Raw genomic sequence first — 112052 nt, forward strand, 5'->3', positions numbered from 1 at the left:
TCTGTGCCAGCCTTCGTAAGGCTTCCCCCCATCGCGCGCCCCTCTCGTTTTTCCCTGCGGGTGTATACCTGCTCACCGCCTTGCTCCGCTTACTGCGGTTTCAGCCGGTTGTTCGCGGTGTCGTTTGTATTCCCTTGGGCGCTGAGAAAGTACCGCGCTATTCGTCTGCCCTGCTTAAACGTCTCCGCGCAGATCGCCCTTCCCACGGGCAATACAGAGAGCTCGTGCTCTTTTTCTCTGTTACATCTTGCAAGCGGTGCCTCTCTCAAGCTTTTAGGAGGCAGTTTGAGATCTTATCTTCAGCCAAAATAACAGCCCAGACTATGCCTAAATACAGCATGTTACCAATAAAATACGATAAAACCCTAATGATTCTATTTTTTTTTAATGAATATTTTTAAATTACCCGTACTATTCCCACAAGCACCTGGACCTGCCATCACATTCCAAGATCTTCATATGTAGGCAGCACTGGAAACTCAAGAAGTTCCTCTATCATAAAGGAGTTTTATTCAGTCAGCCTAAGAAACATGAACAACAGAATCACGGAATCATAAGGGTTGGAAGGGACCTCTATAGAAGATCATGGAGTCCAACCCCCTGCTAAAGAAGGTTTCCTACAGAAAGGTGTTCACACAGGTCTTGAATATCTCCAGAGGACACACCACAACCTCTACGGGCACGTGTTCCTGTGCTCCGTCACCCTCACAGTAAAGAATTTCTTCCTTGTGTTTGTATGGAACTTCCCCTGTTGCAGTTTGTGCCCATTGCCCCCTGTCCTGTCACTGCACCCCACCAAAAAGAGCCTGGCCCCCTCCATTTAACTCCCACAATTTAGATATTTATAAGCAATGATGAGATCCCCTCTCAGCCTTCTGTTCTCCAGGCTGAACACCCTCAGGTCTCCCAGCCTTTTCTCAGAAAGGAGATGCTCCAAGCCCTTACTCATCTCTGTGGCCCTCCTGTGGACCTAGAAGATCTCTGTCCTCTTTGAACAGAGGAGCCCAGACCTGGACACAGTACACCAGATGTGGCCACTACAGGGCAGAGGAGGAGAGGGGGAGCATCACCTCCCTTGACCTGCTGGTCACATTTGTTTGAATGCACCTCAGTATACCATTGGCCTTCCTGGCCACAGGGGCATGCCACTGACTCATGGCTAACCTGTTGTCCACCAGGACACTCAGGTTCTCCTCTGCAGAGCTCCTTTCCAGCAGGTCAGCCTCTAACCTGTACTGATGCACGCAGTGAATAATGGCCAGTCTGTGAGAGAAATAGCTAGTTCTACAGTTTCAGTTCTCATTAATGTAATCCACATTCCTCTCCAGAACTGTAGTGCATCAGTAACCTTGCCACCATGTTGTCCACTGCCATCTACTTGGGAATATCCTGTCTTTTACCAAGAACTACTGTCTTGTCACTGAAGGGTTTTGCATAACCTAAGTAGGGAGGTTACCATCACTTCTATTCCCATTATTGCTGTTGAACACCTCACTTTATCCTATGGTTCTTCTTCATTTACTCACATGTTTGATGCTCCACTCAAACTGAATTCAACATTTGGAATAGTCTATAAACTAAAAAGAATTCTTTTCTTCCTTAATTTTTCTCTCACCCGTTGTTATCATTAATCTTAGTATTCTCTTCTACTTGGACTTTGGTTCAGATCTTCCCGTAATGTTTAAAACCTCTAGAGCCAGGAATCTGTCTTTGTGGGAGTTCAGGAAACAAAATTTCCTTCTGTTTGATTTCAGATGAAAATATGTTTATGGATCGGTGTTATTAGTATAAATGTTATTCTGTATTAATAGCCTGTTTTTTCTATCAAGATTTAAGAGGGTGAGATATGGGGGTCTATATTGAATGTCTAGAGTCACTAATGTCATAAAATTTCCAGATCTAAATGTTACAGCTTCAGTATATTTCTAGTGATAATATGCTTCTGGCTTGCCTTTATTTAAATCTGTTCCCTATAAGAAGCTATTCCAAGTTCTGTAATACTCTTTCCTATGATTTTGCATGTTTTTTTATATACACTGCCTTACCCATTGTTTCCATTAGTTCATGACACTTTTCTTCTTCGAACACTGAAAGTTTAAACCCTTTTTATTATTATAAAAAAAATTCCTTTAAACGCACTTACAGATTTCATCACTTATACATTATTCAGTCATATAAATTAGCACTAGTACCAGTACTAGCATAGTAGCACTATATCACTCTATCTAATCAGATGTGATATAGTTTCCTCTGCTTCTGCTCAGGCAGTTTGGTAGATGATAAACTAATACTTGCTTACAGAGTAAGGGCAAAGTGACATTTTTGTAAAAATAAAATGTCGAAAGTTGAATGCTCCATCTTCCGCATGACCTGGTCTAAACAGAGATTCAATCATGCTAATGCAGAACGTAGTACTTACTCCTGCCAGAAGCCATATTACTTTCAGTTGTTGACTCCAAGAAGCTTTGCTAATTTGCCAAAATCTGACTAAATCTCCAGAAACTGGCTCTAAATGTATTTTAAACATAAGGGGAGAAACTGGAGCTGTCACGGTGTTTAGATTGTTTGGGAATTAAGGAAGCAGAACCTGAAGTTCATGGTATAAAGCTACATCCTTTTTGCTTGTCCTCAAAGTGCGTGGGGTTATTTTTCATTCCTATTTTAAAGCAGTTCAGGATAAGCTAGATCCAGGTAGACAGGAAACAGGTAGAGCCCTGTTTCCTTTCCTCCTCTTCATCTTTTTATTTTTTTTCCTGCAAATATTTTCTATGTCCGAATCAAACGTCAGAAAACATTTTCTGAAGACTGGGTGTCTTACTAAGTTTTCACTGATACTATTTTTTTTCTTTTAGAAAACATGTTTTTACTTTTCTTTATTCCTCCTGATACCTATACCCTGCAAACTGAAGTTCATTATTAAGGACTCCATTGGGATCCTCAGTCTACAAAGCTTTCAGGTCAACTGCAGGCTTGTTCTTAGAAAGACCCGATATTACATGAAGTAAAAACTTGGAAGTTAATTGAATAATGTGTTTTCCCTTAATATCTGCATTTTTTTAGACACATCATATTAAATTAAAGCCATCCTAAGGCTGACCTCATACGTATACGCAACATGGAATTGAAAAACCAGGGTGCATTAATTCTCTCCCAAGCTGCTCTCCACCAGTCAGCCACTGGCTACCTACAGCCTGTTTAAGCTGCTTATCCTCGTTGTTCTTCTGCCATTCTCTTTTTCCGTCTTCTACTAATCAGAAACCAGGTTGTGCCATTTCATTTATTTCTACATTTTTCACCTTGCATTTAGGTCAGCACTGCATATGTTATGAGCTCTTTAGGAGTTTTTAAGAGAAACAACAGGCTTGGAACCAGTTTTAACTTCCCAGATGTGGTTCTCCTGGCTGTTTTTCAAACCCAGTAATTCAATAATTGCTTCAGGAGAACTCAGTGCATAAACATGACTATCATTCAAAAATGTACCATTTCTAGCCATAATTAATTTTAGTTTGCATATGGAAGAGTCTCAAAATACTGTTCTTATACAGTCCTTCTCTTGAAGATGGAAAAATTGAGTCATAAGAAGGTTAAACTTTCCATTAGATCAGTCACTCAGTGGGCCTGGAAATAATTTCTGAGTTCCAGTCCAGTTCTTTGATCATATCATTTCTTCAGTGCTTTAAAGAACGTCATCTCTGGTGGATATCCAGCATGTACTATTTGTGTCAAGATGAAGTGCATCTCTGTATGCACAGTGTTAAAGTGTAATTCAACTCATATTTATTTATTTATTATATTGATTTTTAAAGTGCCTGCTGCCCTAGCATCTGTATTGATTTACCAGCATCAACTCTCAACACACAAAGTTGATAGTTCTATCATATGTTTATTGTATTCTGTAAACAGATTTCATTTTAATCATGGTGAATACTAGCTTGAAATATATCATTTTATAAAAATCTTGACAGCTTATAAATTTCTCTAAGATAGTTACAGCTCAATATGTTATTTATATGGTAAAAACTCTTCTCTTGGGCAAGTTGCTTGGCAGAGTAATGAATTATAGCTTTTTCAAGCCTATTTTGAAAGAGTATTTTGACAGAGTAAAACTTCAGTGCTTGTTGCAGTTTTATGACTTAATTTTCTAGTAGCCTGCCAGTTAGTGACACACACTACCACATTCCACATGATAACCCAGGTCCTGGCTATCTTAACCTTTTTTTTTTTTCCATTATGGGAGTTATGCTGGGCACAATCTAATCTCTATAACAGATGTGAGTACTTGTGAAATTGCTTAGTGAGTTCCACCTCTTTCAGTTTTTCAGGTTTTCACCTGGAAACTTTAGCAGTTCCTAGTGGAAGTCTGGACATCCGTGTCAATAGGCTTTGTTACTTCCAAGGCTGCTTCAGATGAATGCACAGACGTCTTCCTTCCATTCTTCCCTGGCTCTGAGCCTGTGACCTGCAGGCTGAATCGCTGTGGATAGTTACCAGTCACATATCCTGCAGGAAACCTGGCCTCAACTAATCAAAACACTGAAATGCATTTAAGTTGCTCCCAGTTATTTGAAGAGACAAAGCCTGCTTAAATCAGTAGGGCCAAATACATGCTTAAGTTAAATCACAATGAGCAGCTCAGCAAGAGGTTCTGTCATTTCTCAATGCCTGTGGGCATTGAGAAATCACAGAACAAACATTAAATTCACAGGATATAAAGAGAGAAAACCTTCATACTGTACTTAAAAGTATTGGTATAAATGTATAGGTGAGATAAACCAGCACAAAATCATAATTAAGGCCAGACTGTGTGTTTATTTTTATTAGAAAATCTGTATTTTAAAATAGGAAGAGTAATTAAAAGTTGACTGATCTAAACCTGAGCTGTACACATGCCCAGTGGTTTACCATATTGTGATGCTTTTCTCAAGGGCAACAAATAAAGATATTGTATAAGTATCCAAACTGAGTCTATTTGGGCATATTTATGATACTTCACATGCAAGAGTAAACTCATGTGAAGCAATATAAAAGGAGGAGTTTAATGGCTTTTATATCTTTTAGGAATGTAAGCTTTTCTAACTTTTTATTGCCGAACCAAACATCTTCCTCAAAGAAAAAGTTAGAAAGTTTGGTAGTTTGAAACTTTGCACAAAGGAATTTTCTGTGAACAAAGACAATATCAAATGTGCATTTAAATATCATGTTAGCTTACAAAAGAAGCATGGAATACCTTTTTCTTATTTTTCAGGTACTATAAAAATGCCATTGTTTTCTCTCATCTCAAATCAATATAATAGCAAGAAGAAGATGTGTGGGAGTCAGGTGAAGTAAATTAAAACAATTTCAAAAATGTCTACAAATTTGTCTTGAGAGACCAAGAGTGCAGTTATCAAATATAAATGACTGCCAATTCATATACCATCAATAATAAAGAAAGACACGCATACAATTAAAAAAAAAAAAAAGAATGCAGAGAGAGAAAGAAAAGGAAAGAAAAGGAAAGAACAGGAAGTTTTTGTCATTTTTTTGTCATTCTGTGTCAATGAGAGCAGAATTTAATAAACTGGCATTGTTCTGTGTGACCTTCTTGTTGGTAGTTTCAAGAAGTCAAGGACAGAAGAATCATAGAAATTAAGCAGAAATAGTGCTGCATTGTCACTCTTGTCTAGCGCCTTTGCATCAATTTGGAGGACAAACAGGACTCTGGGGCAACACCATTATATCCTTTCTATAAGATTTCTAATGGCTGGCACATCTAGGCACCTCTCTACTACATTAGATTCCAAGATGAATATATATTTTGTTTTCATTTTATTTTGTGTGTGTGTCTCCTTTTGTGTCATTTCTCTTAAGCCTTACTTCCATCCTAGTTTATGGGGTATTTCCTACAGGATTAAGTTTTAAGTGATCAGACTTTGTGTCTGTCCTCTCTGCATGAATTTAGGAGGAGCTTTAGAATTTCACTAGGATTTTAAATCCCAAACATAGTTTTAAATCCTATAACTTTGGGGTTTACTGAACAGATTATATAAAAAAATAATTTATTTCTCTCTGAAAGAGAGATAACCTTTTATCTAATTTCTTTCTGTCTGTTGAGTGCCTTTTTTTTTCTCTCTTTACTTACATCTTCTTATTTTTGCCACTTGTCAAGAGGGTAGAAGGGAGAGTTCTCTTCATTTTTGAATGGGGCATTATCCTCATTTCTCTGGAGTAAAATCAGATAGTGTAATCTAGTGTAGTATCCCCTCTTCAGACTTTGCTTCTTTTGCCTTTATGTTGATCCCCCCATCAAGTTTCTCTAGTAGATTGGAAGCATATGATGTATGTTTGAATAGATTATTAATGGACTTGGAAACACTGCATCCAGGGAACAAGTGTCAGCACCCAAGATTAGTCTGTGGTGCTAAAGTAATTTTCCTTCTCTGGAACTCCTCTTTTTTTCTGTAATCTCTGTATATATTTCTTCATGTTTGTTTTTCACTGTCTCAGCTTTTTTCCCAGATTCCACTCTCCTTTTGGTCTTCTTCTTTGTAGTGGTTTTCATTTGTTGCACTCCAACATGTTAGGCACTAGCACAGTCTGGTTAAAATCAGTTACGCGCAAGGAGCAGAACTTTGCACGGCCGATGTCAGTGCCCATTGCAGCCACCAGGAAAACTGCCATTTACCTCACTGGGAGCCAAATGAAGCAGAACAGGTACTGGTACATCTGTACAGTCACATGTGCTTTGATTAAAGTTCACAGCTCTGCTCTCTCACTGCCCTCACCCCAGCAGTGAGGGTGCAAATTCCACCTCTGTGGTCTGGTGGGGGGCAGCAGGGGCTGGCAGCTGCCTGGGGGCGATGGGGGCACCCAGGGCCTGCACAGAGGCTGATGGAGGTGAGGCCCTGGCCAAAGGGACCGCAAGGGGCCATACATGCACCAAGGAAGGAAAACATGACTTTCACAGAGGCAGACTCAAATTTCTATTCTGAAACTACAGGCTGTAGGCCACCATCTTAGCATGCTTTTGGAAGTCCTGCAGATTTCTTGGTTTTATTATCATCTATTACATTTACAGATTGCTTTTACTCCTTAGAGGCCTTGCCAAAGAAGTACTGTAGACGTAAGAGCACCTCAGAATGGGCTGATATTTAATCACAGGTTGTAAATACCTTTTACAAACTTCCCTATCTGCATCTGCTGCTATTCATGACACATCACCGAGTTAGTCAGCTTTGTTTCTTTGTTAAGGAAGAGCTTGGAACATAAAGTTTCAACTTTAGAGACAATAAAGCTACATATTTGCACTGGGAAAAGTAAAGAATAAAGCTACAAAAGATACACCAAGTGTATACATCCAACTTCTGAGGAAGACTGTGCTCTGCTCTGTAGGGCTGCAGAGCTCAACCGCAGCAGCAGAGAGGGCTGCAGAGGAGGATGGCTCGTCCGGTTCCTGCCAGATCAGACAACCAGCAGCAGGCAGGAGGGTCAGCAGAAAGGAGAAGTGTAACAGAAGTTGCTACTGGGAGAACATCGCGTCTCACAAGCAGCATTCTGACTTTTATCAAGTCACCTTGAAAGAGAACCGGAAACCTCACTGCCGGATAAACAAACACATTCCTAATGATCACCAGCTTTCCTGAATTGTTTCTTTCACGACTTGCCTCAAAGTATTTTAGCTGGCACAAGGGGTTTCTTTACTCTTGAAAATGTGACAAATTTTCTGGTTCGTTCCAATCAGCAGAACTTTTAACATGTGAAAAGGAACGAATATTCATTCCGGCCTCACCCCCATCTCTCCAAAGCACCGCTGGAGAGGAGCAATGCCTCTGGTTCCTCCCCACACGCTGGAATTTTGCATTTCTATGTCAACCGGGCCTCCCAGCCCCAAGCCGCACGGGCTGCGGTTAGCCCGGAGCACCGCAGATCATCTTTCACAGGCTGGTTGCAACTGCAACCTTCTGCTCCCATTCTGTGATCCACCTATCTTCTGCATCAATGATACTTGAGATTTACGCTTTTACTTTGACTTTAAGCTTCTACCTTAGTTGCGTTTTTCTGTTGAGATGATACCATTTTCCCTGGTATTCATTACAATTGGCTTTGGGTATGTCGGGAGCTTAGTCAGCAGTTAGAGCAGCGAGAGGCCAAGACTTGTTTTTCTTCTTTTTATCCCTTTCATCCAGTGGAAAAAGTTTCCCGCTGCTCTGCCTACTGATATTCGATATCCTGTCTCCGACTGCTGTACATCTTTAAGTTTTAAAGAACAGCACGTCAGAGAGCTCTGTTAATTATCACTCATTTTGAGTTGGTTTGTTTTCTTCCCCCCTGCATTTTGGAGGTGATATTTCTCAGGGAAATAATATTTCTTCATCCAACTCACATTTCTATAATAATAATAAAAACCATTTTTTATGCTTTGTAAGTGTTTGTTTAATCTGTAGAATTAAAAGAATGCTTGCAATAAGCAAAGCAGCAGTTCAGCAGCTTTTTCAGAATGTGTTTTTCAGAATGTGTTTCAGAATGTGTAATGCAAAAAGGTAGGGAACTTGAGAGATCTGAGGAGTTTCTCTTGAAGTAGTTTACATTCTAATAGATTTTCCTTGTAGGTATCTTCCTGCCTATGCTTTATGAGAATCTCTCTGGCAAAAACATCAAATACCTACATTGGAAAGGAAACAGTGGGAAGCCATTACTGTGCAGTTATTGATCATTTAATCAAATGCACCACTTTCAGCAATTTTATGATGAGTAAATTGCAAAAGCATTTCTAAAATCTTATTCTACCATGAATGTTAAAGTTCCTGGTTATCTTTACAACTGTTTCCCACTGTCTTTTGGAACAAGAAGCTTTAATCTGTAGAAAAACACAAGTATACACAAGCAGAAATACTGAAGGAGTGATTGCAAGGTAGGTTGGCCAATCCTGCAATTGCATGGATTAACTGCCCAGAATTTAGATACGTATAAAAAAGCCTGCAACGTCATTCATAGATCCTTAGCAGTGGAAAAGCAGAACTCATGAGACAGCTGTTCTGTGGTCATCAGTTACAGTTCAGTAAATCATTGTCTTGCTTTACTTCGCTCAATTTAATTGCACAAAATCATTGACTCGAGGTCAACCTCTATGTGATCCCTAAGTGTTCCCAGAACAGCTCTGCCACAGCCACAGCCTATCTTAAAGCCAGAACAACACATGGACCTGTGAGGAGGAAAGTAGAATAAACCCAAAGGTCTGAACCTTCAGAACCCTTATAGGCAATCGACTTTAAAACACTTTGATGAATTTGAGGTCACAACTTATTTGTATTTCTGGTTGTTTTGTTTGTTTGTTTGTTTTTTGGTCTTCTTTTCATGTACAAAAACTGTCATGGTATTTAAGGAAATGTTCTTCTAAATCTTGTGTGTACACAAAAGTTGGTGCCAGAAACCAAACATCTGGCAGAAAATATTTTCTCGTACAATAACATTTCCTTTGCTTACTTTTTTATAAAACAAACCTTAATTGTTTCCAGAAATATTATGTGTTTCTGCTCTTCTCTGATGTATTTTAAATTTTCTTTCTTTGAAAAAAAAAAAAAACAAAAACAGAAAGAAAATCTTTGTGGTGTTTTTCAGCATTCCTTCCTCAGCCTGTTCAAATCTGATTGTAATAATTCACTAGATGTTTTCATAAAAAGAGTGAGGCTTCTTTTACAAAGAAAAGCTCATAAATAAGAGGTTGTACCTTGCAAAGAAGTTTGGCAAAATCTGAAATTCATAGCAGAAGGATCACACAGCAGAACACAAGAAGAACTAAGCACATTTTTGATGTATTCACTGAAAGTTGCAGAAAAAGGTTAGAAAATGAAGTGTAGTAAGCTGTGGTGTGGTTTGATGGTTTTGGTTTTTTTTTTTTGGAGGTGGGGGTGTTGAATACTGTATCAGGAAACAACCTTAATTTTAAGAAGAAAAACAAAGAAGTATAAGAAAGCTGCATAGTGGAGAGGCTTAGACTCAAAGTTCTAGAAGCAGCTGAGACAGCCATGGTAGCAGCTGTGGAGAAGCACTTCTTATGACTTTGACCCAATCTGACAAAACCCTGAAGTTAATTGCAGTTTTACGTGAGCAAAAGACGTTTCTGTGTAGACACAAAGTGAATAAAATCAGTACAAACAGTTCAAAAACAAGATAAAATGTTTCCGTAGGCTATGTCTGAAAAACTAATCACAACTTTTATGTCCCTTATCGGGAAAGCATGGAATTCACTCCAGTAAAACTTAGGCCCAAAGAATTTAGAATAAATAAAATAAAAGCATTCTTAACTGTCATAGGAGTATGAAAAACAGTGCTTTGGGCACTTTACCTAAAGGTTGTGGCTGAATAATTTTATGACTGATAATAATATCTGCAGTTACTGCACATGCTAATTTAAGGATAATAAAGATAAGAGTAATTAAATCTTATTCTTGCTGGGTATAAACTAAATTGTCAGAAGTCAGGAAGGAATTTTTCTCTTTCAAATCCTAGTATGTAGAGCACTGTGTATTTTTTAATGGATTATTAGGAATATGTTCACCTTTTTTTTGAAAGTCTCTGGTTCTTGCATAGCATTGGTTGTAGGAGAGTGGATAGCCCATATCGTGTGGCATCAGATCAATTTTGGTGTTCTACATACACACAAGCAGACACTCATACTGAGAGAAATGTGTTTATATTAAAAGGTATGTAGAAATATGTAATGATTATATTAAAGCATTCACGTAGTCCTATATATATAAATGTTTTAGTATGCTTTGATTTTTTTAGCCTGGTGCATTGTAAGAATTATACACTATTTCTACACTGAGCATTCAGGACACATCCTCCTGCACGTCAGCACAGAGATCTGACAGAAAGAGGGAGTGCTGCCATGGAGCCTTTCTTCTCCCCTAATGAGCCTTCACGGGCTGCTGAGGAAATCTAGGTCCTTAGAGAGTTCTGCGTATTTTCAGAGATTTTTTTTTTTTCATAGACAAGCACAGCTGTGTATCAACTGATGCTGCATGTGTAGAGTGCACACACATAAGCTTTTAGTTCCTCTTGAGCCCTCATCAGAAATACCATGTACAATGCTGATTCCTTAAGTTAAAATCCAAAACAAGTATGGATAAGGAATAAAAACATGACAAGGTAAATGGAGACCCCTACCCCCTTGTAAGAGGAGTCTGGAACTCATCTAGTTCCATCCAATACTAGAATGTCTGGGTGTGAGTAGAGTCATGGTCTACAAAAGTATTGGGGCAGAAGTCTTTTCCCTTTAGGATACCTATTTAGGCTTAAAGACAATGTTAGTGTGCACAAAATAGGTATAAGCTGCTACTGGGGTTCTAGGTAGAAATTTCTGATTATGTACTGATGCTCTGAAACAGCCTTCAAATATGAGTAATGGGGACAAGAAATGTCTTGAAGTTAAGGCTAAGCTTGACTTTTTATTATTAAGACAAAGTATCTGATCTATTTTTCCTCTCCTGAATCAAAGCAAGAAGAATGTTTCATAGCGGTTGCTTTTTAAAGCTTCACCACATTCTATACATGTACTTAACTGGAACTTCTTCAACCAGAAGGAAAAAAAAACCAACAAAATAAAGAATTATCCTACAAGTTAACTAGCTACATATCATCTTCTGAAAATAACCAAAGAAATCCTCATACCCAGACACAGTTGAATCACAAGAAGCTTGATACCTGTTGTCCTAGATACTTAGATCACAAACAATGGTGATCTTTTTTGTGTGTGTGTGTGTTTGATTTTTTGTTTCTTTGTTTGCTCTTTGTTTTAAATATAGGTTAGCATATTATTTCTAAGAAATTCCAGGCATTTGCCTGTTGGTTTATTCTGATCAGAGGGGGAATTGGAGAACAACAGCTTGTTAGATGTACTTAGAGTTCTGTGTCGTACTGTTTGGAGTCATGGCAGTTTGGAGTGAGAAAAGATGTACAGAAGCATAACTCATTCTAGATCCAGTTATTAGTTATGCGTTTCAGTACTTCCACACATTTGAGCATATGGTTATCTGAGATGGCTAAAATAGAATTATTCTTTTTCCAGCTTACTTTTCAACTGCACAAAGTTCAACTACATAATTTGATTCATCACAATGTATCTATCTCCAGTTAACAAAGCTGGGAGGGAGGACTGCATTTTATCACATACCAAAGTTCTTTCATATGACTCCTTGGAAAAAAATGCATATAGCTACCAAGAATAGAAAACGAAACTGTGAGGCTTATCTGGTTTATGAGTTGAAGGCTCCTTTTCCTCTAGTAGCCATTCAACATCACAGATAGATTTAAAACAAAACTTCTGTAACAGCAAGCTCTGACAATAAAGCCTCATTCCGGTGCTGGAAGAGCTGATAGCTGCAAAGGGTGCACCTGAGAGAGAGAGCTGGTAGTCCTTTGCTGCATGTAGATGACAAAAGAGGTCTATAAGCATGGTTTGTTTGTTTATCTAACAGTCACCAATTATTCAAAAATCTCATACCAAGTGAATTACAGAGCATGGGCAAGTATCTAAAATCTCACATGGAGTCGAGATACTTTGCACACATTTCTAGTAGTTTCCCTAGCTTAACAGCATCACTTTTCACTCAGTTTGGTCCCAGCATTTCAGTTCTCATCCACAATTTCAAGACACCAAGCTAAGAACTCATGAGCAGTATGTGGCTCGGGTGAATATTGGAGTACATCACACAGCACGTGTGCATCTCAAACACTTAATGATGTATGCATCAGGATTACCACCTGTGGAGAACAAGCAGCATACTTCCAACAGCTTCACCCCAGGCCACTGTCTGTGCTTTCAGACTACAAGTATTCTAACCACATTGACTTCAAACACCATATCAGGCCCGTAATATGTGATCTGTGGTGTAACTAATCTACTGTGATAGTTTCTGCATTGCCTTATCTCAGCAATGCCTAAAAACAAAACAAAAAACCAAGCACTACCTGAGCAAGGAAAACGTTTCAAACATTATCCAAGACAGTTTGTGCTTTTTTAAACCTGAAAATTAATGCTATCATGCTCCTTCCTCACACATCCGAACAATAACAAGGTTAAAACAACATTAGTTATGTCTTAATTTCAAAACCATCTTCCAACATGAAGTGAAGGCTGAAACGATTTATCTGTTGACTTAAAGCACTGAAACTTACATAGTATATTGAGATAATCTCAGACATAAGCGGAAAATCACTGAGAAGGAAGGCCACAGATAAAATATGATGCAAAGGTGATAGCAGTTAACTCTTTGCCTTCAAAAACTGTGCTAGAATTAGGCCTTCAAAAATTCAAGGCCTCATTTTTGTATAGATCACAGCTACATTTTGCAAGAAACTCTTGAAGTCATTGACCTGGCTTTCTGCAAGGCTAATGCAATGGTCCCACAACACATCTTTATCTCTAAATTGGAGAGATGGATTTGAAGCACGGACTTTTCAGTGGATAAAGAATTGGTTGGATGGTTGCATCCAGAGGGTTGTGGTCATTGGTTCTATCTCCAGGCGGATGCCAGCCATGAGTGTTAGGACTGCTGCTCCTTAACATCTTTATCAGTGCCAGCAGGATCGAGTGGACTCTCAGCAAGATTGAGGACAACATCAAGCTGAGTGGTGCAGTTGATATACTAGAAGGGATGCCATTCAGAAGGACCTGGACAAGCTTGAGAAATAGGCCCATGTGAAACTAATGAAGTTCAACAAGGCCAAGTGCAAGTTGCACTTCGATCATGGCAATCCCAGGTATGTGTGCAGACTGGGAGAACACTTTGAGAGCAGTCCTGCAAAGAAGGACTTTGGGGTTCTTGTGAATGAAAAGCTCTATTATGAGCCAGCACTGTGTGCTTGCAGCCTGAAGGTCCAACTGCATCCTGGGCTGCATCAAAACAGGGGTGGCCAGGATGGTGAGGGAGGCGATTGTCCCCCTCTACTCTGCCCTCATGAGGCCCCATCTGGAGTACTGCATCCAGGCCTGTGGTCCCCAGCATAAGAAAACCTAGAGCTGCAGGTTCAGAGGAGACCACAAAAACGATCAGAGGGCTGGAGCACCTCTTCTATGAGGAAAGGCTGTGGGAGCTGGCCTTGTTCATCTTGGAGAAGAGAAAGCTCCAGGGAGACCTCATTGTGGCCTTCCACTACTTAGGAGGAGCTTATAAACAGGAAGGAGACAGATTTTTTATATGGTCTAATAGTGATAGGACAAGGTGAAACAGTTTTAAACTAAAACAAGGGAGATTTAGATTAGATGTCAGAGGGACATTTTTTTATGCAGATAGTGGTGAGGCACTAGAACAGGTTGCCCAGAGAGGTTGTGGATGCCCCAAATCTGGAGACATTGAAGGCCTGGTTGGATAGGACCCCGGACAGCCTGATCTGGTGGTTGGCAACCCTGCCCACAGCAGGGGCGTTGGAACCAGATGATCTTTCAGTTCCGTTCCAACCCAAGCCATTCTATGATTCTGTTGTATGATTCTATGGAACTGCACTCACCAGCCTGTAGCCTTACTCCCCAGGACAGTTATGAAGTTTCCTCCACAGGGTGGTCACTCCCAGTGCAGGCCTTTCCACCTCCCTCTCCAAGCTTTAGCTGCTAGTCTTCAAGACCAGCATCAATACAGTGGGGCTTTTTCAAAAATAACTCCTGGGATCTCTGCAGCTTCTGCCCATGGTCTGGGAGCTGGTCTAGGCTTGGGCCCAGGCACTTAGCTCTCAGCTGAGAGCAGTGGTAAACTGGCTGCCTCCAGCTTTTCAGTGCACACATCATGACCTTGCCCTCCAGGCTAGTCTTGACTTTTGACCTGCCTAGTTAGTGTAGACCAGCACCAGATGGAGTCAGCAATTCTTGGTTGGGTGCTGTGGGACTTCATCCTGGTGGGTGGTGCCATTGTCCCCGTCTGCCTTGTTGTTACCCTTAGCTCCTGGCTTGCCTAAGTAAGGTTTGTATTCAACTTGCACGCACTGGAAGACGCTCAGTTGTTTTACAGCGATGTTATGTTCGTTTCCTTTTGTGTCCTTTGGGCTGAGTTGCTTTGTAGAATTGAATAGACAACTGCCAAATGGCACGTAGCTGTATCAGGCTGCATGTTAGGAAAAGGTTCTTTACCAGAGGGTGGTCAGGCTTGGGTCCCCAGGGTCCCAAGCTGTCAGAACTAAGGAGAGTTTGGACAACACACTCAGACACAGCGCTTGGATTTTGGGTACTCCTGTGCAGAGCCAGGAGCCAGACTTTATAACCCCTATGTGTTCCTTCCAACTCAGGATGTTCTAATTCTATGAAAATCATTACATATAATTATTATTAATACTTCTCAGGTTGTGTTGTTCATAATCATCTTTGTTAATGAAATCAAAGCAGTACCTTCCTCAGCTAAAACACAGTCCAATGTGATGATCATAATTCTTCTGTACATAAAAGCAGAGAAAGTACAGAATGAGGTTGACAAATGTGAATTTTTGTACTTCGAAAGGAGTTTCAAGACTCTGTCTTCATATATCAAAAGCTCCATAAATTGCTTTTAACAGGGTCAAATGCTGCACTGGCCACAACCTTGTCAGGAATGAATTAAGATGGCACTCAGAACAAGCACAGATGACAGAGATCTTACTTTTATTTAGCCAGGTTTTCCTCCACACGAGTTTTTACTTAAGAAGCCAGGTGCTAAGTAACAAATATGAAGAGTTAGCTTCAGTGGCTAGTAATCAAGAGAATGAGTTGGATCAATTCACAGTAACACAATAAGCCTGTACTGAGACCACTGATATTCCCTCTTTTCTGCACCACATAATACAGTTACATGCACCAGGATCGTGTGTCAATTTTTTTTTTTTTTAAAGTGTGCTTTGTGGGGTTTCAGTTATCCTGCAACTCTTGAACTTCGATGCTTTTTCTATGAAGGGAGACTCCCACCTCATCCCAAGGGGATGCAGGAATGTAGATAGGAATCAAGAATCTGATAAATAAATCAGAAAATTGCTTTGTTAGAAGCATTCACCTTGGCCGCTCCAATAACCCATCAGCAACAGATAACAATCTTTTCTGCTCTGGACTTCTCTGTAACTTCATATACAGCATAAGATTTTATAGTTAAGCCCACCCAAGCTCTGCTTCCTGAACTAGCAGCACCATTCTCTTGCCATATCACAAAAGATACAATGTTCATTCTCAGTAGAAAACACAAAATGAACTTGGAACTTCTAGCTGAGACTGTCTGCCAGCTCCTGCTCTCTGAGAAATCTGAATAAAGAGGAGATGGTTTCTTCTATTTGTTCATCCTTTTCCCTTATCACAGTGAGACTGAAGAGAGGTTTTCTGTCTAGCTTGTGAAGCGCCGCATCTCTTAGCAGTCACAGTTCCCTCTTCCTCATTCACATGATGCGTCACGAGCACTTTGTGAAGCTGAGCTTGAATGACATTTTCTACAGCAGCAGAACATACTTTTCACAACAAATTGGATGGTGGTAGAAAGTGAATTATAAGGATGTTACAGTTTAAGCTTCTAATTCCACCAGCCTGAGTTGGGAGCCTTGTTTTTATACTTTCTATGCATTAATGGGGGAGAGAGAATTCAGATCAAGAGCCTCTCTGTCTCCTTTGGTTTGGCATGAAAATTAAACTCTTAAAATAAACAAGGTGAAAGGCGCTGTCAGTTGTTTTGACAGTAAATTATCATCACCGCGGTGCAGACACAGGGCTGCATTCTTCACTTTTGTAGGAAGCTGAATGTTGCATGCTGCTGAAAGCAAAACTCATTAAGTTCGTTCCACGAATTTGCGTTTTCAATTGTTTATATGTTAGAAACTTTAATGTTTAATAGCTCACAACATCACGTCAATTCCAAACGGAACACAAGAAGCAAAAGCATCACATGGTTATTAAGAACTGCACGCACTCCAAGTTTTAGAATACAAAGAATTATTGTTTTACTCGTAATCCAATTTAATCTCTTTAATGCACCAGGAAATAGCTTGCATATCTTGTGAAGGATCTTGAAGACTACTCTACAGATAGTTTATGTGGTTACTGTCCTTAAAATATCCTCCAAGACAGGAGGATTTGATGAGGATGTGTGGACTCTTTCTTGCTGTCCACCTGTTGGCAAGACAAATGGCAAGGACCATAGCTTTAATAAGCATTAATGAACCCTTCAGGACCATCATCTTTGATCGTTACAGCAACTTCAATATATAAATATGCCTGTCCATTAGTATTTCATTCTATCTGTTCAGGTCCCTTCAAAAAAAAAAAAAAAATTCTGTTTACTGTATCTGTACAGGAAGAAGGAAGACAAAATACCAACAACGGTAAAGACAAGAAAAATCAGCAAATACAGCAATTCTAATAACTGTGAAAGTCCAATACAAATTACAAGCAGTTAAACACTTCATTTGACTCAACCTTTAGGAGGAGAAGTCACTGAAGGACTAATTATCTTCTAGCGATATAAATGCTACTGCTAACAATTACATTTAATTAAATTATTAACTAGGTGTTGACTAATTAACTAGGGCTTTGTAAGTTTGAAGTACTTCGAATAGCTGTTATTATTGTACTGCTTGAAACTAAATATCTTTCCTAGAGCATGTGTACACAGGGTTCTGCTGCAATCTCTGTGAACTGATATCCCAGTTATGCCATTGCCACTCATTGCTCATAAAACGCACAAAGCTTCGTGTAATGTTATTTCTCTTACAGAAGTTTAAGAAAGATAAATGATATCCAATTACTAGCTGAGAACATGACATCAGCTCCAGTTGTTTGATTCTCCCGGTAGGTAATTGCATACATTCTCATGTTAGTGAATATTTATTTTATCCAATTTCTTTCAAGTCTATCTGGAAATTGAAAGCTTCATGCAGCAATAATAGCATGAAATGGAGAATTTTAACATTGTTAAATTATTTTAATGTTGTTACGAACTGCTTGATATGGACCAAATCCCAAACTGCTAAATTCAACAGGAAATGGTTACTGATTTGACTGGAGTGTTGAAAAGATGTCATGCTCAAAAAAATAAAATGTTGAGATTTTTCTTCCAAAGGAAATTCTTTCATTTAATATCCAGGAAACAAATGAACATAAACAACTCAGAAATACAATTTTTGGTCCGAGACATAATTGAGCTTTTGTTTACCCTCTTAAAGTAAGTCTTGAGGATAATTCCTGGCACACAGGTTTTATTCAATTCACTAGATCTATGAATAATATTTTAGAATATCACAGGAATTAGAGAAAAGAGTTCTCATTGCGTAAGCTTTTTCTCATACATAATATTAGCACATCGGTCCGGATCCAACTATCTGTTCTGTCAGTAGTACAGTATTTTTATTTCTTGACAATCTTTAACTTTAAAAATTAATTCCAACATACTGTCACCTTTTAAAGACCGAATGAGTTCTGCATTTGGTTCCTGTGTAATACAAAGGAATAGACTATATTATCATATATCACCAGTGTCAGCTCAAATTAATTCCCTTAGCTTGAGAACAATTTTGAATAGACTCAGGACAAAAGTAAGGTATGTGATACAATTAATAGTATACATTGGCAGTTTAATTCCATCAGGGAAATAACTCATTATGATAATCTCATTTTTACCTACCATAGTATCAAGATTAAAAAGTATTATTGAGAGAAATAGCTTTAGGCAAAGCAGGATGAAGCCAGCAAAACTGAGCTCATTACATCCTCCCGAAATGTATGAGTGTGTGTGGGTGTGCTCGTCTATCTACATACCTATTATCTACATAACACTGGATACAAGACACTCTGGGCATCATAAAAAGCTATTTTTGGACTGCTGTCCTGCAGATTTCAGCCAGATAGCTTGGGAACATGCAGTTTTACAGAGAAATACTGGCATTTTTCCAGCAAACAAAAACTGGCACTGCTAAGTTTTCTCTGTTGATAGTAGTTGACAACTATTATGGTAGTGTCCTATTACAGACACCATTCAGCACAGCAACTGCAAGGAGAAACAGAGCCAGGATCTTCTGTGAACGCTTCCATGCGAAAGTAGACGTACCTTTAAGAAGATTCCTGATGAAGTCACTGTGGTTTCAATAAAGAAGAAGCAAATAAACAAAACTTCACTTGTTTTTCCTCAAAATCAGCTTAATGCAGTATAAACAAAAAGCACTCCTTCCAATGGTGAACACACCTCTGTAACATCTCAAATCATGTTGCAAATTGAGGGAAGTTTAGGATAACACCTCCTAATCTGTATGCAAAGAAGGTCAATAAGCCAGCATCGTTGAAGTCAAACCTGAAGGGGTAGGCTTCGTTAGCAGACTAAAGGTATGGGGAAAATTGTTCTTTGGAGTATCAGTTTCAAAACTAAGGGTTAAAAGTGTATGCCTATCACAAGAAAAATCTCTTTGTTGGAAATCAAAGCATATACTGAGCTAACAGTTATGCAGAAAGCAAATCAAAATCCTATCATTCTTAAACACGTGGGGAGGCAAAAAAAAAAGAAAAATTTAGGTTATAAAATCACCCAGCTTCCCCCACACAAAACTCTTACTTTTATGGCACTCACTGTTCTGTACACGATGTCTTTACAATCACAATTTGCAACTCTCTTGGTTTGTAGAAGTTGGGTTATGATGCCACTGAATATATGACAATACATGCTCATATGAGATAACTGTTCTTTAAGCATATCACACTTGTTATCTAGCTGAAGCAGGACTTCTCATGACTCATCAGGACCTGCTAAAAGACTGCTTTTATGTAGAAAGGAAAGAGACTTAGCAGGAGACAAAGTGGATGTTAAAACGCAGTCAGTTCCTCACAACATTATTGCCCTTATGACAAAAATAGATCTCCATGCTTTCTATGGATGTCTATGCATGCATTTTATTGAGAAAGTACATACTGTAGGTTTAAAGTATATTCATTTCATTGAACATTTGCCTGAACAGCAGGAAATCTAATACTTTTTTGGATGCCTCAAATAGTTTATACATTCTAGGGCTCTGGCCAAACTTTTCCCAGAGTCTCTTCTACCTTTCCCTTTCCATAAACTCCTGCTGGCCCTAGGGAACTGGAATGCTATTGGCATGAGATGCTTTAAGTGACAGGTTAATTTACAGGAAAACAGGTCTCCAGTACATGCCGGCATAGAAAGCCATCAACCTTATAACAGGCATAACACACCAAACAGGTTTGTTAATGCATTAAATTCTATCTATCTGATCCTTTCAAATAGATAAGAAACAGATTTGAACTGGTTCTCCAAAATAGTTGTGCGTTTTTTACTTCATTTCTAGCTTTTTTTTTTTAATCACTAAAATCTTCATTTGTAAAGATAGGTCCTTAGACAAATTTTAGGTAAGTATGTACCATATCAATCCTTACATTTCATTATCCCACAGAGGGGGAGAGGCATGTTCACCAGGAAACACTAGTAAAGCTTCCCTGGAACATTGCCTCCTGTCTCAGATAATACAATTAAAGAAAACATGGCATGTTTGGAAAGTCTTCAGGGGAAATTAAGAAATGTTCAGAAACACAAAAAAAAGACCTGTGAAGACTGGAATTTTTTTTTTTTTTTAAATTTGTTCAAAATAAGTTACAGAATCACAGAATCATGGGGTCATCGAGTCCAACCCCACCGCTAAAGCAGGCTCCCCACAGTAGGTTGCACAGGTAGGCATCAAATCAATAACATATCCTTTAAAAAACACTGCCCGAGTAAAAGAAACAATTATTCATTCTCTCTGATAATCTAAGAGATGGGAATCCACATATGAACCAAAAGTTCAAAATAAAACTTAGAACTCTTTTCCGCATAGTAGTTAATCTGTGGATCCTATTGGCACCAGTTAAATAGCATGACAGCTTACCTAGAAGTATGTGTATCAGTTACAACCAATCTAAAGGTCTTCTAATATTTCTGAAGGGATAATCTGTTATCTAGGTTTAGTGGATGAGACAAGAACAGATTTGTATTTTATCTTGAAACACTCAGTTTGAACTCTAGACTTTTTTATACTGGAAAACAATTTGATGAATTGTCTGGGAAGATATGAAAAGCCTTTAAGAGCCAGGAGTGCTGCAGTTTACCTGGAACCTGCCTGGTTGAGCTTCTCTCTTTAAGATGTTCCCTTGAATGCTCCCTTACAACAAGCACCAGATACAATAACGCATGAATCATCTAAGGATTTTCCCAAACCACAGTATTTCATTTACCAAGGGAGTATACTTAGCCAGGTACTCACTGCATTAACTGTCTATTAGTCAGGCAAACAGCCCAATCTCTGGTGAGCAATAAAGAATTCCAAAGGTTTTGTTCACTGTTCAGTGACTAAAGACAGATTTAGGAAGAACCTGGCTTCACATAAATGTTTTGTAGCGTCACCTACCTATCTCTGAAGAGATACAACTAAACTAGTGTTCTTTTCCTTACAATGTACTAGACACTTTCAATCTTTATCTTCTCCATGGGCTAAAAATTTATTCTTCCAAATGAAAGCAAAAATTGTCAAGCTTACCCAAATATAAAGCTGCAAAATTCACTCTGCATATCACAAGATATAGTAAAAACATAGTAACCAACACAATGTTCCCTAAAAATTGCTGCATTTTAATTTATCTAGCAAGTGAAGCAAAAAAAAAAAAAAGTGTTTTTGCCAGAAAAAGAAGAGAACATATGACAAATTTTGTTTTTACTTTGTCCCTACTTATTTATAGTCAAGAACTTACTTTACACTCCCCAAATCTTGAGCTACAGAGCAGGGTACATCACAAATCAATGAAGGCCAAGGAATCCTTTATCTACCAAGGGCTACAGAGAACTGCTTTTATTTTTCGTCATCACACCCTCTGCTGGTGATTTTCTGCTCCAGTAGGAAAGTTAAAATACAGGAATGTTTCTCGTTTACAAGCAATGCACAGAATTAATTGCCTCACTTCAGGGTTCTGCTGATAAGGACCCAGCATCCACATCCTACACCATTCAGGAGATTTTTACACTTCATTCAATTTGCCATAATGGCCTGAACACCTTTAAACACCTGGAATATATTTGGTGCACTGCTATTGCATGCTTTCCACTTCAATCTAATCCAAAAGAAATATCCGGTCCATGTGCTGTGCGGTTGCTCCATTTTATGAGTGAGAACAACACTTAAATAGGTGATATCCAGAGATTCCATTAAAAATAGCAGACTTCTGGTCTAAGCCACACCCACACCATCAGCAGCATATTTTCTGGCTTTGATTCCCTCCCAGGATCTTTGCTCTTTATTGCTGTTCTGCCCTAGAAGTAATTCCACTCAAACAAGGATGCATAAACAAGAAACACGCATCTAGCTTGCTCATCATTTCCTCAGGTTTGCTGAATTCCAGCAGCAGTGCGAACGGATCCTGAGATACCTTCACAATAAGCTGACAAAGGGAAGTGACATCTATGCTAACGAGGCAAAAAAGCGTAGCTTGAGGGCAGATAGCCTAACAAGCTCCACGCCTTAATTTGCTCTGCCACACACTGCTGTACTTTGTTCATATGGTTTCTGCTTTTAGTATCACAGCCTAAACCATAACATTATTTAGTCTTTTGTAAGATTAGAAAGAGAGGGGAATAATCCAACCAGATCTTGCACTTGGCTCCACGTCTGGGGACTGCTCAGCCCAAGCACAAAGGCTCTTTATATCCCTGCCCATCATGCAATACCCTGAGCTGGAGGGGATCCACGAGGACCAGTGCAACCCAGGCCCCCACCGACAGACACACCTGCGGCTTTCTTTCCCCAAGCTTCCCTTGAGCTGTTTCCTAAACAAAGAGCTTTTCAGGCATCAAGAAGTCAAAACCCGGCCACATGAACCATATCAAATCCTATTTCTGATAACTAAATTCCATTTAATCTATTCATGATCCCTCAATTCCTGTAAATATTTTTCTTCTGATTAAGACAGCACAGCCACACGCTCCACTCCCCCCGCTTCTCCTCTCTAGGGAAGGCCGGGCGCACCCCGGGCCCGGGCCGCTCGCCCTCCAGCTTGGCTAGACAGAGGTCCCAATCAAGCCACAGCGGGGCCATCCATAATCCCGGGCATCGATGACTTGGCGCTCACGCACCCCGCCTTCCGTCGCCAGCGCGGAACCCATCGAGGAGTCAGCGCTGCGGTTGCGGCGGAGCCTCCACGCCGGCAGCGCCATCTTGGCGACGAAGAGCTCCAAGCGGGGGCAGCCGCGCGCCACTTTCCTCCCGCGCGCCGCGGTGAGTACGCATGCGCGCAGCGGCCGTCCCCTCCCCGCTGGGCGCGTCACCGCGCGCGTGCCCGCGGCCGTTGCGGCGCCGGGTACGGGCGTCGGCGCCGGGCATGGGCGGGCGGCGAGAGACCGTTGCTCGGTGTGACGCATGCGCGGCCGCTCCGCCCGCCCCCACCGCTCGGCCGTGCCGTTCCATGGGACGCGTGCGGTTGTTTTCTCCCTGCGGCCGGCGGGAGGCAGAGGAGGAAGATGCCGGGGAAGCTGAAGGTCAAAATCGTGGCGGGGCGCCATTTGCCGGTGATGGATCGCGCCAGCGACTTGACCGACGCCTTTGTGGAGGTTTGCGGGAGAGGAGGAACCCCCGGGACCCGGGGCGGGTGGGCGGCCCCCGCCTTAGGCCCGCACCTGCCGCCGGCCCCGCGCTGCCGAGGCACCTGCGGTACCGCTGTGCTGCCCCGGGCCTCCGCCCCGCGGGGCGCCCCCTGCTGGCCCGGCGGTGCTGCCCCGCGGCGTGCGGCGGAGCGCTGTCCTCAACTGGGCGGGCGGGCGAGCGTGGAGCGCGGCCCCCACGCAGCGGCAGTGGGCCGCGTTCCACTGCGTCGGCGGGAACGGCGCGGACACCCGCGCCTACGACGGCTGTGCTGTCTGTAAAGCGGTTTCTGGGGTACGCTCGGGCGTGATTGTTAGTTGACAGCCCTGGGCAGCCTGAGTGTCATCTTAGAAACCCACTCGTTTCAGCCTCTGGCTGAGGCTTGTTAATGAGTGGCTCTTGCTAATATGCCAGCCCAATGGAATCCGTTTCGGGATTCAGTAGATGCGGTGTAACAGAACGTTAAAAAGAAACAGAAGGTGTCTTTGGAAGTGTTTTCGGGTCACTTATATCTCTGAACATAGGAAGTGCAGAGTGACTGTACCGGTCCTCTTTCAAGGCTCTTATTTATATTTTCAATTTGAAGTATGTGAAAAGCTATTATTTTCAAACAGAATTTTAACAGAACTTTATATACCTGGACTTACCTGGTATAATTTATATGTTTGAATTACACCAAAAGTATCAAATGCAAACCTTTTTTGTAGTTGTGGCTAACCATACTGGCTGTTCATGGAATCATGGAATGGTTTGGGTGGAAGGGGCCTTAAAGCCCCCCCAGTTCCAACCCCATGCTGTGAGCAGGACTGCCGCCCGCCAGCTCAGGCTGCGCTGGGCCTCATCCAACCTGGCTTTGAGCACCTCCAGGGATGGGGCACCCACAGCTTCTCTGGGCAGCTTTTGCGAGTGCCTCACTGCCCTCTGGGTAAAGAATTTCTTCCTAACATCCAACCTAAATCTCCCCTCTTTTAGTTTAAGGAGTTCTTAGGAAGGGATTGAAAAATGAGCTGATGAGGGCCTTTTGCTCAATGGCTCTGTATTTCCATCACAAATTGCTCCAGAACAATTTCAGTAGCATTCCACAGATTCAAAAGTCATACTTTCAGGAAAAGAATTGTTCAGAAATGGAATCCTGCACACGTGTGTGCCTGTACTATAAATAGTCATTGAAGGTTAACGCAATACTGGGATTGCGATAAGAAAACTGAATGTCTTTCAGGAACTGTACACATTGAAAAACTGTTAATATTCATCTCAAAACAGATTTGACTTGGTGCATATAAACTTGGTTGATGTGAGGCAGTAAGTGCATTGCTTAGTGAGACATGACGCTGGTAATAAAGTGAAAATCTGTTTCTGACAGCTTTTAGTGGAGCTGAAATTGTACATAGTTCTACTATACTCAGTAAGTTAAACAATAGTATTTCAGTATTTAATTTCAGAAATCTCATCAGTAAGTTCAACTTACAGGGAGATTCTCTTGTGGATTTAAATTTGATTAATAGGCAGACTACAACACTTCTTGTGTAGGAAGATGGGAAACTGAGTAGGAAGTACAGCCCTGCTGTCAATTGGCCGCCTTTATTCTGCCTTGGGGAAAAGCAGCCCTCTCCTCTCCTGTTGGTCACTTGTTCCCAATGCTTCACCTTCCTTCTCTACCACCCCTACCTACAGTGTGAGTAGCTTTGTAGCACAGCATATATAGAAACGCATCTGGCTAAACGCTAGCTCAACAAAAGAAAAAAGGACAGTATTTTCAGCATTATCAGATTGCTTAGCTGGGTTAATTAACACTCAGCTTTGAGTGTGTCTTGGCACAAATAAGGCTGAGGAAATTTGTAGATGAGGCCTTGCTTTTAGGGCCAATACTTGGAAAAAAAGATCAGTGTGGGAAATGCCCTTTTCATATGTGGAGCAGGCATGGCTGCGGGCAGAACATACGAAGGTGAGCTTAGAACTGTCATTTTGTTTTTCAGTGTAAGGTTGCTGAAAGCCTTTACAAAACTTTTTCGTTGAAATGAAAATGACAAGTGGAAAACGTATTAAAGTGCTAATTGATTGCTAGCATTTTATTTCTTTTTTTATATATTGTAATGTAAATCTAGAATTAGAGAAGAAAATGGTGAAAGATTTTGAAGTAGTCACTTGTTTCAGGTTATGTATAATTTGGATTTAGCCAGCACGTGTGGGCTGGAACAAATTAGCACAGCTTCTTCTGCAGCTGTGCTGCTAAATTTGTACAATGGACAGCAGTTCAGGAGATTACCTCTCCTAGCTTTAATGATCTGGCTGGAATACTGGCAAAGTTTCCTTAGAGCTGCCTGAGGCTCCCAGGGAGCTCATTTACTCCCAAGATAACGTGTAAAATTAGGCTGGGTGGAGCTCTGTGCTGTTGCGTGTTGGCAGCTTCTGCATAGAGTAGCTCTGCTAAACCAGTGTCATTATCACTATTGTACTGCTTTATGTGGTGAATACGCTGTCCAGATGGGTGTGCTGTTTTCTATATGCATTTAGTCTGAACCCTCCTTTTGATAGCTAGATGGTTTTTTTTTTGTATGCTAACAGTGCTTTGCTTTGTGCTTTCATACCACTTTTAATTTCAAAGCTTACTTTGAAAATATTTTCCAAAAGCATTACCGTTGCTTGAGTCAGGTCCATGTCCTCAGAGTTGTACGGAGTTCTGTTGTTTGAGGTGTGGTGATGTATGTAGAGATCAGTGGGAGCTTGTAGGTCAGTTTTGCTGTCCCTTAAGTTTTTTAAATTAACTGACTGTACGTAAGCAAGTACAGGATCTCTTCAGAATTGGATTGTGCTCCTGTGTAAAATAATAACAGTGTTACTGACGCATCTGAAAAATTAAGACCTCCTTAAAAAGTATTGAAAGAAAGAGTTTAAAATGCAGGATAGTGTTCAAAATCAAAGCCTAAGTTTGATTCCCAAGATCTACTTAGACTTTTAAAAAGAAAATAATATTCAAAATCCGTAGCTGCCTTTAATTGCAGTATGTTTTTTAAATTAGCATGCATTACTTTCTTAAGAATGATTTCAAAACCTTAACTTTCCGTGCTTGTAAGTACCATCAGATATGTGGTATGAGTTGCAGTACTAATTATTTTGAGAGGTAGCATTCACAGAACTCCAGGGGTGCGCAGTGATTTGGAATGAAAGCTAGAGTGAAATAAAGCCCCTTGGATTACACAGCATGGCTTCTTGGTGCTTAGACCATCACAGAAATTCTGTTTGTATCGTGGTCCTGAAATAGATTCCTGTGGAGGCCAAGTAGAGATTGCTGAAATATGCACCTTTAACTGCTTATTAGCCTTAATAGAAGTATGTAGAATATTTGATGTTTGTTAACAGAAGATTAGAGGGGATATGTAGATATATAGTTCCCTCTGTCCTTGTTGCTGATATGCTTTCTGGAATTTTCTGTAACAAGGGAGGACTAGGAACTGTGAAGGTGCTTGTCCTTGCTGCTGTGGATTCAGTGATACGTGTCTGGCGCAGGAAGATTGCAGGTCAGGGTGGTGGCTTTGGTTCAGGGAGGTGGTATGCGTTTGTCAAGGCAGTGTGTTTTAAGAAATAAGTTCACTAATGCTACCATTTCAGTTCTATGTTTCATTTATAAATTGTTAATAAAGCTGATAAATGAATTCTAGAGAGAGCAGTAAAGAAACATAATCTGTGTTTATATAGAATAGTTTTGCTTAAAATATTTCTAAACAAAAGGCAACAAATTGCTGAGACAGTATAGCGAATGACCACAAGTAGGTAATACAAAGTGATATTTTAACTCTAAAGTGATTGAGGAGACAAAGAAATGGTAGGAGAGTTTCATTGCTTGTGTTGGTGATATGTGTAAGATTACTTACTGATGAATGTACATTGGTTCAAAAAGTAATTCTCCCTGAAAAGGGTGTGTTGATATTATTAAAATACATATTTGAAATTATTTGCATGTATAGATTTGATGAGTAACTCACTTTCTAAGTTTATTCATTAATGTTTATTTTTAATAATTTTAATAATTGCTTGTATTTTTAGGTAAAATTTGGAAATACAACATTTAAGACAGATGTCTATCCAAAATCACTTAATCCTCAGTGGAATTCTGAATGGTTTAAATTTGAAGTAAGTATTTTCTAAGAGTTTACCTGTGTCTACATGGATACCTTTGATGAAATAATATCACTTTAGACAGAAAAATGTTTTGGGCAGCGAGGGTAATTCTGTTTAAATACATACGAAACCATTCAGTAAATCTATTCATGGTCAGACCGTGTTTGCCAATGGCATCTCATTGGCTTTTTTTTTTAGGTTGTTTGCAAAGGTAAAAACTTACCAGATAGGATCCAACTCAAATGTTACGGCAGAGGTAAAAGCTTTATCCACTAGACTTTCAGATAGCAGTATGGGTTTACTCCTTTTTTTTTTAGGAGTAGTTTTGAGTAAGGAAAGTTAACTGGTATTTGGACTGTTAATTTGGCTGGAAAAAGTAATGCACTTGAAAATGAAAATACAGAATTTATATAAGAAAATTAAAAAATAAGACGTTTGCACAACAGTTGCCTGACGCTTTCTTTCTCATTTCCTTATGTAATAATGAGGACACTTGGTGTTTTCCCATAATTGCTTGTTCCTTTCAAGGATCTGATTAGTTCATTTTAATGAACTGAATACAGTAGTACCATAGGTGTCCTTTGGCATTCTGCCCTGAACTACTGTTTACCTATTTATTTTTTGTTACTGCTTTTTTGTTACCCTTAAAGAAAATAAATTGTGTAATGCTGTATAGAATTAATTATTGTTAAAATATTTGAATGTATAGTACTGGTTTGTTTATAGCGGTCTAAGATAATATCCCAATATAAATATGTTTGTAAATATATGTACATGTAGTGAGTGACAGTAGAGTGATGTTAGAGCAAATAGAAATCAGTAAGTAAATTTAGACAACTTAATTGATGTGAAATCTTTGTTGAAATACATCTCATAATTTCAGTCCACGTTTATTAAGAAAGCAGTACTATGATGTTGAAATTCACTCAGTTCTCTTAGTTCTCTTTTTAATTATTCATTTCCTTGGGTCTTTTTTTCCTTTTGGGAGGGGGAAAAGATAGCTGAACGGTATGGAGGGTTAACTCTCTTGGTACAGAAAGAGCTTTTCTGACAATAACAGAAGTCTTAGAATTCTATCTTTTTGAATGGAAAAATGGATTTGGGAAAGAGCCAAACAGCAACAATGGAAAAAAAAAAATCAGAATTCCACATTTCCAAGGGTGGAAGAACACTAACAGCTTAAGAGATCGTGAGTGTGTGTGCGTGTGTGTGTAGTTTGATCTTTTAGCAACACTGTGTTGTAATTCTGCAAAAACACACTTACATGAATCTTCCCACTACACTTAGCAAACCGGGTCTTTTACGGTGTTCAGCACAAAAAGTAGTAGAATCTTGCGTCTCCTAAAAAATAGCCAATGTGTCTGAAGATGGATTCATTTAGGAAAGTGCATGTCTGAAATTACTTAATTTTTGCTATGAGTTGTATAAAGTATCTTGTCTTCTTCTAAGCCACCGGTCAGTGTTGAAGTGTGAGAGCATAACTTCAGAGCGTCATAGACTCTGTGACTCTTTCTGTTAAATTTTCATGTTTTTTTATCATGAAAAGTATATATCGTGGGGATGGGTAGATACTGTGACTTAAAATAATGTGGAATTTTAAAATATGCAATCAGTGTAATCTGTTTCTATGTACTTCTCCCAGGGATAACTCTCGTTTCAGATTTTCAGCACTTTATGGAGGGCAAAGTAAAAATTAAGCATTGTTACGATCCAGGAAATAGAAATTAGATTTTTCTGTGTCATGTCTCTGTACATAACTGACTCACCTCTTACTGCGCTTGTTTTTCCAGGAGTGTTCCCCTGCTTTTTTTTTCTTTTAAGTATTCAAATTCCATGTCAATATTTGTTTCTAGGTAGATGATGAAGAGCTACAAGATGAGCCTCTCCAGATCACAGTTCTTGATCATGATACCTACAGCGCTAATGATGCTATTGGCAAAGTATACATTGATATCGATCCTTTGCTCTATAGTGAAGCAGCTACAGTTATTTCAGGATGGTTTCCAATTTATGATACTATCCACGGTAAGATTTGCCAATTTAAAACAATGTTGTTCTGCAGTGTTCCTTTCTGTAAGCGGTCCTCAGAAGTGTGTAATAATTTTAGCCTCAGGAGCTGGAAAGCTCCAATTTTGGTACTTTTATTAGGTCTTCAGTAAGTTAAGAATGCCATCTAAAATCAGTGACAAAGTACTTCCAGAACTTTTCATATTTAATAGCAATAATGGTCATATATGAAAGATGTCTAATATTTCTGGCATAAGAAAGTCTAAACTACTGTACCAGAATCTAAGGCTTGGCAGAATGCCTTTCATAAAATTTGTGACAAGTGGAAAACATCTTCTCATATTTAAAATAGTTACTGGAAATAGTTACTGGAGAAGTCAGTTAAAAAAAACCCAAAGCATACTTATTCAATTAGTTTGTGTTTACTAAAAGAATATATTTCCGCTGCAGTTACTTAGGGTGTGCCTTCCTGGGGTGTTGGATATGCTTCACTTGAGATGGAGGGGCAGGATACGACAAACATAAAATGCGGACTGAAAATCTGTTTACCTGCCAGCAGTCCTAGGTAGAGTTCTTCAGAATATCGTGCGAGTATGAGAAAATGAAGATAATGATACTTCTGCCTTAGATTTTAAGGAAGCAGAGCATCGATCCCAGAAAGTTAAGATCCATTTACAGCAAGTTATTACCTTGAATACCTTCCTACGGAACGTCTGTGTGGTTATTATTACTCCTGTAGTTTATTCTACAGTGGGAATTAAATGACTTAACTATTTTAAAAGCTAATTATATCTAATTGGTGGAAAAGCATTAGTAGTATTTATTGGATGATCATCATAACCAATGATAATTTTTTTTCTTTTTGCATTTCTAACAGTTACAGCGAAGAAGGATCTTAAGAAATATCGCATGTTTCGCTTTTTAAAAATTCTACTCACATTTTCTTATTGGACGCTTCCTTTTGAATGTTTGTCTCAAGATGTGTGTAACTTGTACGTCAGAGAGAACTAGACTTCCCTGTATTTTCTAGTTCTGTTGGTTTTTCATGGCTCTTTTTTCTATTTAGATAAAGTAAAAATTATCTTATTTTCATGCTTGTAGCAGTAGATTTGGGCCCCTCACTGCAAGAAAGGCATGGAGAGGGCCCTGGAGCATGTTCAGAGGAGGGCGACAAAGCTGGTGAGGGGTCTGAAGCACAGGCCTTATGAGGAGCGGCTGAGGGAGCTGGGATTGTTCAGTCTGGAGAAGAGGAGGCTCAGGGGAGACCTCATCGCTCTCTATAACAACCTGAAGGGAGGTTGTAGTGAGCTGGGGGTCAGCCTCTTCTCTCTTGTAACTAGTGACAGGACGAGGGGGAATGGCCTCAAGTTGTGCCAAGGGAGATTTAGGCTGGACATTAGGAAATACTGCTTTTCTGAAAGAGTGGTCAGGTGCTGGATTGGGCTGCCCAGGGAGGTGGTTGAGTCACCGTCCCTGGAGGTGTTCAAGAAACATTTAGATATAGTGTTGAGAGGCATTGTTTAGTGGGGTTATTGGTGGTAGGTGGGTGGTTCGACTGGATGATCTTGTACGTCTTTTCTAACCTAGCTAATTCTATGATTCTAATCATCTCAGTGCTTGGCAAACAAATTAATGCTTTCTTAAAAGAAAATAGACATTTATATATATTTATTTAAATATTTTTTTCTTGCTCCCTAACGTGATTATTTGTGAAAATATGTGATCTTGATGTACTTCCTGTTACAGTAGATGGAGACTTCTTTCTATCCGCATTTGAGAAGATAATTCTAGGTGACTTCACTGCAATAATGTCAGTCAGTTTGTGAATCCAGTACTTTTGTCTGAGTTGGATATTTCTGTGACAAAGGCTTCTGAAGTCCCTAGAGATCAGATTCTTCAAGAAGTTTAGTCCTCAATATGTCAGAATCCGTAATGATGTGATGTGGAGGGATTTAGTTAGTCGATGCAGGAAAAGGAGTAAGCTCAAAATAGAAGCAGAAAAATCCAAAAAGGAATGGCTATGTTCTAAAGAAATTCAGCCCTATTAATAAGATTTAGTTGTAGCCAAAAGATTAAGCTTTACCTAGAAAATCTGTAATACCTTATTTTATATATTTATTCTCAAAATATTTTACATTGCCTGCTTTCTGATTCTCAGAAGAACTGTAACTTTTCTCATTGTATTGACTTCAGCTTTACTGTGATTTTGCTACTGTTTGTGGGAGAAAAATTCTGTAAACAACACAAAAAAACTTTTGATGTGGGCAGGACTGTAGTTTCCAGGTATCTGTACTCCAAAGTAGTCTTGCCTTTTTGTGCTGAGCATGTCCTAGGATAGTATCACAGAACTTAACTACTGATTTCATGCCCTTCTGGCACTGATGATAGTAGCCCAAGGGAGCAGAGGGAGCACTTGCTCCCTGCAGCTGGGAACGCTGCAATAGCAGGAGGCTGATGGCTTCTCTTTTCCCAGTCTCAGCCTTCTAAAACCCTGTTTGATGCAGCAGGTATTTGATGATTGTTGCTTGCATGGCTTCAGCCTCAAAGGCTGGGCAGAACTAGCAGCTTCCTCTGAGAGGGCATCTCTATGGCAGACCTGAGAGGTAAGGAGATGTCATTCTGCTCCTCTGGCCCAGGCTAGAACTGACACGTTAGCAGTCAGTTGAACCAGGCAGTTTTATGAAGATTGTATTATGCTCTTTGCAGGAAAACTAACTCAATGGTAATAGAGAGCATCAATTACTAATTAGAAAGATTACAGAATGGCTAGTTCCGTATTGTTTTTTGATACCATTTCACATTTTATTTTTTCTTTTGATAGGTATACGTGGGGAGATTAATGTCGTGGTGAAAGTAGATCTCTTCAATGACTTAAACAGATTCAGGCAGTCATCGTGTGGAGTAAAGTTTTTTTGCAGTAAGTAGAGGAACAAAAGGAAAATCAAGGGTTTTTTTTTTTTTCTTCTTTCTTTACTGACTTTTTTCCCTTTTTGGATGAGTATTCTGTTAAAGAGGCACAAACTCAAAAAAGTTTCAGAATGGTACATGTTGTAGCAGGGTTGTAACTGGTACACTGGACAGTTACTGGTCTTCCAGCATCTCTCTGAACAAAATTGCTTTGGTATGTCCACATTTTAACAGATGAACCTATCTGATGTAGGAAATTGAGCTTAACAGAAAGGAAATTGTGTAGATTACATTCTGGAATAGCCCCATTCTGGTGGTAGGTGGATGGTTGGACTGGATGATCTTGTAGGTCTTTTCCAACCTAGCTAATTCTGTGATTCTATGATTCTGGAATCATTTACATCAGTATCTGGATGTAGTTTTCTATTTTTCTTTGAATTCCTTTCTCTTAGACTCATACCTTCCATCGTTTTATATTTCTTTAACAGCTACGTCTATTCCAAAGTGTTACAGAGCAGTAATAATTCATGGATTTGTGGAAGAACTGGTAGTTAATGAAGACCCAGAATACCAGTGGATAGATCGAATACGTACACCAAGAGCATCAAATGAGGCTAGACAAAGACTCATTTCTCTAATGTCAGGTATGAAACATGCAGGCTGTAATGATTATTGCTGCTTTGAAAAGAAGTCACCATTCAAATTAGTGACTGAATTTTGAATTCTTGTATTATAATTTTTGGTATTAACTGTTCATTTTTTTGGTTCACATTAGCTTGTGTTTCAGAAGGTTCTGTTGCTCTAACTGATGACTAGTGTGACAGAAAGTCCACCCCACCCCTCTTGGTGATGCCATACTGCTGTGTGATTTGTTGGTTGTTTTTAGCAAGGCTAAAAAAATGGAACTCCCTTGAAGATGTTCTTCACCCATATGAAGAGTATTAATAAAACCTCTTTGCACTACATTTAAGTATGTGAATGAGTATCTGTAAGCACAATCTCAGGCATAGTATACTAATGCATATCTTACTTATCATCTTTCCTAAGTCAATATTGTTTCATTGTTTCGGAGTTCTTCAGGATATGCTTAAAATTTCTGGAGAGACTAGTCATTAGAGTTCCAGTTTATGTCTCCACAGTATCAATTACCTTCATAGATTTTCTTTCTTTCTTTCTTTTTCTTATATTACTAATGTTTATGAATACCAGCTGTGAACCAAAGATCCCCATCTCTGTCTCAGTGGAGCAGAACAAGAGTCCAGCACTAGAGACTAGAGGACTTACCCAGTAAGACAAGACAACCAGCTTGAGGTGTACAATACTGAAGGTGTAAGGGATACAGTGAGTTGATGAAAAAATAGTCATTAGAACAGTAGACAGTGGCTTCAGTTCTCTAATAGGCACTTATGTTATCAGGTTTCTTGTAGATAAAGCCATGTTTCAGGGCAGATACTAAAAGATAAAGTAAATTTTGTTTTGCAGATGTATGGAGATTTTTAGTAAAAGGGGCAACCTAAACAGAATATGGAGTTGATACTTAGTATCTTCACTAAGAGAACCAGTAGATGTTTTGGGAGTACGTGGAAAAAACAGTATAGCCTTAACTCGTGAATTATTAAAAAATTCATTAAAAAAGCCTATATGGTATGCCATTTTACACAATTAACATTTGTATATGCCATGTCTTTCATAAATGATGAAAGTAAATAAAACGCAGCAGAACACGTCCAAATGCGCTCTTTTGTTAGTATTTTTATTCATGGCAGTGACTAAGGGAAAAAATACCAAAGAGGCCTCATAGTAACACTGGTTTATGCCATGTAACACAGTGCTTCATATTGCAGTCATTGGTGACCGTATCTGAAGAATCCTTAGGAATTCTGTAACTCTTCTGAGCATGGCTCCTTACTTCTGCAGTCAGAATTGACATCATTCTGTGATGTGTGATAAGTCTTACTTACAGTCACAGGGGTTTTCAGTCTTTATGTACAGTTCTTTGTTTGCAGTAGTAGTGTATTTGGTACTATCTTTGCTTATTTTGTGTCATACTTTGTTTTTTAGATGAGGTTACCAAGTTAAGTAATGTAAAGTAGAAAAGAACTAGAAGTGTGAGTAAGGTTAAGTTAAATTTGAATAGGTTTTGAGTGTTTGTGAATACAAAAATAATTGATTTTCCAATGGGTTTCAGAGATATTGCATTAGTCTGAACTGTATGAAGGAGTATCTATAAACTTCTGTGTGTTCCAGCATGCATCTTGGCCATCCCTTTCTCTGTCTCTAAATAAACAAAAAAGGGAATAGCTAATGAGAATTTAAAATAAATAAATATGTTATGAGATAACAAACTGTAGTTGCAATCAGAATAGATTTAGGGGAAAAGAGCGAAAATGAATGAAACATCACACTATGTTATAGGAAGCGGAGGTTGTGCTTAACATAGATAATCGGTCTGATTTTATATAACTGTTTTATTGATGTGCATTTCCAAAAACAGAGAAGACAAAGCCTACAAAAGAAAATTGGAAAAATTCACTACAATTACGTATGAGCTCTTCACCTTTTGTTTTGTAGGTGAACTGCAAAGGAAGATTGGCTTGAAAGTCCTTGAAATGAGAGGAAATGCTGTTGTTGGTTATTTGCAGTGTTTTGATTTGGAAGGAGAATCTGGACTGGTAGTACGAGCCATAGGAACAGCCTGCACGTTGGATAAATTAAGTAGCACATCAGCATTTTTACCTGCATGTAACTCTCCATCCAAAGAAATGAAGGAGTAAGTATGAATTACTAGCTTTTAGAGGAACAAACTTCATTTCTTTTCATAGTCATTCAGTTATGCATAACAGGTGTGATTTTTTTTTAATTTTTTTTCCTCTCAGAATCTGTTTTCTTTTGCAGTTTTTTTTTTTTTTTTTTGTCTGGAACTCAGTTTTATATTCTACAGTTTTGAAATGAAGTGGATCACTTATGTTATTTCTTTAGAGGCTGGGATTGTATTATGGCTTTTTTTGTATTTCTGTTGCTAGCAAAAGTATTATCCTTGGCCTGGGATTCACCAGTTTCCCAATGAATAATTAGTTTTGCAGTGACTTTGTGTTTGTACAACAAATGTTTCTGTGAGGACTTAATGATATGCCTTGTATCTAAGATTTTCCAGTGGGAGTACAGTCAAGTTCGAGTGGCTATGCTGTGCGTACAAGGGTTTGCACTTAGAGAATGACCCTGAAGTAGGCTCATCTTTTCTTGTGTCCTTTGCTTTTTACTGTTGTAGAACAGGTAGGGCTTGCAGAGGATACTATTTATGATGGGGAAAATGTAGCAGAAATCAAGAAACGGCAGCATTAAAGACAGTGTGCACACAAATTTTTGATGTGCAAAGAAGTTAGTAGGTAAATACTTGCAGTCTCTAAATTGTTGCTTGGATAAATTAGTTACTTTCTGTTTGATAGAGTCATTCAATTTGTAGGAGAAAAAATTAGCACTAGAAAGTATACTACTTCCATAACGTTCCCAGACATCTTTATTAACTTACTGTTGTGTTATTGCACTAAAAATCTGACATTTTTTAGGAAGCAATGTACTCTGGCTTCTCAAAAGTAGTTTTCTGTTTCAGATCATAGCTTGTTTAACTTGTCTTTGTTTTAAAACTTTGCCATCAAAAGAGCTTCTGGATACACTGCAGCATGAAATAACAGTGATGATTTAAAAACAAACAAAAAAACCTGGACCTGGCAACTACCAACTTAAAAGGCTTTCGTAGATTACTCCGGAGTGAAAGGTGGAAATTTCATCCCCCAAGTAATCCATGTTTAGCAGCTTGGTAGTGGATATTGACAGAATCATTGTCCCTCAGTCCAAAAAGTGAGAATGTTTCTCAAAGCCAGCAAAGTCAACTAATGCTTCTTATTATTGGCTTTACTAACTTGATGCACTGTTGCCAAAAAATCAATTTATGATCATAAGCTAGTACTTAAGCTGTTCCTTTCTCTCTTTATTTCATCTGGCCTCTTGCATGCTAGGAATTAAAATTCTTAGTCTGCTTAAAATAAGAGATCTCCTCTAGCTAAACTTCCCTGAAATCATTTATAACATAACTTTGCAACCTGTTTGTATGTATTGTTTTCTTTTCTTCCACCTTGGCTGCAAATTCTCTCAGGTCTCCGCTGGTTCATCCGCCAAGCCATGGATGCCGCTCGACTCACAACAGCCCAATTCACACTGCTACTGGCTCACGACTTACTCAGAACTTCTCTGTGTCTGTTCCCACTCTCATCTACACTGGTACGAGACTGCTCAGACTCAAGAGCTGGGGAGAGGCAGGCCACAAGGCACAGTGGTCGCAAAGTGCAGGCAGGCAGGCAGTGTAGGCAGGTACCACCCATCTTTTCTCCCTCATTTTCTCATGGAGAAACCTTCTGTTGTCAGTGAAGAGCTCTCTGTGCAGCTGCTGAAACAAAGGCAGTAGTTTCTTGAAAGTGCATCAGTCTCTTCCACAAAGCCACACTCTTTGTTTCTCTTTAATAAACTTATTTTCTGAGAAATTAAGTAAAAATGAGTTGGTACATGTGAGTGACATTCACCGTGTTACAGTCCTTGGGGAAACCATGTTTTGATTGGAGTTCATAATTGCTTTCGGGCGTAATTCAGATACAATACTTTGGCTTTAAAATTGTTATACAAAGGGTATGTGCCATTTGTGGAAGAGACAACTTTGGAGAGCAGGTAAGTCAATCTGTGCATAAGTGAACTGTTTGTCATTATAGCTGTTCCCATAAAAATTCTCCTCTTTGCTCTGTTTTTAGCTGTGGCATGCTGTTGATGCTATAGGATAAGGAAACATTATTATTTTTTTTCTTTAAATGTATATGTGTGTATATACATAAATGTATGGATATGTATAAACACAAATATAACTTGAAATCATTTTTTCTTTATTAAACTAACTCAAACGTTGTGTATATGACTAGATTTTTAAGCCATGAACTGTTTTCAGTTTTTTCTTTTGCATATATATATATTTTTGGTCCCATCTCATGCCTTTCATTTGGCTTAATTGTTTCATTGTAGATTATCAGCATCTATCTGTAGAGTGCTGAGTGGTTAAACAGCATTTGCCTTTGGCCTCATCCCCAGTCTCGCACCTAAGGAATAGCTGCTGGCCCTGCCCCAACCCCATCCTGGTGTTTGGATCATGCTGCTGTCAGCCAGGTCCTTTGGCACAGGATTACTGAATGTGTTTCCACCTTCTTCTGGCAGGATTCCCTTCAATGAAGATCCCAATCCCAATACTCATTCATCAGGACCCTCCACCCCTCTGAAAAACCAAACCTATTCCTTTTCACCTTCCAAGTCCTACAGTCGACAGTCCTCTTCTTCTGACACAGATTTGAGTTTGACACCCAAAACTGGTAAGGCGCTTCCACCCACTTTTTGTTTAATTTGTGTTTCTCTTTTTATATTTTCATTCAACCTCTTTTTGCTTCTTGGCATTTAAGTTATCAAAATTATGTTGAAATTGGAGACTTCAGATGGCACTTCTGTGCTCAAAAGGATTTCTGTAGGATGAAAATTTAAATCCTGCCTTATGATTCCACTAATATGGATAACGTTAAAATTATTTTTTCAACACAACTGTGTTCAATCCTAAATAAAATATCGCAGAGCATTAAGGGTGTCTGAAGTAATCGCCTTCTTCTTATCTCCTCCATTTCATACTACATACAGATCATGGGAGTATGTTTCTCACCATAATATGTTAAGAGGCAGTGTTCTTATTAAAGCTGTAATTTTCTAGCATAATGCATTGTGCTGTAGGTGTACTGTTGTATACACATCTCTGTGACTATTTAACTCCCTCTTGCAAATGCCATACTAGAAATCGTGCAGCTGCTGCCTATTAAATTTTCTTGGTGTAGGGAAATTACATACAGTCTAGTTTTTGAAAGTAACCTAAATAATACTCCAGTCATCATCTAAGAACATTTTTCTTTCTTTGTTGTTCTATCAAAAATTCTTCAGCTTGTTTCTTTCTTCCCTTCTTTTTCTCTTTAGTCTGTGGTTGCAATCATGGCAGTAACAATGTCAGCACAGCTCAAAGAATTGTACTGTTTATTACTATGTGGCCAGTGCCCCGAGTTTTACCAGTGTAGTGCTAAATATGTTGCAGGATTGTTTATAAAAGCTTGATTGTTTTTAAAATGTTCTATTAAATTGTGGTATTTGGAGCTCAGAACATTCTTGTTTCCATCTAATCATGACAATTTTTTAAGTATATTAGAATAGTTGATTCAGCTTTACCTGATAGCATCCCTTCCAAGAACCTTTCAAGAATTTTCCTGAGCAGGTAAATTTAATATGGCATTCACACGTGCTTATATTAAATGTTTTACCTAGTTTATTCTCCAAATTTCTGTTGAAAAATGTTCCAGATAAGGAAGCTGTCTTTCTTAGTCCTGTCATCTCCATCTTGTTTAAAAAACAAACAAACAAAACCAACCAAACAAAACAAAGAAAGAAAAAAAAAAACAACTAAGAAATAACAACAAAGACAAACAAAGCCAAAAAACCCACATTGCCACTTTCTTTTTTGGTCCTTTTATGTAAATGATGACTATTGTGTTTGTTTTACGGAGTATTTGAAAATGTGTTTGTTTTTGATCTGGTTTTCATGGTTTAATCCGGTTTTCATGGTAAGGACCATGTTGTGTAAAGGATTAGAATGTAATGGTGGTGGTTGTATCTGTAGGTGTAAATATTCTGAATTTATGAAGGTGGCAACTTACTGTGAATTTGTCAAGTTTTTGAAGCAGCAACCTTAAAGTTGTTAGTGGCAATGTTACGTAGGTGGATGGGACCTCTCTTTTGGTTCGTTCATTCACAATTAAACCAGATTGTATAACTGCCACCTTTTAGGAATTCTGAAGTATGTAGAGAAAGCAGACCTGTGTTCTACCTGTCTTTTTAATATCAAATCTAACAGTGGGTGTACTTTTGCTTGCTAGCACTTGTTATCAGCTTTTACCTCTGCTACTGAGACTTGTCTTAAGATTTGCCAAATGCATTCAGAAATTCTCTGAGTGTTACTTACTAAATTTTGAATCTCAGTAGCTTAAAGAACAACATCGCTCGGTAATATGTTCTACCTAAAATACAGTAATGTGCAAGAGATGTTTCCATAATGTGCTGAATTCAGTGTGTTGCTTCTAACAATTCACCGTACATGTTCGGATCTCTATTTTCCTTTCCAAGGACTGTAATGTTATTGGAATATTTATGTGTGAAAGTTAGTGAGGTTAGTACTAAAACAAATATCCGTTGTTGTATTGACATGACGTATTAAACATAAAATTTGAGATAGCGGATTGACTGATGTGAAAAATGAAGTATTCCTCATTTTTCTGCCGTACATGGTAGTCTTTTATTTCTCTGTCAGGTAGCTGGTATGTTCACATGCTTGAGATGGAGACTGACCTGGAAAAAGAGTGCAGATACCACAATTTCACAGTGTGAATAATTAAACAGGGGAGATGGAAACTTGGATCTGCTTAAGCGTCCAGTTTTCAGTAGCTCCAAATTGGGAGACTACTATGCTAATACCTTACAGAAATTACGGCTGTGGTTGCATTATCTATTCTGGTCTGTATATGCCTTAAATAGAAGGGGAACTTCTTCAGTTCTGAGAAGGCTTGTTTTGGTTTGAAGTTGGATTTCTTCTGTGCATAGTGATCTACTTTATGCCGCTGCAAACTAATAGAAATATTAGGCTGATGAAAAAGCACTGCATATTTTAACAAGATAATATTGTTTGATGTGATATTTGGAGGAAATTGAAAAGGTGGGAACTCCTTTTCTTGGTGGGACCTTCGAATTCAACAGGATTTAAGATTCAAAAAAACTTTTTACACCTAAGTGATGAAAGTAATCTGATATTTAGCCTTTATTCCATAACACCTATCAAATTTTGTATATAATTTAAAAGAAACGCTAGATTACCAAGGCTTCTTAATAAAACAAGATAATTTAATCAGATTTTTGATAACATGCTTCTCATTCATATCGTGTAGCTGTACTGTCATTCCATTTCTTTGTATGTTGAGGAATGGTTTAGCTGTGAGTGTGGGTTCATTCAGAGGGAAAAAAAATGCTTCATTTTGTTTTCTTCTTTCTGTTTCTTTAGTCATCTTCTGAATCTACATCTTTTTGTCTCTATTACTTTCCTCCACAGCACCTTCCCCACAGGGACCTAGGATTTTCCTGTTTCCCAGCTCCCCTACACTCTCATGTGATTCCCCACATCTTAAAAAGTCCTGTCTCCTCCTCTCGGGGTCTAGCCTTTACCCTCTACACTCTAGCCATGTCAGCCCAGTTGTTCTGAGGAAAAGTGTTTCTTTCACTGAAGAGCTGCTTCTGGCTGCTTCTGGTAGGATCAATCTATTATGGCCTTTTAAACATTTTAAGAAAATGTTGTTGCTATTTGATACAGGGACATTTAACGCACAGCCTTCTATAACCCGATGTTTTTGTTAGCCTCTGAAAACTGCTGGCTACATGACTATCCATACCATCTCTCACCTGTGCCCTAGAAGCTTGTAACAGCTTCAGAATTTCACGCCGTAGAGGATTTGAAGCATGTCATTCACACTAAAGAACTTCCTCGTTTCCCCTCTCAATCTCCTTTGGTAATTGGACTAAATTAATTGCCTTTTTTTTTTCCTTCTCATTCCCTTCAGCTTGTTGTTCCTCTGTTTTGCATGGAACAAGCATTTGCTCATTAATTCATTCATAATTTTTTGAATTATGGCTATCAGATGGCTAGCAACTCTGCTCTTTAATGTGTATCAAGCAAAGTCTGTACGGACTTTTTATTTGTACTGCACTTTTCTGTTCCATTGGCATGCATTTAAATTACACAGTTGATATTAGTGCCTTTTTTTTTCCTGTAGAATCCGTTTTAATTAGTTTGTATTTTTTTTTGTCCAGTGTTGATGCTATGTTTGTCTGTATTTAATATTGTATAGTCCCTGACAATGATATTTAGATCAATGCCAAATAGATAAAAGCAATTAAAACTTGTTTAATGGGACTATACAGATACTAATCTTATTGTTTCCTTATCCAAGAACAGCTAAAAATATTTGTTAGCAGTTATAGTCTATGTAGTGTACGTCATATATAGCATATACTTACAGTATATATAATTAAATGGCAATGAGAGCCTGGTAATTTTTTGAAAATGTTAGAAATGAAGTTAACATATATTAAGATCAGTATTTCTAGATCTCCCTGTATTTTCTTAGAGGTAACTACACTTTGACGTATATGTACAATCTCATTCATGTTTATTTGATGCTTAACAACAAGAGAAGGGTACCTACCAAGGAATTGTGTTTTGATTCGTTAGAATTACTGTAAAAGAAAATCTTGCCTTCACTCATAACCGTTTGCACTGTAGTGTGTTTGTATTTCATTTTGCTCCTGACATGTCTTTTTGTTCTTTATCCTTTTTCTTAGTGCTTTCCTAAATTTAGGTGCATATTATTGCAGTGTCCAGTTAGCACTGATGGTTTTAGAGACGATAAGTACCAGTGATAGCGTATTTTTAGGCATGAACTATTACCAAGAAAATCTGATTCACCAGTATTGTGTTTATTGTAGGAAAAACACAGTCTTGGTACGTGCTTATTTTTTACTTTTTTGATTTCTAACCGTAGAGCAAATGCTGTAGTCATACATATAACCTGCATCTTGCAGTGCTCAGTTAAGTATAATGTTCCTTGATAACAGATCCTTGTTGGCAAAGATGTTTATGTATCTGATACATTTTGCAGCTCTTCAGAGAAGTTCCCAAATTAGGGGCAGAACGTGCAAGTGAAATATGCAAAACAAGGAACCGGACAATTGCCCGTCATATGCAAAACTATAATTTATGTGTTATTTTTATTTACAGATGATCTGCAGGTTATGTGTATGAAAATGTAGTAATCAGATAAGGTGTGGCAGTTTGAAATGCTGAGCAGTATTGCTAAATTTATCTGATTGAATCAAATGAGTGAATATCTCATGGCATTTATGTTAAATAAATATAACTACAGTATATTTCAATTCAAAAGATTTGTGTTATCTTTGCAATTTTTGTTTTAGTTTCACTCATGCAATATACAGCTACTGCTGAAATTGTGTGCAGGCACCTCCCAGTGGTTAGGAAAGGTGATTTGGTTACTCCAAAACTCTGGAAGGCAGGGTTGTTTTTTTTTTTCATTCTTTTTTTCTTTTAAACCAATAATGCAAATAGAGAAGTGTAGCTTACCATAGAAGAATGTAGGAGAATTGTTCAGCAGTGTGGTGTTAATGGTATCTTTGCAGCCCTTTTTAGGTAAGGACTCTGAAACTCGAATGATGGTGAAGCTTTCCATGGAAAGCACAGGAGGCAGATCTATACTGAAATTAAAGCTTTACGTAGTACAAAAGAATTGCAAGCCCAGATCTTCAAAGGCATTGTATTTTGAAGCCTTTTTAGTTCAGGCTGACATCAGGAAAAGGTCTTAGATCAGGAAATTTTTATCCAAATCTATAGTGGTTAAAAACACTGCTAGTCATTTTAAAAAATAAACAGAAAAGCCCATCGCCCTCCTACACTGCCCCACTTGCAAAACCCGAACGCTTAAACTGGGATGCTCAGCATTTTTTTCCTGAAAATTTAAGGGAATAGTTTTGTATGTTTTCAATCATAGCTTTATATATTTTTAAATTGAAGTCTGATAACAAATGATAATATGTTTTTATTTATTTTTTAAATGTCATTTGTACTGGTACTCTTTAGGAATGGGCAGTGGGAGTGCTGGAAAAGAAGGGGGGCCATTTAAAACTCTTTTAAGACAGCAGACTCAGTCAGCTCTGGAACAAAGGGTAAGGCATTTTATACTTACATTTCTGATATACTAAAGAGAAAATTAAGCTTGTAGTAGGTTTCCTGTTACTGTCTATTTTAAAAGATGCACTTTTTTTTTTGTCTGAAAACTTACTATAGATGTTGAATATTTAATAGACTTTAAATAATTAAAAAAACTCGCCTGAATTCTTATATATTATTAAAGACGTAAGAGTAGAGGAAGTAAGTGTAACGTGTGAATGCTAGTGGTTATGCTCAGGTGATTACAGTGGGTGTTACAAAAAAGTTATAGCATAACTTACTGCTATTCAGTGTCTAAGTTATAGATGCATGTGGCTGTTTAATATTTATTATCATGTATTTAGTTGAATTTTTATAGAAGTCAAAGTCCGAAACGTTGAAATAACTTCAAACAAGGTGAAAGCCCCGTAATTAATTGAGAAAACTGGCATTTGCAAGAAAATAGAGTTCTTGCATAGTTCAGCCTTGTTTGTGCTACATGAAATGGTGTGCATGTTGCCTCTGTAAGACGATAACTTAAACGATTCAGTTCCCAAACAATAAAAGAGGTTTTCAAGTTTTGGAAGAACCTCTGTAAGACGAAAAATTCAATTTGTTTATATGGTGTCAGTCTATACTGAATAGAGAGCAAAATAAAAACAGTGTTTTTAATTCCTTTCAATTGTTTAGAAAATATCACGAGGTCTTTGCAACTTTTTTACAGTATATGCTGCTATGGTTAAAATGCTGTGTTATTAACAAGGTGTCTTGAAGGAAGAAACATGGAATATTCTGCTATCTGGGAAAAAAAATTATTATAATTACAAATTCTGAATACCTGAGCTACTTATGTAGAACTTGTGTAAGTTGTTGAAAACAAAATCAGCTACATCTGTGAAATAGAGATGAATAGCTGCTATTTTGAATCAAGTGGATGATTCTCTTCTCGTTTCTTGTGTTGTCCATTGCTAAGAGAGGATCGCCTCATAGGTTCTGTAGAAGGCGGGTATGTTCTACAACATTGTGTGACTCTGTAGCTTTTTTTTGGTATTGACAATTTCTAAGCAATAATTTCTAATCTTTTGGTTTTCTTTGTGAGATTTCTTCAGATTTCTTTGGAATCTTGCTTATGCAGGAGTTTTGTATATTGTTTTTTCTCTTTTGTTTTAAAGCATTTATCAGATACACTTTGGCTTAATTTCTATTTTGCATGTTCATACATTTGAGTTACAATTTCTCTTTTAAATACAAATCCATAGCTTTGCTTTTAATGTCCTAGTTTGGAGGGAAAAAAAAGACATTTAAAGATCATTTTCTCTCTCTTACCTTTCTTCTCCTAACATTTTAGATGTTTCCTGGCTTATCTGTTATTTCTTTAGGAAGCCTCTTAAAAACAATTACAAATGTAAAATCAGTACAGTTAACATATATCTGGAATTTGTATTATTTGCAAATTATTTTGATAAGACCCGTATACTGCCAAGTTGAAGAAATATCATAAAATGAGGTGGAAACACGTTCAATCTGTTATTAATTCGAAGATGATCAATATGTAGCAAAGCATGCAGACTGTTAATTGACACAAAAAAAATGCTCCTGTTGTCTTTTTGATAATGTCATGTTGGATTTGATTTTTGTTGCACTTGCCCTCTTTCAGATACTTAGAATGAATGGGAAGGACGGGGAGAGATATTTAGCTCAAAATGTCTTTGGCACTCGCAAGAATTTTTTCTGTTTCACTATTCCACACGTACACAGTGCGTTGTAGTTACCTGTGTGGTTTATATTTAGAGTAGCACTTATGCAAAGAGTAAAACTTATATGTGTATTATGTTGCCGCATGTGTGAATGTATAGTAAGCTCTTTCCAATCTTAGCTGAGATTATTTGAACATATGGCAGCGCTAAGGCACATTATAAGCAATTCATTTAACTGGGTGTCTCGTCAGCTTTTTTAATTAAATATGTATTAGTTTGTTACTTAAATAAACTGAATTGGAAATTGAAGAGATTTTGTTAGAAGAATTATCCTAAGTGTTACTTTTTTTCCTGGGAAAGTACACCAGCTGTGGAAATGCGTACATATGTTATTTAACATTAATATATTTTTAGCAGTTCACAGGATCCCTGTTGATTGCAGGTGTTAACTGGATGACACCACTATCTTTCTGCGTACTTCTGCCTAGAAATATATATTGCCTCTGTCAGTAGGCAAAAATTAGCCTGTGTTTTCACAGAAGCAGTCAAGCACTGCTCTTGATTGTAATTTATATCTATTTCAAACTTAACTTGGACAAATGCTGTTACTCCTCCGCGTTTGCATTCTGCAAGAGCTTGAGAGATCTTCACTGCTGCCTTTGCAAAACAGAGATCCACTGATAATCGTCTCTGAAGAGCATTGCTGGATCACTGTTGTGTTACAGTGCAGTTCTCTCTCTGATTCTTTTGGCTGCACTGCTGACTTAGCAACTTTTCTTTCCAGTGGCTTCTTACTCCTATCCAGGTCACCCCTCAGTTCATTTGAAATAAAGATTATAAGATTATTTGGCCACCTGGTGAGAAGGTGCAGCAAACGTGTCTAGAATAAGATAATTCAAACAGGAAATAAACAGTAATTTGGTATGGATGAGGTCTCTGCTCTGGCTCAGTGCCAAAAGAGCCATGGATGTGTCAGCATTGCTACCAATACCTGAGGGAGTGGTATCATGGTAGGAATAAGGGAATGCTGGATGGAAAGCTGAGAACTTCTTCCCTGGCGCTAGCACCACAGTATGTATGTGTGTATGTAGCCTTGTTCCTTGTGCTTTTTCATTATTTTGTGTGTAATATATGTAAAATGCAGTTTGAATACTAGCAATACATGTACGTATATGCACAAGCGTTTTAAAGCACTGTATTAAACACTGCAATGACTTTATTGTAGCTTCATCAAACTGCATCCAAATGCTGACTATAAAATCTCAGTGTAGTTGCAAGGATTAAATCAGTGACATGCTTTTTTCAGAGTCCATGCAGTCACTAACTGAGAAATGATGTAGTGAATTTGAATCATAGAATATGCTGAGTTGGAAGAGACCCACAAGGATCATTGAGTCCAGCACCTAATTTACCATTTAGTATCGATAAAAATAATTGGCTGTCTTCAATTGTAGCTTGGAAAATTAAGGTCATCATGTCTTCGCACCCACGGGAAGATTCTGTGTTCGTGCCACATGATTTTAAAGGTCCATTGCAAAGTGCAGTGGAAATTTATGCAAAGTTGTGGAAATTTATAATACACAGATATGGCATCTGGTTCATAGGGAATCTGTTTTCCATGCACCAAGAATAGCTTTAAAATTTTTGAAGTATTACAGATCACTCGTGTAGTTGCGGCTGGGTCTTGTTTTATATTGAGTAATAGGATAATAAAGAAACTCTTTTTGAGAGAGCTTGGGAAAAAATAGAAATAAAAGGCTGTTGTAGTAAGTGACAGCATTCTATGTGCATCAAAAGGAATGAGGCACATGGTTAATGGAGTATGAGCATGTTTGAGTGCTTCAGTGAGTTTTTTAGAGTTGTTTGTGGGTGAAATTAATTGAGAGGAGGTAGGCCTAATTTTAGTGTATTAAACTTGCAATTATGAATGCAACTGAGTGTACTGACTGAGACAAAATGATGCTGTTATTTATTCGTAGTTTGTAAACTAAGCAGGCTGCGCATCTGAACATGTTAAAATTACTTGCAGTATAAAGCCTTCTGAAAATGTGTGAAGTAACTTCTGAATCTCCATATAGATTAGAAAGCATTTAATTCCCTTGTACTTTAGAGCCCAGAATGAAAACATTTACTTTGTTTACTATGTGCACTAAGCATAGTGTGTGAATTTATATATATTTCATATAGATAGCATGCACTGAACTTTCTATAATCAATTTCTACAGTTCTGAGAAAGCTGGTTACTAATTTTGAACATTAGTAATGCAGGATAACTATTCAGGGGACGCAGCAAATGCGTATTTGCTGTATATATTTTTTTGGTATGTTTTTAAGTTGTACATAATGGATGTCGTGGAATTACACAGGAGAAAAAATATTGTCACTGTATTGCGAATCACTAAACAGTTGATGAAGCTGCACTGGGATCTGTCCTTTCTTGGCATAAAACAGTATAGGAACAAAGTTGATTGTGTTGTAGTCAGAGTCTTTGGCTGCTCTGATAACCTGCAGAGCACTTCAAGATCTGGTGAAACCTTCTGGCCGAATCTGTTCTCTAGCCCACTGCAGAGATCCGTTGGTGCTCCTGAAGACAAATTAGCCAAACAGGCTCGCAGACCCCTGTTGTGAAATCTTCCTACTTCTTAATCGCTTCGTGAAACGCGACTGTAGTAGTTCTCTTTTTTTCCACTTGTGGTTGTCGATGCTATTATTACTGATGACGAAGTTTGCCTCAGTTTTGGAATTCTGTAAAAGAAGTGAAAATGCAGAAAAAAATGTAGTTTGTAGCACCTTTTAAGAATTGTAAGAGCTCTAATAAATTTCACATGGGTGGTAATAATCCTGAAGTGGTCATTATAAAAGTTGCCTTGGGCTTTTGCTCACCAGGGCTTTTCATGCCATGTATTGCTGGAACAACCACGATTCTCATTTTATTTGCAGCACGTACACTGTTTAGGTGGAAGCTCAGTTGCACTGTACTGTTGCAAGTGCTTCAAGTATGTGAGAAAGGAATCAGTACTGTACTTTCTCTCATATACAGTTACGCTGTTTATTTTATCCATTTAACTAATCATCACTACACAAGCCATGGTTGCATGATTTTTCTTTGTATTTTTGCCTCTCTGCTGAGAATTGCTGAACACTAACCTGTCACCTTTCCCCCCATAAATATGCTATAGTATGTATAATACTGTAGAAAATCAAATCTTCCCATTTTTGGGTTCACATTTGAACATGAAGGATTTTGTCATGTACATAATGAAAAATTGCTATTATCCTTTAATGGCCTCTTGTATTAACATTTTCAAACTGTTGCTAAAACTTATTAATTGCTGATTTCAGTTATGAATTGGTAAAACTCATTTATGCGAATGAAATTGGAAGTGAATTTCCTTGGTTTAAGAACTTAGTTATATTTCATACAAGACCTACGCTTTATTCCAGAGGATTAACGTTTCCTTCTTATCTTTAGAGCTTATGACACTCGCAGTGTCATTAGCAATCTGCTAATACATTTGTAGGTGTGTCCTCCTGTACTAAGGCATTCACTATTCTTATAAAACTGAAGTTAGCTTTACCCAGTGCTTCAGGATCAAACTGCATTCAGTTATAACAGTAAGCCCTAGAAAATTGAGAAAAATAATCCTTTATTTTTTATCAGCTAATGAAATTATGTTGTTTCGCTGCCTTGTTAAAGGCAGACCAATAAAAGCTTTGTTAACTCAAACATGTAAAGCTTTGATTACTTATTAATGCTACGTTAGGGTGCAGCTCTATGGGGGAAAAGTATTTTTACATTATTAGAATATCTCTGCTTTTCTTACACTGTTGTTATGTGAAGATGTATGGCTACATAGCGCCTAGTAAGCCTGAAGGATACGTTTGGCCCTCTGTAACTGCTTTATTTGTATTTCAGGGCAACGATCAGTTCACTGCATGTATAGTGGCAATTACAGTGGCAGTAGTTGATGAACAGTCATTTGATGTTTGTTTTTAATCATGACAGGAATTCCCATTCTTTACCTTGACGGCTTTTCCACCAGGCTTCCTTGTCCACGTTGGTGGTGTTGTGAGTGCCCGTTCCGTGAAGCTCTTGGATCGCATTCACAATCCTGGTACGTTGACACAATAAATCTTGCCTAAGTTCTATTGTGATGACCATGTACTTCTAATCTTTAAAACTTTAAAGGTAGTAGTATTTTTATTAATACAAATATATTCTAACAGTGTATATTAAGTGCGATAATTAAAGCTTGGAAAATAATAGGTGTTCAGAGGGTTTGTCTTCGGTGAGAAATCTCTCATCAACTTAGTGAAATTCTAAAGTATGTGGGATCCAGTAACTTTGCAGCAAGAACTGTCTTTGAATTGTCAGTTGTTTCTTTTTTGGCTACTTCCAAATATTAAAGCATGATGCAAGTTTTCCTTTCAAACAAAAATTAGTTGAAATACTTATATATACCTCTGTATGTTTTCTGATTTTTAGCTCCTCAAAATCCTTAAGGACTAATCTATGCATTCTATCTCAGTGTGTGTTTTTAACCTCAGTTGGTAAAACCTTTAGAGTGTTATCTTTTTACTTTAAAAAAAAAACACATCAGTTTTTTAATAATTTTGTTCAATATTTACCTGGGAACTCCAGTAATGGAACTTGTATTTTGCATGTCCTAATTCTGAAATCAACATTAAGTGACTCTGAATATTTTTGATGTTATGTTAACTGAGATAAGCAGAGATGCTCTGTAAAAAGTTTGAGTTAAGCAGTGCACTTAAAATGCAGACAGATGAGGGAATACCATAGCACCTGTAGTAGTCTTGCATGCACTGGCCAGGAGTAATAGAGCATGAGGTTTGTGCAAATGCATCTTTTTCAAAAAAATTAAAAAAAAACAACCAGAAATCTCTCTCCTTCCCTTCAAGGCAGGTAATTCTTGAAGCAGGGAGATTGTTGCTGGCATAAACTGATAATATGAAATAAAATCCCAGACTTGATTTGAATTCAAGTAAACTACTTCAAGAAATTTTTAAAGCATCAGTGCGCAGAATATTGTTCTTTTTTTCCAATTTTTAAACTTTTATTTATGAAGTAGAGAGAAAATAAAGAGTAATGTCAATGTATAATTTGTTTGTTCTTTTTTGATACAAATTTGTCTCAAGCTTCTGTATTTTGACATATATGGTACAGATATGACATCTATATCATATACAGACAAATATATGATACACATCACTTACATATGAAATTTACTATACGATAATCTTAAGACAAAATGAGAAAAAAAAACCTGCAAGCAGGATAAGAATGTGAAATAGAGACGCGTATTTGCACAGTTAAGTGACTTTTTGCGACATAAAGGGTTTTTTTTGTGATTTTTGGATTGCTCCTGACAAGTGTATGTAATGTACACGATACCTCAAACTCCGTATATTGCAAAAAAAAGAAAACTGAAAAGGGGAAGTGAAGGGATGTGTCAGTGAGAGGGAAAGTGAAAAAGTAGAACAAAATCTGATGCGCTGATGATGGTCATACAAAGCACTTGAGTCAAGTTTATAAATTACTCAATTAAATTACATAAACTGACAAGTAAATGTGCAGGAAATTGTAGAAGAGGAAAGAAGATTAAAAGAGGTTGCTTGAGAACTTATCAGTTACTCAGTAATTGCTATTTATTGTACACTTTGGTCACGCCTAGTGCTAGATTGCTATAGCATGCTCCTTTTTTCCCTTTCTATTTCAGCCTCTTATTAACTCTGCTGTCTGTGTCTTTCCAGTTCCTGTGGAGTGATGTTGTCAATTGTGTTCTTGTTGGTAGTTTTTTTTCACTATTCTGCTCCTATAACTGATCTACTAATTTGCTGTTTTGAACTCAGCCTTTGTCGGAATTATGGGTAACACAAGATCATACAAACTGCTAGACTGGAATAGTTTCAATTCAGGTATTTTACTAGTCATTCAGTACTACATACGCTGACAGAAATTATGGCAGCTCAGTGAAGTTCTTAGAAATGCTGTAGGTTATTAATTAGGTTAATGCCTCAAATTTAAATCTGTTTAACGGTGACATGCTTCAATGTCTTGTTTTAATGTTGTTAAAGGCTTTCTTTAAAATTGCAAAACATCGTTTTAGTATAAAATAGTATTCCTAAGATGAAAATAATACTAATCTGGAAAGCCTTGTGTCTAGAAGACAAGTAAGCTAGGTAAAGAGAATGGATTCTGGTTTACATAGATGGGATCATGTCAAATGTGATTTTTTTTTGTTGTTGTTTCGTTTTATTTTGCATGATCTTGCACTTTCTTCAACAATGGCCGTACTTCTGTTAATTTTAGGAAATCAATGACTATGTTTGTTCTAAATATTAGACATAAGGTAGGCTGAAAGCAAGAAAAATAGACTAAGAAGACAGTCTCTTCAGAGAGGATAGTTTGTAGTCCAGAATGTGCTGGCTTATAAATCTTGTATTGTAAGACACAGTTATCTTGCAAGTTTTACAGCAGAATTATTTAAACTGTTAAATCTCTTCTAAACTCAATATGAAAAAGCCCCAGTGTTCTACTTGTTACGCTGTTTTAGGGATCAAAGTGTGTAACGTCTTTATACAGCTCCAGAGAAAATGGAAGAGTTAAGGCACAATCTACATAAAAACTATGTAAAGTACTGGCCTCTTACTTGGGAGAAATAAAAACAATCTCCTTTCTTTAAAGATCCCCTTCCTTCCCTCTGGAAATATAAAATACTACGGAAGAAGCAGAGGTGTAACTTCTGTGCTTGTAATACCCGAGTCAGTGAAGCTTGCCAAACATTGGTGTTTTTAAAACTGTCACAGTAAAAAGGCAGAAAGGTGACTTTGGGGGATTTGTTTACCCCCAGAGTCAAACTTACCTTCCTGTTACTGAACTGTTGCCTTGCACATCTGTATTGTGTCTTTGGAAACTGCACTCAGTCATGCTCTACACTTTAGTTTAATTATCTATATGCGTTTTTCATTTTACAAATAGTTCAATTACAGGTAGTATGTGAAACTGTTGGCTAATTTTTGTGTCCTTGTTTATCCTCACATTGAGTGTCCTGGAACATCAGATATAGGAGATTTTATGGCTTTTTTGTCTGTTTTATTTTTGTTTATTTTCTTGTTATAAAATGGAATCTTTTAAATTTAATTTCCATGTGAAAATAATGTTATGAAATTTCCAGATTTATTAGTGGTGTAGCATAGCCTTGTTCAAGGTGTTTCATGTTATCATGGAAATTTTATTAGGATAATGGAGTAAATTAATTGTGTACTGACACTAAGCTGCATTAAACTAGGCTGGAAAGTGATCCAGTAATGCAAGCCTGCAAAACTAAGGGCGAGCTAGTCATAGATTTATTTCAAAACAGTGGCCTAAACTGTTTAGAGGTGACAGAAAAAGGAAGACAAATACCTGTTATATGCATTTATACCCAGAGGTGATGCTTATGCAGAAATTCTGGAGTAGAGAAACCTAAATCAAGCACTAACTTTAGAGTTAATACTGCCCTGAGAAGCAGAACTGTCTGTGTTTCTGTTGCCTTGATATGTGTCAGCAGCTCTCTACTAAACAGGCTTGATTTATCTTACTGGTCAGGGACTGAGTGAGTCATGTTTATATTCACATTTGTTGGTTTTTCATTGCCAGGGATGTTGCTGAACAAGAAAAGTGAAGGAATACATTAGATCAAGTATTACATGTGATGTGCAATGGGCAGTAGATTTTGTAGTAGAGTTCAGATTACATACTTTAACCCTGTCTTAGACTGAAATAACGAATGTGTTGTGTAAATCTGCTACTGTTGAGAAATCAAAGATTTCTGTTCATCTCCCTCTTCCAGACATTTCTTTCCAAGTCTCCTGTTGCTTGCCCTGAAGGAGATAAGAGACTTTTAAAGGTTAAGGAAAACAGTACTGTGCATTTACATTGTATTCCTGTTAGCAAGGATGTAACCACAGCCATAAGTAGGCTGAAGTTATTTTCCTTTTAGTAAGGGTTCAGGCTTCATTTAAGCTTATCAATGAACTTGTGTACAGACGCTAAAGGATATGGAAGGATATTCCTTTTCTTTCTTTGCTAGTGTTCAGGAAATTATTTGTTTAATTGTGTAAGATACGACAACATTTGATGAAAAGATGCAGAGATTTGAGCGTGCTTGAAAAAAAATGTGGAAGTAAGGACTGACCTGAATTTGATGAGGGGAATATAAACTTCTTAAAATAACCTACAAATTGTGTATAGTTAAATGACATAATTGTTAATGGTTTGTGAAGTTAGGAAAAGGTGATGGTCAAGATGAACCTGCAATAGAAATGTAGAGATGCAAGAGCACAAATTTATAGAAATGAGGGCACTACTAGGTTACATTTCTGTGGTATCCAGGAAAAGGATGTTAAAGATGTAAATATAAAAGTGTGAAAGGAGTCCTAGGTCCAGAAGGCTGGATCTTTGTTAGTTTTTTCCTTGAGGTTAAATACAGAGAAGAAAGGTTCCTTAGCAAGTAAAAAAAATTGTTCAATAGACAGCACTTTCACATGCAGTCGTTTCATAGACTAACGTATCCCCTCTACTGAATTACATTTTTAGCCTCCTGCTTCAGGGAGTTGCTCTAGTAGTGCTGCTTCAGCTCCAGTAGTCAGAAACATGAAAGGAAAAAAGATTGTTAATAAAATTCCCAAGGATCTTTCAAGCTCCGTGTGTGATATTCCTGACTTGTTATTGGAGTGTGAAATTCTCCAGAATGCTAGTTTCTTACATGAGAAAAGGCAAGAGGAAAGCTTGAAAATATTTTGATTCTGAAAATATTTTGATTCTGCTTTTCTGTCACAGAAATACAAACATACAGTGGATATGCAAATTACATTTCATATTGCTATCTGGAGTTTTTAAGTGTGGCATACTTGAAAAAAATGCAATAGAAAATGTCAGAATGTTTTCATTGGAGTCTAAAGTGGCTGTTGTTCAGAACTATTAAAAAAAAAAAAACAACAACGAAATTTTAAGGTTGACCTCTGGGTTTTGCTTGAAGAATTTCCGGATTGATTTGTAGCACATCAGTGTGTATTGACAGAATAATGGTAAAGCAGTTGTCAGGGGATTTTCTGAACAGGCGAGGAGTAGTAAAAGCTACATGGTATCTGAATGAATCTTTTGCTTTTCATTCTTTATTAATGTGTGTATTAACTTACGATGTTTTTCAGTAATATTTTACTCTACTTTTTTGCAAACATTTCAGAGGAGTGAGTATTTCCAGATGGTTTTTATGATTAATGTGAATGATTTTTGAATATTCTCTTTTGAAGAAGATGCAAAAGAAATTATTTCCTTAATTTAAGGGTGCAACTGTGTGTGTGATTTTTTCATTCAGGGAGTTTTGAGCTGATGTCCATGTAATTGAACAAAGGTTCATCATTGTCAGTGAGTGTAGAATACTATGTGTATCTTCTGTTAAAGATTCATAAATTAACAAACTTCAAATGTAAAGTCCTTCTTTTAGAAATCTTTGCCCTAATACTAAGTACTGCTATTTAGTTTGTTTTAGTTGATCTAAAAATCTCTCTGAAATTTGGCTAATGATGTGAGTGTCAGCATAAACTTTTTGCTGCATAGATGCTACAATTGCTTATTACACCACTACAGTTTGAACTGGTAGTACACGAGTGAGAGAACTGTGGTCTTGAAGAAAGTTGTTGCAGATCACTCGTTCTAATTTCAAAATATGAGGTTTGACTAAAACTATTATCTTGATATCACAGTTTTCCTTCATGGTTTGTGATGAGTTTTGGTCAGCCTTATGCTAAGCCACTCTGTGATTGGAAAGACGTAGTTGTATAGTTTCTTACTTTGTCCAAGATATGTTAGAAGAGACTATAACAATGCTAGTTGAAATGACACCTTCCTAAGTACTACTAAATTACAGACAAGCATGTATTTGTAAAATGCTGACAGAGTTTTAGGAAACTGGAACGTAAGTTGCAGGTCACACAAGTTCTAACTGACCTTAGCAGGATAATAGGCACAGCAGTGGATAAATGTTAATGGATAAGATCTATTTTCTGAGCTGAATTAGGCACAACAGCTCTTCCTTCTTAGTTTGAATACGAAGTTCTTAGCACACCATGCTTCTCATTGAAAAAACAATAGGGTGGTTTTTTTCTTGTTCACTTTGTAGTTTAAATTCTGCTAGACGGTGAAATCTGTCTTTGATCTTTTGCAGAAATATTTTCAGGTTTTTTTGTAACTTTTAAGTTATTTTGTCTCCATGCAGTCTTGTTGAAGTCCTGTAGGAAAGACTCCTCGGATCCAGAAGTTTAGAAAGGGTTCTTCTGCTAGTTTGTCTAGCAAAAACAGAAACGTGGTTGTGAAGGTATGGGATTACAGGATGTGGAGGATCTGTGTATGTAATGTACAAAGCATGAGGAGTGTAAACAATGAATAGGAAATGCAGAGGCAGTGTGAATTTCTGCCAAATAACGTCATCTTATTTCTGCGGTTGTACAGTGAGGTAAATCGTCTGCACGGCAGTCAGCCAGAAAGCAGTAGTCTTGTCTGTGAACATCTGTGTTTGTTGAGAGATTAATCTCTTGTTTTCTTCAAAGTTCTGTATATTTCTTTCAGTGACTGTATTAGATAAAATAACCTTCTTGCATACTGTAAATTTCCAGGTAGTTGGACTTGTTTAAGACTTACCCCTAGTTCATTTTGTGATACTAATTATTAAATAGACACAGAGTGGTTTTTAAAAATGTGCCTTGTTTACAGCAGAGTATCTCCGGCTTTGACTGACAGTCCCGTCATTTCAAGATATCCTTTGAAGATGGCTCATGTTTTAAAATCAGTTATATTTACTGTGCCTAAATGACAAATCAACAGGTAGAAGTTAAAATGGGGAATATCTTTATTACCTAGCAGCTCATCAAAGCAGTAGACTGTCCTTGTTACTGTAATAGTATCAATTAAAACATTCCAGTATGGTACTTAGTGTCCCACTCGTTTTGTTATTAGAGGAATCTTGTGCACAGCTGTAAGGACATCAGTGTTATAGAGTGACTGACTGATTGAAATAATAACTGAAAGCTAGAGTGATACAATTAGGCCTGACACGCTAATTTCCCAGAGACAAATTAGTTATGGTATTTAACATTTTATTATGCCAAAACAGCATTTTTAAACATTATAGTGCTAAGGAAGTATGGTAAGGATTAAACCTTTATTTTTAAGTGTTACCTTAATAATAGTTTAATTTTAGGTTTAATTTTTAATATGTACATACAAAACGAGCATTTTTTTAGTCTTGAAATGTGGTATCTTTTGATTTGATTGGAGTTTTTTTAGTTGTATTAAATGATTATTTTCTTTCTCTATAAAACCAATTACTACTGCCAGTTTGATGGTACAACAACTTAAAAAAAAATACTCTTTTGCAGCATGTATTGAGCATGTAAGACCTTCACCTACCATTAAAAGGAAAAGTTACAGGATCTACAGCCCTGCAGTTAATGCTGGTAGTATTTTTCAGCAGATTTGGTTGAACCAGTGTGGAAAATTCTTCCCTCAAAGCGGATGTGTAAAGTCTAGAAAAGGTTAAATTATGCTGTGATCTGTCCAAGTAATTCTTGCTTGTTTGTTCTGAAGATCAGTCACATAGCTTGCAATGTGTGACTGATAAACAAAGTGCAGAACAGTGGAGACTTGGCTTTTTTTAGGGTAAAATTCCAATTACTGATTTTTTTCATCTGAAATTTTCTGTTTAGATATACAGAATTGAATTCATGTAGGTCACACTGTGAACAGTACAAATTACTTGTTTTTTTGTGATGTCAGTCATAAGATTTAGAAGATGCTAATCTTCAGGTATCCGAGTGTTTTAAGTGTTCCATGTATTATTTGTTTGAGATTAGGAACAAATTAAGAACGTTTCAGAACATTTCAAGGCTGGGAGTGTCAAGAATGTAAGTTTACGAATGTAAGAGAGTTAGCTGATGGGAAGGTAAAGCAGGATTCCAAGAGCCGGACTTCTGAATTAGGATTCTTATGATTGCCTTGAAGGGATGAGACAGTTAAATGCCTCAATCCATTTTTGAATTTCTGAATAGAAGTATAATTCCATAGGTTCCTAAATTTCAAATACATTCACCTGTATCAAAGAAATAGAAGTTACAGAATCACGTGGTAGGGGTTGGAAGGGACCTCTGGAGATCAGAGTCCAACCCCTCTGCTAAAACAAGTTCCCCGTGGTAGATTACACAAGAAAGTGTCCAGTCGGGTCTTAAATATCTCCAGAGAAAGAGACTCCACTGCCTTTCTGGGCAGCTTGTTCCAGTGCTCTGTCACTCTCCACAGTAAAGTTTTCCTCATTCATTCCTTGTATGGAATTTCCTGTTTTTTAGTTTTTGCCCGTTGCCTCCTGTCCTGTCACAGCATCACTGAAAAGAGACTGACCCCATTTATTTCACTCCCACACTTTAGATATTTATAAACAGTGATGAGATTTCCCCCCTCAGTCTTCTCCCGGCTGAACAGGCCCAGATCTTTCAGCCTTTCATCTTACAGGAGATGCTCCAAGCCCCCAAGTTACTGAGACATTTAATTCTGTTTTATACTTAAAGCAACTCCTTTTTTTTTTTTCTTTTGTAAGAAAAATCAGTATTCTTCAGTCTTCTGGCAGTGATGTAGGGTTTTCAATGGAATTTGGAATAAAGAATATTCAAGACTTGTGGTGGGAATGTTGCTAAGATAAACTTTGCTTCTTCCCCATCTAGAAGTGTATCTTTATTAAGTCTAACACATCTCGGTAGTGAGCTGCCACTGAAAGGAACAGTCCTGATTTTCTGCGCTATTTCTGCCATGTGGTCCTGCAGTCTTGTGGTGACCATGTACTTGCAGAGTGAGTCGCTTGGCCTGACTAATGTGATAGAAGACTGGCCCTGCAAAGGAATAGTTTTGTGTTCAGTCAGCCATCTGAAATACCTCATCCTGCAAATACATGACAACTGGATGCAGTTTTAGTCCTAGATGCTGCATCTTCAGTAATTGAAGAATTCCTTGAACATCAGCACTTAAACCTGTGTTTTTTCTCATTCAGCAGTTGGGCTTGAGAAATGAGATTGGTGCTTTCTGACCTTGTTTCGTATGCCAGGAAGGCACTGGTGCAGTACTGTTCTCTAGCCTGGGTGTTTTCTCTGTAGTTTTAAATTTTGTAGGAGTAAGTGTATCTCAGTTTGCATGTGATAAATCACAATAATCTATTTCCTTTGGTTTCTGAATTACAAAAAAAAAGTTTTCATTTTCCCATCTTTGTCTTGAGGATAAACAAAGGGAGCAGTTTAAAGAGGAGGGAAAAAAAAGCATGAAGTGGCTTTGAGAATCTTTGGAAAGATTCAAATTAGCATTCATCTGTTGTAGGGTTAGTTATTTGTTACCCCAGTTTATGTTTTAAGATTTACAGGCAAGAAGCTCTTTGTACACTTACTGCTAAATAGTTTAGAAAGGTTATAGGAAATACATTAATTTATGGGGTAGCCAGAGAGCATCAAGTTGGGCTTGTAGGGAGGTGAGACTCCAGGTGCTTGTAAACCTAACAAAGATAGTTCTTAAAAGAAAAGGACTGCCCCCCCAAAAACCTGATCTCGTTCCCAGAAAACAAAGCAAGCAACTCCTCCCCCCCGTATAAGCTGATTAATAAGTTTTAATAAAGAAGGTTTGAGGATAAGAGGATAAGGAAGCTCTGTTTGCAGTATAAAACCACAGTAGCTGTGCCCATTCCTGCTACTTTGAGGTTATTAAAGAGTGAGGCCTCCTCAGAAAAGTGTGGATTATGACTACCTAGTGAAAGACTCAGAGTTTAAATTTGCTGTCTTCATTGCTATTTTTTGAGATGCCAGGACAATAAATCATTTAGTTGTCAGAACTCTCCAGTGTGATTATCCTCATTTTGGAATGCTGCATTGTAAATATTCACTAAATTTCAGTATTAAGTATTATGATAGATGGAAATGAACCATACCGTTCCTACTTAGAGGTTTTTCTCAGGATCTCTTTTTTTTATGATTCAACTTTAGTGCAGTAACTCTTGTGTACAAAACTCTTGTTTTAAAAATTTGCAGGGATTTAGCCTAGTGCTTATTCTGTCTAATTCTTGGAAAGCCTTGGAGACAACCTCTTAACAAATAACTTTGAAAAGATGTTGCTTCTTGTGAATCAGAAAACATCTACAATGTTTAGAATGTTAAGTGTTATCCAGGTGAAAGAAATCAACCCTATATTTTGAAGGAAAGAAGTAGGTAGTTTACAGACCAAAAGAACATTTGGGGCACCAAATAAAGGTAATGTTTGTAGTTATTGGAGCTGTTAAATAAATTTGGAGAAGTTTGAGCTGGAGAGGGTTTGAGTTGGCAGATTTTTATAGAATGCGGTTCTGTTTGCAACGTTGTTTCTCAAGCCTTCAAATCTAGAAACAGTATGCTTTGCTTCCACTGTGTTATAATGCCAATTTTGAAACGTTAATGAAAGCAGGTTAATATTCAGTCTTTGATTTCCAATAAAGATTACATAATAGCAATGTAATTTTGCAGACTTCCTTGTTTGGAGTTTAGATAAACCTTGCTATAAACTACTTGATGGATTTGCTAGAAAAGCTTGTGATTGAGTGCTATGTATGCTTGCCTTTTTGCTTCCACCTAGAATCCAGGGCCATTACTTTCTGTAACCATTTCAGTGAGCTGCCATAGTTTTCAGTCTGTACTGTCACCTGATCCAAGCATGCGCCAAAATACCCACCGTTTCTGGCTACTGTCTGCTGAATCTGCTTTGCAAACCCTTAGTTCTTAAGCTTTTGCCTTAGTGAAAAACAACAACAGACACTCATACAGAGTGTGCTGGACACACGCCATCCTGCTTCCCTAACTCCTCTAATTGTTTATGTAAATCCTTAGCTTTACTAAACTTGTAAATGCTACAATGGCATCCCCATGTGAAATTGTGTGGCTCGTGTCAAACAAGGCTGCTTGTGAAAATATTTGTCAGAAGAATTTGAATGCTACACATTGCACTGCATTCAGTGTTTTGTATCAATTTATTACTGCAATGTCATAGTGTTTGATCTTAACTGTAGACAATCATTTTGTATTTTAATATGCAAAGGTAAGTTCGTGTAAATTGTGTGTGAATGTACAGTATTAATATACTGATTCATATTATTCCCTTTCTGGAAGGGAAAATATAGTGACTCAGCTGAATGTTGTAAAAGAGACTGGGTCTTCTACTTACAAGCACTTGTTTATGCATGACCTTAATACAAATTTTTGAACTTTCACAATAAGAATTTGTTGGATTTTTTTTTTTTGAAAGATATTGAGCCTGATCCTGTGAGCAATGAAGACAATGACTGGAAAACAGTTCTTATCTTTAATAAGAATGATAATGATTCATTACATTACTATAGTTTAATTATGTTGTTAATTCTAATGGTGAACAAAGGGTTAAATGTTGCTTGAGCAAGACATAGTGTTGAGCAACCTCACAACAATACGGACTTTCCGTTATGATAAGGCATTCTTGTAGATGAGCTAGGTGAGAAAATTGTGGTAACTTTCTTAAAAACTTGCTTTGAACTTTGATTTGAATGCTAAATTTCCTGTTGAGGAAAGTTACATGTTTGTAATAGAGGTTGGGACCCGTCACTTATCTCTCAGCCATTTCTGTTTCCTTAGAGCATATCTGTTCTGTTTCAACATTTCATTCTGTTTCAGTTTTTCCTGTGTCCACGTTCCTTTTTAATATCACTTTCTTGCTTGTAATCTTGTTCTTTATTCCACAATGCCTCGTTTGTTCACCCCATTGCTTCACCTATTGCTCACTTTCAACTTCTTCATCACCGTATCATTTCATTTGCACTTTTTGTCACGGTGAGGCCGTTAGCAGTACTTGCCAAATGGTACCTAAGGATGTGAAGAGAAAACTAATGATAATAATAAAATTAACATTCCTTTGCTTAAGTCTTTATGTCTGGAAAAAGATTGCAACAGTCCAGTTACATCTCCATTGCAGTTTTTTCTGTGAATCACAAAAATGCCAGTGGCTATTCCATCAGTGCTTATAGCCAGCAGCCTGTGATCAAGTCTAATTGAGCAAGAAGTGTCTTGCATGGTCAGCACTCCCACTTTTACTTAGTTAAACCTTTCTCTTATAGAGGGAAACACATTAATAAACAAACTTCTTGACTGTGATTGGGTGGAGAAGGAGAAATGTCTCCCCAGGTCCATTTCCATTCTACCAGGAAGAATTAGTGATGACATTTAATGAATTTGCTTGTGGTCTCACATCTTCCTGTAGCTTACTGCGTTTTGTCTGACATTGTAGCCTTTGCCTTAAAATGTGTTTCCAGAGTTCCTCTGGTTGCATAGTAATGCTGCTGTCAGCTGGTGACAGCAAGGACAGCCTGTGTTCAGGTACAGAAATGCACATGCAAAAGAAGATGCTTTATGTGCACCAGAAGTGATTATCAGTGGTGAACTTGGGAAGTCCAGTGCTGTGATATGATGGGCTGCTTCTGCATGACTCAGCTCTTGAAAGCTGATAAGTGTGAGACTTTAATAGCAGGTACTGGGGCCATCTGAGTCTTGAGCACTTGATTTTCTCCGTCAGCAGAAGTGTTTCAACACTGGTTTCATTCTGAGGAATGGCAAAGTACAATGCCTAGAGATTCTACTAGGAATGTATTGAAACCTGCTGAAGATAAAGTCTGCTTGAGTGTAGCATGATTGATACAATTCATGAAAATCCTTAGTCTGTTTTATGTTTTTGTGTGTATATTTTTGTCTCAGTTCTTGGGAAGGTATTCCATGATCACTGTAGTTTTTTGTTAGTGTATGTTTCTTAAAGCAAGAGTTGGATGAACTTGATTCTGCACCCCCAATACAATACTATGAGTGCACAAGCAGTAACATCTGAAGATATATATGGTTGAATATCTAACTTATTTAATACAAACCTCTATGCTTGCTTTTTAATTATTAAAAAATGATCATTAGTTTATTTTAGAATGCTGAGAGCCAAGTTCTGAATTAAAAGCTAAGGTGAAATCGCGGGTGAATACATCTTGCTGTACAATGTTTTTGTTTCAGTAGATTTCAAATTATCTGTATATCTGCATCTTCCATTTTTGTTCATCATGTTGTCAGAGAACTTAGTGTATGATATGGAGTTATCATACACTATAAGTATTCCTAATAGCTCAAAAGTGCATAAGTGGTTCCCAATGATTCTTAGGTTTAATATTTAAAATTATGATTCAGCAGGGAGATTCCGATGGCTAGAATTTTGTATCCATGTCAAATGCAACTGATTCCAGAGAAACTGTGTAAGAATCTGTCCAGATCCTTTTGTAGTATCTGAGCGCCTACAGTTTGATACTGTTTTCTCCCTTGTTTTATGTATCAACAGTTAACGTACTTTTCCATTTTGAAAGAAGAAGCACTTTATAAACTTCAGTTTTAAACAGCAGTATTTGACTTCATATGTAAAAAGTTTGCAGGAGTAGAGCTTTAGTTTTGGGAAACTTGTTTCTGAACAGTCATAATAAATGAACTGCATGAACTTATTCTAGTAGTACTTTTCTTTTGCATTTTAATGTAGGTCTCAGGATAAGGAGTTAGGATATATTTTAATATTTAGGATATACCCCAGAGACAATAAAGATGATTAGATATAAGAATCCATTTTGGAAAAAAAAAAACGTGCAGTTGCCAGGGTACTGAAGCAAAAAAGATGTTGACAAGTATATAGTCAACATACTTCTTGTTCTTCTTCTTGTTAATTTAAAAATAGTGTAAAATTCGTACTGTTTTTGTAAGTTAGAAGTGGTAAACCAAGAGCTGCAGAACACTGTGTTTGACTGGTGATTCAGTCTTGAACAAATGTTTTTTTAAAATCTGGTTAATAGTACTTCTACTTGCAGTAGAAACAATTGTTCAGGTTATTTCAAAGATGTCAGATGAATATTGATGTATTACTCTAAGTACTGTTTCATTATTAGTAGTAGTTGTTGTTTTTCCTTGTTATAGAAGATCTTTGATGCTTTATTGCAAGTTAGATGCTATTCTTAAATTGTTGGAAACTGATAGTATGATCTTAGAGAAGATAGAGATTGGAACAGTGTCTCCAATACTTCGGTGTCATGTGGACCACAACAAGAATGCAGTAATTTGTCAGAACCAGTTCCATGGGTGATAAACAAGAACATTAATGAAACAGCCCTGCTGATGTTTGCTCAATACTTGTGTGACAGCTAGGAAATAGAAAGTTGTCAGATAAAACACTTGAATATGAAAATGTCAACCTTTGAGATTAATTGCATGAAACTTTATGTTGACATAGTGCAGAATAGTGAACTGATTTGTACTTTGTCTTTCAGATGAACCAGAGACACGAGATGCATGGTGGGCAGAAATCAGACAAGAAATAAAATCCCATGCCAAGGCATTGGGTTGTCATGCTGTAGTGGGCTACAGTGAATCAACTAGCATTTGGTAAATCATGATTTTTCAAAATGCCACAGAAAATTCTATTTCTTTTTCAATGGATTACAGATAGAGAACTATTTCAGCACAGTTGTTGTCACTGCCTACTAGGCCTGCTTTGGAGAACATGTTAAAGTAACTTCCTTAAGTTTCATAATTGAGCTTAAAAAGTTAAACATTCTGTCAGATTTCCTTTTTGTTAATAGGTTTTGGTTTGGGCTTTTACTGGGTTTTCATTTATTTTCTAGTGAATATTATTGTTCTTATTACTACTTCTTTTGATTTTCAAACCTGCATTTTTCGTTTTGTAGTAATAGTATTAATTTCTTTGAAGTTTTCTAAAGCTAATCTTCTTGAAGTAGAAGTGGCAGACTGGTACTTAAATGGTGAACTTCAAACTTGAGACACATGTTCTTTACTAGGAATTTATTAAATGTACATTAAAGGAAAATATGCTGCCTAATGCATAAGAATACTTGAGGTGTAAATATTTGTATTGCATTTCTTTCTAAAAAATGTGTGTCATTATTTTCAAATGTGTTAAACTGCTGCTCTGCAGTAGTCTTTCTGAAGTCCAGTTTTAAAAAGCAGTAAGTTCCCCAGGCATGTGTCCTACTCAGGCCAAAATTCCGGTGTCTTGCTGAATTCATCTTGTCTAAGAAATGCTAATCTTGTGTATTTTATGGCTTAATAATAATCTATGAGAATTCTGGAGATGGGGAGAAATGAATTAGGATTCATCTTGTTACAACATTAATATATAATTTTATTTTTACTTAACTTCAAGTATGGAGTAAGACTGTACGGAGTTAGGCAGACTGTTATCAGATTATTTCATACTTTCCTTTCCTTTAAAAACTTAATGTAGTTTAATGTTTATTAGAGTTTCTGTACCTTCTTGTCAATTTGTATTTATTCCAAAAAAAGCTCTGTCTGTAGTACTGGTCTGCTACATGTGGTGCATAAAAACGATTCCGGAAAAAGAAATGACAATTAACGAAGACAAATATATTATTCTAGAAAATGCAGGAAAGCTGTTCTCCATGTTTTTCCATCATAGCATTTTAAGTACTGAATGTTATAGGTTTGTTTCATATTTAACAAATTCAAAAAATGCTAAAAGCTTTGTGATCACACTTTGCATTTCTGAGAGCTTTAACTCTGCTAAACCAGGAATGTGGTCAGTTACTTTATGTGCTGTATGTACTATGATTGTAGTTGTTGGTAGTTCTGCTTCTTACTATCTTCCAAGAAGCATCCTTGTCCATGTTTTGTCGTAATTTCATTTAGAGAGTAAATGTCTGTAAGATGATGATGCTCTCAGCTTCCGGTTCACTTTGGTAAACAATTATGCTCTTTCATTTTTTAAATATTTCTTTGCTTTTGTTGGATGACTGGATTTCTTTTCACTAACTGTGGTGTCAAAAACCATTGTTAAACCTGAGTAACCTTTGTGGTACTGTACTATATTCTTCCTAACCTTAGGCAAAGCTCTTTAGTCTTTCTGTTCGATCCTGCTTCACTTACTGATAAAGTAATTTCAATACTGAAAGAAAATTGTGTGTGAGGTTTCATGGATAAAATTGAGTGAATGTGTAAAATTATTAGCTATTTTGAATTTACTGAGACTTAAGTACAAGCCTTTTAATCTAATAGTTTTATTTAAAACTTGTGCTGAGTAGTAGGAATTCACTTTGTTGTAATTTTTTTCTCTTATAGTGAAGAGGTCTGTATTTTGTCCGCGTCTGGCACAGCAGCTGTACTGAACCCTAGGTTTCTTCAGGATGGCACCATGGAAGGCTGTTTGGATCAAAGGTTGTCATGGCAGCCTGGCTTCTTTTCCATAGGGTCAGAGAAGGGAGAGGTTGATTTTTTTCCTCACAGCCAAGATAGTTCTTCTCTATTAGGGTAGGTTACAGTGTTACAGTGCAGGATGCGGGACCAACCACTTTTCTGCTTTTCACTAACAACAACAACAACAGAAGTAATGGAACACTACAACAAATTAGATATTCTGTTTTTATTTCTAACAGTCTGAATAAGGTAACACATTTGATACTAACCACAGATGATAACTCAGTTTTTCTCTTTGTCACTCCTCAGGTATCTTTCTCAACTTTCTGTCACTTTGAAAAAATGACACATGTATGATAAGTTACATGAGCCAAATTCTGCTGTGGTTATCATATCTGTGTATATGCTCTGTGTGCTGTTTAAGAGCTGTGTAGGAGATAAAATAGCTTAGTTGTAAAACGATGGTGATCACAGATTTTTTCACAAGATGTATGTTTTAGATGAAGTTCATGAAACAAAAATCAAGAAACTGAAGGAAAACCATGAAGTTTCCTTCTACATCCCTTTGCTTCTGTTTTTGCAGACAAAATCTAAAGAGTGTTTATTGACAAACAATTACTTTTGTGAAAAAAATCCTCATTAGATTAATACATACTATTAGCTTATTTTGTTTGTCAGAAAAGTCATCACATATTTCAAGGGATTACTTTAGTCACAAGTAAGGCTGTTTGTTATATATTAACGCTTGTATTACTTTTCCATATAACCCTGCTAATATTGTGCTGTTTATTATTTTTTTTACTTCAGCAAGAGGCTGTTATCTTCTTGTGTAGATAAGATCTTGAAAAATGTAGCTAGAACACAAATATTTGTTTCCATATTCAGTATATCACTTTACATTCTGTCAGAAAAAATAAGAGATGGAAAGAAAGAAATGTGCTCACATTGTGATGGAAATTACATTTTTATCTAAATATGTATTTCACTGCTACTGAGAGACTTGGCAAAGATAACAAAGTAAGATAAAGCAACCAGACAGACAAAGCCCATGTTTGAGACAAAATATGCTTTCCAAAGAAAGTGATGCTTAATGTTCCAAGTCTGTCCAATTTGTTTTAAGCATCTCCTCAAAAATCACTGAGAAGCATTGGTTTATGTGAAACAAAGTAAGTTTACAAGGACGATGTTAGCATACATGTTCCTTGTTCATATTTTTTACTGTGGTCACTCCTGGGTATTTCCTGCTAGGAAGGGGGACTAACTGTTCAAAATGAACAGCAAGTTTTACCTCATACTTTATCATAGAAAATAATTTTGCAGTGTTAACATCTGTTGTGCTTCTTCTCAGTAGGATGGTTGTTCTGTCGTTTATGTTCTGCTTAGTAGACTTGAGTAGGTTTTTGCATACAATCCAGATAAAAGAGACTGTTATATTCGGTACAACAAATTCTCTGTAAAAGTGTTGTACCATGGACTGCATTTTAATAAGTTGTAGAGCCTAAAGCTAGCTCAGTAATGTTTTAGGAGTACATAAATCGTTGTCCACTGTATGTACTCAATCCCTATGTGATAAATTTGAATACAAGTCTTACTTATATATTAGCTGGTAGTGTGGAACCTAATTTTAACCTTTTATTGATGAAATGCAATACATGTATGCACATATTGATGCTTGTTAACAAGATGTGGATGTTTTAAGTATGTTCTTCATAATGTATTTTTAGGATTGAAGAAGCTTCACCACCGGGTTGTGGTTTTTGCCATATACCATACGATGAATTGAACATGCCATTCCCTGCTCACCTCACTTATTGTTACAACTGCAGGAAGCAAAAAGTTCCCGATGTCCTTTTCACCACAATTGATCTTCCTGTAGAGGCAACCGTTATTGGAAAGGGATGTCTTATTCAAGCCAGGTATTGATCAAAATGTTTCCTTTGTAAAGTTTTAGAAATCTTTGAAGGAATTCCTGTTGCTAAAATTGAATGTGGTATTAAAGCTTAAATTTTCATGCTGAATTGCTAGGTTTTAACAACAGTGTATTAAGGTGCAATAGGGGAATGCTGGCTTTCTCCTCCCATTGTGTTATGAGCATGTCTGTTGATGGGCTATTCAGTAACTTCTGTTACTGAACATGTTGGTGGACACTGCTGTGTTTCATCTGCCTGGTTTATAAGGCAGAGTTGCCATGCTCTGACTTGCTGATGGAGACTGCTAACATGAGCTGTTACAGCTTCTCTATTGTAAACTCAACAAAACCTTTAGGTCAGTTGAATTTATACTTCGCTGATGTCTGTAACTTCAGCTCTGTAGAATTGTCAGCTATGTCACATTTATGCTATGGCCTTTGAATTTCAAAAAGGGAACCAAGAGATTTACAGTGGGAAAGAGGTTAGCTCTGTGTGGTATATATGGGTGGCCAGTTGTGTCGCCAGATAACTAGTTAGTTGGCTGGGCTGAAATAATTGTGGTTTACAGTTCATAACCTACCTGGATGACAAGTGTAATAGGTTCTGCAATGAGACCTGTCGTGTTGGACACTTGAGGGTGGGTAATGGTCTGCGCTCCCTTCAAGTTTGTTAGCTACGCAACATTGAGGATGATCAGTTAATACAGTACCAGTTGAGTTTTGTTCTTCTTCGAGGCTAAGAAACACGTCCGTAGATTAGAGCAAGTTCAGTGGAGAGCCACTGGAAGAGTAAGAAGCGCCTGACCTGACAGGAGAAGCTGAGGGAACTGGACTCATTCGGTCTGGAGAGAGGAAGGCTTCAGGGGTATCTAATTGCAGCCTGCCCATATGTATGGGGCGGTAGTGGAGCAGACATAGAGAGGGTGGTGTACAGTGGAAGGGCAAGAGGCTCTTGCCTTAAGTTGAAGCAATAAAGATTCATACTGGACGTAAAGAAAAACTTCTTCCCCATCAGGACAGTCAGGCAGTGGAGCATGTTGCTTAGATGGCCCGCTGGACGGTCGCCATCCTTTGGATGATCTCACTGCTGACCCTGTTTTGGGAAGGAAGCTGGAATTCTCATCTTAGGGTTTTTGATGATCCCGTGATTATCATTCTGAGTTCTGCTAGAGAAAAATTACTGGAACTACTGTAGAGGTGTGTTACATACTCCTCCATTGGTGTTCTTAGTATTATCAATTGTGTATTCAACACGATTTTGAAAACTGACTTCATGTCATGGGTATCTGAGTGCTTGCAGGTGTCCTGTTATCTTCAAGATATTATTTCAAATATCGATCACCAGAGGGGAAAAAAGTAGACCTGTAGCTAAAATACAATCAGAAGTATTTTGAGGTGAACTTGTTAGAATTAGGCGATTTACTACATTTTTCTGGTCATGTAATAAATGTGGTCCTTAGAAGGGAATGTCTGATCATATCACTAAAAGATATAGTTATCATTTGCTCTTTTTGAATGACATTCTGTAACTGAAAGTAAGCAGTCATTAGACTAGTGTGGTGTTTGAATTTCAACCTATGGGACTAAACCCAAAGAATGGAATGTGACTAACATTATAGTCAGATATGGTATTTCTGTGGCCTTTTATTCATGAAAAACAAGTATTTTTAACTTTGTTATTGCTTGAGCTGTGAGGGCACTGATTCTTCTTCTACCTTTTTTCCCCTTATTCCCAAATATGACTTGAAACATTCCTATTAATATAGTTATTCAAGTTCTACTGGTAGATGTGGTTTCCTGAAATTGTACCTTAAGAGGTTTGCAGCAACATATACAGATAAAATAGATGTTTAATAGTTATCTGGTGCTGTCAGACTATTATGGAAAAAAAACACCTGTGTGATGCATGTTGTTTCTGTTTGATAATAACCTTTAAGTATGCTTCAGTGAAGGAGACAGGATTTTATTCAGTGGCTTAGAAAAATATAATACTTCTAATTTTTGTGTTTTGCTCTGATAGGGAATATTATTTTAATATCGCTGAAGGTTATGTATTGTTCTGTTTCTTTTATTGCTACAAATTTTTGTTTCATATTAAAATAGTTTCCTTATAAAAATGAAGATTAAGTCTTATTTATTGAGACTCAGTGCCTCGGTCTTCTCAACAAGAATTTACTTCTATTTATTTTAAAATCCTGTTTAAAAATAAATAAATACAGTGACAAGAAACTGGTAGTATTAGGTGATACAGCGAGGTGAGAAAGTCTTCTGTGATCCTTTGCAGTTTTCAGCAGTCTGTTAAAATTGTCTGCTGATGCTATATTCTATTTCTTCTTCTCAGGTTATGCCGTCTGAAGAAGAAAGCTCAAGCAGAAGCAAATGCAACTTCTATCAGTAATCTCTTGCCATTTATGGAATATGAAGTGCACACACAACTGATGAACAAACTTAAGCTGAGAGGAATGAATGCTCTGTTTGGGCTGAGAATTCAAATCACTGTGGGTGAAAATATGTTAATGGGGTTGGCAGTAAGTACAGTTTCAATCTTGGGATTCTTTTGCTTTGTTACATTATTTTTTCAACGCATAAAGACTTACATGCGTTGTGGAATTCAGGATAGCTAGAGATATTAAGAAGTCATTTTAAGAATAAATTGAAGTGATGGGAAGAAATAAGGTGTCTAATTGCTGACAAGTCAGGACAGATTGTCTTTCAGCACAAGAAAAGAAAATTGGAACCTCTTGAAACTCTGCTGGAGGAGGTGTTTATTTGACAGGGCATGAGAGGAAAAGAAACTTTAGACAGTTTGGTGTCATGAATTGTAGAAAAATGATTGTGTTATTTAAAGGTCAGAGATCCTTGTTCCTTGGGTTGCATTACAATTCCATGACAAATAAGGTCAATACATCCTTTGGTTAGCTGCCAACTAGAGAAAGGCTTGTTGCCTCTTATTTGATAGCTCTGAAGAAATAAATAAATGATAGATTTAAAGTCTCCTAGGTATAGTGAGGAAATGCTCATTCACAATATTTTTAGCCTCGTTTTGTCATGTGGGGTAAGAATAGTGACTTAGCTTCTTCCTGCCAGCAGTATAAGAGGATGCTTGGGTAAGACTGAGTGGCTTCCATGGTTCTTTTGTCTGAGCTGGTGATCTGTTTCATGAGACTATAAAATGGGACTGTCACAACTTCTGTAATAGTAGAAATTTTTTGAACAAACTTTAAATCTTGGAAACTGGGAGACCATAACTTGCCTGTGCAAGATATATTAGTGCCAGGACCTAAGTCAACATAATTCGTTTAGAAGATAAAAATTTTATAGTAATCTGGAAGAGTTTTGAATTCGTACTTTGTTTGGAACTTGTAGGTAAGTTATGAGCTCCATCATACAAAAGACCTATGAGAATGAGAGAGTTTATTAGAAGACTAGTGTTCCACATATGTGAACAGTAGAGAGAAATTTGTTATGGGAAGAGATTGTGCTGTAATGTAGGTGTTATAATCTCCATTATAATATAACAATTACTGAAAATTATTTATCTGAAAATGTTGGAAGTACATGCTTGTGTAAGAGGTTTGAAAATGCTGAAGAATATCTTTTTTTTCTTAATGACTTTTTAAAAAGTCTGCAACAGGTGTGTATCTAGCTGCTTTGCCAACACCTGGTGGTATTCAGATCGCTGGGAAGACTCCAAACGATGGCACCTATGAGCAGCATATTTCTCACATGCAAAAGAAAATAAATGATACAATAGCAAAAAACAAGGAGCTTTATGAGATTAATCCACCAGTAAGTAAAGCTTTTATATTCTTAAAAATAGTGCATTCTGAGTCTAACACAAATTATACTATATATATCGTTGAATTCTTAGATTACATCACTTGTAACATAAATTATTTTCTATAGAGATATATAATATGTTCACTATTTATTGTGAACGTACTGTACTTTTCATATCTTACAATCCACATAACCAAATCAGTTTCTACTTTTATAGATTTATTTCTCAGAAAACTTAGTTTCAGAATGTTCTGATTCTGAAAACTGGAAAGAAATGGCTTAGAAATGAAATGGTTTTAAAGCTACACTGAGCAACTTAATTGTGATATCTTTTTTAGGAACTACCTGAAGAAATCATTGGGTCTCCCATTCCAGAGCCAAGACAACGTTCCAGGTTATTGAGATCTCAATCAGAAAGCTCTGATGAAGTTACAGAGCTAGATCTTTCACATGGGAAAAAGGATGCTTTTGTCTTGGAGGTGATAACTTTTTCAGTACTAATTTTCACACCTTTTTCTTTTCCCAACATATATTCAAAAACAATTAAAAAAAAAAAAAAAGACTGGGAAAAAAAAATCATTACTCCAAAGACACTCTTAAAATTTTATAGTTCTTTTTTTCTTCCCATTTTATGTCATCAGGAAGAATGTCACACTGATATTGGTGACATGTAAGCAGTCTGTAAAATGATAACTAAGCTGGTGAGAAATGCTCTTCTGCCTATTGCAAGCAACAGTCATGATGGATCCAAAAGCTACATACATTCTTATGAACGATGTGGTTCTCCATTGTCACACTTAATACATCTTTTCTTTGCTAAATTTATGTTCTTCCTTTTGCAAAGGTTTTGTTGTTGTACGTTGATGTTCAGAATTATTAGTTTCTAAGACTGACAGTATTCAGAAAAACAGGTGTTGAGAACATAGAGGAAGACTTTTTTTCTGAACTTACAGCTGACTCCTTTCTGAGTTTAAAAATTTAAAAATTAAGGGAATACCATCCAATCACATCTACAGGTACAACGAGAAACAAAACCCATTTGTAGATTAAAAAAAAATGCATGTTTCTTTTACCTATTTCTTCACTCAGATTTAAAGATGTAGTTTTAACAGTATAAAATTTGAAGGAAAGGATCAGGTATTAAAGAACGGTAGAGCTTTGGTTTGTTTTTCTAGTTAAAAGTGTTATAAAGACCTGACCTCAACTAACAAAAAGAAAAAAGTGAATGAAATTACAACCTGTAATTACGGCCTGACATACACTCGATTCTTTTACTGATGTTAATCTTCACAAAACACTACCTTCATGGAAAATAATCTGAAAGAACAGTTGTTGATAGGGGAGAACGTGAGAGTGCTGTAATAGGCATTAATTTGAAAACACAGAGGTTGGAAAGGAGAGTGAAAAACAAATAACAGATTGTGAGCAGTTGGTATAATTAATAAATTGAGTTTAGTTAGTGCTTCTGATCTTTGAGTAAATTTTTGTTCTCAAGTGCATTACAAGGATACTAAAATCAAAGAAAGTAAATTGGGAAGTCCCAAAAAGAAACCTTGCTGCTAGTTAGTCTTCCATTTAAAAGGAATAAGATCTGTTCTCATCAAATAGTTTTGCAGCTGGTATGATCTGTATAGGCTCTGAAGAATGGAATTGTATCCTCTAAACAAAAATGATGAGAGATGTACCATGAGACACTGTATTTAAGTAGATGAGTTGATCAGAAGATACTTCAGTCAGTGCTAAAGTGTTGAATGACTATCACAAACAAAGCATGATTGCGTTAAAGAAAAAACAACAACCCAAAGACTGTTTCATTGCAAGAAACCCTATGTAGGAGTTACGAAAAATATCTGAAAAACAGAAGCATATCCTCCATTTTCCTTCTAAATTTGTTAAATATAAGAGGGATAGTAGTGATAAAAGTCAGGCAAACTTCCTTCATGTGTTCCCATAAAGAAGGTTGATCCGCAATAAGCAAAATCAGCTATTTAAGAACTGTATTATATAGAGCAAGCAGAGCCCAGCTCTTTTTTTTTTTTTTTTTTTAACTGTTTTGGAGAATACTTTTCTCTGACTTATATATTAACCTTGTTAGAAGTGCTTGGGGGAAATAGCAGGAGGTCTCCGTGTGTAAGGGAAAAACATAAGTACGTAGCAGAGTACACTATAAATGCTACTCAGAGTAGGTGGAAAAAAAGTAGGATCTGAAGGAATGAAGAACTCTAAATTAAGGGACCGTGCTTGCTGTGCATCATGTGAATATACTGGTCCTATAGTGTGTGCCCTATGTTGTGATAGTTGAATCTTTATTTATAAGGGAAAAAAAAGACTACTAATTTGTGAAACCACTTACTACTGTACCCTGTGTTAAGAAATGGTTATTAGACACAGTATTCCAGGTGTTTTAATGAAGCTCCTGACTCTGATTTCCGGAACACTTAGCTGAAAAAAGTTGTGAGTTCTGTGATACCTTGTTTGGAATTTTAAGTTGTTTTAGAAATCATGTATTTATTGTTACCTTCTTACTGAATGCAATTCTTCTATGTTTTGTGCACATTGTTTTCTTTTCAATACCTTTTAATGAAGGGAACTGTTTTCCAAGTATTAAGCACACCATAAGCTCTTGGGTTAAATTCAGAAGGTTGGTTGATGGAATCCTTTTTTTAAATCTCTGCTTAGCTGCCAGATATAGATCTAAATAACATCACTTTTATATCTTTCTGAGACTTCTGACTGGAATGGCAATGTGATTTTTATTTATTACTGCCTTTTTTTTTTTCACCCCCCAGATTGATGATACAGATGCAATGGAAGATGTACATTCTTTGCTGACAGATGCTCCACCACCTTCTGGTATAGTTAAAACGATATTTTTCTAATTTATACTGCAGCCTCTAAAACCTCCTTCTTAACAACGTGACAAGATAGAACTTTCTAAGTGAAAATTTTCTGAATAATAAGTCATGAAGACTTATGGGGATATGAAAACTGAGTTAAACACAACATTTGTGTGGCATGTTGTATTTTACTGATTTGTACCGTAGTTGCAAATTTGTAGTTACTTCATACGATTCTGTTGCTGAAGATTTTTAGAATCTCAATGGCAAATTTGTAGGTTTTGCAGTCAATGAAAATAAAAGTATGGAGTGCAGTACGTTGAAGTATTTTTAGCCATGGAATGTGACACAACAGCATCATTTCTGAAGTGAGCAATTTGCCCTTGTAGCACTTTCATTTATCTTGTACATATACCTATGGCATTCCAGAATTAATGCCTCCTATTTGTTTCCATGGAAACTAAAACAAAATGGAATGAAATATTGGTGGGGAGGTTCAGCTTCTACTGCCGTACAACTAACATCCACCTCTGATGTTGTGGGCCAACATAATAAAATAGGAGACGTTACTTTTGGAACAGCCCTCGTATATTTTCCTTACTTTGTGACTGTGCTATACCATGGACTTTAATGCATTTGTTTTTACTGCTTTGGCAGTCATTACTATTGAGAATGCAAAGTCAAAAATAGTTCGGAGTTCTTAAATCACCCATAGCATTTTTGTCCAGGTCAGTAATGGCCATTTTCTGTAGACAGCAGTAAAGTCCCATAATAGAAATGCAGTAATTTGTAACTCCTTTAGTGTGTTTATAGATTTATTTCTTAAGAGTTATTTAAAAACCCCACATAGAAATAGATGTACTGTATCACACAGTGTGTGCTTGCTGTTACATATGAGCTGAAAATGTGTATTGCATTAAAGTAAGAGCAAGTAAAATAAAAATAAAAAATTCCCCAAATAGACTACTAACAGTTAGTACTTCAGCAGCATCTTGAAAGGGAGTAGCTTTTTTTTTTTTATCAAACTTTTCTCTGTGTTTTGCTGTTTGCATTTTGAACCCATGTGCACTCTCGGTGTTTGTAGAATTTTGTGTCAGGATTTGTACCCGTATAAAAGCCATCTCCTTTTGTTTTGAATCAGCTTCCATCTTAGCTTTTTTTTTTTCCTTCTTCCTTACCGTATTGGGAAGAACAGTGAATTGAATTATTGCTTACTGTCAGTTTTCTGTATTCCATCTGTGGCTTTAGTTTGGTTTTCAGTCATATCCCTCTTGATAGAACTTCTTGATCTGGATAAGAGCCCAGTGTAGTCATCAACTATACAGAAGTTTAGTTGCGCTTATCATTCCTCTTTTATCTTCTGGAGTTTACCCATGCTTGTGAGAATGTCTGTTCCCTTCTTAATAATTGCTATGAGTATTTATCTTTTTGAGTACTCTTAAGTCCAGAACTATCGTTATCAGAGTTGCCTATTATTATGACCATGTATTTTATTCCCCATAGATTATAGCCAACAGAGATTATCATTGCGTATGTGATACTAAATTCTTTCTGCATGCATCAGTAGTTCATTTATATTAGTTTTCATCTCTTACATACTTAATATCCATTGTTAGTTCTTGCTGCAGTTGATTTTACTACTCTAAAATAAGGTTGTCAGCAGTCACCTCATTTTATCCTCTCTTACAGATAAGCTATTTTGGAAGTACACAATTCTGAGTTACAGATGTATCCACTGTAAAATTTGACCATTTCCTCTGACCTTCTGTTTATTTCCTTCAGTGGTATTCTGTTGTATCCCTCAGCATACTGGTTTATTAGAGAGTCTGTCTTGTCGAATGCCTTCTGATGTCCCAAGGAGATTGTATCAATCAAATGTTTATGTGCTTACTGACTCCTTCACAGAACCCCAGTGGTTGTGTGAGCCATTGCTTCTATTTACAGAAGTGATACCAACTTCTCTTCAGTGTCTTCTTGTTCTTTCTGCCCATTAATTTCATTTTCTGAATAGCTTCCACAGTAGTGGAGTAGTGCCAATATCTGTACCACGCAAGTTAGTAGCTCCTAGTCACATAAAAGCACCTCACTACTAGAAAGTGAAAGGATCCTTTTCTCTGGTAGTGAGTTCAGTGGCAATTAGTCAGCTATTTAATCTTTTTCCTTTCCTGCTGTTTATGTGATTTTTTTATTTGTTCTTTTGCCTGTTTGTTCAATAGCTCCTTCAGAAAGCTCTTTTTAAGACAGGTTCTTTGAACAATAGAGTATTCCACCATTGTGAAAAACTTCTCTACCATGGTGAACATTAGCAGACCATATGTATATTCTGCATTATCCTGTTATTTTCTGCTTTTGATGTTCTGAAAGAAAGTTAATTCATGTTTATACTTTTTTCAAGCTGCTCCACGATTTCTTTTCTAGCTTACTTTGTGCATTTAGAGAGACCCTACCAGATTTTTCTCTTTTGAACGCATTTAGTTGTATATTCACATTTTCAAGGTTACTTACTTGCTTTTGATAACTTCTTACCCTACTGTTCAGTTGTTGTGCTTTTTTTTTTTTTTTTTTTTAATCCCCAGTCTCTTCAAGTCTCTCTTAGTAAGTGCCAATATTTGCACTCCAATCTTTAGGTAGTGTCTTTAAGCATCTCTCTGCTGTCTGTCAAGAGTTGGCTTTTCAGCTTCTCCTATGAGCACATTTTTAGTAAGCTTCTTCATTTGTACTTAGTTTCTTAGGAACTAAGTAGTGGATTTTTGGTGTTTGCCAATGAGAATGCTTAAGTATATCTTGATCAGAGCTAAAAAGCTTCTTTGTACACTTCTCTGTCCTCAGGACCAGCTAGCTGGGCGGCTCTTGTTCTGGGGTTCCACAGGGGATGGCCCCATGAGGCAGCCAGGGAGCATGTCTTACCTGTCAGCATCAGGTGACATGAGCTAGCTGGTCTTCAGTGCGGTTATGCTGCTTAATCTCTTTGATGTCACTCAACATGATGGCAGTTCCAGCTTTGCTTTTTAGCAGTTGGATAAATATTCAGAATAAGAATTCTTGAGTCAGAGTATTTGTTTTAGAAGTGGTAAGATCCATTTTCCTATCTGTTTTTCACTGCAGTATGAATAATAGAAACTCTTCTTATTTTGTAAGTTATACTGTGTTTTTCAAATGTTGCTTTTTCTTTAAATAATGTTCTTGTATTTCAATTATTATCCAATATTCAGAAACACTCAAGGGAAATAATTTGCAAAACATCAAGTGGGACTGTATATATTTCTTCAAAAATATTTTTGTATTTCAGTGTACAACTTAATTTGCCCATTTATTTTCGTTACAGGTTTTTACAGTTGCAATACAGAAATTATGCCTGGTATAAATAACTGGACACCAGAAATTCAAGTAAGATTTGATGTAAAAAAAATAAATAAATAAACCAAAAAAACCACGACCATGCTTTTCTTCCAAATTGTTGAAACGTGCAGTAGTAACTTTAATATATTTTGGAGATCACCGATTTTGAAAGATAATTTAAAAGGGAACTCCTGTGTTAGAAATATGGGTGGTATTTTGGTAAGAACAAGGAGGTATGAGTATTTTTTGTGTGTCTGTGTGTGTGTTGTGTTTATTTTAATACTGTTTTGTAACAATTTGTTACAAAAATGCAAAGATTAGAAAAATAGTTGCAGTAAATGTGAATTTTAAGCTTTCTGGCATTCTTAATGGTCTGGCTGGATCTTACAGCTTCTTGAACAGATGTTGAAAGTGTTGGCTAGTATGAAATACTGATAGCTTTAATAGATTAAGATAAATAAGAATTAGATAAAGGCAAAATGGAGAATAAAGAACACATGTTTATAATTTAATATTTTGAGCTGATTTATACCACACAATTTTCACATGTACAGAGGGAGTTAAAACACATCTAAATTGACACAATGCAGGACTATGCTTTGCAGAAATGGAGCTTGAGTCTGAAAACAAGGTGACTGCATTTGCAGCATGCTTTCAGGTTGATGTGATTGCCTGTGTGTCTGTATATGACATTCCATTATTGTGTACGTTATTGTACACAATTTACATCAATTATATTTTCTGCTGTTGAAAATTATGTAGGAGATAGAATGACTATGAAGCAAGTAAAAAGGACATACAGTAGTTTATGTCTTGATTGGTCACCTTTTTCATATATTCATAAACAGTAGCTTACAGAGATTTTGTCTTTTGTAAAATTTTGAAAAAGTGCTTCTTTAGTTTTTTCCTTTTCTTTCCATTTTGTCTCATTTTTCTTAACTATGTGTTTCTAATTCAGATGTTCACAGCAGTAAGAGTATCCAGATTAAGCAATATTAATCTAACAAATCAAACTCTTAACAAGAACTTCAATGATCTGTGTGAGAACCTGTTGAAGGTAAGAGTCTTTGATTTAAAACATACCTTGAATTGTTCAATGGAAGCAAAGTGAAATGAAACTATAGTGACAGTAACATTTTCTTCACAGTTGCTTTTCACAGTTAGACTACACTGTGCCTGAAATTAATTTGCAAGCTGCTGTAAAGATAGATTCAGCCTTTTTTAATATGTTGAGGATTTCCAAAGATTTTTCAATGAGTCCTGTTATTGGTAGTGTACTCTAGAGAAGAATTTTGACCATTAATTTCTCTGTTGTAAACTTTTTTCTTAAATAATTTTTTGTCTTCAACAGAGCTTGTATTTTAAACTGCGATCTATGGTTCCTTGCTGCCTTTGTCATGTAAATTTTACAGTCTCTCTACCAGAGGATGAAATAGTTCAGGTAAGTAAACAGCTTCTTCAGACTTTCAGCATGTAGGTGTGCCAGTTTCGGCCTTCAGTTAACACTTGCTGCTGAGAATAAGCTAGGCTTGGGCTGGATTACTGGTATGCCTGGTGAATTCTGAAGTAAAATTTAAGGCTGTAAAGAGGAAGGGTGACTATAGAGACACTAGTTTTGATAATTGTGGGACTACGTACATAGCACATCATGAGCATGGTGCATCTTCATGCCATGTTTTTAGTTAGGAAACAAAAAGCCCTGAGTAGGTACGCATTAAAACATAGACTATACTAAGTATACCGTCATTTATAATTGCCTGTATTTTTTCCTTCAGTTTCAAGATGATGCAATATGCTTAATTATTTTTAAATGAAATGGGGGTTCTTTTAGAAGTACGACATTGTTCTTGGGATCAGTTAAACATCTTTCTTTCTCTCTTGCAAAAGGTAATAATGAGTTTTTATGATTATTTCTTTCATCATTTCACCAAGAGAGAAAGAATGAACGAACTGATGAACAACATTGTAAACACAGGACAAGCACTGTCTTGTATGTTCTAACAGCAGACCTTAGTATTCCTGTTTATGCTGTGCAGTGAAAGGCTTTTTAATATATCTGCTTAGATTTTTTTTTCCTTTGTTATTTTCCTGTGGTAAAATTTTCCTGTGTTTTTTATTAGTTTTGTTTTATTTTGCTTGTTTATTTGTTTCTTTATTTGGCTTTCTTTTCCAAAAAACTTTGGACTTTGCGTAAGAGATTAAGTTGCTAACATGCCACATATTTCTGATTTGCAGATTGCAGTCACAGCTGTTGCAATTACATTTGACAAAGACCAAGCATTACAAGCTGCTAAACCCCCTGCAGAAAAATCACAAAAGAGAGGTAAATACTTTGAGGCCTATTCTATAAAATCATAGTTATAATGCAGAGCTTTTGGAGCTCATTTGTATGACCTCCAGTAGGAGGATGTCTTACTTGTCAGGTAGTCGATATTTGTATCTAATAGACAAAATTACAGACATAGGAAAGAAATGTTTGCTACTATTTCCATGTTCTGTGTACTACTTTCTTAGAATATTTTTCTCTAAACAATTCATGTTACACTTGGCAGTGTTTTAATTGTATTTTGAAGTACACAACATAATAACATAATAACATTGTGCTTATAAGTAAGAACTTCTGCCCTTACTTCATAAAGGAATAAAATGAATTATAATAATTGAAAAAAAAAACCCACACCTAATATAAAACACAAACTCACAAAAAAAAAAGCAAAACAAAAGAAAAAAACAAAAACATCTTAGATACATTTTTGGGGCATCAGTAAAACATACAGCATTATGGAGAGAGTAGACAATTCTACTACAATCTGCCTTTGTCTTTTCTCATGAAGCACCACCTAATGCTAGAAATGTATGTATGCAATCTGTATATGGGAATTTAGACAGATGGAACTGTGAAAGTATTCCATTCTGAAAAATGGAATTTTCTTAGCAGAACACAGTGCCATTTTTTTCTAAAATATTAATTATATCTCTCCTTCTTAAATAGTAATGGTACATTTTCTCTTGCATGAAATAAATCTAATGTTTTTTTTTTACTGTAATGTATAGCTTAGATCTCGCTGTAGAATCAAAATTAAAAGATAGAGAAATTGACTTACAATTTTTTTCCTGGAAGTATTAAATTCTAATAAGTAGAACATATGCTCTGTTGATTTTAACAGCTGGCTTTACTGTATGTCACCTGACCGTTCAAGCAGAACAGCACTGCTGTATGCATGCGCTGAAATAATCTATTCCAGTCAGACCTGACTAAACAGAATCTATAGTGCTTGCTACTACTGGCAAATCATATTTTTGGAATAATTATTAATTTGATATGTTTTTTTTGAAGCATCAACAGACAATGAAGAACAACTACAATTTCCATTGGAACTTAGCTCTGATCCCCTTGCTTCTCAACCATTCCCAGCAGCTAAAGGTTGGTTATATGGAAGAAAAATGAACTCTTCTCTTTTTCCTGATTCTGAGTATGACTCTTTCACTGTTGTAGTAGCCTTTAAAATGAAAATACAGATATCTTAATATTCTGTTCTACCTAAGCATAATAAATATTCTCACTCCTACAGTCAATTTTTTGAGTCATACAAGGTCTGTATTTTTTTGGGTAGATTTCCTGTAGTTTTTTCACTTTCATTATATTTAGTTTATTGAAAATGCTGTAAAACCACTGTGTGTTGGGTGTCATTTCACTTAAAAGAGTTACAAATTACTTTATAATTAGTAATTTATAATTTATAATTAGGCTTGTCTCATATGAGTTTGCTTCCACAGATGGCCCATATAAAATAACTCCATTGTCACTATCTCGTAGTTTTTTTGCGCAGTGAGAAATACTTTACATAGCAAATGCTGGCTTTTCAGCTGAGCATGAATTTTTTTTTTTGAGGTGAAATTGGCCTAAACTTGTATAGTAAATGTTAAACAGCTTTCATTGAAATCATCTATTTTTACTTCCTTCTACACTGTTGGTTAACACCTCTGTTGGTAACATGGACAATGGGATTGAGTGCACTCACAGCAGGTTTGTGTGTGATATGGAGCTGTGCGGTGCGGTCGATGTGCTGAAGGGCAGGAATGCCATTCAGAGAGACCTAGGCAGGTTTGAGAGGTGGGCCTGTGCAAACAACATGAAGTTCAGTAAGGCCAAGTGGAAGGTTTTGCACCTGGGTTGGGGTAATCCCAGGCACGAGTACAGACTGGGAGAAGAACTCATTGAGAGCAGCCCTGAGGAGAAGGATTTTGTTGTTCTGGTGAATGAAAAGCTGGATATGAGCCAGCAGTGTGTGCTTGCAGCCCAGAAGGCCAACTACATCCTGGACTGCATCAACAGAAGGTGGCCAGCAGAAAGAGGGATGTGTTCTTTAGGTTTCAATTATTTTGTTAGCACTGTGACTAACAACATCCCTCTCACCTGGCTGCAGTGTAAGTGAGCCTCTAATGTCTGTTCCTCGTCACATCACTGTGCTGATTGTAGAATAGGTACTGACCAGTAGAGGGTAGCCTGTTCATATAGATCGCTTTTCCTGGTGGTCTTCACATTCCATGTTGTACTGTAGCTCACTTTTGAGGTTTTCAGCTAGATAATTATTTCAACCATCATTTCTTCACAAGTAGACATTGAGGCTTCAACGCACATTTATTTAGTAGCCTATTTAAAATACATATCACCTTTTTATTTTTTTAAATGTATTTTCGTATAAGTTCAAAAAAAAAAACCACTTCTGTTGTAATGACTGCTGGTGAATATGGTGCTATTACCATCCTTGAGATACAAAAACTTGAAAGATTGGTTTTCACTTAGTGGCTTTTAATTTGTCCATTAACCCAGCTTCAAATAATGTACTAATGAAAGATTAAAGAAAAAAAAAAACAAGAAGAGAAAGTCTTGGTTTCCTCTGAACAATTTTTTTCTGACTCAGAACACAATATTCTCAAAATTGATAGCTTACAAGGTGAGTTATTTGGTTTGTGCTTCCATTCCCATTTCTGCATTTGGCAGCATTTCTGTATCTGATTGTGGTGTTCATCAGCTGTCTGGCTTGTTGGTGCTGCAGTGAAGGGGCAGCGAAAATCGTGTGCTGTGTGGAAAAACCTCAAGTACTTTTTAGATGCTACGTGTTATTACATCAGCTGAGCTGAAAGAAAGTTAAGAACCTAGAGAATGAGCCACTTTTTAAGGAATCTTACTCAGGTCCAGAGGTGTTAGAAGTTGTGCACTCCTGTCCTCCCATTTGGGTTTTTTGGGGGCTGATTGGGTAGGAGTCTGGAGAAGAATTTCTGGAATCTACTTTTCCATCCTCACATGTCTTCATGTTGGCAGGAGACTGAGGATGACTGGAAAGTTTAAAGGAATTTAGTGTTTGAAAGCTACTGTAATCTCTTAGAAGTTAGGAGATGCCATGTTCAACACAGTTGTTGAATCCCTGGCCAATAGGCAGGCACTTAAACAAAATAGAAATTTTGTTTCATCTTCTGCTTCCTTGATGCAAAAAGTTTTTCAAAACACTTACCAAGGAACAGAAAATTTAAAAATAGATTACATGTATATACTGTAGTATTCAAACAAGACATAAATATTTTACTAAGTTACATGTAACTAAATATTTCTACATTTAGTATAGTTTTATTAAGAAATTGTTACTGTGTACTGTAGTTACCTAGCATACAGTATAATAACTGGAAAAGTTACATTGTTCATAGTGGGATTAAGATCAGTGTTTTTACTGGACTGGCCATCATTCCTTATTAACATGAAAATGGTTATTTCTTGATAACAAGGATTAGGTTAAATGCAACTAAGATCTTAGACATGATTAAACAGCAAGTGTTAAAAATCTCCAATTTTTAACAATGTTCTTAAAAGCTTTGAGATTGGATGAGGTGAATATTACAGCGGTGAAATATATAAACAGAGGGCAGACCACTGTGTTTGGCTGCATTTCCAGCCTAAAATCTCATGTCCTATTCAAGCAATATGTTCTTAGAACATGCTGCGTTTGACAGTACTTAGAGCGTTACTTGCATGTGTGTGTATATCTATCTCTCTCTCTGTGTATTTGTATTTATATTATATATATTAATGCACACATGTGAATGTGTATATATTCCTATATATACATATATAGATGTATATAGGAAGAGGGGGAGAAATTGTAACAATTCCTTCTCAGATTGGTTAATTTTACAGTCATTGGACATGACTGTAAAATTAACAGAAAGTAGAGAGGCAAACTGGGATGTGCCAAGATGGACTATTTGTATCTACCTCTCTGTGAGAGGTAGATTTTTTAAAAAGGTTCATAAAATCATGTGTTATTGGAGAACGTTGCAAGTGAGTGAACGCAGGAGAAGAAATGTAAGTTTTGAGAAGCATTTCACGTCTGCCAGTGTCCTGGTAAATGTTCTTAATTGATGTCAGGTAAAGTCAGAATGGTGTTAAATGGCTTTTGCTTTGCTTGAATTGGATTGACCAGAAAATGAGTGAGACTAGAGACAAATATAATTAAGTAACTTTCTCTCAAACTTCTGACTGTCTTAACCTCGAATGTTGAGGCCTGAGTATTTATAGGTGATTTGTCTAACACATTCCCTGTAAGACAGAGCTATCCTGGCTGACATCAGTTCTTCACTGTGATCAGTTTCTTTTAGAGTAATATTTACCATATCCTCATTCCTGTATCGTTTATTCTCCAATGTAGGTAAGAGAAAAAAAAATCTTAGCTATTTCACTTGTTTTTGCTCTTAAACTTACAAGCAGTTAGGCAGTAATGCTGCTAGTGCTAAATTGCACTCAGGTGCAATTTGGATTTTATAGATTTTATATTTCTGTATGTGAGCAGTAGTGCTTATTACTTCTGATCTAGTTGTCTAGGTGACCATTGTAGTTGATGGAGAGAAATACACACTTATCCTAAAGTAAGCATTAATTTTGAGATCAGATATATTGCACCCTGAAAATGCCCACCTAAAAATGCATGCCCCTTCTCTTAAAGGCAGCAAGAATGGTTATTTATCCTAATTTGGAGGGAAAAATCGATCATCTATTTCATAGACTCAGCAGGTTTGCATCACTTCAACACTCAAGTGGGAAAACTGATGTATCACTCACCAGTTCCTATGTTACTTTACACTGCTGCAAGTAGAACCTTTTCTGTTCACTGCTTATCAGAGATGTTACTATTGTCAAATTACCTAAGTTACGATCATTTTCAAAGTCTAATCTGTTGCCATATTAGAAGGTACAAAAGTAGTAATTGCAAGGTTAGGTCATAACTCATGGCTCAATGTAGACCAAATTTATTTTTGCATTCAGATAGCATTTTAAAAGTTACTAAAAGTTGAGTAGCCAGAAGTCAGACTGAGACCCAGTTTCTGTAGTGGCAGACTGTAGTGATAGACCCTAAATTCGACTGTCAGAACAAGAAGAATCACAGTCTTCACTGGGCCATTAGTTCTAAGAAACTTACCTGTCTGCCATGAGAGGTGATGGCAGTCAATGTGTTGAAGTGATGGGTGTATTTATGTGTTTGTGTGTTTGGCAAAGGATTTGCTAAGTGTGCCAAGATAAATGTAAAGAGGATAAAGGAGCTTCTTAGAGGAAAAAAAGGATAATTGGAAGCGCCTTAGTATCACTGAAGTTGGAAAAGACCTCTGAGATCATCCAGTCCAACTGTCAACCCATCCCCACCATGCCTGCTGCCCATGTCCCTCAGTGCCACATCCACACGCTTCTTGAACACCTCCAGGGACGGTGACTCCACCACCTCCCTGGGGAGCCTGTGCCAATGCCTCACCACTCTGAGAAGATATTTTTCCTGATATCCAGCCTGAAAACATTTATGATTTTGAGTTTTCTGTTACTTGCTGAGTTTACTTTTTGCTCTGTGTTCAAAGGAAAATCATAACTAATCTCAGTTTTTCCGTTTACTGAAAATCTTTTGTCTTGGTAATGGGTGGGAGGTGAAAAAAAGTGGGTGATTATTTTATTTCAAATAAACTTCAAAGTTTATTTGACTTCTGGAACATAGAGTATTAGCTAAGTTTGTTTGTTTACATTAAGCTAAATGTAAATGTCTAGGTGGTATCTATTTGTTTTTCAGAACTGTTCATTAACAAAGGATCTGTTAGCTTGCAAGACAATTTATTAAAGTATTTATACCAATTTAGAATGTGCTATCAAGGTATATGACATAGGATATTATATATAGGAGATTTTTCTGATATTTTACTGTAAGACTTTTATAAGAAAAAAGTTGTCACATCCTACATGACTCACAGTTAATAGTGCCCATACATTATCTGAGTGAAATTCATTTTGTTTTATTAGAAGTCCCGGAGGGTGCAAGTTCCCACTCAGGTATTCCTGCTGCTCAGAGAGGTGAGTTTACTTAATTTAGCTATATGCCAGAACAGAATGAGCATTCTTAGGACATTGGTATACTCTTTTTGGATGTGTCTTAATCCAGGAAGTGTTTACTAGTTAACTGAGAATGCATGCTCTGATGTGGCTTAATGATATCATAATATTTGGATGTTTTTTAATTACAAAAGCCATATTCGTTAATAGCAAGTGTTTTTCTGTGAGATAAATTGAGATCACTTTATCTGCCAGAAAATGAGTTCCTTGAGAGAGTTTTTTTGTTTTCAGTACTTTGTCTTATTTTGAAGTTAGCGCGTGTTCCTTCCGTTTCTTCAGGATCATGAAGAAATGGTGTTTGCAAAAACTTCTTATTTTTTTTAAAGATGTGCAAACACCCCCGCAATTAATAGCAAAAACTCACGGTAGGAACAACTCTAGCTTCCACTGTAATGATAGTGGGGGTGGAGAAGGAGGACAGCATTTTGTTAAGGAAAATTCATTTGTGTTTTAAACGCAGAATGCTGTTTCAGCTTCTGACTCTTGTCCTCAACACCAGTACTTCTTGTCAGTCTGTAGGTTAGTTATTGATAAAGGTAGTTAGGAAGTTTGAATCGTCATCTGCAGCTCTTCAGGAGGAAAGGAATAACAATGAAAATTAAAGTTAAACAAGGCCTAGGTAAACAAAACCCAAAATTTAATACCTAACGTGGGATTAAAAAAAAATTAATGAAAAATCTAGCATAAGGAATTAATGACTGTATTTGCATGTTTTTTCAGTGCTGAAATCCCAGTCAGGCAGTTGGTTCACAACTGTGACATCACCAGAAATCGGGACACTGGTTTGGACAAGTCCAGACTTATACTGTAACTTTTCTTTTAAACAGACCTGGAAAGGGATGTTCGATCTCTCTCAAACACAGATAATTGCTTCCTCAGAAGGAGCATTGAGATGAGGGAGAGACATCATCCATATTTTTTTCTTTGTTTTTTTCTTTTGTTTTTCTGTCTGTGTTTTCAGCAACGTCAGTTGATTACAGTTCCTTTGCAGACAGATGCAACAGCTGGATAGAGCTCATTAAACTGAAAGCTCAGACCATAAGGCGCGGATCAATTAAGACAAGTAGGCGGCTGTTTCTACCACGTTATGATAATCTGAGACGTATCTCTGATTTCCCAGTGGTGAATAGTGGAGTTTCTTGCCCAGCAGTAGTATTGCAGATCACATGTAGAATGAATAGTCAAGTATGAAAACTGCCGACGTGTTAATGTCTGTGTAAGCTAATAGGGGGTTTATGAACTGGTATCATAAAGAGCAAAATACAGTTTTTCTGTTCACTTAGTTATGATATTAGTTATGGATAAATGTGTACGCCTACTAATTATATAACATACACTGCATGGATGTAGGTGTATGTATGATCTTGGAAAATTTTTGGTGAGAAACAGGAAGCAATCACCAAGGTGACAGTCAAGGCAATGGTCACTAAATTAGCAAGTGGTGAGTTCTTTTTCAGTAGTTCTTTGGCCACAGGTCTGACTATCTTGCTTAAATTAGTAGAGATTAATATCTGTTTTAATGGAAAATGCTGCACTGGGGAAACACAACAACTTTCACACTTCCTATAATAATTTGTTTCTCCGGCAGAATATGTATTTCAAAGTGTTGGCACTTTTTTCTTTATCTTCACTTTATAACTGATTGTTGTATGTGCAGCTACTCGCCTCAATGTTTTCTTTTGCAGGAATGCCACTCTTCCAAATAAATTCCATTTCAGCTTTTTGTCTCCTTTCGCATGCATTGCATGATAATTTCCTTTCTCACATGGTATGGCTGAGCATCACAGGCAGCTGAATGTTGTCACCAAGCTATTTGGAAACCATAAAGAAGAATTGTTGTGTTTTAAGAAGCAGTAATCTTACTTTGATAGTTACTTTCTCTTCTTTCTTTCCATCTGTTTAGCTGCTTCACTCGATAAAGCAAGTCCATTGGCTGAGGGATACTTACGACACCGTTCTGTTCCGTCATGTGCCAATTCTACCGTCTCTGTTGTTAAGATGACACCCCTTTCTTTTATTCCTCGGGCAAAAATAACCAAATACCTTGGGATAATCAACATGTTTTTTATACGAGAAACTACTTCTTTGCGTGAGGTGAGCTGTGGATCAGGGATTTGTACTTTTAAAAATAATAATAAAATGATGATGAAGCTAAGTATATGTGGTATCTGCAGAGATTTGAGTTGAGCTATGACACGATGAATTGAGTGTTTATCACTTGAGGCAGGGTGCTGAGTGGGGATCGAGTTGCATTGTGCTACTCTTGTCAAAATAGAGCTTCTTCGTGTTTGGCACTGTTAAAAAAGGGTTACTTATCCTAGGGCCATTGTTGATGGCTAATTAGAGTATACTGTTCTACTGTAGGTTCTTAAACAGGACCGTATGGAAAAAATGGATCTTTGACTAACAGCGGGAGTTGGGATCCTTTGAACCCCAAACTGAGAGTAATTTGTTTGGCTGGCTTTTAGCAATTAAAACAATGCCCATTTTTTTTCTTCTCGTTTAGTAAGCTCGGTGATGAACTTTCACAGTCTACTCAGATGTTAGAATTCTTCAGTTGATGAGGGTTTCCCTTATCAACTTACATATACTTACATAACCATAATACAGACTTCTTTAATGTTACATTCCCTGCATTCTCAGTAACATAGATCTGTGTCATAAATGTCTAAGGTATGCTTATTCTCATCATTGTGTTCTTTTGGGAAGTAGCTGCGTTCTTTTGCCACAATTTCTAGACACGGAAATAAAATGTACCTCATCTAGTTTGCCCATACTGAAACTATGCTGTTTACTGCTAATTATGCATTGATAAATAGAAACTTGCTGCAAGCTCTATGTAGATGCTTTGAACAGGTAAATCTCTTGTTTGGATGTTGCAATTAATGGTTCATTTTAACTTGAGAAGTCTGTATGAAAAGGACAACATTTAGAAAAGGATGTAATAAGGTATACCCAGGGCATTGGTTGCATGGTGCTTTTGCTCTAACTGTGCCTTCTGTAGTTATTGTTCATGTAGAAATTAAATAGCTGGTATGCAAACTTTGCTGACTGTGGTAATAGATCTCAGCAGAAGTAAGTTGCTCAGGTGTTTGATTCAGTTCCTCCATGAAGTTGGGAAGCCTGTGCAGTTTTTGTGATGCTGACAGTGTGCTGTTGGCATCACCAAGGGCAGCTAACTACTATCTGTTTCAGCTATAAAGAATGAGTCTCAAACCAGCTTTCGTAGTGGTTGCAGAGTGTTGCCCCAAGGCTGTGACAGTCAGAACAGAATGGTCATTGTATCCAATGTGAGCGATGTTATTGAAAATTTTATATAAACACAGTTGGCAGTATTTGTGTTTGTTTTGCTTTCTACTTTGGTTATGGTATTTTACAGAGTATTGAAGCTGTATGAACCCTTTAACCAGCTCAACTACATACAAGGCACTGTACTTCATAAATTGATAATTTTCGGTTTATCCATTACTCTTAAGCTTTGAAGTCTGCATGTGGATATTTACCATCTTTCATTATCTGTCATCATCACGTTTTATATCAGGTTTATAACGTTACAGATCTTTTTTCACAAGTGCTGCAACTGTTACAACAGGTGGACCAAATCTGAATTTCACAAGGAATGACAAACATGCATTGAAAATGTGATATCTGGCTGCAAGTGACTTCATTCATTCTTTATGCATGGATTCATGAAATTATTTTTGCTCACTTATTTGTTAATTTTCATCCAAGATGTATTCTTTCTGGTTCCTAATGTCTTTGAGTCTCTTTGGGGTAGGTGATACGTTTTCCAGTAGGTGTTAGGGCAGGCTGTAGTTGTTGAAGTCCAGCTTAGTTTCTCTCTTATGCTTGCCGGTTTCATATTTTCTGATGGCATGCACAAGTGGGAAGTCAAGCAGTCTTGCCTTTCACTTTTCATTCTGAAATTTTGTAGATGCTTTGAACCAGTAGTGAGCTCTGTTTTGTCAGTTTCTTTCCATGGCTTTTTTTCTGTTTGTTTTTTTTCTTTCTTTCTTTACGTGTTTTTCTGTTTGTTTCCCTCCTACTGTAGTTGCTCACATGCTTTCATAAGGATTGACTAGGAAAAAACAATACTTATATTCCTTCTCCTCCTTTTGCACCAATTCTAATTATTTGTCTCAGCACCATGCAAACAAAAATCCCCCACGGGCACCATCAAGTCAAAGCGGTAACTAAACACAATGGCCAGAAGGTCTTTTGGACTTCATGTGGAAAAAACACCCCCACATTCCCCCCCCCTCCCCCCCGAAAGAACAACTAAAACCTCCCACCAGTAAGAAACCAAACAGCTTGAACAGCATCTCAACTCACTGATCTGTCCCTTGCTCACTTTGTATTTTGAGGGATCTGTTCATAGTGAATGTTGCGAACTAAAGACAGTCATTAGCATACTTGGAGCTATAGCAGCCACTCCATACCCTTAATGACTCTCGATGACTCTTAATCCTCAGTGTAAATTATTCTGTATTTACTTCCCAGTTTTCAAGAAAAAATAAAAGGTCAACATTCTTCCTGATGAAAGAAAAACTCATTACTCAAATGTCAGTTGAGTATTGTTGCTCCTGCAAAGGTGTAGGAATGTCTGACAAGAACGGCTGTATGTGATATATGTACTGCAAAGAATAGCAATTGCAAGTGAATAACCCAGTTGTGATTCTTTTTCTCAGGCAGTAAGTTTCATTGATCTGAGGTTTAACTGTGACACATGAAATGGTGAATGGGTTTTAGGTTCTGTACAAAATACGATTTCAAATTTGCTGATGTATTCAGTGGATAAAACGTAAGGGAAGTATTCAGCATCTTGTCGTGATAACTGACATAAAATACCTTGTTTGCTTTTTTTCCCCATTTTAGGAGGGTGGTGTCAGTGGCTTTCTCCATGCTTTTATTGCTGAAGTGTTCGCAATGGTGAGAGCACATGTTGCAGCGTTAGGGGGCAATGCCGTTGTCTCATACATCATGAAGCAGTGCGTGTTCATGGAGAATCCCAACAAAAATCAGGTGAGTTATGATATCATTCACAATGCTCAAATTAGTACGACGTGAATATAAAAAACATTTTTTTTTAATTCTCTGAAGGGCCATGTATATTAGCACTTCTGGATCTCTCATCACAGTGTTTCTTTGAAGAAGCTAAGAGCACTCTGCACACCCAAGTTAACATAAAATAGTGAATATTTATATTTATAAATTCCCAAATGGATAAAAAGAAACTAAGTTCGCTAGGGTGAAGTAAATTGTGGGAAACAGTAGAACACAGCAGTGCTGAACTTAATTGGCTTTTCTGATTTAGTAGCATTAGTGTTTTAATCTTGTTCCATATGGAGATTTTGGTTCATTTTGGACATAAAGTGGCAAAATTTTGTTAGAAAAGAAGACAGCTGGATGTGGTTGTTTTGGTACGTGAGGTAAATTCAAATTCAAAACAGCCATGAAATGAAGAGCAGCCGCCTAGGTTGTTGCATGTTGCTGGTCTCATGAGACTCTGTCTACATAACACAGAAGTGAGGGGATATAAAAGGGAATTTGTCCCTCTCTGATCTTTGCCGACTCATATATTTTGTGTTTACTTTTATGTTTGGTAACTGTGTGTTCTCTTTTTTTCTTCCCAGGCCCAGTGCTTAATAAACGTAAGTGGAGATGCCGTCATCTTTGTACGTGAATCTGAGCTGGAGGTGTTACCAGTGCAGCCCACTCCAGTAGCTTCCCAACCCACAAGTACTGGAGGAGATGTTACAACGTGAAGACAGAACGAGTGAAATAGTCTTCCAAACAATTTGTTTAAAATGTGGGAATGTTAGGACTGCATCTTCAAAATCATTATCTTCCCTGAACATCGTTATCCAAAGTATAAGACAATCGCTGTATTTTGTCCTCTAACTTCATGCAATTGTCAGGACAACATATTGGTAGGTATGCTCCGATTCTTTTGGAAAAATTGCAGGCTCCTTGGAAACCTGGACAAGCAGAAGCAGTGATAAGAAGTATGATAAGAAAGGAGGCATCACAAAAAAGTGAACTGAAATCCCATTGCGTTTTTCAGCTGTTCAGCAACGCTGCAATACGTTAAAATTCAGAGGCATCCCCGAGTTCTCTTATTGTATCAGGTGCTTCTCAGCTCACTTCAAAAAGGAGTGGGTGTGAGCAGGTGGGGTGTGGCTGAGGTCGGGTCAGCAGCCTGCGCTGTGGTGGGGCAGCAGGGGGAGGGAGCACAGGCTGTGAGATGTGGAGCCTGAACTTGGCTCAGGTCATGCAGCGTGGAGAGGAAGGAGCAGCACCAAAATTCCATATGAATTTCTGCACACAGAAAATATTTTTCAACTCTTTGAGAACTGCTGGGTTGTTTTGTTTTGTTTAAATTATTATTAGGTGAAATGAAATGTTTTGGGTGTTTTTTTGTTCTGTTTTTAAAAAGCTGTCAGACCGCGATGCTGTGTTCTGATTTCACTTCATTATTGACAAAACAAATATTTTTTTATATAAGAATTTATGAAAAAATTGTCATAAAGTTGATTTCCTTAAGGAATGTCATCCTTGCAAAAAAAAAAAAAAAAAAAAAAGAATCATAAACCATCCTCTGAAAGTGTAGAGAGGTACCCTGCAGCCCCCTTTCCATCAGGGATGGGAAACGCCGGACTGATGGTATACGGGTGTACATTTGTGATGCTCACTTCTGCATATTGTTTTTCTTTTCCGATACGGTATCTGGGAAATGAGGGTACTACAAAGAAAGGAAAACGGTCATTTCCTGTAAGTGTCTGAAAGTCAGTGATACTTCAGTGTAGAAGATGCAAACCTTTGATCTGAAGATGCATTCTTACCTAAATCTGACAATACATGGAACTTGAACAAAGGTGTAAACTTGAATGTAAATAGTCTGCTTAGTGTTGAAATTAAGCAATGGCATGGTTATTTGTTAAAAATAATTATTTCATTGTAAATGAGCATGAAAATCATTCTTTGCACAATAAATTTCTGTAAAAAAATATCTTGCCTTTTTATATGTGTAATACCTAAATGTGTACAGTGGATGCATATTAAAGATGTCACATTGTTGCCTTCCTCAGAGGGGCTTTTTCTTTGGTGTTACAACTGCTTAGTTTAGCATTTGGTGAGATAAGGAATTGTGTTTGAAGTGACTGAGTGAGGTTCTCAGCACCTGATATAACCAGTGAGTAGCTGCAGCTCTTCTGATTATTTTCAAGGCAAATTTTGTTCTCTGTGAAGCTGATGATGGAATAATTTCAGAAGATCATAGAATGGCCTGGGTTGAAAAGGACCTCAAAGACCATCTAGCTTCAATCCCCCTACTGAGTGCAGAGTTTAAAACCATTCCCCCTTGTTCTATTACTGTCCACCCATGTAAACAATCGTTCCCCCTCCTGTTTATATGCTCCCTCCAAGTATTGGAAGGCTACAATGAGGTCTCCCCGGAGCCTTCTCTTCTCCAAGCTAAACAAGCCCAGTTCCCTCAACCTTTCCTCATAGAAGAGATGCTCCAGCCCTCTGATCATCTTAGTGGCCCTCCTCTGGACCCAAGATCTTGGATCTGGCACAAGTAGTTTTCAGGGTGGCAACAGTCTGAAGTAGCACATGGGAGTGCTGTTCTTTATCTTTTTGGTAGAATCTGTGGAAGGGCCATTATTACCATCTTTTACATGTTGTTTAAAGAAAAAGGTCACATTTTCATCTATTGTGTTTAATTAGACCTAGAGTAAATGCTTTCTCATCAAGAAAATTTAATTCCTCTCCAGTTATTTTTCCAGAAATGATGAGTGTTTTTACCTGTTACTGATTGAGATCTGGCTTTCCCTGTTTGATCCAGCTGGGTAAATTTAACCTGGAGGAAGCTGTACTCTTTAAGTTGCTTTATGCAGCTGCTTCTTTCCATCATTAAAAAAATATTAAAGATTAGTTGGAAAGGATACATGTGTGCAAATGCACTGTGATCTGGAACATCATGCCTGATACATTTCTCATACTTAAAAAGTATTTTTGACAAAATCATTGAAGTTTCTGTTAAAACAGGAGCAGTTAATGCAAGATACCCAACCAAGATAGGAGTTCCAGAAGCAGGATGGCCGACAAGATCGTTTTCTTTGTCAGGAACTCTACTCCAGCAATGGCTGGGGTTCAGGGACAGGAGCTAAGGCAACTTGCCGCTTTCTCCTCATATGAGAAATCCAAGTGACAGAGAGTAGGACGAAAGCAGCCCTGCCCCTCGCTCTTAACTGCAGCCCTCACAAGTGCCACCAAGCTCAGGTTTAAACCTTAACACCAGTATTGGGAACAAATCAGGTGGTATCACCCATCATAAGATTGTCAGATGTGGTCCTGCACACAGCTTGCTGGCAACTGACTGTAAGGTGGAGACAACAACAGAGGTAAGAGAGATGCAAGGAATTATGAATGATTGCAAAGAGTGAGATGTCAGTGACTGCACAGCTCACGGAGAGCACTCCATTGCTTGGATGATGTATCTGGATGACTGACAGTTTCCCTAGCAAGTACCTAATGAGTGTCAGGGCTAAAGGCAGCGTCTGCAGATCTCCCTTTGACCCTTGGTCTGTGTGGGCAGAAGTTCTTTTGCTACACGGAATTTGTGGGTTTGGTAGGCAGAGAATGCGTAGTTTGTCTGTGCTGCAAAACAGAAATGAAGAAGTGCTGTATCTGAACTGTGTCAGGCTTTGGGGGCCGCAGTTAGAGGCCCTGCCTAACTTCCCCCATCTGCCCAATGCCCCACATCAGCCCTGGGGCTGACAGTGCCGCAGCAGATCCAGACCCAGCTCCCCACAGCCCCACCCGGCCTCGGGCCCTGCCGAGCTGGGGCTGCTGGCTCCTGGCTGCCAGATCAGGCCCTGCTGCTCCACAGGCCTGCCAGCTCAATGCTGTGCTGCTCAGAGCTGGGTTTCAGGGTGTGGGCTGGCACGGGAGCTTAAACAAAACACGGCTTGTTTTACATTTGCATAAGCTGCATGGGTTGTGGGACACAGGTCCCGCTCCACACCTCTGAATGCTGCACTTTGAATGTAGTGGTAAACAGGAACTGGCTGAAGGTTCTGTGGGGCCAGGTCTGCTGTCGTGACTGCCCAAGAAACACCTGGCCTGGAAAACAGACCTTGGTCACCACTAACACAGCTGGAGGCGGTGATTGCAGGTAGGAAATCACCGCCTGCACCAGGCAGTCGGCAAACAGCTGATTGGAGGCTGCAGTTTTAAACTGGTAATTTCACTTTGGAAATGGCCTTCCCATTTCAATGGATCTGCAGGCATTTAGCATAAAAATGCATGTTCACATGAAATAGCTCATAGTTGTTTTTGTTGCAAAAGCGTCTTCATTAATATGTACAGAAATATGCCCTTAAATTGTAGGGAGGGGAGGAGCTAGGGAGTTTAGTTATTCCAATTTAAGTTTGATTTTCCTCAAACGAAATGCTCCTAATGCTTCACTGGAAGAGAATTTCTGCCTGGAAACCTGGTGAGATTTGGAAACATCACACAGATCGCTACAATGTAAGTGGATCCCTGAGGAGCTTTTTGATTTTGTGGGAGTGGAGCTGAGCCCAAAGAACTTTGAAGAGATGCCCTTCTCTGCTAGAGCACACCCAAAAAGCTAGAGGAGCAATCAAGAGCAGACAGTAACCCTTCCCTCTTCCTGCAGCCCTTTTCCTGCATTTGGGTGTGAAAATGGCAGCTTCTGGTCACACTTTGCACTGGACACTGCATGGCAGATCTGTCCGTGTTGTGTGTCTGTGACTCAACTTTCCAAGGTTTTTTCTGAAATTGTGCATCATGTTTCGGTCTCAGTCTGCAGCTTGGTGCTGTTTGCATGGGTGAAAATGGCCGAGAGAAGCTGAAATGGAAGAGATGCTTATGATTAAATGGCCGTAATCCCCCATCTATGTCTTCCTGCCCTTACACAACCTACCATGCACTTAGCTTCCCATTTGTGGAACTGGGTGTGCGAGGCGATCACAGCACACTGCTCTGGAGGGATCTCTCACTTATGCCTGAAACCTGCAAATGGGCTTTTAAATTGTCACTTTGATTTTACATAAATCAGCTGTTAAACCTACCCAGAGGCTGCGTGAAGAGAATGAAACCCGGCACTAATGCTTTCACAATTTTGTTTCTGTTGACAGCACAGGGCTGTCATGTGTTGGAGGTGAAATGCTCTTCTGATACTGTTGTCGCTTTCAATATTCTCCTCAAACAGCAGCAGGAGGGCTGAGACAAAGAAGGGAAAGGCAAGAGGTGTGGTGGATAAAGAGCGTTAGTGAGGCGAAACAAGGAAAGAACACAAAATGAACTATGTATCTACCAAGCAAATAATACAAAAAGAAAATAACTAGTTGGAAAGACAGACAAATAATGATTCCAAAACCGGAATAAAAAAGAAAGGCTGAAAATAAAGTATGATTATATATTGTTTTAGCGATTAGTACGGCAACGGCTTGCTCTCATCTGGAGTTTTTCCTGAGTAAGGCTTGAAACACTTTGCAAAAACTGAGATTGTTTTCCAGCTTTGTGGTGAGGGACACAAAACTCAAGCTCTTGAATCCTGCCCTGTGAGTAGCAGCTTTACTAAAACAAAATACTTGGCTGGGGGTCTGAGGTGTCCCCTCTGCACGTCTTTGCCTTGTGCTGGTGGTCCCACTGAGCAGCAATGCTCTGCTGGTTCTGAGAAGGAAGGTGCACGGGGAGGAGATGGTGAGACATCTGCAGTGATGCTGCTGTGCTTGCAGCTCAGCAGCACAGTGCCTGTTTCTGAGCGCTGCTCTTTGGGAAAGGTGTGGGCCCAACAGGGGAGAGCTCAGAACCTCAGCAAACACATTCTGCAAGGGAAGGCTGAACTCAGCTGGAGTCAAATGGAGAAATGCCAGAGTTTCCTACATCTGCAGTAGACAGCTGCAGGATGTAGGATGTGTAGGATGTACAGGATGTAACAGTCCTCACACAAGGTGGGAAAGGTTCAGGTTATGTGCCTAGGCACAGATTCACAGTTGTGGGGGGCAGGAAGCTCTGCCAAGTTGCTTGGGAAGGTCAGTTATACTCCACCAAATGCCTTAGAGAACTGGGGAGATGAGTGTCTTCTAGGACTTACATGCGTGCCTTTGAGCAGGGAATGCATTGGATAACCTCCCGAGGTCCTTTTTGTTCCTGACTTCACACTCCAGATTCACATAGGTTCAGTTTAGAACCAAGAAAAATATGCTTCTTTGCAAATATTTGGATCTGGCCTGAGTGGCTGCTCCTAACCTGCGCTGCAGTAACTTTCTGCGGGAAGTAATGGACTTAATTATGTATAGCTAGAAACAGACAGTGCTTTTTACGGTGGTCTTGCCTGCAAACAAACAAAGATTATTTTAATAAGGCAGTAAGACTGGCATGAAACCCAGTGCAGTTGTTGTTTATTATGATTTGTCTGAGCTCATTATTGAGTTTGGCCTTAAAAAACCCCAAGCAACCAACCAGAGAATATAACAAAAATACCCAAACCACCCTCTGAAACAAAAGGGTTTCATACTGCAATGGTCATATCGATGTCTAAATCATTCATGTTAAATTGAAATGTGGAAATATCCTGCACAAAGTTTGCTCAGATCTCAGTCATAATGTTGTTTCAAATACATGTGCATAAATGTGATCTGTTCTGCAATAAAACAGTTACACTGACATTGTGGTTCATTAAATTAAATGAAACATTATTTCTTGCAATTAAGAAGGTGTATGGTACAAGCAGCTGATGTTTCGCTCACCCTGGCCATACTGAAGGGAGAAATTTCTTTGACAGGAAATAATTTGAGACTTTCTAATGAAATTGCCAGTGCCATTAGGCAGCCTGACATCAGAAGCTGTGAGCGATTAATGACTTCAGTAGTTTCGCCAAAGGTTTACTTGATACCAAAGAGCCAGACTGTGAAAAATACTGACAGAGTGTCACTAATTACTCTGCAGTTCATTCTATCAAAAACTTGCATGGCTGATGGTTCCCAAATACCTGCCATGAGACTTTTTGACTGCCTTAAGGTGGGCGTAGTGCAGAGCCTCTCTCTTTTTTTTTTAAGTGATTGTGGCTGAGCAGTGAATGCCCACAGTGGAATAAGGCTCAGTATAAATGGGGAAAGGAGAAGGGCACGTAGATCTCAGGGAATGGGTGATGTGGAGCGTGGCTTGTTCAGCTGTCACAGAGAAAGCTGCCATAATCTCAAGACAAAAAGGGACCAGAGGGTGGCTTGAGCTGGATTCAACCTGTTGAATCCTTCCCAGCAACTCGTGATGCCCGGTGCCATGATGGTGAGAGTATCAATAGAAACCAGCACTGGGAATCACACGGGATTTGGGATTGAACTGAGTGCTGAACTACAGCAACTGCTGTATTTTGCTAAGTGCAACTCACATGGGTATTGTGTTTTCAGTATGTTTTACATCACTCTGCTAAGTAGGAAAACCTGCGTAAAGTCAAATATCTTCAAACAAGTAAATTTGGACTCTGAGGATTATAGCAATCAGTGGCTATTGTGATCAGTTTTCTTCCTTTGGAGCTGTCAAGTGAAGCTTTTTTTGTCAGCGTGTAGCTGCAAAGACCAAGCCTAGTCAATGAGCCATCAGTACAAAATATATAGCACAGCGCAGTGAATTTAAAGAAACGTGGAAGACCTTCAGACAGTGATGGAACACAAGACCATTACAGTTTGGGCAAAATGGATGTCACAACTGGGCACATACTAAAGAAGTTTTTATGTTCTATTTCTAGTGCAGCTTTGAACAAGGAAGCATCAGGCTCCCAATTCCCTTGCTTCCTGCTCATTTCACAGTGGAATTTCCTTCACTTTGAGCTGAGCAACGGGCCTTGTCTGCTGCAGGTATCCATGGTTCAGAGTGGATTTGCTAGCTTGGTTTCTTTAGAAGTCTGTTGAAAATGAACTGTATCTCTCTCTTTAGTAGGAGATTCAAAGAAATCAGAGTAAATATTTCATCAGAAATAACATAGTAGGCATATTAGAAGATGAGAGTTAAAACAGGGAACAGCCCAAGTGTTCCTCTTCCTTTGCAGAGTAATTGTCCATGGAACGTAATCCTACAGGAACAATTTTTCTGTCTTGGGATTCTACTTGAGGATGAAAAAACATACACTCCAGTGACAACCACAGATATTTCTGGCTGGCTAGACACAGATTTAATTCGTAAGATTTACTTGAATGGGATAATTATTATATTAATTTTCATCATGTTGGCTACATACAAATGCCAAAAACAGAAGACTGAATTGGCAGCCAGTGAAATACAGTGAGCCCATAGGAAATATCCCAGACTAAAGTAATTTACAGATTATGAGAATGAGTGGGAGTAAAGCAGCAAGAGAAAAGAAAAATATCTATGACGAGGAGGGGAAATCAAATTAAATACAGATTTCACCTCTGTTGCATTTTACCACTTACACTCACTTCTTCTTCCCCAGGAAAATATCATATTAGCCCCGAATCTCTCAGTGACAGGGCATTCATATACTTGTGATCATTCTCTGACATTGTGTCTAAAAAAGTTCACCAGTTGTTGCAGAATCCTTCTGTCGTAGATATGTGGGGCTGAAGACACCTGAAAGCTCAGAGTGAGTGGTCTTAAGGCTGATTAATTCGAGAAGAGACTGCAAAGCCGCACAGAGGATGGATAAAAGTATGCACGGCTGTAATAGAGCAGGGAAACACCCAAGTGCTGACACAGCTTCTAAAAGTAGTGGGATCTTCATAAATTTTCAAAACGTTGAAGGGCATAAAAAGAATGGAAAATCAGCATGTGTGGGATTTAGGAAACTTTCAAAAACCTCAATTTTAATCTTAGCTCTTAGTCTCGGATGTGGCAGTGAAATATTCATAAAATCTATTTTCATCCTCAACTTTCCAGTTTTATCCATGGATATCAAGTCTATGCATGGTATTTCTGGAGGCATATAATTGTAACACGTACAAGCATACCCTAGGATATGCACACATATTGTTGCTGTGGCATTTTTTACATAAAGATGTGCAAATTCATCAGTCTGACCTTCTGATTTCTTTTTAACAATTAAAAAAATCTAGCTAACATTTGAAGACTATACAGCAATCATGTTGAGAAGCACAGCTGGATGGCTTACGGACTAACTGAGGCAAAACATGCTGCCCGTGGAAAACTGATTACAAAATTTAAGGAAGTCACTGCAAATTGAACATGGGACTGCTACAGAGATAATACAGAAGGCAATAAAATAGTGAGTCACGGACATCACGGTGGTTATTTTTGAAATGGTTAAACTTATGCTTGAGCTAATTCCTTTCATATCAGAAAATTGAGATAAATGAATGGATTAGTAAACCATTTCACAGTGCTTGAGTGCTTCTGACAGTTACCTGATGACAGTTCAGTCCCAGGAGGATTCTCCCTAAGTTAATGGATAGAACCAGGTGAACTTTGTTAGCGGACAGGCTGTAAATATAAAAAAGACTGAATTTCTCACTGTGTTCTTCGAAGCTAGCAGGCAGTAGAAAGAAAATCTTCATAGAATCAGACACACTTTGAAAATCAATTTTAACTCTACAATTTCCTCTTTTTTTTTTCTCCATCCTGTAATATGTATTTCTGTTCCTTATGAAATTAAATAATACGCTTCGTGGGGTTTTGTCCACAAGACCCTTGTATTATTAGAGGGGTTGATGAGCAGTCAGTTCAGATAAGCCTTGCTGAGTTTTTCTGGGCTTAATGTACTCTCTCTATAGTTTTATAATGATATTTTAGAGCTGCTGTGAATCATTTGAGTTATGAGTAATTAACCCCTCTGGAAATCTGACTCTCAGGTTGAATAATCATAAAATGAATCACTGAAATTGCACATTTTGAGCTAATCATTGTCTCGCTTCAATTTATAGGAGGGAGAGGAGGTTCTTTTAATATATGTATACCCGAAGGCGAGATTAAGACACAATGGGTCAAATGTTAGCCCGACCAGTTTATTACAAATCCTAGTTGCTTAGGGAGATGGGGAAGGGAAGGTGGGTGATAGAAAAGGGATAGGAAATAAAAGCAATGAGTCCTTGTAGAATGCAAGAGAGAGATAGTCACCACCATGGGTCCAGCGCTGTTCGAAGTGCCTCCATTGATCTCAGGAACTCGTCCAGTCACTGCAGGGGATGGGAGAAAGCCAGGAAGCTTCACAGCAAGCAGGCCCCGGGGGGTTCTTTCCACCATCAAAGGATTCTTTTCTTTTGGGATTTCTCCTCCCCCAAAGGTTTCATTTCTCTGGGAGTTCTTCTCCAAAGTTCTTAGTTTAGTAGGGACCTTTTATCCCCCGTTTCACAGTTTTTTTCCTTCTTCTTCTTTTTCTCTCTGCTAGTGTGACACACCTGGCCCAACAGATAAGCCAGCAGGGAGTGGTGCCTTCATTGCCATGCACAAGCATTATCACCTTTTGCAGTGGTCAGCTCCTTCAAGCTGCACCCCCAAAAAAGTCAGCTTGTCCTGCTTCTGCTTACCAATCATAAGCAGAAGTAATCTGGCACGGTGACACCCACTGCTTGCCCCCTAGATAATTCACAGTTGTCAGAGTCTTATCACCAAAAAAGCCTCATGAAGCAAGCTCTGAGGCAAAAGAAAAAACAGTTCTTCTCTTCCACAGTCATCCAAAAACTTGCAGTCACCACTAGAGCAGATAATAAGTGCATGTCCTTCTCTGAGCTGTCTCATGCAGGAAAATAAGCAGTGTCTGAATTAATCTAAATTAGCATGGTACCCAACAGAGAATAGCAAAGACTTGAATTAAATCCTAAGGTGGAAATTTTGCCAGACAGTAGCCCCTATCAATGCTCCAGACTTATCAATCAGAAAGAATCCGACTGCAATCAACTGAGTATACTTTAGTAAATCAGTTCTGTGCCGATATGAAATGTAATTTGAAGATCTATGTATCTGTTCTTATGCATTTGTTTCCTCTTCAGCCTCCAAGAACTAACTTATCTTTTTAAAACTACAAACATACAAAAACAACACTCCCAGCTTTCCATCTGAGCATTTTTTTCTGCTTATTCAATATGTATGGATTCTGAAAGTCTACAGGAAAAAAATGCACACTTTGCAAGATGTTGGACGTTTATAATTACTGTAACTCCAAAACACAGCACATTATTTTTTCCAATGACAGGCTGAAGCAGCAATAAAGTGTGCGCGTCTCCTCCAGGTTTCAGCTGTGGGAAATATTTTGACATTTGGACCCACAGTACTTAACTGCTCATGGGCTGAGCTGCTTTTCTTTTGGCTGCTGAAGAGACGCTTTCAAGTTTGCTGCAAATTCTGAGCACATTTTCTGACTAAAAATTCTTTCTTATGCTCTCATTTTCTTTAGACAGAAGAACGTGGTTGCTATCCTGGTCTGTACTTAGTGGTATAATCATCTGGAAATAGTTCTACTGCTATCAGAGGGACACCGCAATACTGGGTACTATTTATTGTAGCACAACAGGGACAGCTGTGATTGCAAGATAAAATTCTCCCGCAAGCCTTGAGCTAGCACTCAGCCTGACACCGCTTCAATCACCAAGGCTTCTTTGGAGGCCTGCATCTTAGGAACTGAGCCTGGCTTGGGCCTTTCCAAAGGCAGGTTTCTCCCATTTCTGGTGCTAGCTGTTATAAATCAAGACCACAGAAACTGGAAGGTCACCCCAGCTACTGATAATATTGTAACAATGCCTCTTTGACATTATTTTCTTTTTCCTTGGGAACAGAAAGTATGTGATGATCTGTTCTGCCATCCAGCACAGACATCAACAAAATCACCACCAAACAGCCACTATGAGAATTGTGAGTTGCTGATTACATTATACTTCTGTCTTGGAAACAGAAGTCACACCTAAAACAAGTTCAAACCCCCAGGAAGCTGAAAGCAAGTACCTGGAGGATGCAGCATCAGCTTCAAGAAATCTACCCTCCATGCTTCAAACCATGGAACACTCTTTGCTTTGACTGTTTATTTGGGGATCACAGACTCTTTCACTGTTATATGCTTCAGAGCATAGGCAGCCACTGTGTAAGGATTCATAGATAAGGTTTTAATTTCCTTCTCTGAAAAGATCACAATTCCAAAAAGCAAGCTCTATCATTTTTTTTTCTTCCCAGTTTGTGGTTATGATAATTATAATAGCTTTCATTGCAATTTAGAGCTTCCTGGTGTACTAACATCAAAAATCTCGGTGTCTTCATCAATTTTGGTTAAGTGGTTTACATTTCCAAGCTCTTCCAAGCTCTACTAGGTTGGGAAACTCATGAGTACAATGTCTGTGGTGGCTGAACAATCAGATCTGTCCTCCTGCAACAGAAGAACGTGAAGAAAAGGAAAAATACATCTTCACTTACTTAGTCTTTTCAGTCAAATTTATCTTTCCAGTGTATTTTTCTAAGCTACCTTGGTAAGTATTAACATACAGACCTTTTGAATAGTCACTACTTGTACCTTAGTAGTGACTAGGTAGTAGTAGTTAGGGGAAACGCCACTCTATGGTTTTGTAGAGCAGATTTCAGCTAGGATCTTGTGCAACTTCACAATGCACTTTTTGCAAACAGTTTTCAAGGATGTCTTCAAGGATGCTCTTCAGAGAAGAGGAGGCTCAGGTGGGACCTTATTGCTCTCTACAACTACCTGAAGGGAGGTTGTAGTGAGCTGGGGGTTGGCCTCTTCTCTCTTGTAACTAGTGACAGGACGAGGGGGAATGGCCTCAAGTTGCACCAGGGGAGATTCAGGCTGGATATTAGGAAACACTACTTTTCTGAAAGAGTGGTCAGGCACTGGAATGGGCTGCCCAGGGAGGTGATGGGGTCACTTACCCTGGAGATGTTCAAGGAACATTTAGACATTGTGTTGAGGGATGTCATTTAGTGAGAAATATTGGTGATAGGTAGATGGTTGGACTGGATGATCTTGGAGATCTTTTCCAACCTTGGTGATTCTATGATTTTGTGATTCTATGATTCAAACATTTCAATCTTCAAATCTGTTAAAAAAAAAAACAAACATCATATAATGCAGGTAAGGACTTCGTTTATTTTAATAGCTTTTTTTTTGTTGGTGATTTTTTTTTTAATGTCATTCAATAACGTATTACCCGATCAGTTTCATGACTGTTTTTTTACACACCTACCTATATTTTCTATATTTTGTGCCTTCTAGTTCAGCAGTCCATGTTAATGGTGGTACGACCACACTTGTAATCTTGGTGTAAGGGACATATGACCAGATGCCTGTTTAATTGCAGGTCAAAGACTGTGTCCTTCGGTTCTGATATATGGGAACTCTTTGTTCTCTCTGAGCCCAAATAATTCTTTCTGCAGCAATGTTAAAATGTAAGTTAAAATTGCTTGAAGGTTGGAAAGTATGTTGTGTCTGCAAAAAAAAAAAAAAGCCTTTGTTGATATTTATGATCCCATCCAGCTTATGTTACCTATTAGACTCTACACCACCATCTGGTTGAATTAATGACTTGTGAAACTCGCCTTCTTGATGACAGACATCACAGTGTGACATTTTGTAAAACAAAGTAATCCATCTCCTGTGTTTCTCCTCAAGAGAGAAAACTGTTATTTCCTTTCAAACGTTTTGCACAACTTGCCTTGAAACAGAGTGAAAGTATGGCCCTTGACATGTTTTTAAACTTATTTGAGTAAGTAACTTCATAAAAACAAAAGTGGGGAAGTACCAGAAATGAAGGTGACTGTGCATCCAGAGTTCATGCTACCTGGATAGCATGAGAGGGATCACGTTATTAGCTGACAGCTTTAAAAGAACTGCTGTGACCTGAGACTGCAGCGTGAAGCTGAATTGCAGCAAAGGAACATGAAAGTTGCATTGGTCATTGTTCCCAGCTTCTTGATCACTACAATTTTTAGTGATGTTGTCCTTGATCCGGGCAATACTGCAGACCTTTGCATGATGCTGCCTTTCCTCAGTGACCTTATTTGTCACAGGATGCTTCTTTCTTCTTGTTTTGTGCTGTCCCTTAGCACAGAGAATACTTTGTTTTTCGAGTTTAATCTGTGTTCTTTGGTGAAAAATCTCTATGGCAAGGCTTGCTTTTAGTATATTTCATTATATTTGTCAAAAAACAAAAACAAAAACAAAAAAACAAAAAAAAAACCCAAACCACTTTCATTCTTGTTTGCTCATTAAAAAAACTTTAAATTGATGTATGGGTCCAGGTGAAACAATACTGCATAACTTTTGAGGCCTTGAAGAGAATTCCTTGGTTGTCTTGAAGCACTTCTCTAATATTAGCTGCCAATGCATCCAAGAGCTTCAGTTACAACTGAAGTTGTCTCTATGGTGTGTGACCTACAGCACTGCATTAGGCTTGAAGAAGTTGGTTACAAATCTCCCTCAGTCATTAGTCAAATCATTTGGGTTCTCTGCTTCTGTTGGGGAATAATAGTAATGACAGCTTTCTTCTGGGAAACAAACAAACAAACCACATCAACAAACAAAAACTTCTGAGATCTACTTAAAAATGCTAGAGATGTTCTTGTATATAAATGTTATTGTTACTATAGACAAGTTTGCTTCAATTAATATATTTGGAAGAACTCTCCTGAGGTCAGCTTGTAAATTTTGCCTTAACTAAATGGGCTGATGGAAGACTTGGCTAATGGAAACCTTACAGACAACTCTAGCTCGGCACAGAACTCAGCAGTTCTTGCACTGCTTCTGCACTTGATATCTCATGTGGCCAGTTCAAGTTTCCATTCATACTGCGCACACCGGAGGTGGTTTTACCCACCATCCTGCACAACAGGTTCTGCCCAGGGTCCAAGCACTTGTCTGACGAGGTCATGAACAGCGAGCGTCTGTGAGACTTCCTCTTAGATGGTTGTTTGTCTCCGTTTTGAGGCTTGCAGCCATCCTTGCTGAAACTTCTCTTTACACACATTTCTACATCAGCCTTGTTCGCTTTAGAGGCAGACAACTGAACGAATCACATAACCTATGCACTGCTAATTCTCAGCTAGTCCCAGGAGCAGTGAGGAACTTCTGACGTCTTACACAAAATCACAGTTCTCCCTAATGATAGCTAAGGAGTGCTTGTTGCAGGAAGAAAAGATGAGGCAATGGTATCAATAAGCACTTCCCTCTCCTCTGCTTTTCTTTCATGCACTTCATCCTAGTCAAGAGGGATTACTTCTTGCAGACCAAATTTATTATGTCCCTCTGTATATCAGACATGACCTTCTCATGAACAGGCATTCTTAAACAATGCTGAATTATGAATGACGAGTTCCTGACAGCAACAGCTCAGATCGAAATTTCAGCAAATATCAGACATGAGGTCAGAATCTATCTGAGTCCCTGAGGAAAAGGAACTCTACTAACAAGGAGATCCGCCTGAAGTCTGTGTGCATGTGTACGTGCATATTCCAATCTAGGTTTGTTACAGTAGGCCAGAGCTAGTGGATCCAATTGTGCCTAAGGTCAAACCCATTAAGGATTATAATAAGTTTACTGTGATTTTATAGATGCATCTACTTCAGTTGGAGATAATCATGCCAGTTGTGTGAGGATCTGTTTTAGGAGAGTGAGAGGAAGGTTTGGAGGTGTACTGTGAATGGACGTGGGCTGATCTTGAAAGACAGTCTCTTGTAGCAGATGTGGCAGGACATCCCCCCAGAATTTCACTGTACCACCCTATCTTCACATTACTGGGTCTCCTGGCCATCCATATCTCTCATAGGCACTTCTACCAATATTAAAATGTGCTAGAGAGGTATGCATCCTGAAGCCAGGGCTGTGCAATAAAAGTCTGGTCTTTATAGCTTTCCTAAAGACACTGTACTGATGCACAGCAGCGATGGCAAATTTGTCAAAAATTGGCCGTGCTCATCTGTTTTATCCAAAAAACCCACCTTTTATTTCCCTGCAAAACTGAAAAACACAGTATCTATGGCTAATGGCTTGATGCGTTCCATGTACTAATACATGTAGGCTTTTACTCCTTTTTCTACTTTGTAACTAGGTAACATTACTGATCACAAACAAAAATGTTTCGAAAGTCCTTTCAATGCTGCTCAGAACAGAGGTTCTCTGTGCTAGGGAACAAACTCTACCTTTGATCAGTAAGATTCTTTTCACCATTTTATATTTTTTCCCTGTGTGTTTGGATTCCTCTCTGTAGCTGAAAAGATGATTGTAAATTTTGTCACAGTAATAATATTGTTACAGCATGGTAGGTGGAAAACAAAGATGTGGCAAAATTTTCAAGAAGTAATACATATATTTTTTTTCCAAGGCCAGCTGATACAGCCAGTTAAAAATGGATTACATTTAGGCATCATGCCTTTCCAGGAATATTGATTTGATATTGTACTTGGCTGTAGTTGAAATTCTGCCCCTCCAATAGGATTATATAAAACTGTCTGTTTTATTAGGGGCTTAAAATGTTTTGTCACTGAGAATACAAGTTTGTTAGTTGTTTTAACAGTGCTGCAAAGTAAATTCTGATAGAAAGAAGCAGCATGGGAATTTACCAGCAGGTCTTTGTACTGGCAACTCTAAATGCTCACAAATGCATTCACAATGTTTGTATTATTCTTATTTAAAAAAAAAAAGATGCAGATGTTAGTTTTTTTCAAAATACATCATATGAAGGAATACAGAGAAACCAGAATGTTCAAAGGTAACACCATACAGCCACTGACCTAAAATAGCATCTAGGATAGATGATGATTTCTGAACATTTTTCTGTTGAACATCTGGCCAAAACACATACAAAATGAGCACGGAGTATTTATAGCAGTAGGGAATAAGGGCTGCCATTATACACTAAATACCAACCCTTTTTTTTTTTTTTTTTTTTTTTTTTGCATTTCCCTTCTTCCTTAGAAAACAAATCCAGCCTTCACATAGACTCTGCTAATGGAGCATGAAATACTTACAGAACTGAGGGCACCACACAGGGCAAGATATTTTAGTCAGATGGTAACAAAGTGCATTTGAAAGATAAGAGATTTATCTCGTAGGTATATTGCCCGATAGCAATTTCATAAATTGAAAGGCTGGTACAGCCTAAAAGCTGATTCCCAAGCAGCTGCTCTGCTGAAATCTGCAGAACAGAAGATGAGTGGGATGTTGAAATGGATGGGAAAAACCCCATCATTTCGGAAGCAAGAGGGCTTGAAAGGGGGCAAAGACAAGGCACCACAGTGTAAATGAGAACAGGAGATTCCCCTACAGAAAGTATGCAGAAACTGGAATTCCGAAGGGAGGCAGCTTTTTTCTCTACGTGCGTTTGTGTTGGGGATAAGGAAAAGAGGAGGTGCTGCCTTGTAACTCTCAGAAAAGGTCTTTGCCCTCCTCTGCGCACAGTGCTCTCAGTAAGAGTCGCAGCGTAAAGCAGAGTGTCAGCTCCACCCTCGGGCAGAAAGGGAAATGCAAATCCAGCAGATGAGTACAGCGAGCTCAGGGATGCTCATACACGTTGTGAATGAAGGCCTGCACTGTTATGCAGTTTACATAGCTGTGACAAATAAACGGGCAAGAGGAAACTGGAGATGTGCTGGTGGATTTTGCAGTGAACTCGGGAAAACCATAACACTGTTTTCTTTCTGATTGGTGGATAGTAACAATATTTCTTCTTAATGTTTAAAATGCTCGTTATTCACAGTTCTTACCCATCACTTTTTCTTTCTGCTTTTTGCCTGTATCTGGCCTGCTTATGAACCATGTCCAGAAGAGTTGGCCTTTCTGGTTGTGGACCTTACCTGGGACCAAAATTATGGAGTTAAGATTAAATCTTACTGTCCAACTACCATAATGGAGCGCAGCAGAGAAGAATTGTAGCTGAATTTCTATATTTCTACTGTGATTTAAAGGCATGGATTGCTGATCACTACAACCTGTCACTGAAGTAGTTTAAGACCATTTCTTTGAAAGCAAGATTCATGTTCAGCAGTTTATCTTACCTTCCGTTTGTTCTCTGCCTGAAATCACTATCCACAACATGAAGTATCTTCAGTACAATTCTTTTCAGGCTCACAGACAGAGGGAAAGGAAAGAGGAAATTTCTACCTGTGTAATAATGAAGCTGGGCATTTTTCAGTTCTCCATGACCTATCAGTTACAACACAACAGGCTCTGTTTAATCTCTGTCTTCATACGTATGCCTCCTTGTGGGCTGCAGGAGGAAATGGTGATGGAGATACAGCCACTGCACTAGACAGGCTGTGGACTATTAGAAATTCAGTGAACAGCCTGGGGGCTTGAGGCTGGCATATATTTAGGGAAAAAAAAAAAAGAGGAAAGGCCTTTTTTTATCTTATAGATTTACAGATTAAAAATGCCCCCAGATCTTGTGTTCATCCAGGAGCAAGTCTCCTTTATTAAAAAAGCCATTTCTTCCTACATTAGTTAGGCAGGGATTACGTCACTGATGAAATTAACAAATAATTGTATTGATTTCATTTCTATTTACTTCTTTGTATTTAGGTTGGACAGTCAAAGAACAGCAGTCCTTTCTACTTTCTCTTCGTTCTTTTTCCACTTTCTGGTTTCCCAATCTACACCAAGACTCTGGTTTGTCTCTCAGCTGAAGGTGAGCAAAGAGGCAGAATTTAATTTGGGGTACAGTTTTTTGCTTTTTAATCATTTTTAATGATTAGTCTCTCTAGAGATTGAATAGTTCTGTTTGGTATCAGTAGAGTTGATGGAAGTGCTTTATTTATGTTACTGTTGGTAAATGGCTTCATCACCAAAAATACAAATGTATTTAGGGAGAGTGAAAATATTTATCCTACTCAAAGAATTTCTGTCAGATGTTGTCCAACAATGCGCTTCTCAATTTCTTTTCCTTCCCATTTAGTCTTGAGAAAACAGCTCTAATGCTCTAGACAGATTTAGCATAGAAAGTGTGAATGAAAACAACATTTCTTATGCAATAATAGGTCTCTGGCACTTTTTCATTCATTAGACACCACCTTGTTGATATCTTTTTTTGTTAGTGTGTATTTCTACAAAGCAACATGCCATGGAAGACAGTATTTTTCCTCCTCTCAAGTGCCAAAAGCACACTGAGATTTCCAAGCTCATATTTTACTGAGAACTGAGCAGTATCTGTTTGTATGCAGCTGAAAATTCTGTATAAACAGCAAGTTGTTATTTATGACTATTTAACTGCTACTTTATGGTCAGATATGCTACGTTAACTGTTATCAGACTTCCTCTTTGCTTTCTTTCCTTCATCTAAAGCTTCATTCATAATTAGTTCAGGGGAAAGTTTTGGACAGGCAGAGAAGGAACCGTGGAATGTGGGGCTGTCCATTTGCAAACTCAGAAGCTGGCTGACCAAACGTCTAGTTGTTAAGGCAAACCACAGATTTTTTGTGGCTGCCCTTTGCAGTATGACTTACTTTCCTTCCTGCTCTTGAACAATGTCACCAGGTCGGCTGGTATGGACAGCACTTCTCTGCACCATGTGTTGTGCTGACATACCCTCAGTTAGGCAGAGGCTACTCTCCTTTTCTTGAAAGGTTGTAAATGTCTTCTTGCTTCCTTGGATCTCCCATGTTTGAAGCATTCAAGACTGTCCCTTAGCTTGTACCAAGCCCCAAAGTGTCCCAGGTAGCACCAGAAAGCCATAGCCCTGAGTGCTTTGTCAATCACCTGGACCAGGGATGTGGCCATGCCCGCGTCCCTGAGGATGCAGTCCATGCATCCTTTCTCCAGAGACATGACCCATGGTGTGATAATGGTACTGCCAGCTGGAAAATGCTCTGTTTTTATGTCAGTTGTGTCTGACAGTTTGCTCAGTTATCCATAAAGCCACCCTTGCATGCTCTGCATTGAGGCAACTTAAATGCATACATCAGTACAAGTTAGGGGCTGACCTGCTGGAGATGAGCTCAGCAGAGAAGGACCTGGGTGTCCTGGTGGGCAGCAGGTTGACTGTGAGCCAGCAGTGTGCCCTTGCAGTCAAGAAGGCCAATGGTATCCTAGGGTACATTAAAAAGAGAGTGGCCAGCAGGTCAGGGAAGGTGATCCTCCCCTCTATGCATCTGGAATACTGTGTCCAGTTTGGTACTCCTCAGTTCAAAAAGGACAAGGGTCTTCTAGAAAGAGTCCAGCAGAGGGCCGCAAAGATGATGAGGGGCCTGGAGCATCTCCTGTACGAGGAAAGGCTGAGAGACCTGAGGCTGTTACTGTTTATACATATCTAAATTGCGGGAGTCACGTCTATGGAGGCGGACTCTTTTCAGCAACAGAACAAGGGGCAATGGGCAGAAACCAGAGCACAGGAAGTTCCATTCAAACAAAGAAAGAACTTCTTTACTGACAGAGCACTGTCTGTAGAGGCTGTGGAGTCTTCTTCTCTGGAGATATTCAGAACCCATGCTGACACTTTCCTGTGCGACCTGCTGTAGAGAACCTGCGTTAGGAGGGAGCTGAATGATCCCTAGAGGTCCCTTCCAAACCTCCAATTCTGTGATTCCGTGGTAACTCGCAGCCTCCTGACCCGAACCGAGGGCTGACCCATCAGGGCGAGACTGAGGGTGCGCTGCGGCAGCCGGGCCGGTGGGCAGCTGCCTCACGGCGCCGGGCCAGTGGCGGAGATGCAGGCAGGCCCCTGCAGGCGACAAGATGGCCGCCAGGGTGCGCTGCGGAGCGGTGCGGCAGCCCAGGGCCCGAGGCGGGAGCGCCCCCGCCGGGGGGGGGGGAGGGGGGGCAAAGCGGCGGCTGCCGGGGAGGGGGCCGGGGGCCGCGGCGCCTCCTCAGCCCCGCACTCAGTCGCGGGAAGGGTGAGGCAAGGTGGGGAAGCGGCCGCGTTCCCCTCGCGGCGCTGCCCGCAGCGGCCAGCCCGAGGCGGGACCTCCCGCGCGGACCCGCGGCAGCCCGGTTCCTGGCCGAGAAGGGTAGGGGCCGGGGCAGAGCGGCGCACACCGACGGGGCGGGATGGAAACGTACCGGTGCCGCCCGCAGTGAGAGGAGAGCGGGCGGGCGGCTCGGCGGGAGGCGGAGGGCGGGGAGTGGAGCGGCGCGGAGCATCGCAGCGCAGCGCATCGCATCGCATCGGATCGCCTGGCGGGGAAAGCGAGGGACCAAATGCCTGTGAGGAAGGGCGGCAGCAGCCACCGCCGAGAGAGCTGCCAGCCGCGGCGCAGCCCCGGGAGGAGCCCTGCCGCCCGCGGGGTCGAGCCGCCCAGCGGCGCCCCGCTCCGCCCC

The 112052-nt window shown here is 38.1% G+C and overlaps 1 protein-coding gene across 8 annotated transcripts; it reads left to right on the plus strand.

The window, feature by feature from the left end:
* C2CD5 (C2 calcium dependent domain containing 5) lies at positions 23275 to 92410 on the plus strand. 8 transcript variants are annotated; one of them, XM_021391676.1, is made up of 26 exons: positions 23275 to 23552; positions 27628 to 27714; positions 29556 to 29727; positions 32531 to 32626; positions 33105 to 33260; positions 35188 to 35386; positions 37870 to 38021; positions 43433 to 43518; positions 49205 to 49313; positions 63624 to 63738; positions 65449 to 65637; positions 67248 to 67439; positions 69774 to 69960; positions 71057 to 71221; positions 71551 to 71691; positions 74002 to 74065; positions 77375 to 77436; positions 78347 to 78445; positions 78740 to 78829; positions 79624 to 79711; positions 80726 to 80812; positions 85721 to 85771; positions 86772 to 86873; positions 87714 to 87904; positions 90686 to 90832; positions 91444 to 92410. In XM_021391676.1, the coding sequence occupies exons 1-26, from the start codon at positions 23463 to 23465 to the stop codon at positions 91573 to 91575; spliced, it is 3249 nt and encodes a 1082-aa protein (XP_021247351.1). In that variant the 5' UTR covers positions 23275 to 23462; the 3' UTR covers positions 91576 to 92410. The 8 variants fall into 8 exon arrangements, 7 of the variants coding, with proteins under 7 accessions (XP_021247351.1, XP_021247293.1, XP_021247331.1 ...); XM_021391618.1 differs by lacking the exon at positions 37870 to 38021 and adding an exon at positions 36770 to 36894 and having other exon boundaries at positions 23276 to 23552; XM_021391656.1 differs by lacking the exon at positions 37870 to 38021 and adding an exon at positions 36770 to 36894 and having other exon boundaries at positions 23276 to 23552; positions 65449 to 65544.

Source organism: Numida meleagris, chromosome 1 (assembly GCF_002078875.1).
Source record: "Numida meleagris isolate 19003 breed g44 Domestic line chromosome 1, NumMel1.0, whole genome shotgun sequence".
NCBI lineage: Eukaryota > Metazoa > Chordata > Aves > Galliformes > Numididae > Numida > Numida meleagris.

Excerpts from the sequence above, each read along its gene's own strand:
- C2CD5 (XM_021391676.1), top strand. The coding sequence starts at position 23,463 with ATGCCGGGGAAGCTGAAGGTCAAAATCGTGGCGGGGCGCCATTTGCCG. Across the intron at positions 32,627-33,104 it reads TGGAGTAAAGTTTTTTTGCA|CTACGTCTATTCCAAAGTGT; the intron begins GTAAGTAGAGGA and ends TTTCTTTAACAG. Across the intron at positions 85,772-86,771 it reads TATTCCTGCTGCTCAGAGAG|CAACGTCAGTTGATTACAGT; the intron begins GTGAGTTTACTT and ends CTGTGTTTTCAG.